Below are 144,179 nucleotides of genomic sequence, written 5' to 3'. Positions count from 1 at the left end.
AACCCAAATGATAGCCTATGTTGGAGAGGATGTGAAGTAAGGGGAACACTCTTCCACTGCTGGTGGGAGTGTAAACTTGTACAGCCACTTTGGAAATCAGTATGGTGACTTCTCAGAAAATTGGGAATCAATCTACCTCAAGACTCGAGGATACCACTGTTGGGCATATATTCAAGGGATACTCAACTTGAGAGACTTGCTCAACTATGTTCATAGAAGCATTATTCGTAATAGCTAGAATCTGGAAACAACCTAGATGCCCCGCAACCAAAGAATGGATAAATAAAATGTGGTACATTTACACAATGAAGTATTAATCAGTGGTAAAAACCAATGACATCATGAAATTTGCAGTCATTGGTTGGAACTAGAAATGGATGGAACTAGAAAATATCATCCTAAGTGAGGTAATCCAGACTCAGAAGGACAAACATGGTATGTACTAGCTTATAAGTGAATATTAGATGTAAAGCAAAAGACAGCAATGGAGCCTGCATGGGACTAAACTAAGCACTCTGCACGTGGGAGACAGTTGTAGAGCTTGGTCTGTTTGAGGGGCCCCTGGCAGTGGGATCAGGATCTATCCCTGGTGCATGAGCTGGGTTTTTGGATCCCATTCCCTATGGTGGGATGCCTTGCTCAGCTTTGATGCAGGGGGGAGAGACTTAGTCTGCCTCAACTGAATGTACAAGGCTTTGTTGACTCTCCATGGGAGGCCTTACACTTTTGGAGTAGTGGATGGGGTGGGGGAATGGGAGAAGGGATGGGAGAGGGACCTTTGTAGGTTTGTAAACTAAAAAAAAATTAAATAATGGGGAAAAGAGCCAAAACAAAAACAAACAAACAAACAAAAAAACAGAAAATATTTCTTAGTGCCTTTGGTAAGGGGTTAGCATCCAAAATGTGTAAAAATTTCCACAGTCAGTGGAAATACAAACATAAAAACAAAACAAACACCTTTAAAATGGGCAAAAGAGTTCAGTAGACCTTCTGCAAAGGAAACTATATAAAAAGTTTCCAGAGAAAATGTTTAACATTACTGCTCATCACATATATTAAGATCAAAACCACAATACAGTATTGACACCACTGTTAAGATCATTACCCAAAAATAAAATAAATAAAGATAAAGATAAGTGTTAGAGAATATATAGTTTGGATAGGAAACTTAATTCCACATGTGTGTGTGTCTGAATACCTCATCTCCAGATGGTATTCTCTGATTTGGGAGGTGACAAGACAGTAGGGAACTGGGGCCTCACTGAAGGATGTGGGTGGCTGGAGGCAAGCCTGTGAATCTTACACCAAGCCCAGTCTCAGCTCTAGTTCTCCATGCCTCTTGACCACCAGTGCCATGTAACCATTTGCCTCATGTCTCCACTGTGCCTGCCAAGGCTACTCCCACAACCATGCATTCCCATCCCCATACTCTGTACCCTCTTAAAGAATGAGCCAAAATAAATTCTTCTCTTAAGTTTCTGTCCAATAGTGAGTCAGAACAACATGAAAAATAACATACAGAAACAATATGGAGGAATTAGAATCCTTGAATAATGTTTGTAGGATTATAAATTTCAGCAGTTATTACTGAAAGAGGTATGGAGTTCCCTCAACAAATTAAGTTGAACTAACGTATAATCCAGTAACCATATTTAAGAATAGATAGATACCAGAATCTCAAAAGGATTTCTGTCTTCTAATGCCCACTATCGCATTATTGTAAGAGTTACAATATGTAAACATCCTAGATATCTATAAACAGACACGTTAATAAAGAAAATATAGGATATAGATGCCACAGAATAGTACTCAAACCTAAGGAAGAAAAATGTCCTGCCATGATAAGACTATAGATGAACCTGGAGGTTTCCTTTAAGTGAAAGAAGCTAAACCCAAACAACAAACATTGAATGGCTCCAGTAATGTGATGTATCTGAAAATGTCCAAATTCTTAGAAGAGTTGGAAGAAGAGAAGTGGGAAGTAGTTGTTTAATAGATGTGAGGTTCCTGTTAAACCACAGGAAGACTGACATGTGTCTCCATACTTGTATCTGAACCCTGAATTCGGTCCCTCTGAATTTATCTGCAATTGCCCAAACCATTCTACTGACTTTGTTTCTCTAATTCCAGGACTGCAAGAAAGTAAGTCATTAAGCTAAATCATGCCCAAACTAAAATAAACTAGCAATTCTTCTTACACCAGCCCCAGAGAACGGCTGTCTAACCTCTGCTGGGCAGCTGCTATCCCGCGTTTGCTGCCTAATTAATTAGAAGAAGGAAAGCAGCTCAGCAGTAACAGGCAGCCACCCACTTTCCACAAAAAGGCAACAAGGCCCTTGACTTTGGCGTTGCTGTTCCTTGAAAATATAATATTGTGCTTATTTATTTACATGATGCTTTCCCCACCCCACTCAGGTGTGAAGCAAATGACAGAGCGTTGGCCTTTTCTAGCGCGTCTGTGAAAATTGCAGTAAGTCTTAGCAACCAAGATGCCTGGACCTTCACCTCTCCCTCATTTCCTCAAAATAACAGTTTTCAGATACATAAATACAGACATGTCTGTATAAATAAAACCCCAGAAATAAAAATGTGCAGAGAATCATAAGCTCATACTAAATTCCTTAACTCAATCAAGTGATGCTCTTCCTTTTCAAGTGTGTGTTATCTTAAGTTTCATGCCATCTCATGTGGTCAGCCACACACAACTACAACATAGCTAGGATATTTGAGTGCCTGAGGATGCTAAAATGCAACACAATTATTTTTCTAGATTGATAGTAGGCCTCATAGACTCTGTAGTCCAGGCAGATGCTGTTATGAAGGAAACAGCGAAGCATGGGATAAACCAATATAGAGCATCCTCTACAGAACACTGTCAATGGTTTTCTCTCAACAGAGGAAGACTCGGTTTTGTAAATTGTTCTACTTTTTAAAAAAGAAAACATTTTGAAGAGAAAAATCTATAAATTTTTGCACAAATTCAATTAAAAAGCAAAAACAAACTATTGGCAAAACAAATCCTCAGGCTCACGTCAAACAATTTGGTAATTTGTTTTAGGTAGATGGGCCATTTTCATCTCCTCTCCCCAAACTCTATATTCACATTCATTTCTTTATATACTTCTACAGGAGTAAGACATTTCTCTAATGTTGCTAAGTGTTATTGAGCTAAATTACAGGGAGTATGTCTTTGAGGCGAATTGTCTTAGAATGGTAATTGCTGCTTAAGGTACAAACAGTTCTGCCAGGTTGTGAGAGAAAACAGAAAAACAAATATATCCTCATAGAAATTATATTAAGTAATCAGGGTCATTGTCTACAGTGACAATGGATGTACTTTATAATTCTCAACCCTAAAGTGCAGGCATTATCCATATGTGGCTGTTCAGCACTTGGAAAGCTGGTACAAGGATCAAAATTTATATTTTATTTAATTTGAATTAAGTATCACTATGTTCTGTACTGGACAGCATAGTTCTAGGAACACACCTCACACAGAGGATCAGATTCAAAGAATATCACATCTGTATGCTTCTTTGTAGACAGATTCAAACATATTGCCAGATTAGCTTTCAGGAGTTAGTGCCCAACACTGATCAGTGATTAGTACCCAAAACTGATCAACTTCTCATCATTTGCCTTTCCAATACTTGGTTTGTCAGATTTTAATCTTTAACTGTTAGATGACCAATAATGGTAGCTCTTGGACAGTTTAATTTTAGTTTTCCTAACAAATGGAGTTTGTTATCTTATAATGTGGACTATCTGATTTTCCATTTGAAATGGCCTCTTTATGCATTTTGATCTGTTTTCTAATGAGTTGATCTCTCTCTTCCCTCCTTCTCTCCCTCCCTCTTTCCCTCTCTCCCTGTCTCTTCATGCTCCCCTCTCTTCTTCCCTTCCTATTTATATAAGCAATTTATAAATTCTTGATTTTAACCCTTTACCTGTTCTATCAGCTTAAAATACCTTCTTCCAACCTATGTATTGTGTTTTCACTTTGTAGTGACTTATTTTATCATGATTTTATTTTAAATTTTTGATGAAGTATGATGTATCAGTTACTATATGGCTTCTGCTATTTGTATCTATTGAAAAAAATTTCAAAAGTGAACCATTTTTATTTAAAATAGCTAGATTAAAATTATTTTAGCTTTAAGATTCAATATATTAGTTTGTCCCATGAAACATCCATAAATTAGAAATATTTATTGATTATCTAACATCAAAATTTAACTTGTCTTTAATTTTGTCAGTCAATCTTCTTTTATAAATTTTCAAGTTCTTTAGACATTATCTCTCACATAATTAGAACATGATAGTTTAGTTTACCCAACACCAAATTCTGACTTTCAAAAGAAAGAATTACTTCCATTATCATTTATTGTTTATTTGTATTTATTTTTGGAAGTGAAAATTTAGTTAAATCATTTTCCTTTTCCTCTCTACAACTCCTCCCAGATATCCATTTCTTGCTGTCTTTCAAGTTCATGGTCTTTTAATTTAAGTGTGTGTATGTGTGTGTGTGTGTGTGTGTGTGTGTGTGTGTGTGTGTGTGTGTGTATTCATCCCTAAATATAAGAAGACAATCTGTTCAGTCAGTATAGACTGACTTGTATGTAGACGTCTTCAGGGCTGACTACTTGGTACTGTATAACCAACAGAGGACCTCTTCCCTGGGGGAACTAATTCTCCTACACTTAACAGTAGACTGTTAGTATTCTTCCGCCATGCTCATCTTTCTCTTTTCCTATATCGATTATATGTACATACATGTTCCTTACAAGCCACAGATTGTATGATCTAATGATACTGCTTTTGTTGTTGATCTTAATGTTTTAAGCGAACTTTGCTTATTTGTTGATTGGTTCGTTTGTCTGTTGAAACAGGATCTTTCTGTGCAAGGCCGGCTAGGCTAGCCTTGACCTAACAATCCTCCTGACACTTCCAGAATTGTAGGGTTACATGCTGTCATTGCTACACCTGACTTTATGCAAACACTTTTTCTGGAAGTCAGTTGGTTATTTTAGAGATGTGTGTTCTTTGGCCATACTTATATTAAAGTTTTCTCATTTTTTTTCCAGTTGCTTTGGTGTTAAAACTGGTTTGGCACTTGGTACTTTAGATGACAGATATTGAGCTTTTGGCCCATGGAAGGAATGTAGGAGCCAGAGGATAGGGGATTTTTCTGTGAGCTTGTGTCTCCTAGTAATGACAGAAGCAACACTCATAAAGTCTCACCAAATGCCAAATAGATATGCCAAGGAAGATGGGGGAGAGCCAATGAGGCCTCTACACAAATATCTACAAGCAACTAAGGAATTCAGAGTGGAAGAAACAGTCTTCTCCAGGGAGGAGTATACCTATTGTTTATCCAAAACCAAATGGTCAGCTCTGAAAACACATACAACTAACATTATATAGACTGAGCAAGTTATATTTAGGAATATGTTTGTATATACATATACATAAATACATGTTACAACAATTAATGTAAAAAGAAGCCATGAATTTGGAAAAGTGCAACGGAGATATATGGGAGGCTCTGGAGGGAGGAAAGGAAAGTGGGCAATGGTGTAATAATAATCTCAAAACTCATTCTCATTTATCTGAAGAAGCAACCTATAAGATATCAGGTTTCAGCGGTTATTTACAGCATTGAAAATAGACAACCCAGTTGTTGATGTCTTGATAAAAATTTAACATGCCTCCATATTTATACGAATCAATATACTGTTAAAAGAACAATTTGTAGGGAAAGAAGCTCGGTGTACCAGGAGGCAGAGAGGGATTTAAAGCACAGCTGAGCTGAAGCACTCTATGGTCCAGCTTTAGCCCATGCTGGCCAGCTAGCGCCACCTCCTTTAGGCTTCACAGTCTCATGGCAGGAGAACCATCTGGTGAACAAGTATTTGAACACATTAGCCTGTGGTATGTGTTTATATTTCATCCATAACATGCCTCAATTAAATATATTTAGCATTGGCTGTGTTTACTTTTGCCTTTTCCTCTTAAATAGAACAAGTTTCCTTTAGTTTGGGAACCCAGCTCTCTTGCAGACCCAGCATTCACTTATTTCAGAGAGGCCTCTTGTTCCTCACCTGCAGCCATAAGCTACTGAGGAGCTTGCCAATGAAGTGCCCTTCCATATGCTCCTCAGAAATTTTAGTTTACAATTGAGCTGTGAAGTCAGGACAATGTCAGAAGCTCATAGCACCTTTTGATACAATTGGAAAAGAGATAAGCCCTTTCGGTTTTCATCTTGAGAGAAGGGGATAGATTTTATTTGGCTTGTTGTTGTTGTTTTGTTTTGTTTTGTTTTGTTTTCCGAGACAAAGTTTCTCTGTGTAGTTTTGGTGCCTGTCTTGGATCTCACTCTGTAGACCAGGCTGGCCTTGAACTCACAGAGATCTGCCTGGCTGTGCCTCTTAAGTGCTGGGATTAAAGGCATGTGCCACCACCGCCCAGAGGGGATAGATTTTGTTAAAGGAGTATATATGGATAGAAATGTCCTGACAAAAAAGTACAGTAAGGAAAGAGGGAGAAGTAGGAGGAAGAAGAGGAAAGAGAAGAAATCAAAAGAGGCAGAGAAGGGAGAAAATGAAGAGGATTAGGGAGAAAAGAAGAATAGAGAGAAGAGAAATGGGTAAAATGGAAGACTGGAGCTCAAAGCTCTCCTTTGCCTCTGCATGTTTAACTACTCCTGTGACCTCACCTGTGTTGTGAGGAAAAAACAGTTCTTCCTGCCGAAGTAAACATGATCCTTCAAAATAACTTTCAACCAGGAGTGCTCACATAAACATGCACCAGTAACCTAAGTACTACTAAGTCCTGAATGATAACTATTTTCTGCCCACCCTGATATTCCAGTCAGCAAATTGGTCTCCATAGGCATCTGGGAATCACTTCATTGACTTTTTTCTACCTCATGAAACTACCATATGTACTTCTGGACAGTGAATCTTGTCAGCTTTTGTTATCCTGTTTACCTCAACGAAGCACCATCAGTCAGCTTGGCACTATTATGCCCCAGGTTGCTCTTTGCCTCCTCTAGGGTCACAGAACTTACACAAGATCTTTTTATATGCCTAGTCTTTTATTTTTAGAAAATATTTTTGGAAGAAGGCAATGCAATCGTCACATTGTACTTTAGAAAGAAAATCCAAGCACTGTGTGAGGAACAGATTATGGAGACAACATAGAAAATTGCAGTGATCGTGGCACAAAGAAAGGAGGCTGGTGCGTGATGATGCATAACTGAGTAGAGAAAGGGCCCGTGGGGATGTGAAGGACGCACCACCCAGCACACTGAGCATCAGGTAAGAGGTTCTGGGTTTCACTGAATAACCATTTAAATGGAAATTATAAAGGGGCAGTACACTTACTAATTTCATAAATTAGTGAAAAAAATATTTTAGCAAGATACATAGTTGCTTGAGATTACAAGGTTAATAATGACTCTAGATATTTTCATGAGGGATAAGCTCTCAGTGGCTGTGTTGGAGTGCGAGTTTGAGGAAAAAGTACAGGAAGGTGCAGTATGAAGTAAGAAGGTTTACAAGGCACAAGTTGGAAGGATTCTTCTTCACAAAGAAAGAAAAACGGTTAGAAGAGAAACCCCCTCATGAGTGGAGTTAAACATAGCATGAGGAAAGAAGGCATCTCTTCAAAACTTCAGAATCCATCAGAAGCAATGACACTGCTCCAGGGTATGGCCCGGAATGAGAGGGTGAGGGACCTTGAGATTACAGAACAAATGGGAAGCCCTGAGTGGAGATACTCTTCTCCTCTCTTTGGATGTTTCCTCCATGGCTAGGATTTATTGGTCTCTATGCATTTATACATACTTAGGGCATGTCTATCTTATCTTGTAGACTCCTGCATTTTCCCACATTGCAGATTAGTGCAGAGATTTTGGAGCAGAGAGAATACTGCAAGAAAAGAAATTTAACTAAAGATCTTACTGATCTAAAAGGGAAGATATATATGCTCTTAATAGAGAGGCCTGTTCCCATACTGCAATGTCTTTGGCAAAATGTTGCATGGAGGAAAGAAGAGGACACTTCCTGTGGTGACACTTTAGGTGACTTGAGCTTTGTGAGGATACCTGCTTCATACTCATGGGTACCTAAACAACTGGTGGGCTATTTGGGGACTCCTGGTAGCAAAAAGAGGAGAAGGAGGAGGAGGAGGGGAGGAGGGGGGGGTAGGGAACATCCTCCCTCTCTGGACAGGCTAGAGTTTACTCTTCTTTGATATGGATTCATGTGGGTCATATATACAAGTAGGCACATGAAGTTGACCTAATATTTATTTGTTCTCATATCTATATATTTTGTTTCTTTCTAGAGGGAGTATAGGGGACAGGTACTTTTATAGAAAAAAAAATGTCAATTTTCCCTGGAGAATTCAATTTACAAAGGTGGTTTCCTTGCTAGAGACAGTGGGAAGCTGGCCTGCTGGCTGCTGCTCTTCAGTAAACAATGGCAACTTTTCAGCTCATGTAGACTGTAAAGGATGGTGACCGCTAGTTCTTACATGTTCATTCCTTGTATCAGGAAGATTATGCTCTCCCATGGAAAGCCAGAACAATGAATGCAGCCCAGATCTTCCCTACTCCATTTTCTTCAACATTCGTGACTGCTCTTGTTTCCTTACCTTAAAAGCCAAAGATATTTCCAATGTTTACCTTGCACTCTGAAAGTGAAAAGTGCAATGTCCATGTCCATATACTAGTAATTTTAAAACAATAACCAAATGGACAAATTTATGCTTTTTAAACAAGACTGAAGATAAAAATATAGCAGAAAAAAGTAAGACCTATACATGGAATATAATTTGGATATAACTCAAAGTCTAATACAGACTAATTGGAAATGTATAATAATTAATCAGGAAGAAATAAGACTATGATATCTGGGTGTTCTATATTTTTTGTTTTTGTTTTTATTTTTGAAACAGAGTCTCAGTACATAACCCAGATGACCATGAACTCATAATACTCCTTTCTCAGCCTCTCATGTGCTAGAATTACAAGTGTGGACCACGACACTCAGTTTGAAACATCTTAAAGACGTAATGCTATAACTCTGTTACAAAACATACTCGTTAGTTAAGCTATCAAGTAAAGTCTCTTACATTCAGCAGTATCTCTACCCCGAAACCCAGATGACAGTATTTATTACAATAAATCTGTATCTCCAAACCAAACGGCATTATCTCATCAAGTAAACATTTTAATCTAATGGATAAGGAAGGTTCAATATGATAAAGAGACAAATATATGGAAGATAAATTTCCCAAATGTCTCAACCTTCATCTCAATTTACCTTTAAATTGTACTCTAAATGGTTCTAAATAGATCCCTAGTAGGACTGAATATCACTCAGCCTATGTGATCATCAGTTCCTATCAATGCATCTTGTGGGTACTTCCCAGATGACCTATTTGTGCTCAGATTGTTAGTTTGTATTTCAGTCTATAAACATACATATATAGTTTTAATGAAATTTTCTCCTCTGGGCTGACTGTGCTCCATCCAAGAGCCAAAGATCACCCAAATATAATGAGTCTTTCTCTGTCCTTCTAGCAAGTTCTCAAATAATGACACAGAGACTTCTATAGCTTAGGCTTGCTCCTAACTAGTTCTCATAACTTAAGTTAATCCATTTATAATAATCTCTGTTCTATGATGTGACATTACCTCTCTTCCATCTCGTACTTCCTGTTTCCTCTCCATGTCTCTTGGCATCTCTGCCCTTCTTCTTTCCAGAGTCTTCTCTGTCCCCAGAAGTCCCACCTAACCTCTTCCTAGATATTGGTCATTCAGCTTTTTATTACATCAATCAGAGCAATACATTTTCACATAGTGTACAAATATCCCACAACACCTAACGAAAACCTCAATACCGGACATCAGATTGTCATTTTAGAGGAAGCTCACGGAGAGCCTGAGAATCAGATAACACTGTTGTGCTGCTGCTATCCTATCTTACTATAAAATAACATCTGATCAGAGTTAATTCTGAAAGTACCGCTATTTGAAAGAAGGAAATAAAACTATAAGAATGTAAATGCAGTCTATATAGCCATCATTCATTTCTTTATTTTCATCTGTATGAGTAAATATGAAATGTGCCTATGAAATTTTGTATCCATGCACAGGCACTTAGTGTAGAACCTCTCAGGACAGAGCATCTCTTCCTCACCCTGGGTGAGGGCGTTTATCCATAAGGGTGATGCTGCACTTGGAGTAGAAGTCATAACTGAGAGCCAGTTTGTCTGCTCAAGTAATAGGACTTTTCCAGAGCACCTTGAAGGACCAAGTGCTCAGTGTGACCACAGGTAGTCATTATTGATTAGTTAAGTATATCTCTTGAACTTTATGCAATTCTTCCTTTATTTAAATCTGAATCTCCTGGCAGTATCCTGAACATGAGTTTGGGGGTAACAGGGCCCCTTTAATTTGTTATTTTTGGTAGTGTGTTCATATCTAATAAATGTATTATTTCTGCCTATTAAAAACTAAAATTAAAACAAGAAAGAAGGAAAGAAAGAAGGAAGGAAGGAGAGGGGAGAGGAAGGGAGGGAAGGGAGGAAGGAAAAAAGGAGAAAGGAAAGGAGGAAGGAGGAAGGAGGAAGGAGGAAGGGAGGGAAGGAGGGAGGGAGGGAGGGAGGGGGAGGGAGGGAGGGAGGGAGGAAGGAAAGAAAGAAAGAAAGAAAGAAAGAAAGAAAGAAAGAAAGAAAGAAAGAAAGAAAGAAAGAAAGAGAAAGAAAGAAAGAAAGAACCCTAGCTTTAGAATCACTTGACAAATTAGACGACAATTTCCTAGGTTCTGCTAAGTCGGACTTTCAAAAAGGGTAAAGTAATATGTGTTTTATGAGAGGCATGCATTCAAATGAAGCTGGTGAACAGCCTGGGAGAGTGAGGCTTTACTGTGGCCTGTCACAGTTCCTAAGAAGAAAACCTTGGGACTGTAGCCCGGGGGTTCAGCTGAGACTTTGGCAATTCTCAGAAAGTCGTATCTATTGAGATTCTAGGCTTTGAAACCTGAAAATGAGTTCAAACACTGGCTTTGCCACTTCCTTGCTGCTGTCTCTTGAGCAGGTTGTTATCGCCATGAGCCTCAGCTTAAGCTATTGGCAACAGCAGCGCCATCTTACAGGACTGAGGTGGTTACAGAAGACAAGAACAGCAAAAACTTCAGCAGAACGTCTGGTGTGTGTCACCGTCTTCATTGCCACCGTCATCTGCTCTCAGACAAGCCCTGGATGGTCACGAATGCTAAGGTATTTTTGTTGGATTCCTCAGAGAGATAATGAAGTTAGAAGCTAAAATTTTGGTTGAAATTTGGAGTGACGTTATTTTTCAGGGCAAATTCTAAAACCATTGGAGTCTTTGGACAGCATCATAAATTTGAGATGCGTGCAGGCAGGATAGAAAATGTGAGAAGACAATTTACAATTCAATCTCCATTCTGCAAAGAACCTGTTTCTAAATAAAAAATATCAACATTGCAAAGTCTGTTCCTTTCTGCTGATATTAAAAATAAATCCTCTTTCTATCCCGCCCCCCAGCTGTAGGGGAAAAAAATCAGGTCTAAAATGATGCTGTCCAATTTGTATTACATTATTTCATGTTTACTGGGCTGTATTTGCCAGGATATGTTTCTTTTTCCATTTTTCTTATTTGCATAACAACATAATGGAGAAAAATATAAGAATATCATCTTAGCAGATGGTAATTTAGTTTCTGTGAAAGGAAGGTGAGGAATAATAGAATAGAGAATTGGGAATAAGGAGTAAGGGTAGTTGGATTATTTGGACTCTAGTCTGGTACCACCAGCAGCTGACTGTGTGATCACAGGGAAATTACCAATCTCTACTGTGTCACAAGAGCTCTATCATCTGAAAAACTAGAAAAATGCCAGCTGCCCTCTATCCCTCTGAGACTGGTAATAAGGTCAAATGAGATGTCACAGTCAGTGCTTTGCAAAAGCATAACAAAAGAACACTTATTCTTGGTAAATGATGGCGCCTCACTTCTTAAACCAAGCGCACCCATATCTCCTTTTAAGCCACCGAGTAGAATTGAAAGAGGCAATGTCTAATTATAACGAAGCTCAAAAGATCTGCTCTCCTGGGCCTCTTCTTCGACCTCCCATTGTCATGTTTGATGATTAATCACGAGGCTCCTTGACTTCCCTCTTTGCTAGCTGGCCACCCTAGTGTTGCAGCCACATTTCAAATCCATCTTTGGGCTTTCTAGCTACCCAGGACAGAAGTCTTCCCTGGTGTTAGGGCATGCCAAAGCTGTCCCCAAACCCCCCCATTAGACTAATTGACAGCACTGCTTTCCCTGGGGAGAAGAGTGATGATCTAGCCATTTATCTTGTTGTAGTTTTATCACCACTGTGCTCAGGCAGAATGTTTAAGCATAAAAATGAGGTAAGGTACATTCTTCTCAGACTATATGCCATTAATGCCAGGTTGGGGGTGAGGAGCATGAAAGGGGAGCATCTGATTGTGGTCCCCTCTGTTGCTGTTTTATGTCTCAAGTGGCCTTAGAGTAAGGGGATGCTCATGAGGGCACTAAAGGACATCTCTTTGTAATTGAGAACAAGCTGAAGCTGCATGGCCACCACTACCTCTGGAGCAGCTGCCTACATGCAGCTAGACTGCTGCTTTTCTGTAAGGCAGGAGAGACCCATTAGAAACATGAAGGGGAGGTTTAATTCTGCAACAAGATGTGTACAAATGTATGCCTCCCATCGAAACCCATGCAGTAGCTTCCAAAGTTAATTAAAAGCTAATTTTCTAATGAGGTTGTAACACTGGCAACAACATACTATCAGTATGGGAGCTACAGCCAGCAGCCGGTGAGAGAACAGGCAGCCTCCCCCTTACAGGATGGAACATCCTACCTGCATCCATTAATTAGGCTCCAGCTGTATTGCTTTGCTACTAGACACTAGTATAGACTGTCACAAAAAATCATCAATTGCTCTGGCATTGCCAAAATAGTGTTGATATTTATTATGCAGCAGGCTATTTGTAGCCATAACATCACAGGCAGAAATCCATTCTTGGAAATATTAAATCTAGGGGCAGTGCCATGGACACTCTGTTCTGTCAAGTGCCAGGGGCACTTTAATCCTTCAGGCAATTGTTAATTGTAAGCCAGACTTGCAATTAGCCTTAATAAATAGAGCAAAAGTGCCTTAAATTAACTGCACTTATGTTGGTTTTGCCTCTTGTTTTGATTTCAAACACATAGCCAAACAGGATGACTCTTGGTCATTATCCTAATGATATGGGTCTCCTGACCATAGTCAAAATGTGCCAGACACCTGTGGCCGTTCCTTGGCATTCTTCACAGAAAATGCATAATGGTGTCAGGCAAATAGATGCCCAGTATCAGCAGACTAAGGGGGAAAGCATTACATGAATCTCAGAGTTTTTGATACTTAGAACATACCTTTATATTAAATTATGTTAGTATATTATTTGCTTTTCTCCTAGCTGAGACCACATACCTGATACAAAGAAATGTAAGAGAGAAAGAATTTATTTTGTGTCATGATCAGACAGTATAGTGAATCATAGTGATAAAGACACAAAAGAGTCCAGGGCAGCAGGGAAATGAGGCTGGGATTTCTTACATCCCAGTTGACCTGGAAATAGAGAATGGGAAATGGAAGTATTTGTTTCATGATTGTTTTTAGTGACAGGTGTATCTTCTGGACCCTCCCATTACAAGGGAATAGATTTTAAATTGCAAATCTACTCCAGCACTCCCATTTTTCTGAGTCTTCAAATCTCTTCATCAATGTTAAGCCAAGGGATGTCAGGCTTGTCGAACTCCTTCATAATAGACTATCTTTTCAGCCAACAAATTAAATGAGCTATTAGCACTTTTTAAGCAGTGAAAGCTGTAACATTACATCAGAATCTCTGATGACTGGACCTAACTAAATTCAACATGATGCATTTCATATTTCTTCCACCAGTTATCTCTTACCCTTAAAATCCATTTACATACATATTCCCCAGATTTCTGCTTGTATGTTTTAGAAAGCTCCAGGAGTTGTGTGTGAGTATAGAACTTCTCATCCTGTAAAGTGATGAGATGTGCGTCTCCTTATCAGTGCAGGGGCAAAGGTTGCTTATGAGGGTTGGCACTGAAGGGCATCAGTGTTGTCTTGCTTGGCATCTCACTAAGAGAAGGTCATTGTTGTGTCCATTGAGAAGGAAGGATTAATTTCCTCAAGCTAGAGTGGAAAGACAAACAGTGCAGAGGTATCATGGGGATACAGATGTCAGGAAGGGGAGAAGTTCTGTGTCCTTACCACATCAGAGTCCTCCCACACACTACTGAGCATGTTGCATGAGTTGCTCTTTTCCAATCAGTGGTCTCACTTTAATTTCAGACATACTTGAGACTGAAACTTAATCTATGGCCTACTGCACCAATTACACAGTGAAGGATTGTGTTTAGTCTTCAGTAAGGTCAGCCCTTCAGTTGCATGGTGAGGATTCTATCTCAGGGCACACGTGGAAGCCTTTATAGTTCTTTATGCACATATATTGTTGAAAAGTTGCATCTTTGAATACTTTTCATTTGTTACTTTATACAGAGATGCTTAAAGAAACTAGTCAATATCATTATATTTGGTGATTTTTCCAGCAATGTTCAAATGGATTACATCTAGATCCACTAAACTCTCTGCCTTTCACAAGTGGCAAGGCAGCAGTATCAAATATATTTACTTTGCATCTTTGTCACAGCTCTCCATACTATATGGGGTGTCTTTAGTAGGTATGCACCTCCAAAACCAGGAGAATTAAGTGCTTAAAATTCTGTTTTTCAAGAACTACCTCACTTCTGGTAACAAATCTGTATGAGGCATGGTTATCTAGAGGAACAGAACCACTGTGATGGAAATATATTCTAAAAAGAATTTATTTGACTAGCTTATAAAAGAACTAAATATTCTAATTTTGTCCATCTCCATGTTGGACCAGCAGAGAATCCAGCATTTGTTTGGTCCAAGAGCTTGGATGTCTCAGTAATACTCATAAGTTAGAGAGAGTTGAGTACACATTGTGAATCTGACCATGCTGGAGTTTGGCATCAGCAGAGGATGGCAGCAGTTCTTATGAATGGGGTCGCCATAAAGAAGTAAACTCAGTATAGTCACCCTGCTTTCTCTGCAGACCTTCATCTACCTGAGCAATCTATTGGAAGGTACCAACTACTGTGCAGATAGGTTTTCCATTTTCATTTCACTTCCTCTGAAAACTCTTTCCCAGACACATCCCAAAGTGTGTCTGCTATTTCATTCTAAGTCCAGCCAGGCTAACAATCGGACCATTAAAACTATTAAATAACATGAAGTCTTTGTGTAACTCCAAGGGAGACTCAGGCACTTATTACCAGTAATTTAGTGGTCAAAAACAGGCAGAGAAATAAACTCTGAATACTTCATTCCTGTAGGAAGATTCTTATCACCAATTCAGTAGGAGAGTATGTTTTTAAATAATTTGATCGTCTTGGAAAAGAATACAGTTAGGTCATTTCTGTTAACTGATCTTCACTGTAGTCTTCCACTGTTCTTAGCATCCAGCTTTCTCTTTTATGTGTCTCCTTCCATTTTTTTAAATTTTATTTTATTTTATTTTACACTATAATTTAATTCTACATATCAGCCATGGATTCCCTTGTTCTCCCCCGTCCAGCCCCGCCCCCATTCCCATCTCCTCCAGGGCAAAGACTGCCCCGAGGATTGAGATCAACCAGGTAGACTCGGTCAAGGCAGGTCCAGTCCCCTCCTCCCAGGCTGAGCCAAGTGTACCTGCGTAAGCCCCAGGTTTCAAACAGCCAACTCATGCAATGAGCACAGGACCCGGTCCCACTGCCTGGATGCCTCCCAAACAGATCAAGCCAATCAACTGTCTCACCCATTCAGAGGGCCTGATCCAGTTGGGGACCCCTCAGCCATTGATTCATAGTTCATGTGTTTCCATTCATTTGGCTATTTGTCCCTGTGCTTTATCCAACCTTGGTCTCAACAATTCTCACTCATATAAACCCTCCTCTTTCTCAGTAATTGGACTCCCGGAGCTCCACTCGGGGACTGGCCGTGGATCTCTATATCAAGTTCCCTCAGTCATTGAATGGGGTTTCTAGCACGACAATTAGGGTGTTTGGCCATCTCATCACCAGAGTAGGCCAGTTCGGGCTGTCTCTCGACCATTGCCAGCAGTCTATCGTAGGGGCATCTTGTGGATTTCTGTGGGCCTCTCTAGCACTTTGCTTCTTCCTATTCTCATGTAGTCTTCATTTACCATGGTCTCCTATTCCTTGTTCTCCCTCTCTGTTCTTGATCCAGCTGGGATCTCCCGCTCCCCCAAGCTCTCTTTCCCTCGACCCTTGCCCTTCGTTACCCCCACTCACGTTCAGGCTGTTCATGCAGATCTCATCCATTTCTCCGTCATTGGGCGATCCCCGTGTCTTTCTTGGGGTCCTGTTTTCCAGGTAGCCTCCCTGGTGTTGTGAGTAGCAGTCCAGTCATCCTTGTTCCACATCTAGTATCCTCCTATGAGTGAGTACATACCATGTTTGTCTTTCTGTGTCTGGGTTACCTCACTCAGGATGATTTTTTCTAGATCCATCCATTTGCCTGCAAACCTCATGATGTCATTGTTTTTCTCTGCTGAGTAGTATTCTATTGTGTATATGTACCACATTTTATTTATCCATTCTTCAGTTGATGGGCATCTAGGTTGTTTCCAGGTTCTGGCTATTACAAACAATGCTGATATGAACATAGCTGAGCAAGTGCCCTTGTGGTATGATTGAGCATTCCTTGGGTATATACCCAAGAGTGGTACAGCTGGATCTTGGGGGAGATGGATTCCCAATTTTCTAAGAAAGCGCCATATGGATTTCCAAAGTGGTTGTACAAGCTTGCATTCCCACCAGCAGTGGAGGAGAGTTCCCCTAGCTCCACATCCTCTCCAGCATAAGGTGTCTTCATTGTTTTTTATCTTAGCCATTTGGACAGGCATAAGGTGGTATCTCAGAGTTGTTTTGATTTGCATTTCCCTGATGATTAGGGATGTTGAGCAATTCTTTAAATGTCTTTCAGCCATTTGAGTTTCCTCTATTGAGAATTCTCTGTTTAGTTCTATAGCCCATTTCTTAATTGGACTGTTGGGCATTTTGATGTCTAATTTCTTGAGTTCCTTATATATTCTGGATATCAGTCCTCTGTCAGATGTGGGGTTGGTGAAGACCTTTTCCTAATCTGTAGGCTGTCGCTTTGCCTTGTTGACCGTATCCTTTGCTCTACAAAAGCTTCTCAGTTTCAAGAGGTCCCATTGATTGATTGTTTCTCCCAGTGTCTGAGCTACTGGTGTTATATTTAGGAAGTGATCTCCTATACCAATGCGTTCAAGACTACTTCCTACTTTCTCTTCTAGCAGGTTCAGAGCACAGAATTCTACCAGATCTTCAAAGAAGAGTTAATACCAATACTATCCTTCCTTTTTTATTGCAAGAGATTTGTTTTCATACAGTATATCTGATCATGCTTCCCACTCACAAGTTCTTCCTTATTCTCCCCAACTCTGTACCCACACAATTCCACATTCTTTCTTTCTTTCTCTCTCTCTTTAATAATCAAATTATCTCTCTCTCATATATAGCCGGAAGGTTTCTCCAGTCTTGCCCAGCCCCAAGGTCCCACAGCCACTTATAAAATAATCATCCAGAGGCTTAATATTAATGACTAATGGCATTGCCCATGGCAGGCTTCTTGCTAGCTAGCTCTTATAACTTGACCCATTTCTATTAATCTATATGTTGCCATGTGGCCATGGCTTACTGGTATTTTCACATCTTGCTTCTCCTATCGGTGCTGGGGTCTATCTCACCTCTGCCTTTCTTCTTTCTGTCTCTCTCTTCAGTTTCCCACCTAGCTATAACCTGACTTGCCACAGGCCAAATTTTGAAGTCAAGATACTATCTCTCTATCTATCTATCTATACATAAATACATATACATATACATATACATATATTGGCTTAACTCAGCATCCTCTACAATTGAATGTCTTTCTGCAGTTAAAAATCCCAAAGCCAATATAATCCAGACTCTGTGTGTGATTTCCATCTTTATGTGACTTATTTTTTATATTACTTTTACTGTCCTATTAAAGACTTTATTTTTAAAACTATGCATATCTTTACATAACTGCATATATTCTTTTTTCTCTATTCTAAGCCTATGTACATTTTCACACATATTGTAAACAGTTTATAGTTTTATGCCATCTGAATCTGTCTCATTGTGAATCTATAATCCTTCTCTGGCCAGGAGAGATTTTAAACTGTGGATAGGATTGGCAGCCTTGGCTGCTCTTACTGCCCACCTCAGCTTTTCAACATGGCAGGGGTACCTAGGAGGGTCACACTTACCCCACTAACTCTGGGGTCCATGCTGTCATGAGAGATTGTTCAGCTGGCCCATAAACCCTTTTTGTCTGTATAAGTAAATGCTAAATCCACCAGGCAGTGCACTGCATGACCTGGAGATACCTCTGTGTACCGTGGCAGGATTCTACCATGCTGCACTCAAGCTCACATACTGTGAACCCGCACGCCACGGTGGGTGTCTTTGTACCTTAGCGTCTCTATATCTCAGCCTGTATGAGATATGAAGTAGAAAGCTGTTCTTAGCTCAATTTTAGAATTTCTGTTTAGGTTCTCTAAAGTTTTAGATGGAAAGCCAACACATTGGGCAGCCAAATGTAGCCGGATGGTTTCTCTGGTCTCTCAGAGCCCCAACATCCTATAGCTGCTTATAAAATAATCATTCAGAGGCTTAATATTAATTACCAATTGCATAGCCTTCTTGCTAGCTAGCTCTTATAACTTGACCTATTTCTATTACTCTATAAGTTGCCACGTGGCTTACCAGTATATGACAGAAACAGCTGGATGACTGGACAGGCACCCGAGGTTCCTCTGCAACATTGGGGCATACATTATTCAGCCTATAGGCCTAGAGTCTCTCAGTCACTTTTCCCTGTGTCTTGTAGAATGTCTGGCAGTTTCCTCTGAAAAGAAGGAATCTAAAGGATCATCTTACCTTATTTTGGCAAAAGATTGATGCCCCAACATTGCAGAGGAACTTTGGGTGACTGTCTAGGCAGCCAGCTCTCTCTACATTCTAGAGATTTGGAAGTTGCTTACAATGCATTTCCTGTTTACTTAGGTAATATTGTATCTTTCTGGGGACTTAGATGTAGTTGAAGACTAGATAGTTATAATTATAGTTTTCCTTAGTCATGATAAAAGATAAATTAGATATGAAACTTTAGACTCACAAATATAGAATAGATAGAATAATTTCTTTAATTTTGCCAAATACAAATAGACTATATATTATACTATAATTCTTGCTTGATAACTGTTCTATTATATGTAATTTTACTATGTTAAAGTTAAAACCTTCCTTTTTGATTAGACAGAAATTGGGAAGTGCTGTGGGATGTCTTTCTGTATGCTGTGAATATGTGTTGCTCTGGTTGGTTGATAAATAAAGCCATTTGGCCTACGGCAAGTGAGGTTATAGCTAGGTGGGAAATTAAAGAGAGAGACAGGAAGAAGGGAGAGAGTAAGGAGTCTCCAGCCAGACACAGAAGAAGCAAGATGGCAAGGCAGAACTGAGAAAAGGTACCAAGTCATGTGGCTAAACATAGATAAGAATTATGTGTTAATTTAAGTGTAAGAGCTAGTCAGTAATAAGCCTGAGGTAATGACTGAGCAGGTATAACTAATATAATCCTCTGTGTGTTTACTTGTGCCGGAGCAGCTGTGGGACCGTGGGTGAGAGAGACTTGTCTGGACTGCCGAACTGCGGGGCTGGGCAAGACCCCAGAAACTTTTGACTACATTCACACTATCATTCATTCTTAGTCACTTACTCTCCAGTATTAGTTCACTCCTCTCTCTCTCTCTCTCTCTCTCTCTCTCTCTCTCTCTCTCTCTCTCTCACACACACACACACACACACACACACACACACACACACACACACATACACACACACACACACACACTAATGTACCAGGTTTTTTTCTTTTAGAGCTACTAATCAGCTCCCAAATTGTGACATGGAGATTTATTTAGTTTTGGATGTTCTGCCTAGCTTACACTCATTTCTGACTAGCTCTTTTAACTTAAATTAATCTGTTTCTCTTTATCTATGATTTGCCTTGGGGCTTTTTACCTTCTCTTCTTTCTGTGTATCTTCCTTTCCTGTGGCCTCTATGTCTGCCTAGCTTCTGGCCCTGGGTGTGACTCAAATTTCTCCTCATTCTCTTCCCCATCTTCTTCCTTCTCTTATTCTTCTCTCTCAAGCCTAGATTTCCTCTCCTATTTATTCTATCTACTTCCAGCCCTGACTATCCTGTCTCTGCCTAGTTATTGGCCATTCAACTCTTTATTAGACCAATCAGATACATTAGATAGGAAAGGTGAAACAAATGCAACACATTTTTATATAAGTAATCACACATCCTTACATCATTAAACAAATGCAGCAGAAACAAATGTAACACACCTTTACACAGTTAAAGTAATATTCTGTAGCATGTGTATGCATGTGTGTGTGTGCACAGGAGTGTGGGTACCTGCAGGCAATTGTGAACCATCTAACATAGGTTCTGGGAATCCAGCTCAGGTTCCCTGGAAGAGCAGAACGTGCTCTTAACTACCGAGTAATCTTTTCACCCTCTGAAAAACATGTTTTAAAGTATCCACAAATTTTAAATCATACACATTTCCTTAAATGAACAGATAATGCCCAAACAGTTTCAGTTAAAAATATAGGCTGTAACTAATCCATATGACAGCAGTCTCCTATTTGCTCAGTGAGGATGGTGTGAACTATGTATGAGAACAAAAAAAAAATTCTAAAACTAAATTATTTATATTAATTCACCTTAATAAAAATTTAAGTATTCTAATGAGGATGGGAATGTAAATATCTCTAGCAATGGAGTTTTAATTGGAATTTGGTCCAGAAAGAACTGTGAATGAAAGTTCCCCATTTGTAAACTCCTGGCTTATCTGGCCTTCAGAGGCATCATTGCATGGAGATGAATATCCAGAGACTTCACAGACATTTGCTAATTTAAAATAACCCAGAATCATCTATTTAGATACCACATAACTCTGGAGGGAACTTTCTAGTAGATTTCAAAGTACAAGTATAAATTAAAGAACACATACTACCCCTAAATAAGGAATCAGGGACTTCTAGAGAATACCATCAGAGAACATAGGGCCTGGAGTGAATTGAGGTGGCTAAAAATTGCTAAGGATAAATATCAAAGAGTCTATTTTACAGCAAAATAAGAGGAGGGCAGAGGAAGGCAGGCTTGCCTGCTGTCAGCTTGAGGTCCTGTGACTTCTCCGGTTTCCCCATAAAGAAAAATGATCTTCAGACAGAAAATGCAGGGTGAAGATTAAGAAGAGAAAACTGAAGTAAAAATTCCATAGAGAGACAGAACTGATATATCTCAGCTGCACTTATATCTCCTAGTACTTCCAATAGTCCTTTCTTAGGATTTATGGAAACTCTGCTTCTTCTGTTCATCACTCTACTTGGATATCTTTAAGGAAATCATGAAGAACTGTAGTTTTTATTTCAAAGTTTTATGAGAGTACAGGAAGGCAAATGTGCCTGATACTCAAAAGCATATTAGAAAACTGACTCCAAGTGAGAGTCTGGCTTATACTCTCCCAATGTCAAAGCCTAAAAACCAAGAATTTTCAATCATGGATGCTTCTGGACCAAATTCCAATTAAAACACCATTGTAAAGATTTTCCCATTTTCATCCTCATTATGATAATGAAAATTTTATTAAGGCAATTTAATTAAAATAAATAATTTAGTTTTAATAATTTTTATTGTAGAGTCTCATACATATTTCACACCCATCCTGTTTAACTATTTGGGGAAGACTTAAAGCAAAGACAACATGGAGCTTAGGAAGTGGCTCAGCAAGTACACTGCCTGCTGAAGAAGAATGCTTAGGTTCAAATCCACAACACCCACATAGAAAGTCCAACACTGAGAAGGCGGTTCAGGGGGATCACAAGTGTTCACTAACCAGACTTCCATGCAGTCAATGAGCTCCTGTTTCAAGTGATAGACCTGATCTTAAAAAAAAAAACAAGAAAACAAAATACATGTAGAATTATAGAGGAAGAAACCTGACACCCTCTGGCCTCCATAGCCCATGTACAGGCACACACCCACACATATGCATGAGAGCATGTTTATGCAAATGAAGCTGGCACTATACACTAAAAACCTATTCCAGGTTAATTTTTTAAGTTAATTGTTCTCAATTAATGTACCATGGGAATGTAGTAAACACTGCACACCATGGAGTATTTACAATTTCCCTATTAGGTAATTAATATGTAGGGTTTTTCCTACTAGAACACTGACTATAACATATCCTTAGATGTTAAATACAAGAATAGGTAGAGTAGATGGACAGTCTCAAATCCACCATTCACAGAAAGCAGAGAGAAACAAAAGCTGAACGGCTCATTCTGAACTCAGACACTTTCATTTTGGAAACTTGGAATCATAGCTTCTTCATTATGACACTGAAAAGGTTCCTTCACATATCTAAGCTTCAGTTTCTCAGTGTAAAATGGAAATAGTGATAATACTAATCATGGGAATTCTCAAGGCTCAAAGAATGCAATGCACTTAAAGTGTTTTCTGATTGGCCTAGGGTGGCAGAGCACTCAGTGAATGATAGCTGTTGTTGCTATTACCATTCTTTGCTAATTAAATTTGGTGGTTTTGGAAGTGGCAAGCCCACACAATGCTCAAGGAAAAGGGGGCTAGTGTAATGGCATAATAAATTTTAAACTGTTAAGAGAAATTATCATATGAGAAAGTCCTAATCTCACATGTTAATATAATGCTCCATTAAAATGTTATTAATAATCATTAATGTTAATTTTATTTCAGGGTGAGCTCTGCCAAGGTAGTCAGAGAACAGTGAAATCATACATAATGAATGTCTAAAACACTGTAAAAACATGTATTAATGCATATATAAATGGCTTGCTGAAAGTAATGGAAGACAGCAACTAATAGGTGAATGCTTTAATTGTGTTTTTACATTTTAGTGGGCAGCTATTCAGAATTATGAAAAAATACATACTTCCCTGTAAATCTGGGTGATGTCTACTGCTCATTGAGGTTATTGTGAAAATAGTTTTCTTTGACCTTAATTTGGGAGTTCATTATACAATTTGGGATACAAATTGTCTTTGCCTAGTGACTTATTCTAATATCGTAATATTAGCTATTTCTATTTGGTTATTGTATATCATTTATAAATAAATATATAGATGGCATCCTTGCACAACAGGTAGCTCATTGGACTTCTAATTAATATAAACATATATGGGCTATAGACACTGCAATATAGGAAAAGATGACTTAGATATGGAGCAAGCCTACAGGAAGGTAGAAATCTGCATACATGAGTCCAATAGTTGCTGGATAATTTTACTTTAGGAAAGGTGCATGCCCTGGGGAGAAAGAAAAAAAGACACTGTTAGTGGGCTAGTGGTGAGAATGGGAAAGCACTAGAAAGTAGAGACAGAATGATGGCAGGGAAGAGAGGAAATGTGTAGATGAACTTTGGAGAATTCAAATGGATTGGAATAAGTAGTTCACACAGATTAAATGATTGTGGAAACGAAAGGAGTATCTCAGACTTAACTTTGAGGGCTCTTGTAATTTAGATGCGAAGACAAAGAATAACATGGAAAACTATAGAGAATCAAAACAGAGTCAGGATAATCATAGTGAGGCAGGAGTTACAAAGACAGAGGGCATCATGCAGAAGATGGTTTCCACCGTGTAAAATGCCACAAACAGGCAAGGCAAGAATCAGGAAGGTGAGTGAAAAGGTGGTAAAACCTGCCAGAACCAGTCAGTTAAACCAGACATCCCACAGATTATAATTGATCTCAGGTAGAGCAGATGTGGAGGAGACGTGCTGACAGAAAGGCAAGGCATGAGAAGAGTGAATGCACATGAAAAAGACAAAGCATGCACTTGGCTAAATCCTAGATCAAATGCTTCTTCCCATCTCACTTTGTTATTAAGAAAAGCTAGTATTGAACACCTGATAGAAGATGTGTGCAGGAAAAAAGAGAAAGCTAGTGTGGGGATACAGATGTGAGAGCCAGGATGTATGGTCCAGAGGACTCAGCATTTGGTGGACGGATGTGGGATCTAGCAGAAGAGCTAGGCAGCCACAGGACCTGTGTCACTGCTGAATGGAAACAGGAGAGAAATGAACAGAATGCCAATGGATTCTGTGCCTGATCTTGAGCTGAGACTGAATCTTATTTTCTAGATCCATGTTTTTATTTTGTTTTGTTTTGTTTGGTTTGGTTTAAATGCAACTTATTTTTAGATAATATACATGATATTTTTCTTTAAAACAAACAAACAAAAAACAATGTCTCCAGTCCAAGCAAATTACACACACACACACACACACACACACACACACACACACACACACAAGCTCATAGTGGCTTCAGTTCCATTTGTCTTCCATCCGTGTTTTGTGTGGGTGATAAGCAGCAGCCAAAGTGACAGGGGACGTATCCGAAGCAACTGCCCATTTTGTTCATACTTTCTCTTAAAGAAAATCCTACCTGGAGTCGCACCTTCCTCAGAGTGGTCCAGGAGAGCTACTGGGCATCTTGATTCATGTTTCCACCAACCAATAATAACTCCATAGTTACTTAAGTTTAGCAAGGATGCTAGATTTGCTTTGCAGCCCCTGTCACAAAGGGATTTACTTCTTTGTTTCTATTTCTCCAAATTTGCCTTTCAGTGTTTTCAGTAATATTTGATGTAGTAAGCCTCTTCTATGGGGCTGCTTTCTTGCAAGTGATGCTTTGCGACAACATCAACACCAGTCCATGCTGTAGTTTAGGTGTCTAAATGTCTGGGCCTTCAGTAGAGGAATAACTATCAATGAGCCAATCATCAATGGTACCCTACATCCTACTATTTTCCCTGGCACCTCAAGGCCCAGCCCATCGGCAACCACCCTGGGTTTTGGAGATGTTGGATAATAGCTCCTCATGGCTGATGAAGTCCAGCTAGATGAAAATGAAGGCAGCTGGAGGGAGAGTGTGTAGGGTCTAGCTTGGAACATCATCGTGAGTCCATTTAAATAGAGCTGTGATAAGGGTAGGTGGACAGGAGCCTGGGAGAGAGGAGAAGGAAAGTTACATCAGTGATTTCTAAAGTGAAATTTATGCATCTTAAAGTATTCAAACTACTTTCTGTTCACTTGTTAGATTACACTACAGTTTATGCATTGTAATGTATGTGACTAATTTTACAAAATTAAAAAAAAAACCTTACAATACTTTTTAATGAGATTGGAATTAACAATAAAATATTATTACCACCAAAGACCAATATGCTATTTTGTGTGGGGAGCACAAAGGTCCTTGCACCCACAGATCACTAGGGAAACCAGGAATTTTAATCACTCAGGGGTATGGTCTCAATGGAGGAAATAAACACCTATTTTCCTCCCAGAAAGCTCTGTATGAGTGTTGTTAATGACCTGGTAACCTTTGCTATCCGTAGAGCCAGAGCCAAATCCCCAGAATGTTTATCCCAGACTCTCCCTCCCTAGACCTTTTCTTTAACTCTCAGTCAATAGAATCTATCCTTAGGGGAGACTTGATATAGTCCATAAATAGAAGCATGGGACTAGTCCACATACTTTCAAGTGGGGAAAACTGGCAATAGACAGATGCTTAATAACTAAAATATGCATAATATTCAAAAGTGATATTGTTAAGGGGTGAAGAAATAAATGACCATGACAAAAGGTTTGAGGGTCTCAGAGGAAGGATGAGGCATCAGGTTATTATTTAATAGAGCAGTTTGTGTGCACCTGGTTGAGAAGGTGCTATTTGAACAAATGTTAGGGAAATCTGAGAATGCAGAATAAGAGCAGGCAGCCCACAGACTCTGTGAGAGAGGGACTCATAGTTTTCACTCACTGCTACATTTCTAGCCAATAAAGTGCCTTGTTCTTCACAGAAACCCAGTGTTTGCAGAGTTAATGAATTAAGAAATACAGCAATATCCTGCACCAATTTCTGCCTACATTTGTACATCTTTTGGTTTAAGACAAAAAAAAAAAAAATTCTGGATATTCCTATAATCACAGACAGAGGACAAGGAACAAATAAACTGCAGATTTTGTATGCCTATGAATACTTCCTATACTATGGAAAGATACATATCAAAATAAAAATTATCAAATAACATCACAGATCCTATCTGGATAAAAGGATTTGCCTTAACTTTTTTCTTTTTATATTTTTAAATAAAGAACTTATTATTGTATACTAAAGAAAGGTAAATACACACATGCACATGACCTCAGTCTGTGATATTTGCTGATTTTCTCTAAACTTTTGAGAGGGGGACAGGATGGCCAGTATACATGAAAGACTCGCCTTGGGATCTTATTATCATTTTTGCTTCGGTCGACAGACTCTAATTGTGGTGTACCTCCACAAGCCACAATTTAATGAACCTGGAGCCTCATTTCTGGGCCAAAGAAGACAAGGAACCTGGAGCTCAATAACGCTGTTTTGTTTCATTAAATGTTCTCAACTGTTGGTGTGGAAAAGACTGTGACTCATCTCTGACAGATGATGAAAGGCAGCAGACATCATTAGTGTCCATCACATGACTTCTGACACCTACTGGCGAGAGGGCCTCTGCTCGTTCATGATCACAAGTACAATCTTTCCAGAGATTGATGTGAAATTGCTTCTTAACTCAGTGTTCAGATTGAGCCATGAAGCCAGGGTGGTTCCTGTTGCAACCTTAAACACCTTCTCTGGTTGTCAGTCATTTCAACTGCACATTTCAGAATGTTTCAAGGAACAGCAGTGCTCACAAAGGAGCGAGGGTTCACAGAATGCTTTATTAGAATTTCAAAAAGTACCATCTTCCACACTGCTCATTATGAGGACCAACCTGATGCCAGGCAATTTATGATTATTAAAATATATAATTTGCATTTAAATTAAATGAATTAATAAATACTAGAGATTAAAATAATGTATCATATTTTCTCATTGTTTGCTGCCTTAATTTTCATAGGAACTACAATAAGAAATAAAATGCATGGGCTTTTATTTTTATTATTATTATTTTATTAACTGAAAAAGCACTGAGAAAATATTAATTGGAGAAATTAGTTTTCATTATTTCCTGTTTTGTCAGAAGAATATGAACTTATATGCATTATTTCCCTTAAAGATTATTTTAAAGGACTTTTAAAGAAATTGGATTATATTGCATTTTTTTCATAAAATATTTCTCAGTATTTATCTATTTAAGAAATTTTTAAGAGGACATGTAATATAAGTGAGCCAATTATGTTATATATATACACGTATATAATTTCTTTAGAATAGTTCTCTTATAGCAGTAATAGTCTTCATAATTAATTTACTGAGAAAGCTACATGTGATATATTATGTCAAATAATATCATGAAAATGAAAATCAATACTGCAAGACCTGTTCATCAAAGTAGTGAGTGCAGTAACTCAAACCTATGAAAAACTTTAAAATTCAAAACATAACAAACCTATGGGGGAAATTGAAAGGTAATTTTATTGTATATAGTTATTCTTGGAAATGATAAATTAAAATCTGTTTCCAATGGAATTCTGAGACTGAGGATAATAGTGCTCTTTTGAATCTGAATCTCTTCTCAAATTCCACTCCTGCCCCATACTAATACTATAAAATAGACTGAACTAGGGATGGTGGTATTTGCCATCCCAGCATCTGGCAAGCAAAAGCAGAAGAGTCATGGGTTCCAAGTCAGCCTGAACTACATAGCAAGACCCTGTTCCAAAACTAAAAAAAGGACAAGTAAAACTAGAAATGATTCAACTATGTGGGCACAATTTTAGAACCCATAGTTCTCAGTTTGTGGTGGGTCCTGGGTGTAATCTCGGGGTGATGCCTTGAGTAGCAGTACTGGGCCAGGCCAGCCCTTGCCTAAAGCTTACTCTTCTTAGCATGCGACTGGTGACTGACAGCTGACCTGATCTTCAGAGCAAGTGTAACTGGCCAACAGGAACCAAAACCCCCTTCAAAGCTGACAGCCTGTTTTGACATGACCAGCAATGAGGCTGGGGTGAATCTAACAGTTCAGGAGACAATGCAGACTGCAACCCACACACAGTGGGAGACAGGGGAGCAGCAGCTAAGGTAAGGTATAGCTTCAAAGGCTCTGTGTCCCAGTGTGCCACAAAGGCCTCAGAGGGAGCCCATTCTCATTACTGAGAAAAAGAAAATGCCACAGCTATCAACTTATTATTAAGCGATAGATAATGCCACATTGGGGCAAACTCCTGAAGCCTGTGCATTGGAAGCTCAAGAAGTCCAGGGAAATGGTAGAGTATATGTTCAAGCCACAGACTGCAGGGATAAATAGTAAGGGTGGGTCTCATACTTGGTATTTCTTAACACTGGCTACTGGGAAGAAGGAAGAAATGAGAAGAATCTAAGTTAGCAGCTTTGAAAAATTTTAAACAACAATCCTTTACAAAGGTAACAGAATAAGAAAACTGAAAATACCTCAGGTGCCTGGTCTACAAAAAGAACAAACACAAAAGGGACTAAAACAGAGTCTCAAACATATTCAGAGTATTAACTTAAAATGTTTCAAAAAGCATTTGAAGATTAGCTACAGATATAGATATGTAATAAGAAGGTAGGTAAGTAGATAGATGAATGTTGGCATAAACCAGAATAAAATTGTAAGCAAGAGAACATAAGTAGAATAAAAAGCATAATAGAGTAAGAAAAATATACAATTACAGGAGAAACAGATGGCTAAGTCCATCTTAGGAGGAAGTTAAAATATAACCAAGGTTTAATGAATTCAGTGAAAATTCAATGGGAGAACTTTGAAAAAAATAATCAAGATAATACAAGTGAGATAAAAACCATATCCTTTTGTCTTCACCTGCTTTGTGTTGCAATAATAAAATACTATCCAAAAGCAACTAGTAGAGGTAAGGCTTTATTTAGTTTACACGTCTTGATCACAGTCCAATATTGAAGGAAGCCTGGTAGAAGCCAGGGTAGGAACTCTAAAAATCTTACTAAATAGTAAAGCATCAACAAATAGAGAATGTGGTGATATATTGTGTCCCCCAAAATATTGAGCACCCTAATAAAGCTTACTGAGGATCAGAGGAAAAATATTAAACTATATTAAACATAGAAGTCAGGCAATGGTAGCACACACCTTTAATCCTAGCATTTGGGAGGTAGAGATCCATTTATATCTCTGTGAGTTCAAGGCTACACTGGGAACAGAGCCAGGCATGGTGACACATCCCTTTAATCCCAGCACTAGCTATAGAAGCCTGGAGGTCTGCACAGACAGACAAGAAGTGATGTAGCTGGGTGGAGAGAGGAAGTGAGATGCAGAACAGAAAGGAATATAGGCATAGGTATACAGGAAGCAGTTGTCTTTCGAAGCTGAAAAGTTGATGAGGTGAGATTGGCTGTGGCTTGTCCTATTCCCTGATCTCTCAGCTTTTACGCCAATATCTGGATCCGAGTTTTTATTAATAAGATCATTTAGCAATTTGTTTTACAGGAGAAACATTATTTGGCACAAATAGACATCAACTCCTAACATAAACAATATGAAGAACTGAAACTAACTGTTTTTAAATGCTAGCCATTTTCAAAGTGTTAGTGGCTTTAACTCATTTGTTTCAGGAAAAATTTCACATTAGCTCAAATGGTAAATCTCAAGACCATGGTCTATATGAAGGATTCATTGGTTAAATTATTAAGGCCACTCCACGTATTTAAAAGGGAGATTTATTTTGTGGGGTAACTTACAAGTGAAGGGATAGGTAACAGGGTCTGGGAAAGGTGTGGCGCAGTCCAGCGGTGTTCTCTGGAGAACTCTGCTCAGTCTACCTCCAGCATCCAGGGTCCAGGAACCAAGAGAGCCAGCACATCTGGATCTTGGGTCTTCAGGGGTCCTCTCTCAGCTCCACCTTGTAGGCGTGACAGTTACCGAAGCCTCAAAGGGGGTGGTATTTCCAGGTCAAAGCTGGAATGGCTACCCACTACATCCTCATCAGATACAAAGTGATTAAAGAAGGCTAGTTTCTGAACATTTTGGAGAAAGTGTGCTCAAATTGTAATAGGGAAGAGATAGAGTTATAGAAAACAGATGATAGGTAATAGATAGATACATAGGTAGAAGATAGATGATGATGAATGGATAGATCACGCTTATATTCAATAAAACATTTACATGATAATGTAATAGAATGATTTAGTAATGCTAGAAATAAGGATGACTCCATCCTGCACCTGAAAGAATAGCTAAGATGAATAACACAAATGACAGCTCATGCTGGCTAGGATGTGATGCAAAGGGAACACTCCTCCACTGCTGGTGGGAATGTAAACTTGTACAATCACTATGGAAATCAATACGACGGTTCCTCAGAAAACTGGGAATCCAACTACCTCAAGATCCAGCTCTATCACTCTTGGGCATACACCCAAAAGATACTCCATCCTACCCCAAGGACACTTGCTCAACTTGCTTATAGAAGCTTTATGCATAACAGTCAGAAACTTGAAACAACCTAGAGGCCCCTCAACCAAAAAATGGATAAAGAAAATGTACTATACTTACACAATGGAGTATTATTCAGCTGTTAGAAACAATGGCATCATGAAATTTGCAGGCAAATAGGTGCAACTAGAAGAATTCATCCTGAATGGGGCAACTCAGACCAAGAAAGATAAACATTGTATGTGCTCACTTAAAGTGGATATTTGCTTTTAAGTAAATGGTAATCATGCTACAATATACAGACCCAGCCAGAGAGGTTAGGTTTAGGGGGGAAATGAATGTATCTCCCTGGAAAGGGAAATAGAATAGATTTTGTGGTGGACTGGGGGTGGGTAGGGAAAAAAATAGGAGGAATCACTTGGGGAAGGGAGGGACAGAGGGAGAGAGTACTGCAAGAGATGACTGAAATTGGGGGGCACTGGAGGGCAATGTGGAAAGCCAGTGCAGTGGAAACTTCTTGGGACCTATGTGAGTGACCCTAGCAAGGACTTTTAGTAACAGAAGATATGAACAGGCCATCTTTTATAACTAGGCTAGGCTCCAAGTGATGGGACTGGGACACCAGCTGGGCCACAAAACCTACAACCCACAACCTGTCCTGCCTGCAAGATGTGCTGGGGCAATGGTGGCTCAGAGCTTGTGGGAGTGGCCAACCATGAGTGACTGGTCTAAGCCCATGCTGGACACTGCCTGGATATCCAGGATCCAGAAGCTAGCTGGCTCAGAGACCTACGGTGGAACCAAAAAGGACTGCAAAAAAAAAAAAAAAAAGTAATTGAAATGACTCCTAATGATATTCTGCTACACTCAGACAAGTGCCTAGTCCAACTGTCATCAGAGAGGCTTCCTCTAGCAGGTGATAGGAGCAGATTCAGAGACCCACAGCCAAACATTAGGCAGAGCCCAGGGAACCCTACAGAAGATGGGGAGGTAGGGTTATATGGGGAGGAAGGATTGTAGTGCTTTGGTTCTGAAAAGTAGATGGTGAACTGTGCTGACCCAGGGCATCAGTACACACAGAGCAGACATCTTCACAAAGAATTACCTGCCACTCTACCTCCTCTATAACAGAGATGCCACTATTGAGGGCTCATCTCTGAAACAGAGGGTAGTGTGTAGGCAATCAAAGATATTTATTGTGTATCTGATAGTGGGCTTCACGAGATAACACTTGTGTCAAGACTTACAGTTACAGTCTATGCTGCAAAATACTGAAGGGTTTAACTCAACTTGAGCTGATAAGGAAAATTAAACGGTACTAAAGTTGTAAATGGACAAAGATACCATTTATTTGAATACAATGCCATATGTCTAAATTCCAGAGTCTGTAAAGTACTTATTATATTTATATATATTATTTATACACTAGAAATAATGTATTGTGTATTACCACCATATCAACAAGATTAATATGCAAATATTCTTTGTATTTCTACATAGTAATAAAAAATAATTTTAAAATGTTTACATGAAAATGGGATGGGGACTTGGTGGGAGGATAGAAAGTTAGTTGGGCTTTGTGGGATGGGGATAAAGGAGGGTAGAGGATGAATGTGATCAGAATGCATTAGACATGTGTGAAAAATGTTAATGAATAAGTTCATTTAAAATGGACAGGATACTATAAATACTAAAATGTATGTAAGAATATCTCTAACAAAAACACTTACAATTTTTTTAGGCCAAAACTTATGGAACTGCTTTAATGAAATGAACAAAATAAATAAAAATAGCATGTTCTGTGGGCTAGGTTTGATTGTATTAAAGCAGACAAATTTTCTCATGTTGATTTAATAGAATCAGATTAAAAATGATTAGATTTTATCAGAGAAAGAGAACAACCATTTCTAATGTTGAACAGTCATTGAAAAGACCACAGGTCACACAGTCACTTCTGCAGACAATGTTTGCATACAAACCCTCTGCTCTCAGGGTGATTGCATGGTCATGGCTCAGGAACAAACCCCAGGATTGACAGATGCCCACAGAAGCAGACTGCAGTCCTAATCTTAGCATTATCCGGGATGTCTCACAGAGGTCTCACAGGATACTGGGGCATAAAGGAGACTGCAGCCCAGGAATAACATTGGGACAATACACGCAAGGCTGACTGTGATGTGCTGGGGAGAAAACAGAGCTGGGCAAGGAAGGACTTCCCAGACATATGAGATGATCCAGGCATCACTGAAAATATGAAAGTAGTATTTAAACCAATTGGGTGGGGCACCTAAAACTACACCAGGTTTTTGAAAAATCAATTCTGGCAGGGCTCTGGAGGAAGGAGGCTTGCTCTGATCTCAATAATTGCTAAAAAATGTGTTTCAGCATTTAATCCCATTAAACTGTTTTTAATCAACAGACTTGTCAAAGAAAGTGAGACTGTAACACATACATCCTAACAATATATTTTAAACATACAAGCAAGTACCCACATAGCTGATAAGATTTGTTAGTAAATCATAAAAATTCTATTTTTAGAAATAACATGTTTATAAGATTTATTTCTATTCATTGTAAATTATGTGTCTGTTTGTGGATGTGTGCACATGTGTGCAGGTGCCCGCACAAGTCAGGAGCATTCACCTCCCTGGATCTGGAATTTCAGGCAGTCGTGAGCCACTGGATGTGGGTGCTGGAAACTGAACTCAGGTCCTCTGGAAGAGCAGTACAAGCTCTTAACGGCTGAACTGTCTCCCTGGGCCCCAAAGTTTTCAGTTGACAAAACATAAACAAAGATAAAATGTAAATGAGTAGAAATATATATTAAAAGTTGTTTAACTTCAAGGCCAACCAGTAAAGTAAAAATTTATATAAGTTCTATTTCATATTCCAAATGGTAAAAACTAAAATAGGAAATACTATATATTAGCATGCTGGTCATTAAGTATATGAGTGAGTTTAATTTTTTAAATAATTCTTTCAATATCATGTGGGTATATATGTACTACATGAATTTTTAAAGTGTAATCATTTGAGATTAAATTAAAAATTAGTATTAGACATAATCAGTATATTAGTGATAAAGAGCACACACAGGAAGTTCCCAAAGGCTTTCTAAGAATCAAGCACATTTTTAAGACTCATCATGTGGTTACTGGGTTAGTTAGTTGTTGCATGGCTATAACAAAGTACCGACAAAAGTGAGGGCTGCAGTCTGCCACAACAAAGGAGGTGCTATCACAGCAGGAAGGTGCTGACAGAGCGAGCGGTGTCAGGAGGAGGGGCCTGGTCACACTGAAACATCAGGAAACACACTGAGAAATGTGTCTGCTCAGCTGGCTTCCTCCTTTTTATTCAGTCAAGGCCCCACTGCATTCAGTGCAGTGTTTCCCCATCACAGTTAACCTAGTCTGAAGACCCCTTACACACAGGTTTAGAGGCTCCAGTTCTGCTGGTAATTCCAAGTGCCACTAAGCTGACAGTCAAGACTCACCATTAAAGCTACAGTTCCATAAAAATTCTTCATAGTGAGCAATATGGTGTTAATAAAACCCAGAATATCAGAATGTATGGCTACTTAAAGAAAACTTCAAGGCTCTTAAATTTGTCTTAAGAATCTAAAATTTCTTGAAAAAAAATTAGCTTATTTAATTGATAAAATGAGTATTTTAGTCTCCCCATTCCCCTCCTTTGAGACTAAAACAAAACAAGTAGACATCCTAAGACTGTGGACAGCAATGTTCTATACATGACACTCTCAGTGCCCCACCACCCACGTATGCCATCTTTACTACAGGGTCAAGTTCAGTAACCAATATAAAGTTAGGAATGCTTATACTTAAACAAAATGCCTCTCACGAAAGAAAGAAACTGGAAAGGGTCATTCCATGCTTTCCAATTTCCACTTAAAAGTCATTAGGATTGTGATTTTCACAGGTTTTAATGCTTTGGTTCTAAAAAGTAGAAGATGAACTGTGGTGATCCAGGGCATCAGGACACACAGAGCAGACATCTTCACAAAGAATTACCTGCCACTCTTTCTCCTCTGTAATAGAGATGCCACTATTGAGGGCCCATTCTCAGGCACAGAGGGTGGTGCTTAGGCAGGCAAAGACTTTTATTGGGTGTCTGAGAGGTCGGGAGCAAAGCTCAGCACTGAAGATCCAGAACTAAAACAGTACGTTATTGTATTCCCCTTAGAACATTGGATTTGAGTGAAAAAATCAGTTACAAAATAGATAACTAGTGTGAAATGTATTCTATGAAATTTTTCAATACGAGTCCACTTGCTTGGCTTTGGGTAAGGAAACCCCAGGAACCCTGGGAACAGATTAGTCTTAAATGATACATATATAGGAATTTCCAAAAGTAAACAAGAGAAAGTCGTGTTAAGGCAGAGAAAGGAAAAACTAGTGATCACAAAGGACACTAACAGCCTTTCATGCCTCCAGCACCACTCACATGGTTAATTCTAGATTCCAGACAGAATGGAATAGGCACCAAAATACCTTTGTACCCTTTGTTGACTTTTTGCAACCTTTCTCATGTCATCTTACCCTTTTATTAATTTTTTCCCTTCCTGTTTGATGAGAGCATTGGCTTCTGTCGATATTACTTGTCATGAGATGAGCTAAGTGACTACTAAGTGGCTGAAAAAGAAAGATAATGAAAAAGCAGAAACATACATAGTAGGTGTTTGGACTCTTAAGTAGTTCAATGAAACATTTCCCACCTAGCTTTCTCTGAAGAGTAGAGGTGAAGGATTCAGTTCACCATAATGATGTAAATCAATCTTAACTTGTACACAGAGATTAATACCCTTTACTTCTGGCTAAACGTCCTTCCTGTGCATTGAAACAAATATATAGAGACACACATTTAAACAAAATAAAATTGTATGCCATGTAATTTTATAAGCAACTCTCCAATCTGTGATCACTAAGTTGAATACTCATCACTTGAAGACTATACCATGCTTACTTTATGAGCTGACTTGGGTCACTTGTACTCCTGGGCTAGGCACTAACATTGCTTTTAGTACTCTGAGCATTACGAACAGTGCTGTAGCTAACATGCTGTGCTTATTTTTGCACAATACTGTTGTCATCATCTTGTATGTATAAAGTACGGACAGCATTTAGAGCTTGAAGGTACACTTTAAAAGAGCTTTCCAGAAAACATGCACAATTATCACTCTCAAGCAGTGTGTGAAAGACATTCTTTCTTCAGATCCTTAATTAAGTTCAAGGTTCCAATGTTAGACTGCGTTTAATGTGTGTTTATCTAAGAGTATTGACTTTATGATTTTTAAGTCATAAATGAATGTCCTGAAATAATTTTCCACTAAAAGATTCTAAAAATGTCTATTATTTCTCCTCATAACTTACATGATTTCATTTTTTTCAGAGAGACTGTAAATTTCATCAGAAATTAATCTAGTTATAAGTCATGGTATACAGGTATATTTTAATTTGTAAAGGATACTCAATTAAAAAAAACATTTAATGACTAACTTTTCATCATTATATATAGTTCATTTAAAAACATCTATGTTTAGATCTCATAGTACATAAAGCATCTTTTCTCCTGATGGTTTAGCTTTTCCTAATTATGACTATATGCTATATTTTAAAATAATGTTATATAACATATTAACAGTTTATATATTAACTTTCTCTGTATTCAAATTAAAAGAATATTTATATTAGCATAACTGAATCATTCCATCCAGGATGACTGGGGGTTTATTTTGTATTAAAGCTTCCATATGCTCTTTTGTAGAGATTTTTGGTTGTTTTTGTTTTTTAGTGAAAACTCATCATACTTCCTAATTTTGTGTGTGTGCCATAATTTAAACTGACATTAGGAAAGATACATCTCAGATTATATTTACTAACTTTTGAATTATTTTCATATACATGTAGATCAAAGAAGCTATTAATTATCATATATTTGTTCTAAAGTGACATATATATAATATATAATATTCAATATTTTGCTAGATTAAAAATCTTAAATTGAACATAGTGATGCATGTCTGTGATCCCTGTACTCTGGAGGTGAAGGTAGTAGAATCAGAAACTTAAAATCATGCTGAGAGACATAGTGAATTGTAGGCCCTCCTGGGATACACTAGTCCATCTCAAATAAACAAATATATACCATACATGCATACATACACACATAGATACATACATACATTCTTATTACATTGGGCTTCCTTTTCAGAAAGTGTCAAGTAATGCAGAGGAACATAATCCATTATTTTAATAAAAATACTTCTAATGTACATCATGATAGATTTTTCATTTTGGTAATAAAAAGATAATTGCAATAGGCTAAAATAGGTCAAATATATAAAATCTATAACTTACAATGATAATAACAAATGACAGCAACAGCAATAGTAAATCTGCACTGCCCAACCTTTAGAGAATGCTAACACACAGCTATGACATTGACAATGGGAAAGATTTATGTCTTTATCTCTTCCTTCCTAGATGAGCTATAGGTTAGAATGGCTACATATTTTAATTATAATTAAACACAGGTAATTTTACATGAGAAAATGGAACAGTATTCCTTACACATTGTGAAAGACAGAAAGTAGGGAGAACAGAAGGAAATCACATACAAAACACCAAAGCACAGAAGAATTAGTTCTGATTTTTGATAGCACAATAGTGTATTGGTTGTAATGCTATATTTAAAAAAAGAAACCCTAAAACTATAAAACTTACCTACACATAGACACAATTAAGGAGATAAACCTGCTTTTAAATCAATTTGTTCATTACAAATTATTTATTTACATCAAAGTATTATATTCTATCCCATATAGATACATAGAGTCTCAACAACAATAATAAAAATGGTGATGATGATGATGATTAAATAATTCCACTTAAGAAAAGGCCAAAGGAATGACAGAAAATTGCATCTTGCAGTATCTAAAGAGATAAGGTATCTAATAAAGAATTTGAATGTATACTAAGAGATACAGACAAAATACTATTTGAAAGCTTTATTTCATAAGGAATCACAATGGTAGCATATGAGCCCATTGATAAATCATAGTTAATCAAGTGAGATAATGAGATACATTCCTCATGAAGTATTATGAATACTCTTGGCTTAGATGTAATATGTAACCATCACATTTCATAAAAATATCAAAAATGGAAAAGTGAAATGAATAACAATGACAAACCCCAAATCAGTGATAATGGATATCACTAGAATCTGTAAGTCAATGGAAAAAAAAAAAAAAAAAAAACAAAGACAAAAACAATGACAACAAAACTATTTGCTATCTAAGAAATTTAAAAAGTAATCAAGAGTACTATAGACCTGATTCAGTGTCCGTTAAAAGTAGATAACTTGGGAGACAATTAGGAACATTTGAGTATTGATTTGGTATTAGATGCTACTAAGAAATAATACTGAATTATATCAGCTGCAGAAATGGTGCCTTGGTAATATGCAGTCAATTAAATAATCAACTAACCAATCAAACAAAAAGGCAACATTCTTATAAGAAAGGCACACTATTTATGTATAAGTGAAGGTCAAACAAAACAAGCAAGAAACACTCCAAAGGATGTTAGCAACTATTCAAATGAAGAAAGAAGGAAACAGAGTTGAAGGTGGGCAGTCAGAGGAGGAAGATAGAGAACTCAAGAGTCCCTTGAAGAACTCTCTTCGGATCACAGATGATTGCACCACTACCATAGGTAGCTGTCCAGTCCACTAATTTTCCTCCTTTGGTGTTTCAAGTAAAGCATCATGGGAATAGTGAGAGTTATGGTTTCCTTTTTTTAAGTCATTATAGCAAAAATTATAGACAACACTTTCTATCTCTAAAGCCTTACTTAACTATAAAACCAATTGCTGTAACTTCAGACTTAAAATGTGTGTGTTCTTTTTATAAATCTGAGAAAATTAAGGAAAAATACCATTTGAGTTTGATGCTATCATCAGACACATTACTCAGGAAGGGCCACTGTGAAGCTGCCCTCTGCCTTCAGCAGAGCAACTGCAGACACAAGTTCTTAGCAGCAGATGGACAGCTGTACATTGAAGAGGTTGGCATACTAGGACGAAATTAGATCTTGAAATCCACTTCTTTTAGCTGTACCAGAAAACTTTAGCTCCACACAAACAATTTTATTTAATGAAGTTAAAAAAAAATAAAAGTCATACTAAGATGGGTGCCCATGAAAATAGAACTTTACACATGCTATAGCCTTTATACTCACCATTTACTTGATTGGTCCAAATATTTATAGTTCATTGTTATGACTGCCAAAACTGGCAACCACGAGGATTGTTGTCTCAATTAGGACAGTAAACAGATTGTCTCTTTTTTTAATGAAAAAATCTAAAATGTAATACTTCACAGTTTCACATGTTTATTCATCCAAACGAGCTAAAAAATAATGGTGCGACATCTGTTCGAGAAACATTGGTACCTCAAATTTTGGCTGCCTCCCCACCAATTTGGTTGTTGTTTAAAAAAATGAAAAATAGGAGGGGGCACTGTCATCAAAAATCTTCTGGCATGTAAAGTAACTTATTTTTCTCGAAATAAGCATCCCATATCTGTTGCTAAGGATACAAAAATTGTGTAACAAGGCATTACTATGCAGAATGGGGATGCAGTTCAATTGTTTTCAAAGAGTCTGCTCCGCTATGACTGTTCCAGAGTGGTACACTTCTTCACATGACTCTTCAACTCTCTTTGTACTTATCTATGCTATTACAACTGAAGAAAATGGTGAGAATGTTTCTGTAATTGTCGGACTCATCTGCTACAACTCTGTTTTTACTGAAGAGTGTAGTGATTCTAGATACGGTGTCAGTGGGACACCACCTAGCTAACATCATTCTATCCAGGCTACATTGACGTAGTGCTAATAACAGGCTGCAATGCTACTAGAGGAGAAGTAGGAAGGTCCCCCCCGCAAGAGAAGCCTCAGGTAAGTGTAAAGAAGTGTCACTGTTGCTAAGAGCGAGAATAAAGAATCAGCTTTGGTAGTCTCTGGATCAGAAGTGTGTTACAGATGTAGTACATTAAAATAGAAATATGGTTAATTTCTAAGCATTTATTCATGAAGCCTATCTAATGTACAATTCACTCCAATGATTATTATTGACTATATACTTTTAGAGCATAAAAACTGAGTGCTTTAGTATTCACATAAACATTATAATAAAAGTTTAATTTTATTTTCATCTGAAATGAATACGTATGGTAAGTTGACGTGAAATGCTAAGAATGTTTTTAAATAAATATGCATTGATTTCCTAAAAAAGACTGATGTTCCTATTTCATATTGACTTTGTATTAGTTGTTTGATTCTGCAAGAAATTAATTATATATAATATCTAATATATATTAATATATATTATATATAATCTTCCAATACACCAGTCAACCATAAATGCTAAATTCTGGGCTGATTAATATTGGCTTAGATATATTTATTAAATTCAAAAAAAATTTTTAGCATCTACTATATAAAAAAAAAATCACTCTGAGGCAACTAAAATGCACTAAACCAAATTCTTACATGCATTTAAATTCATGGGTAGATGACCACACACTGGAATGACAGAAATAAGAAAACTCATATTCTCAGGATCTTACCATCATTGGTTGAAGTTAAAGTATGTCATCACTGTTTATGAAGAAGTTCTTCTTCATAAACACTTTATATTTTATACTTGTAAAATAGGCCACCCTATATTTGCACTAAAAATAGGTTTTTGGTTTTTTTTAGAAAGAAATATTAAATGATGTTATATTTTTACAATATTTCTCCTCAAATAAATTTAAATGATTTTTATCTAAACTTTCATTGGAAATGATAACCTTTGCACCTCATTTGCAACTCTCCACAGGTTATACCTTAGCTCTCTGGCCTTGGTTGGAAATCTATGTCACATCACACATTAAAGGATTCCAAAGTTCTTTAAAAGTCACTATAATGTTTTCTGATTTTGTCATCCATCACTCTGAGCAGAGTAAGTTATTGTGTGGAAAAGAGCCATGTCTAACCTGATTCTAATCCCACATTGACAACAAATACTAACCACTAGTCAAAAGTGTAGTCCTTGGAAACAGTAGGGAGCTAACATCTTTCTGTCTCGAAATATTCAAACTAGACATTCAGCCTGGTGTCTTTGTTCATGAGATTGGCTGTTTCCTGTTAATGTGAGTTCAAGAAATTTGCATTTTATTATATAAAATAGTATTATGTAAAAATATTATCATCTTGCTTACCTGCTATTTACTGAAATCAAAGCTTTTAGCCTGGGATTTGTTTTCTGGGAATGTCATAATCAACCAGCTACACAAACGGATGTGGGACAGGCAGAAATTCAGGTGGTGAAACTTGCTTATTATTACAGTACATTTCAACTGATATTTATTATTACAGAAACAACATTTTCTCTCCAAAGCACATCTCATGAATAGAACAGAATGGGGAAGTTTTTCTCAGAACAGCCACTTGTCAAACATTTCCAGGAGGTGCACATCTATTTTGAATACTGTGAACTGTGCTACCATCTAACCTGGATAGGTACCTGATAAGCAATTATTACATATTCTCTCAATTCAATTACACTGAAAACCAGAAATAAGCTTTATTGGATGTGACTGTTTTTAACACCATATGGGAGGGAAATAACTAAATGAAAATTGCTCACGTAAATGTGATGAGACTGGAAGAAAGCAGTATTTCTTGACATGTGGCATGTCACTCAGGAAAGTAAAAGGCCCATCAAATCCAAAATGCCAGCTTGGATATTCCCTTGCCTCCCACTTCGCGAACAGATATACCACATGGCATAAAATGCTGCAACCTTTCCTACAAATGCCACTTGGATGGGTCCTCTGTGGTGAGTATACAAAACTCTTCCTCTGTCTCTTGAGTCTGGGAATTCAAGAGGAAGGATCCAGCAAAGAACACTGGCTACATATTGCCCTCAGATGTTTGGCATAAATAATCTGTGAGGATCCTGGAACCTTTGGCTGTTCACACCGATGAAATGAATTACGCTACTTCAAAGATTCGACAGAACAAATGCTACACTGACATACTCAAAAGTACGAAAGAATATCTTTTCTTTAGAAACTATGCTATAAAGCCAGATGAACTCCTAGAGTATTTATTAGAGCTTCTGTCTCTTGGCAAGTAAGAAAATGTTCTTAGAATTGTATTTGTTTTTCAGAAAGTCAATATACACCCCAAAACGCTGCATATATTTCAAGATAGCCACTTTCTATACATGTTTATATCAGATAGGAGTGAATATCAATTCTGTGGATATATATGTGTGTGTGTATATACCACAGAACTTTCTAAGCTTTATGTGTTCATGTGTTTTAGAATTCTATTAAAACTCTGATTGCCAATAAAGTATTGAATAGTCTTTATGCTATAACACCAAATATATTGACAAATTTTACAGAAAAGTACAGATGAAAGTAACATGTGATATATATTTTTCTATTATTTATTTTTCTTTACAGCGTGGAAATTAATTCTAAAGAGACAAAATGTAAGTTTAAAAAAATTCCTTTAAAATGCTTAGATTTAAGAGACAACCCAATAAAATGATTCAGTGTAGGTACACCCCTGCTAATTCTGCAGTGTGAAAAACCCTGCGCAATTAAATAGCAGATTGTTACATAGCTCCTTAACAAGAGGGGCAAACTAATACTGCAGGCAGCCAGAACAACATAATTAATATAGAATTCCAGTGTTACATTAATGGAGTAATAAGTTAATTAAAATCAAGATCAACTGAACTTTCTATTTACACCAGTTCAGGCAGCCCAAGAGGAAAGGAAGTCGATTTTAGGGACATATGTGACTCTTTGAGCTTCTGTCATCCAGGTGCCATTTGTGAGGCAGCGCATGTGCACTCACAGTTGGCAAGGAAGGAAAAGATTCCTGTGGATGTATGTGCAGATAGTCTCCCTAATGATATCAAATATGTCTGCAGAGAAAGCACGCTTCTTTGTAAACTAAAAATTTCCCATTACTTTCTGTTCATTCTTAGGTTCTGAATATAATTTTGAGTATGCTTCTACAAATGACAATGGATACTTTTCTTACAATATACATAGGATAAAACAGATTTAGTTATGTGTAACTGGTTGAGTTATACATGTAAATTGGGAAGACATTTGAAAACCGTGTTATCCAACTATATCATGAATAGAGGATCTGCCAGAGCAGAAAGATTTACAAAGTATTGAGTAGCATGCGTGACTCTAGATTGCTTGATAAGTTCTCCAGATATCTTATGCCGCTAGGTACAAAGATATTTCTGCAAACTGACAGTACCAAGAAGAAAATATTCAAAATGTTCTAGTTTGGGAAACTGGCAAAGTATTTGTCCCCAAGGATGCTCTTATCAGAATTATTTCCTTTTCTTTATTGATTGCTGTTCAGCTAATCTTCATCTGGGTCCAGATCAGAGTCAATATTTGTGGACAGCCGGAGATAAAAGAAAGCATAGAAAGCCAGTAGGAGGGCCAGGATAGCTGCAAGCATGAGGCCGACTTCCTGGGGAGGAGAAAACAGTAGACTTGAGCTGACGAAGAGAGACTAGCTTTATCATATACACTAACAATATCACTCCATGGTGCAGGATAAATAATGTCAACTCAATTATTATTAATAAGTAATCTATTTTTCATAAGACAATACATATTGCAAGAGCAAGTACATAAGTAGGTGAGGCATTTCTATTAAGATTTTTCTGTTGGTAAAATTTAAATTTATTGTTTTAATATATTTCTTAACTTTGTCATCAAAAATTTAAGTGCAATCAATGTAGTTTGTGCTTATATATTTGAACTGGTCTCTAATTGACCTCATGTAACTATTTTTTTAAATATTATATTATCTATTAGTGATAGGATTTATCAGAAGATATTTTTACAAATTATCACTCTATTTCCTATTGGGAAGAAATGCCCTGATAATTGATTCCAGGAAATAGATCCTATACAAACATAAGCTTCACACTCATTTTATTGAGATTATAATAGAATTACCAAACGTCGCCCTTTCCTTCCCGCTCCCAAACCTTCCCATATGTCTCTCCCTGTTCTCCTTCCAATTCATGGCCCCTTTTCCACTAATTGTTATTGAGCTTGGTTTCCTTTTTCTTTTCTCTGTTTCCTTCTGTCTCCTCCGTTTTGAGTCAAGTTGGCCTCTAACGTGTTATATGGCTGAGCCTGGCTTCCAGCTCCCTCACTTCCCACCTTAGTCTCCAGCCAGAGTGCTGGGATTACAGGTTTGTGCCAACATGCCTGGCTATGCATTCCACTGTTTATAACTCTAAACTCAGTAATTGACACAGTGGGGTACAAAAGTGAACTCTGAGTTCATAAGGTATAAGCTAGTGTAACTCCTCTTAGCTCTGAAGACAGGGATTATATTCTACCTTTGGTATTTTGACGTTGATTATATCAATCATTTATATTAAGTAACGGGTAAAATTTAACATATGATAAAACTACATTTTCCTTCAAAAATATCAGTGTGTGTCTGTGTTGCAAAATATCTTTCTCAATATTAATATGCTATTTTACTGCACTGACAAAAGAACAGAGTCCAGTTCAGGATCCAAAATGCTCTAAAATACCCTGCTGATTTCACTGTTGTATTATATCCCTTACCTGGCATTGTTTCACGGGGAAGCAATTCATTTGCATTTGTATGAATATATTTCACATTTCATATGAATGTAAAATAAATAATTCAACATGTGCCACCTATTAAACTTTTAAAAAATTAAAATGAATTTGATATATAATCAACATGAAATTTTAGGTGAATGTTGAAAATACAAACACATTATGTACAGATTTGCAGTTTCTTGATTACATTTATTTAGATATCCAAACTATGAAAATAAATATTGATAGAAACTACAGGGTGAAAACTGTGTCAATAATTTTTGTGGGATTTGATTTTTAAAATCTAATATATCAATGTAATGTCAAGTGAAAGTGAAATTTTCTTTGTTACAGCTGGAACACTTTGGCATCTCCAAAGGGCATGGCAGCATCAGACAGGTTTCATTTATTTTCTCCCAGCCACAGCTGTGCTCCCAGGCCCATCTGGTTAAACGGCTACTAATTTTAAGAGGATGTAATAAACAAGCGACACAACCACCAACTCCATCTGCTTTGTAGAGTGGACAACACAACTGATCAACAGCAGCCATCACTTCCAGAAGCTCAATGAGAGAATGAAATTTGTATTCTGGTTCAAGGCTGTTTCTCATCTTACTGATAACCACTCTTAATTGCTGTTTTTCCATTCACTACCTTACGATGACCTGTCATTCCCTCATTAAATGCATTCAGGATATTCAGAGGTATTGAGAAGAATGTTAAGGGTAGAAAGTCGAGATTTTGCATAGAAACCCCCCTGTACTTCAATGCTGTCTGGTCAGTGTGTGGCATGCAAATGACTTCAAATCACTGAAAGCGATGTCACAAACACTTTTCTTCACAATGCCTTTTGGTGGAGGCAAACACCGTGGAAGATGACTGTTTTGAAGTTTCATGCCATGATCAAATCTTGAAATTAAGCTTCAGGGTGCCGGAGGCTGTGCCCATAACCTTAGACACCTGTAGGCATATGACGCCCTTTCCATGATTTGGCTGCTGTTCAGATTTAAACCAGAAATAACAAAAAGAACAAACAACATTTCAAGCTGTTCATCCCAAAGGGATGCTGGCAGGATCAGCTTGACACTGAATATTTTATTGATGTGGAGAAGCTAAGTTTTCTATTCTTATTCTTTGTGATGACTATGTTTTTCTAATAGACCTTTAAAATAAGCAAATGTACATTTGTTTCCTTCTACATGTCAGGGAGCACAGGTATCTGTATTCTGTGAGAATTTTAGTGATATGTACAACAAATTGTGTCTCTGCGTCTGTATGTGTTTCGCATGCTTTTTCTTTGACTCTTTTTCTTCTACTTGTTTGTTTTGTCTTATTCCAGTTTGTTTGTTTGGTTTTGTTTATCTTATTTTATTTTATTATTATTCTTTAGAAGCCTGTTGGGTTTCTAGAGAGAGACAGAAAGGGTGTGGATTTGGATGGGAGGGAAGGTGGGAGAGGTTCTTGGAGGAGTTGGGGGAGGGAAAACCATAATCAGAATATATAGTATAAAAATTATTTTCCAAAAAAGAAAAATAAACTAATTTTATTTTTAAGCCGAAACCATTCATCGTTCCTCCAAAACATTCTCTATAACTCAACTGTATGTTTAGAACAAGGTGCCAGAAGCCTTAAATGGCAAATGCCTACTTCTCAACTGGTCATCTCAAGGCTCATTGCACTTGGTTTAATATGGTAATTCAATCTGGGGGTGATTTCCAGTACACTCTTTACAAGACAATCACATTTTACTCATCTCTTTAGAGGTTCTATAATATTGCAATAGCTTATAGAGATTTGTAAGTAAAATTGGATCAAGTAATACCAATATAACTTTCATAGTAAGCATATTAAAAGTATGTGATGTTTTAAGGGATTTAAATCACTAATGCTTGTAATGCTAACCCCACAGCAAATCCAAGAGCACTTTGTATCATAATGGCTACACAATGCAAGGACAGTCAAAGTAAGGAAGGCCTTGACAAATATTCATGGGTCAAATTTATACAAACTAGCCACAGCTGATTTTGGGTTTTCCCTATCACTTAATAGTCACAGACGCCTTAGATGTGGTAAGTTCAATCCTGTCTACTCTTTAGATCTGCTGACAGCTCTGAGGTGAAGGACATAGTCTCCAACTACAAATACAGCTTCTTAGATTTAGTCAGATCATTCATGCCAACAGTGAGGTTCACAAGGATGTGATCTCAGGCCTTTCATGACATATTCAGTTTTGTGGTCATTGGTGTCTTTTTATCTTCCATGCACCTGTTCATATTTCCTGTAGATTCATATTATTTGAATATTATTTGAAGAGTATAACTTTGACTCACTCAAAAGTAGTAGAGTAGTAACATAATATGACATTATGGTCATCCTGTATCAAATAGATAAGAGTCAAACATGTTTGATGTTCATTAGTTCTCAGTTGCTTCTCTGACATTATCAATATGGATAAAATCACTCACCAGGGAAATTAAAAAGCATTAAAAGACAATTGCTGAAGGAAACTCTGTTATTTAAAATCCTATGGCAAAATGACAAGGCAATCAAAGTCTGACAGGGCAAACTAATTAGTATGCTAGATTTGAAATGTAAGACACCTTCATGGTTCTCATTCTTAAAAGTTTCATATAATGGTAATGGCCTCTGAACACACAGTTTTATGAAAAGAAAATAGTAGTTAAAGTCTTTGTTTCTCAAGGCTCACCAATCAGAATGATATGCTAGATTATTAAAATAGGTCTATACTCTAATGTTAGACACTTTTCAGTGTATACTTTTATGGTAAAAGAAAGCTAAGAAAAAGTAATTCTTCACAGTTTTTAAAACAGATATTAGCTAATAGCACTGTACACTACTTTAACTTATAATCAGAACACAGTTATTTCCTCAAAGCAAAACCAAAATTGTAATAGCAAATTAAATAAGGGGTATGCATAAAAATGTAGTATATAAATATATGAAAGGCTGCATTATTTCAATAATCTTAATATATAACTATTCATTAAACTATGCTAGAAATATACTTTGTTACACTAATATTTCCTTTATAAATCCCTAGTATGTTGTGAAACATAAAAGCAAATATTAACTGTTTCCTTGGAGGACAATATTAAAATTGTTCCTATGATAAGAGTCAATCACCATGTGGCCAAACAGAAAATGAAAGCTAAGCATTGCTTTTTAAAAACCCCATGTCATATAATGTCTTTTACATGAATTACATGAATGCAATTGCATGTGAAGTATAAAAAACTAAAAAGATAAATCACTCTTTCAAATAAAAAAAAAACTTTTTTTTTACATTAAAACCTGCCAGAAACACTAACTGAGGAGACTGTGTTGTGAAAACAGCACACCACACAGTAAAGCTTGATCAAAATCAGCAATCAGAGGCAAAAGGCAGGCAGTGTTCATGATCATAATAGCAAGTTCTGGAAGATAACCAAATACATCATCTGGCAGTTCAACAGCTGTTACAGCTTGCTGCTAATACCTTGGCATTTGTTATAAGCTATAACTTAGAAAAATTGATTTTTTATCTGCCAGATGAAACCCAAATCTTCTTTTAGCAGTTTAATATTTACATAAAATATTTGTATTGGTCATTTTTAATTTACACATTCGATAGTATTAGTTCTAAATGGATTATCCTACCTAGTTTACTTCATTCTAAATATTTGGTGAACATCTGACATGAACACCAATAAAATCGTTTTGGTTTTGTTAGCACACTGGACGACTATCCATTGCCATCATTCTCCGTGGCACTTCTCTCTCCGAAGCAGATGAACACTGGGTGGCCTAAAGGACAAGTCTGAGGATATCATTAGAATTTCATTATACAGACTTCTAGAGACAACAAAAAGACAGTTGTATTACAACTATATATACAACTATATCGTGAAATTCAATGAGTCAAAGGATCTGACTAACCCACATACATGGTTGAAATGTTTGAACAATAGTTATAATAGCTAGAACAGTAGTTTTAGAAGAAAATTGTTTTCTGTGTACTGTATATACTATATACTTTAATTGTAACTTTTCTTTTCAGTCCTCAAAATTTCAAGATAGAAATGATGTTTTCCAATAAGTAAATTATTTTTACAAAAACCCTACTTTTGATACATTATTGAGACTGAACTAGCTTAAGATGTTCAGAATTCAACAGTTACACAATTCAGTTGTGTAAAATGAACTGACATACATAATACATCACATTATAACCTGATCAAACGGAAGTATACCTTCATGCCTAGTGCTGTTTTCTTTGCTTCTGCTTTTAATTTGGTTGCTCGTAAAATAGGTTTGGTTTTTTTATAATCCTGTTTACCTAGAAAGAAACAATTTCAGACAATGAGTTATGTTTTTGTATAATTCAAATTTCACAATCACCTATAAAATGTCAAAGAATGTTTACAAAAAGTAAAACGTGGACAGAGAACTGTGTGGATACCCACAGGTGAGACTACCATAAATGTCACTCAAAGACTGATACCCTTTGACTTCAGAAGAAGAGTCTGACAGACATCTTGATTTGATGTACAGGATGTCAAAACAAAATTATAACTTTTATTTTTTAGAGAATAATATATTCACAGTAAGTGTGTCCTTTGAAATAAAGGCACTAACAAATGAATATATATAATTATATGATTATATATAATCATAAAATCATATATAATCAATTATTAAATAAATTGCTTTAGCAAATAAAAATAACTCCCGTTACATTTATAATATTGTGGATACATTAACTATTCAAATGATTAAGAAATATTTGGTCATTTTTCTCTGAGACTAAAAGAGGAATCTATAAGCAATTGGCTTTTAACTCCCTAAATTCATTAGAACAAAGTATGTCTAATTCTATTCCTTTCGCCAGAGGACAGAACAGACATGACTAATGTGACAGAGGATAGTGACATTTAGATATGACACTCAATCTTCTTCACCACATTTCACAGCCAAAAAGAAGCAACATTGAGTTAGTGTCACAAAATTTCTGGTTTTGGTGTACCATCTGGTGACCCCACTGACAAGCTATAAACGAAGCAGTGCTCAGCCTCAGGAAAAAAAAAAAAGTAGATTTCACAACAAAAGGATTACCAAGAAAAAAAACATATTTAAAAAAATTCTCTTAAAAGAAACAAGTGGCTGTAGTTTTAAGTACAAAAGTATAACATACTTTTCTGAGCAACCGTTAACAGGACAGTATAGCATAGTTCATATCCTCACTCTGCTCCCTGGCTCACACCTTACCCCCTTTCCTCCCAGAGGTCAGTTTCCAGAGCCTATCCACACAGTTACCTTATATAAATGATACAATGTTTCACTCCAAATTTCCACATCCTAGTCACACAAATAAATCTGAAAGCAGTTGATTTAAACTACAATATGTCATAAAAATTAATGTGAAATACATCTGCTTCATAATGTATCTGCTAATGATTCAAAAGTACCTTTTAACTTTTATATAGATTTTTAGAAATAGAAATGGCAGAGAAGTGAGCTAAATGGATAGTAGTGATGGAGAAGTGCTCCAGTTGAGTTCATTAGACACATCCAAGTGTTTCTCTGGCTGAGGGGCTGTGTGTTAGTTCTTAAAAAGAGACTGTTTTCCCACTGGTGCAGGGTAGTCACTCTCATCTACCAGCAGAAGATTAATAAGTGTTATTTGTTGATGGGATTTAATGATGCAGAAAAGAGTCAATTGTAAAAAAATAGATATCAAATGTTCTAAGTTTAAATAAATAATTAGCAGAAAAACATGACTCTGTTCCACTTTAAGTTAGTAACATTTAATTTTGCTGAAAAAAAAACGAGGAAAAAACTTGACAAGGGTTCCTTCTGATTTCACATCTCAATGGTCAAGTTATTCTTACATTAGTCTCACTGTGATATAAACGGTTGAGAAGAATGTAAATGGCAACACAACGTCTCCGCTCAGGGCTACCAAGCACAATTCTAATGAAAATCCGAAAATAAATGTCAAGATCACAGATATCAGCAGAAAGAAAACACTCTCATTCATTGCCTTATAAGAATCTTAAGGAAAAATGGAGAAAAGTAAGTATGAATGATGATTTTAAACATGATTAATAAGTAATTTTCATTATTTTATATAATGCTCCATCATAACATAAACTAGATAGGTATTAGAGTCGATGTGACAGTAAGAATTTGCCATTCAACTTGTGGTGCCGTAAAACCATTAGTTAAGTAACCCTATTCCACATATAGTCTTTTACGGAACAAACCTCGATTATCACCGAGGTGGATACAAATTTCTAGAAGTGTATTTAAAATGGATGTTATTAAAATTAGTGTGTATCTGGCACATTTCCAAACAACACATCTGGCATTAATTTCCCACCCCCTTCTGGTCCATGACATGCGATAACGTACACTGTACAATGCATTTTACAGTGAGAGCACTCACAGGGCATCCCTAAGTTCTTGAAACTCAAACTCTCTTTGTATCATGGCCAGAGAAACTTTTTTTTTTCATTTTTTTTTTTTGTTATTGAGATTTTCTATTCATTTTACAAACCAACCACAGATTTCCCTCTCTTCCCTCCTCCTGCCCTCTCAGCCTTCCCCCCCAACCCACCCCCCATTCCCACCTCCTCAAAGGCAAGGTCTCCCCTGGGGAGTCAGCAGAGCCTGATACATTCAGTTGAGTCAGGTCCAAGCCCCTCCTCCCTGCACCAAGGCTGCACAAAGTGTCCCACCAGAGGCAATAGGCGCCAAAAAGCCAGCTCATGCACCAGGGCCAGGTCCCAATCCCACTGCCTGGGGGAACCCTAAACAGTTCAAACTAAACAACTGTCTCACTTATCCAGAGGGCTTAGTCTGGTATCATGGGGGCTCCTCATCTATTGGTCCACAGTTCATGCATTTCTACTAGTTTGCTTGGTCATTTCTGTACATTTTCCCATCTCAATGTCCCTTGCTCATAGAATCCCTCCTCTCTCTCATCAGTTGGACTCCTGGAGCTTGGACTGGCACCCAGCTGTGGATCTCTGCATCTGCTTCCATCAGTCACTAGATGAGAGTTCTATGATGACAGTTAGGGTATTCAGCCATCTGATCACCAGAGTAGGTCAGTTCAGGCACCCTCTCGACTATTGCCAATAGTCTAAGATGGGGTCATCTTTGTGGATTCCTGGGAACTCCCCTAGCACTCTGTTTCTCCCTATTCCCATGATGTCTTCATTTATCATGGTATCTCTTTCCTTGCTCTCCCACTCTAACTCTGTTCCAGCTTGAACCTCCTGTTCCCCTATGTTCTCATCCCCCATACCTTGCCCTCCATTAACCCTCTTCACCCCCAGTTTGCTCATGTAGATCTCATCTATTTCTCCTTCCCTGGGTGATCCATGTGTCCTTCTTAGGGTCCTCCCTGCTAGCTAGCCTCCCTGGAGCTGTGGGTTGCAGTCTGGTTATCCTTTGCTTTATATCTAGTATCCACTTATGAGTGAATACATACCACATTTATCCTTCTGAGTCTGGATTACCTCACTCAAGATGGTATTTTTCTAGTTTCATCCATCTGCCTGAGTAGTACTCCATTATGTATATGTGCCACATTTTCTTTTTTCTTTTTCTTTCTTTTCTTTTCTTTTTTTTTTTTTCGAGACAGGGTTTCTCTGTGCAGCTTTGTGCCTCTCCTGAATCTCACTCTGTAGACCAAGCTGGCCTCAAACTCACAGAGATCTGCCTGCCTCTGCCTCCTGAGTGCTGGAATTAAAGGTGTGCACAACCACCACCCGGCAATGCCACATTTTCTTAATCCATTCTTCAGTTGAGGGGCATCTAGGTTGTTTCCAGGTTCTGGCTATTATGAATAATGCTGCTATGAACATAGTTGAACATGTGTCCTTGTGATATGATTGAGCATTCCTTGGGTATATGCACAAGAGTAGTATACCTGGGTCTTGAGGAAGATGGATTTGCAATTTTCTGAGAAACCGTCATACTGTTTTCCAAAGTGGCTGTACAAGTTTGCACTCCCACCAACAGTGGAGGAATGTTCCCCTTGCTCCACATCCTCTCCAACATAAGCTGTCTTCAGTGTTTTTGATCTTAGCCATTCTACAGGTGTAAGAAGGTATTTCAGAATTATTTGCATTTCCCTGATGATGAAGGATGTTGAGCAATTCCTTAAATGTCTTTCAGCCATTTCAGATTCTTCTGTTGTGAATTCTCTGTTTAGCTCTGTAGCCCATTTTTTAAATTGGATTCTTTGGTATTTGTTGGTGTGGGATTATCTATTGTCTATGTTTTTGTGAGGGTATTTAACTTCCTTAGGTTGGATTTTTCCTTCTAGTGCTTTCTGTAGGGCTGGATTTGTGGATAGGTATTGTTTAAATCTGGTTTTATCATGGAATATTTTGTTTACTCCATCTATGTCGATTGAGAGTTTTGTTGGATATAATAGTCTGAGTTGGCATCCATGGTCTTTTTGTGTCTGCATTTCATCTGTCCAGGAACTTCTGGCTTTCAGAGTCTTCGTTGAGAAGTCAAGTGTTATTCTGATGGGTCTGCCTTTATATGTTACTTGGCCTTTTTTCCTTTGTAGCTCTTAATATTTTTTCTTTATTCTGTATGTTTAATGATTTGATTATTATGTGGTAAGGGAACTTTTTTTTTTGGGGGGGGGATCCAGTCTATTTGGTGTTCTCTAAGCTTCTTATATCTTCATAGGCATTTCCTTCTTTACGTTGGGAAGTTTTCTTCTATGATTTTATTGAATGTACTTTCTGTGCCGTTGAGTTGGTATTCTTCTCCATCTTCTATCCCTATTACTCTTAGGTTTGGTCTTTCATGGTGTCCCAAATTTCCTGGATGTTTTTTGTTATGACTTTTTTGGCTTTAGTGTTTTCTTTGACTGATGAATCTATTTCCTCTATTGTATCTTCAACACCAGAGATTCCCTTTTCCATCTCTTGCATTCTGTTGGTTATGCTTGCAGCTGTAGTTCCTGATCGTTTACTCAGATTTTCCATTTCCAGCATTCCCTCAATTTGTGTCTTCTTTATTGCCCCTATTTCAGTTTTCAAATCTTAGACTCTTTCCTTCACCTGTTTAATTGCTTTTTCTTGACTTTTTTTTAAAGGATTTATTGATTTCTTCCAATTTTTGTCTTTACCTCAATTTCTTTATTGATTTCTTCTAATTTTTTGTTTGTCCTTTCTTCTATTTCTTTAAGGGAATTTTCCATTTCCTCTTTAAAGACCTTTATCATCTTCTTAAAGTCATTTTTAAGGTTGATTTCTTCTGCTTCTTCTGTGTTGTGATGTTCAGGTCTTGCTGATGTAGAACCACTAGGTTCTGATAGTGTCATATTGGTCTTTACGTTGTTGACTGTATTTTTGCACATCACATCTCTTCCCCAACTCCATGCAAATGGTGTCTGTGTCTGAGGGAGCTTCTCTTGGTCTGACTGATACTCTTGGTCTAATGGGAGCTCTTGGTCTAATCCGGGCTCTTGGTTCAATTGGTGCTGATGGATTCTGTGTCTCTGGGGGCAGCTCTTAGTCCAATGGGCACTAGTGGGCTCTGTCTCAAGGAGCAGCTGTTCCCAATCAGTGCAGGGTGGGCTTATGTTTCTGGTGGTTTCTGATGTTGCAGGTGATGGTTTTCTTGATGAGGGGACAGGGGAAGAGGCAGCTGTCTGGTCCATGGGGCTATAATGGCTTGGAGGAGGGGCATGGATTTGCCCCCAGGGCTAGTGGCCAGGGACCTGGTCTTCTGAGTCTGGCAATGGGGCCTTACCTGTTCCCAATTGGTGCAGGGTAGGCTTATTGGCTAGGAAAACTTTTTTTTTTTTTTTTTTTTTTTTGGTTTTTGGAGACAGGGTTTCTCTGTGTAGCTTTGCGCCTCTCCTGGAACTCACTTGGTAGCCCAGGCTGGCCTCGAACTCACAGAGATCCGCCTGGCTCTGCCTCCCGAGTGCTGGGATTAAAGGCGTGCACCACCACCGCCCGGCTGGCTAGGAAAACTTTTAACAAATGCATTTTTTTTTTTAAATTTTTTGACTGCCTTGTTATATAGATGAGGCTGGCCTTGAACTTGAGGCAACAATCCTCTTGCATTTCCATTCCTAATTCTGTACTTACAGATGTGATATTCATGTGTATACAAAAAGTAGATATTTATGGCTTCAAGACAAAAACATATGCCCACATGACTGTAAAAACTGTAACACACAGAAGTCCCTATATCCTTGTATTTAGAGTACTTGTCCTTAGTTACTAAAACTAGCTAATCTAGATTTCATATGAAAAGTATTAAGCTTGCATTTGATTTTGGATATGTGAATAATACAATTGGGGTGGATAAAGTATTTTAGTGATTTACTAAACTGTTTAGTATGCACAGGAATCTGGATTCAATCTCCAAGCACCTATAACAATAAATAAATGAGAATAAATGTCCAGAGTATTTCTCAGACAGTTGCTTAAGTTTTATATAGGGAACAATAACCTGATATTCCAGCAACTGAAGATAATCACACTGATTTTTGTGTTAGCACAAGTTTTCCTTCTTTTAGGTATAGGTTGCCAGCTCATATGTTAAATATACATATACATCATGCATAAATATATAATAAACATATTTATCGTGTTTGTAGAAGAAGCCATTTGGGGACCTCAGTCATCTGCTCTGTTACCATTTGGATATGAAGTGTAGTGAAGGCTTGGTTCTTGGCTGGTCATCTAATTTTGGGAGGTGATGGACACTTCAAGAAGTTGGATATTCCTGGAGGAATTAGGTCACTGGATTCAAACTTTCCAAGGTTAGAACTGGTCCCCAGACCTTTGTCTTTTGATTTCTGTCACATGCCCCTGCTGTCATAAAAGCTCATCATGGGCTTAGAATGAAAAGCCTATAGACTACGACATTTGAAACCATGAAGCAAAATAAATTCTTCTTTCCAAAGATACACTGACAGATATTTCAATACACCATAAGCATTCTAGCACACTCTCTGCATTATTTCTGTATACTCAAGAAAAATCACATCATAATTTTCTTCCCTACTCTTATTGTTTTATACTTCATTTCTCCAATAGAATTCTGATACTCTTTTAAAAGATTTCTTCATGTATTTATGGTGTGCATGTGTGGAGGTCAGAGGACAGTTCTCTGGAGTCACTTCTCTTCTTCCACAATGTTGATCCCAGGGATCAAGTTCAAGTCACTTGCTAGGTGGTAAATATCTTTCTCACTGAGCTATCTTGTCTGCTGCATGACACTGTATTTAAAAAAATCATGTGTGTGGATGTGTATGTGTGTGCATTGATTAATTTAGATTCTGTATTTGGGAAAAATATGATCTTTGTCTAAGTTGTACTTATTTTGCTTAACATAATAATCTTTAGCTCTGTCCTTTTTCTACAAATGACATAATTTCATTTTTTATGTTTAAAGATATACCCACTGGGTACAATGGTGGCATAAATGTATGGAAGTCACCCACAATTTTTGAAAGGATCGAAAACCAGCTCCTTTAGATAGAAATCTTATCTAGCACTATTAATATAGCAAAAAACCTGTTGTTGAAAAGGTTAAAGGCCCATGGGAGAAGAGAAGCCAATACTATTATTCTGCTAAATGGACGTAGTATTAAAACAACTCCTAATGGCTTATAAATCAGTGTATCTATCAACCTTCATCAGAGAAGCTTCTTCTTGCAGTAGATGACAATTAACATAAAGACCCCAACTCAACTGGTCAATGTACAGAGAATAAGAAGTGGATACAGAAGAAAACTGGAAGTTGGGTAGGTAGGGAGGTGAGGGTAGACCTATGAAAATTTAAGGAGGTAACTATGATCAAAATATATTGTATGAAATTATCAAAGAATTAATAAAATATTATTTAAAATTTCATATTATATATTCAGTAACATTAAAATATATTTAAGAACACTTTCCTTTAAAGGAAACAAATATTTAAACAAATATATATACACATATATATGTATATATATATATATATATACTCAAAATATTTTTAGTAAAAATCATACATTTTAATACTATACTCATTATCAATAATCATTCCTCATACCACATTGTTTTAGGAAAGGATACAGTAATTTATATGATACTCTAAATCAATATAAAAACTTATTTGTAAGGAATTATTTCATATTTAAAGTAGTATTTGCTTTTAATATTACATAGCTTTAAGTAGGAATTCCCTAGTTTAGTACAAACAAACAAACAAGAACAAGACAACTGCCTTTGGCTCTGTCCTATTCAATTCTTTACCCTTGGCCAGAAAGAAGACTGTATCTTTGCCCTTTGTTGAGGCAGTTGCTCAGGTTCATTATCATGTGAATATCTGGTGACTGTTTTGTAAATGGTCATCTTTTTAGAAGCAAACTGTTTTTCTTTCAACTACATATTGGCCATGTTCATTATCATCATGTGGCAGCCTGCTCTTCTGCCTTTGCTGGTGCTTTAAACATTAATGCTCTGTATTTTCTGAATACTGCATAAGCTGCTTATGACTACATTATGCTATCAAACAAGCACATGCAGAAAAGCTTCCTAAACTGTTATTCTTGCGATGGAAATGCAGCTGGTTCTGCTTCAAAGGCACATCCTTTCACCTGCAAATGGACTCGCTCCTACACTTCCTCCTCAATTCATTGTCTTTTATTTGTGTCTGCAAATCTTTAATTGCCTTTAATTAGAAAAAAGTAAATTCAGTGCTTTAATCTTTCAAATACATTCAATCATAATTCTGTCTGGGATGAATACCAAGTTCTATTCACTGTCTGATCTCTATTACAAAGATATATAATTTATTGTCCATTTATATAGACCACACCAATTAAGATACAATAGAAAAGAAGAGAGATAACAGTCAAAATATTTGAAAAGGAAAATTTGCAATCTAAATTTAATTACTCAAATGAATTATTGGAAGATGAGTTATTTGCAGCATGCCAAAAGTACTGACAAATAATATTTGCTAATCAACAGTACAGACATTTATCTTGTCTTGAACATTTTTAGGATAATTTTCAACTGCTTCAAATCCCTCCTCCATTATTCAAAAGTCAAAAATATTTTATAATCTTTTCTTGTACTACCAGAACTAAATATAAGAGCAAGACAATTTGTTACATAATTTCCTGTCATATGACCTGCCATATGAATTTTTACTGTATATACAGTAGAATTTTACATGTACAAACAGAAATTTCACTATGAAACCAAAACTCAACAGGCTTTCTTAGGGGTATCTATCAGAAACTCTAGTGGATACATCAGCAAACAATTTGCATTTCGGTATCTTAAAGATAAGCAAAATTATAAATACTCATAAGAAAATGTCTATTTAAAATAGTAACCAAGTTGGTGATATTATTGCATAATAAGAAACAATTAGAAACCTTGCTCTGTGAGCATATACAACTTGAGCCATTGCAAGTCACATAAAGTGATACCACATGCTTCCTAAAATATAAAGGTAATATACTTGTAATAGTAAAATTTCAAAAAGAAATTCTTCAAAATTTTACAGACATCTGGATTATAACAAACAACCTGGAAAATTAGTCCCTAAACATGTAAATCTCAGGACAAACTTTGAGCTAATTCAAATAATTTTCAGTGCTGGGCAGAACATATTAACATTAATCATACACTGCAAAGGCCACAACATATTTTAAAAGCATAAAAATAAGCAATCACTAAGATTTATGATACTAAAGGAAAATAAAATAAAAGACTAAGCATAGAAAAAAACAAAAATTTCACAAATGTTACACAACTACCTCTTTAGCAAAGTTTCTAAGTTAAAAATATTTAAACTGACATGGACAACAACAATAACATGCCAAAGTGGAAAAAGAGAGTCCACAAGGCGTCAGTCCTCACAAAGAACAGGATACTAAAGAATGATGGAAACAGGAGAGATACTCTTCTCTAAGAAAGGGAATACCAGCAGGTTATCCAGTACCAATGCTCAGGCCTGAAAATGCGAATGAGTAACATTATACAGACTGAGCAGCTTATATTTAGAAATATGTATGTGCATACATACATATGTGCATGTAATAATAATTGATGAAAAAAGAGGTTATGAATTTGAAAGAAAGAAAGTAGAGTTTAACAGGAGAGTTTGCAGGGAGAAAAGGGAAGGGAGAAATATTGTAATTATATTAATCTCAAAAATGAAAAATTAAAGCTATATAAGTAAATCTTTATTAAATACCTTCTGTGAACATCACAATAGATACAAATAAAAATAAGAGCTTCTGCCTTCAAGAATACTAAAATTTAATACATACAAATAATTATATATGAGAAATAAGAATATTCTATATGGTAAAAACCTTGATTAACTTTAAATTTTAGTAAACCCAATGTGACAGATAAAAACAGGGAATAAATAAAAATCACAAAAAATAAAGAAAAAAAAGAGAGAGAGAAAGAAAATCAAGTTTTTAAATACTTAAGAATAAACAGATGTAATCCAAATATTTTAGAGATGTAGATAGGGTGCAAACTAGTGAAGAAAATTAATATTAAATAAATATAAAATGAAACTGGAGAAATAAAGAACTTTTATTTACCATAAATGTTATAAAGTAAGTTTGTTTGCCCAAAAATAAGGATTTTGAGGGCTATACATAAAAGCATAAAATCAAAATATTAAAGTCCATGTAAAAATGAATAATGAGAAACATACTTGAGAATTAAACAAAAGCTAGAAGGGGAATTTCCAATACTACTTTAAAACAAAAACAGCTCAGGAAAAAAAAAAACTTTTCAAATACTTTTTTAAGTCATAAGAGAAATGGGATAATAAAATAAAAATAAACATTAAATTTTCAGTGTTAAGCAACAAAATAATAGAAATTAATTAAAAATAGACTAGAAATTGTCATAATTTTAGAACAGTTTAATTATTCTTTCTTAAACAATGGCACTTAAATATATATATAACATACAAAGTATGTCTGAAAATCATAATCAGTATTAATGTTGTATCTAAACATAAGCCACCAAAATTGACCACACAGAAGACTTCTACAAAACCTGATGACACAGAAATCACTCTTCACAGTTTTTGTATGAATTTCAGTTGTTACCACCATGAGCTAGACTTTTATGTTTCATGTAAGCTTCTGGGTGTCCAGAGACAAACATAAATAGTAGATACAAAAAAAGATAAAGACTTTATAGCATGAAAAAAATCATCAAATGCAAAGAAACAGGAAGGGAGGAAATAATAGAAAACAATCAAATGGCAAACATAATTCCTGTTCTATCGACAATTACTTTAAATGTAAATGGATTACATGCATCGATAAAGAAACAAAGAGACACAAAGGAAGTCCTTCAAGATGAGTCACTTTAGACTTAATGATACATAAGCTGTGTCATTACAGAAACAGAAAGGATATTGTAGAGGAAGAGCAAGAGCAACTGAGAGCGAGAGAAGGCACTTGAGCCAGCCAGAGGATAAGCACGGGAGTGACGAGGCTTACATCTGACAAAAACAAACTTTATAAAAACTGTGACAAATGAACAAATCATAATGTAATTATAAGAAAGCCAATTCAAGAGAAGGATGTAGTTATTATAAATGTTTGTAGTTGTTCCCTAGTCTTCAGAGGGTAGTGCCAGGACACTCGGTAGATGCTCACATCCAGGAATTCAGATGCTGTCTACACATGCTGTTAGCACAGAGCTAACATGTGGAACTCAAAACATCTCTAGATTTTGTATAGTCCCGAATGCAGTACAAAGCCTATAATGCTGTATTATTTACAAGATGAAAAGAAACATGCCCTCATCATGTTAAGGTCAGAGACAATTTTTAATATATTTTCATTCTGAGCTTAGTTGAATCCATGTGCACCTACAGATTAAGCAGGCATATTTTATATGTACTAAACATTAAAGTATATACATATATATGCATAAATATACACATGCATATATGTATGTGTGTGGAGGTAAGAGAGAGAAAGATGAATGATACAGACATACAAAATAGATAGATAGATAGATAGATAGATAGATAGATAGATAGATAGATAGATAGATAGATAGATAGATGATACACAAACAGCTCATGAAACCAGAATTATCACTAGAATAGGAAATAATATATTGATAGTATGCAGCTTTATTTATGGATAGATCAACAAAATATAAATAGTGGACTTAGATAATATACCTCATAGATTAATACAGAGTATCCAATCTGGGAACAACGGATTACACATTTTTTGAGGGCATGCTACCATTCTGCAGGATGTGCTAGAGCACAAAATAAATTTTAAGAAATACAAGAAAACTAAACTCACTCAAGGTATCTTTTCTGAATACAAAGAAATTAGACATCAGTAACACAAGCCAAATAGAAAAATTCACAAATATGATGTAAATGTAAATAACTCTTAAATAATCACTGATTGAAAGAAACATTTTGTGACACATGAACAAATTAATTCCATGCAGCAAAAGTAGGTGCCACAGCTAGAAACTCACACTGAAATGTAATTCACAATCCAAATGGTACTAATACTTGGAGGTAGGAGGTAGTTAGGGTTATGCAGGATCAAGAAGGATTCATGATTGACTGGTGACTGTAGAACAGAAACATAGACTGAGTTGATTTAGGATTTCTCTCAGTTTCCACGTGATATCTGATGGTATATTAAGAAACATTAGTGAGGCACACACAAGCTGCCAGCCTGTGCATACCTTCTCGAGCTTTTCTTCTTCATGTGCATACCTTCTTGAGCTTTTCTTCTTCATGTGCATACCTTCTCGAGCTTTTCTTCTTTACATACTATTAGGTTTAGTCTAGTTCTGTTAAAGCAGCAGGAAATGGACTGACACTGCATGGAGTAGTGTTTAAAATAATAACTACTTGCATTAATAAGAATCATCCCTGTCCCTACTGAATGTACCAGGCTCTGCTGACTCCCAATGTGAGGCCTTACCTTCTTGTAGGGGAGGGAATGGGGATGCGTGGGTGGGGGAAGGCTGGAGGTGTGGGAGGAGGGGAGAGGGGGATTTGTGATTGGCATGTAAAATGAATAAAAAATTTCTGAATAAAAAAAAGAGAATCATCCCAACTAAACAACTCAAAATAGCTCAAAAATATACAAACAGTAAATTAAGTGCAAAATAAGCAGAGAGATTAAAATAAAAAATACTAGATAAGAATCACATGAAATACAGACTAAATGCAATATGAGAAACATTAACAAGAGAGAGTAAGGGTTTTCTAAACTAAGGGGAGTGAACAAATACCAAAATGAAGACAGGGAAAAAATTCAAGAAAATAAACTCAATCATAAAATATCATAACAGGCTACTGTGGATAATTATATGTCAACAAACTGAATAACTAGAAGGAATGAGGATATTTATATAAACATGGATATATTCCTAGAAACAGTTGTTAGCTCGTGGCACAAAGAAGGAATCAAATATAAATAGAAAAACTAAAGAGACAAATAACAAATAAAGATACTGAATCAGTAATCAGAATTTCCCTGACTAAAAGCATCTCAATACTGGATGCCTTTACAGATGAATTCTACCAGAAATTCAGAAAAGAGCATCCATTGGCTGAGCTTTTTGACTGAATAAAAGGAGACTTGAGCACCATTCATCCCTCTTTGCTTCCTGAATGTGGATGCAATGTGACCAGCTACTACACACCACTACTAATATGCCCTCTCACACATGATGGACCATATCCTTTGAAGGGTGACTCAAAATAAACCCTTCCTTAAGTGGCCTCTGTCAGGTATTTCATCACAGCAATGATGAGAGGAACTAACAGAAAATTGTTACCAAGAGAGGGGTTTTGGTTGTGGCAAACCTGTTCATTTGTTTTGGGGGACTTTGGAACTAATTTGTAGGAGGAATGTGAAAGAGCTTGGACCTGCAGACAAGAAGAACCCTATAACATTGTAGTAGAGCTTAATTGACAATTTTGGGGTATAGCTCAGAAGACCAGAATGTTAGAGAAATGTGGCTAGTGGAAGCCCAGCTCATGAAGTTTCAAACAACAAATAATCTGTCTGGAATGGGCTAGAGGCCACTCAAGTTGCATTCTGGCAAAGAATCTCATTGCATTCTGCCAACAGCCTGATAACTTGAGTCAATTGAACTAAGAAGTCATATATATATATGTCAAAAATAAATGAAAAAAGTCATGAATTTGAAATAGAGCAAGGGGGATATATAGGAAATTTTAGAGGGGGCAAAGGAAGGAGGAAATTATGTATATAGCTATTTGATTTTTTTTCTTTTTTTACTATTTGGTTCTTTTGGCTTTGTTCTTTGGGGGCCTACCATCCAGCTCCCAAATAAATACAAGGAGGCTTATTCATTCTTATGAATGCCCTCCCTTAGCTTGGCTTATTTCTAGCCAGCTTTTCTTAAATTATCCTATCTACCTTTTGTCTCTGGGCTTTTATCTTTCTCTACTTTATATACCTTTCTCTACTTCTTACTCCATGCCTTGCTGGGTAGCTTGGTGGCTGACCCCTGATGTCATCCTCCTCTTCACATTCCCAGATTTCTCCTCCTATTTATTCTCTCTGCCTGCCAGCCCCACCTAGCCTTTCTCTTGCCTAGCTATTGGCCATTCAGCTCTTTATTAGACCAATCAGGTATTTTAGTCAGGCACAATAACACAGCTTCACAGAGTTAAACAAATGCAAAGTAAAAGAATGCAACACATCTTTGCAAATGTTTCAAAGCATAGACAAATGTAACACATCTTCAACTAATATTCCACAACAGATGTAATTACAGTATAATCTAAAAAAGAAAAGAATAAAAAAAAAGAAGTAATGGATATCTTTGGTTGCTACACAAGTTGAAGGACAGGAATGGGGATATGTAAGTCAAACAGAAACAAGTCCCAGCATCTAAAGATCTAATATGGGCTACATTTAATAACATTGTGCCATGTACAACAGAAAATTGATGAGTAGATTTTAGGTGTATTTATCCATTATGTGGAATAATGTATATTTTAATTGGCTTTTTGATAGTGAAATATATTGATGTGTGTATATGTACATATAAATATATGTAGATTTTATATAGTTATTAATTACTTTTTTCTTTAAAAAATGGATAGAGGTAAAGAGTAGAGGAAGAGAGTGCTATGTTAAGAAGTGGAAGCTTTCATTTAGTGTCTGATTTCTACTTTATTACACTTTCTTTAAAGACTGTGGCCCTAGGCTACAAACGTTCTGAAATCTCAGGTCTTCCTTCATGCTCTACCTAACCAGTGCATGTGTATTCTGTAGACAAGCACGTCATGTGCACTAAGAGAGAAAGCATGCATCAAAGAGGCTGCTTCTTGTCTGTCTCTGTGCTGTCTTCTCTCTAAACGGCCATCTTCCCCAGGGACACTGTCTTAGGATCTACAGATACGCATGGGATCTTATCACCAGAGTCTTGCGTCTCCTCTCTCAGAAGACTTCACTTATGCCTCCTGGAAAGTTCTTCCTCGTCTTTCTAAGCTCAGTTCTACATATGGCATTTATATTTTATTCAGTATATTCTAATGTCCTATTCTGGAATAATTAAATCACTGTCATTGTGAGGCAACAGAATTAATTTTTTAAATGCTATAAAGGACTAACTTATTAAATAATAATATGTAAAATACTATAAAACAGCATCTATTCCTAAAAATAATAATAATTTTGGTTTTATTCCATCGATAAAATCACAAAAGCACTGGAAAAAGCCAATAACATGAAGTCTATTCTTTGCTAGGAGGCAGGGTTATATTTGCTTTTCCTCCTAATAACATATAAGGTATTTCTTTAGTCTTACACTTTTGTGAGTCACATATATTACAGAAAATGTATTCCTTAATCGACATACATGACTGTCTTTTCCTTTATTTCCATTCACAAAAGTGCATGGCTTACCAATTTGCTTTCTGTACTGATCGACAGGAAGTTTTGTAGTGGAAGAGTCTTTTCTACCCATCTTTGATCTCCAAAATATCTGCTAAAAAGAAAGAAAACAATTATAATCAAACACTTTTTTAAAAACTACTTGAAAACTCCCCCAAAAGTTCCTTAAGATCATTTTTTTTAACAGTGGGTAAAATGCTGCTGACTTAACTTCAATTAGATCTCTACAAAGAAAACAAAACTTTCAAATAAACAATCAGATATACATTTACTGGTGATAAAATCTCCACATATTTATTCTAGGTTACATTAATTTCATCAAGAACTAAGCTTGGTTAAACCAGAATGTTGGATAATAGTATCCAATGGCAAATTTCTAAATAGCTTTCCACTGTGTTACATTAAAACAGAAAGGCTAAAAGTATGTGAACTGGACAGTTGGAATTTTGTGTTGAAATGCCTCACAAATGTAGCCAAGATGGGTGGGTTTAGGCTCCGCTCTGCTCCTTGTAATATAACAGCAGAAAGCACTTCCATGTATTATTATTCTCGCTTTTTCAGTATGTGCTGCTTGTTATAATCCTCAAATCAGTTTTCAAATTCTATTTTTATTAAAGTTAACCATTGTACCAGAAACTATACTCTTCTCATCAAATCTACACTCACTTTTTCTTATTTTCACAGCTAGACTACATTTCCTAGCTTGAATTAAAAATATGTAATTAAGTTCTTGATCTAGGAGTCTGAATGTATCATTTTCAAATTAAGTATGAAAAACTCCCAAGCATGACCATGTATTCTCTTCCTTTCCATCTAATGTATTGGAATATAAATGAGCCCCCAGACATATTTGGAAGGTCCCATTTGTAGAAACATGATTATCCAAAGGATGGAGGAAATATTTTTAATAATTTGTCATCCTTGAGAAAAGAATTAAATTCTCTTGTGAGTTCTAGATACTTGTGGGCCATATTTACTGGAGTCACAAATGTTTACTAATGCAAACATCGGTTGCTGGAAGTTGTCCCCCACTCCTTTTACTGTAGTTCTATGTGAAAAACATACGGTCAAGCAGGAAGTCAGCTTAGGATTAAAACGATAAAGGTCTCTAATTATTGTTACATATATATGCACAAATATGTAAGTACAATCTGTCTTGTTTGTTTAGTGTGGCTTGAGCATATTCGGTTTCAGGACTGCCTACTTTGTACTAGGTACCAATTAGGGGATGCATCCCTGGAAGAAGCTAACCCTCCCTCCCTGAGCAGTCATTAGGGGCTTGTAGATCTTTGTGGACGGGAGGGAAGAGAGGAAGCTGAGAAGTTATATAATTAAATTTTAATTAAAAATAATAAATAAAAATATATAAAGACAGGAATTCTAAGAACTTGGGGTTAAAGAGGCTGGAAAAGCTAACTTCTAAAATGTATATAGGAAGAAAAAATCAAAAATATTTGAAGAACAAAGTTCAGTTAAGATTTCTCTCCTGAGAGACAGCAGGGAGAGAAAAAGGGGGAAGAGAGGGATACAGAGATGGTGAGGGGAGAATCAGAGAGCAGAGGATGAGCAATACTAGCGCCCTGAATCGAATCACTCAGGTTACCGCAGAGTCAAAATTAGTGGATGATAAACAGAAGTCCAGAGTCCCAAAGAATAGACGAAAAACATATGGAATTATATCGAGAAAAGAAACTGGCAAAATTACAGGCGCAAGGAACTACCTGTGAGTGGTAAGAAAGTTAGCAAAAGATGAGGAAATTATTTTGTAAGGAAGCAAAAATTTTATGTAAAGGAGTAGGGAATGAAAACAATGCCAGGTCTTCGCCCCCTGAATGAGCTGATGCTGTACCACGGACGGCTAGTGTGCGCTGTGATGTCTGCTGTGCTGAAGGAGGAGACATCCAGAGGCGGCGATCACAGAGAGTAACTCACAGAGGAGTTCCTCTAAAATGATCATGATTGATTCAAAAACACATTTCTATGGGTGATACTACAAAAGGCAGTGGTAACAGATGAGTTTCATAGTCTGGAAACCTCAAGGAGCTCAGAACAGAATTTGAGACAGGACAATCTCTGCTAGTTTCTCAGGTTTGGACTGGATTAATAAAAGGGGAGCTCTTTCAGGCTATAAATAAACTGATGGGGTTTTTCCTAATGAACTTTATTAAGGGTTCTCAGATACCAAGTACATGTGAAGCCTGTTCAAGTTCAACTACATTCTTTACATATCCTCACAGCCAACAATCAGCTCATTCAACACAGCGAAACATCCCCAAAGTAACAACTTCCCCATGTGTAAGAAAATTATAAGCTCATCTAAAAGCTTATTTTTATAATAATATCAGATTGATGGTATAACAAAATCTAGGAATGTAAAATATCTCTGACAACAGAAAGTCAAATGAATTAAGTCTCTACCTCTAATAAACCATGGGGCTATTACATCTAAGATGACACATACTTAAAGTTTTCTAAGTGAAACTAAAATATCACCTAATCCTATATAGTCTGACTTGTTATAAATCAAAACATTAAAAATAGTTCTGTCAAGACAAGCTGTAAATAATGTCAATAGGTATAATGTATTCACATAGCAGTTCTATTTTGCATAGTGTTTGCATTTATTAATAGTAAAGTGGAGTCATTATTTTAATCTTAATTGTGTGGAGCTTGAAGATGTATCCATATCAAGAGAGAAGTCAGTTTACATGAATAAAACACAAGATAATATTCTTCCTTTAATATAGATTTTTTTCTTCATGGAATATGTTTAAGTTAAACACATAAAACACAGTCAACTGCTAAGTCTGTGTGCCAAATGGCTATTATTTACACTAACCTTGTCTTCCTTGTCATTATACTACCCTTCTCTTCCTAGTCATTTAACAAAAGTAACACTTACAAGGCAAGTATTATATCGATCCATTACTTGTAGTAATCAAAAACAGTATCTTTTGATTAAAAGAAATTGAACCTTATTCATTTTTTCATAACATTATACCAAAAAGTTAAAAAATCTAAATGGTCATAAGTGTCTATAGGCTGTATAATATGTGTGTGTGTGTGTGTGTGTGTGTGTGTGTGTGTGTGTGTGTGTGTGTATAAAATTGTTTTAGATAAAAACCAAAGGAATTTCAAAGATCTAGACAAAAGACAAAAAACTGGCTTTCAATTATGTTCCTAATTATTTCAGTGATTGATAATAATACTTGATGAGAATTTCAAAAATTCAACGTTCTTCTTTTGTTTGAAATAGTTCATTCCTTCAGAAAAACAAAACAAAACAACATATTCAACCAAATGGTGAGTAAAAAAATAAAAGAAACCTACAAAACATTTTTAACATGACTTAATTTTGTTAGGAGAAACAAACAGAAAATAGTGAAAAGTATTTTACTTTACTAATAAGTGCATTGATTCTGTTTGATGTGATCTAAAGACATGCCCATTCGTCTGTAGGGCACAAACTGTCAATGCTTCAATCATCTAGAAATTTGAAAACATTCTTTGCTCTTCAAAGCTTTGCAGTAATCATCATTCATTTCTATTGCTTTGATGACATGATAGCAAACTCCTAAGAAATCCAGGGAGACATTAGCACATACAGACACGACTTCTAATAAGACAGCTATTTGCATATGAGATCAGCCACAATTTAAAATGTGTTGTGATAGAGAATAACAGATTTATATTAGCGTGTACAATACCAACATCATATTCACAATTTAATTCCATAGAGACTATGTCTCATCACCTTCTTTTATAAAGAACACTGCTTTCCCTAAGGAGGTAACTTGCTCTGACACCCAGCTCAACTAAAATATGGATTAATAAACTACTATTTATTATTTATGTATTTTGCTGTAGGAACAATTACAGATTAAGTCATCAGAGAACTTTTTAACATTCTTGAAACTTGATAACATACTTAAGGAAGAAAGAATGCCAATATTATTCAAAATTTAGATTACATATTGAAATAATTCATAATTAAAATTTTAATTAATTAAACTTTACACTCTAGAACTTTTAAGCCCAAAGATGGTATTACTCTTTAGAAATGCTTTCTTAACCTGCACTAAACAGCAATTTCTGTCCTATGTATGTTTAAACATAGTTTGTGTTATTTAGTGGAGGTGGAAATATAGCTCAGTGGTTAAGGGCACATAGTCTCTTGCGGAGGACCTCAGTCTGGTTTCTAGCACCTATGTTGTACAGCTCACAGCTTTCTGCACCTCCAGCTCCAGGGACACCGGATGCTCCTGACCATCCTGGGCACTGGCATTCACATGCACATATCCACTTTCACTTTCACATGCACATATCTACTCTTATTTTCACTCACACAAAATGAACCTTTAAAAAGCAAAGTATTCATATGGTCAATCACATTGAAACAATGTTGTTTTGCTCAGCTATACATTTTTATAAAGTCCAGAAAGAATAAATGTAAAAGGAGGAAACCCAAAGCTTTTGTATATGTCTCTTCTTCCAGAAAAAAATTAAATCCAGATTGTAACATTCAAATCCATATCAAAACATAGGTTAGTAAAATATTTAACCTTTGGCCAGGGAAAAGATAATTATTTTAGTGTTTGTGACTAAAAGAAAGACCCTAACCTATGAAAATTCTTCATTAGACATCAAATTATAATTAAACAAAAAAGACAGTACATCTAAAATAATTTTTTTTAAAAAGTCACAAAAATATAGCATCATGCAGGATCCAATGGTGATTATGGATGATATTTCTTCTTGATTGTATGACACATTCACTGTTTCTAGAATATTCAAAAACTTGACAATGCAGTTAATATATCTGAGTCTTCTGAAGGATGACAAGACTTTTTTAAGGTAAAGAAAAAAATCCAATTTCATCATTTGTTTCCTATTTATATTCTACTGTGCTACCAAACTTAGTTTTATTTAAACAAACAAAACAACATAAAAACAGTGATTCACACAGCCTAGACTGGCCATGAATTCACTATGTAGCCAAGGCTGGCCTTGAAACTTTGATATTTCTATTTCTTCCTCCACATGTTGAGACTACAGACATGCAAGACCAAGCCTGGCTCACATTACCTTTGAGTTCCATGATGGTAACTAGCTCATTCATTTTCATGGATCTACTCAAGCTCTAAAATTTGTTTTAAATATATTTTCAATACATTTTTACTTGTTAAACTTGTTTTTAATAATAAATACCAGGGTCATTTCCATTGAAAAAAATCATTCAGATCTTGCCTAAATGGCACTATCTATGATTCAGGTTTCTAGAGATGATTCTCCATATGTAGAAACATGATAACAAATACACAATTTGAAAATCTATTAGTGTAAAGCAGACAATGTGCATTATTATGACCTATATTTAGTATTATGCTAAATAATGTTAATGATTTAATCAATTAACAAATTTTGTTAATATTAATTGATAACATCCTCATACATTCTCTCATATACTTTAAATCTTCTTGAGATTAGTTCATATCTTTATAATAATGTAAATTATATGTAAACATTTATTGAACTTTGAGAAAAATAATAACAAGAAAAATGTCTATGTGTGTTCAGTACAGAAACTATTTCTATCTGCTTTTGGCTGAAACTATTAATGTATAAGCCTTGGATATTATACACTTGGATACAGAGGGCTTGCTGCATTGATACAATTCATTAGAATAAGAAGGAGGCTCTGGAATAGTAGTACTTTTAATTATCAGAGTAGTCAGAATAATCAGTTCACCTTATTTTTGCCTAACTGATTTAGCTTACAATTACAAAATATATCTAAAAATGTTGAGTATGTGAAAAGATGATTTCTAAAATTCCAATCACTTGCAAACATTGATACAGAAACTTATAAGAAAAATAACTACAGAATAACAATTTTTATAAACCCAAGAAGTCATGTTCTAGGAAATGTATCTTAGTTGTGGGACTCTTCAACTAAATTACAAAACTAAAATAAATACAGTACCAATGAGTAGAATAAGAACTACTGTGTTTTCTTATGAGAAATAAGACAAAACAGAATACAAAAGTTGTATGATCTTTCACATCATACTCAGTTGAAGCCAATCATAAACATCAAGGAAATAGCCAAAGCAATAAATGTACCAGGCCAAAAGAGATTCTATTTATGACCCATGGAAGCAATGCTGCTTAAAGAGGTTACAAATAGCATAAACCATATAAGACAGAAAAAAAAAAAAGAGGTGAACAGTATGACAAAAATAAAAGAGGTGAAACATACTGGATATAATAATCATCATAAACTACCCCTTTAACTAATATCGATTAAAAAGTTATCATACACTCAACAACACATCCAAGAAGTGAGGTTTGACAGCAAATAAGAAAGAGGGTTTGGTAGACCACGTTCACTGTGAAATATGAAGCAATGTTATAAGCTACTTGTGAAAAGGAAGGTGGGGATTCAGGCAATTGGAGAGTCAGAAACTGGAATCGATGCTTTGGAGGACTGCAGACTTTTGAGAAGAAAACAGACTTGGGGAGTGGTACCCCAAAAAACATGAATTTGGTGACCATGAGTCACTGGGCTATATTATGACACATAATACATTTCTTTTGGCATTCTCAACTGCTTAATGCTAACATAGAGAAAGTGTGATAGAGTAGAGTTCAGATTTTTCCAGGATGGGCATAGCAGAAAGAACAAAGAAAACAGAGGTGTAGGGACCATAAAGAGGAGCCAAGTGACACACTCTGGGTCTAAAGCTACAGAAGTAGAGTTGGCAGAGTGTAGAGTTAATCAGAATGTATTGGTAGATACATCTGTAGACACTAAAGCTCTTGTGAGATGATAAGCCAATCTCTGGAGTTAAAAGCAACCAAATGTTTGAACTAAATGTCCTTTTTATTAATGAAGAACTGAAAATCTGAGAATGTGTGGTGACTGATTATTGACATGGAGCCAACTATGGCCAATAGTAGCCAAAGTGGTAGACAACATATGGCAAATACATAGAGGAACTGAGAGACAGAATAAAGTTTCATTATGAATGTAAATAGTGAAGGGGCCTGGATATAGCTACATGTAAGCTTGAACACAAACTCTGAATTAAGAAGACTACAGAAGGATGGAGATAACCACAGATAATAAAAAGGAAGGTTGAAAGAATAATAGTCAAGTGTAATAAACAAATTGGCTGGAATTTTTGTTTGACTTTTCTTGTTTGTTTTAATCTATATTAAAAGTAAATGATATAGGAGTAAAAATATGGAATTAATATGATTATCCACATATTAATTATTTTTTTGGTTTTTCGAGACAGGGTTTCTCTGTGTAGCTTTGTGCCTTTCCTGGATCTCGCTCTATAGACCAGGCTGGCCTCGAACTCACAGAGATCCTCCTGGCTCTGCCTCCCAAGTGCTGGGATTAAAGGCGTGCGCCACCACCACCCGGCAATCCACATATTAATTATAGATGAGCTTAGTGGCACAAAGGACTTTAATTACCGAACTCTAGAAGTAGATGCAGAAGCATCAGGAATTCAAGGTCAGTCTTGAGGCCAGGCTAGGCTACTAAAATAATGCCCAAAACAAAAACAAAACAAACAAAAAGACTATGTGAAAATGATATCTATTATGAGAATCTGGTTAAATGAAAACAGGTGAAAATGACATGCTTAAGGATGGAACGATTTCAAGAATGTAATAACGGGGGTTTATACGGGACATGAATGCTCATAGGAGGACATATGACCAAATGGGTCATACTGAAATGTGAGTAAAATAAACAAAAGTGTCCCATCCTGAATTAGGTTTATCTCAAGACTCCAGAGAATACTGGGACCTTTCAAGAGTTATGTGGGGGCTGGGAAAAATGGGGACATCCAATCCTGGGAAAGGTTAGCTACGCAGAAGTCAGCCCCTCAGAGGAAATCTTGGGTATCCAGGAGCAGGGACATCATAAACCAGGACAGACTAGAGGCTCTAGGTCAGCAATTATCAAAATGTCTGTCCATCCTTCATTTATTATCCATCAAGAAGTAGGTTCCTACTAAGCCAGCCCTGATGAAGCAGAATCTCGCTGACTAAGATTCACAGAGCTTCAGTGCTATTTCACTTTTAGACCTCCAAGTAATTGGTGTAAGCATCAACTCTGATGACCACTGCTTCTTCCTTAACAAGCTCACAGGTAAATTCTTCTACATGCTATCATTTTCACAACTCTTAGATGAAGGCATGAGGCTTGACAGGGGACTGTGATGCCCTTCAGCCTCTTTGTTGGATGGAAAGCTGCTTGGGCAGCAGGACTAAATTATTGAGGCTTTTAATTTTGATAGGCTTTCTGATGCAACAGGAACTCATCAAAGGGTTTTTGTGCAGTAAGGAAACCAAATTCAATAGGTTTTTACTATCTTTTTACTAGCATTACTTAGACTGGGAAGTTAGAAGATAATTAATAGAATTGAGAAGTAGCACAGAGCTAAGAAAATTCCAAAGGCAATCCACCATAGGAGCAGCACACAGAAACAAAGTGATATTTATAAATTGGCTGTTTAGAATTGGGAAACAGCATAGATGGGTCTATGAGGCAGAACAACTGATAACAGCAATGATTCTTAACCTCGAGTATAGTTCATTAAAATACAGAGTCCAAGGCCACACTCACTCCTTAGAGATACTCAGTAAGGCGGGGGGAGGGGCCAAGTATATTCAACAAACACCTACTCCTTGCCAAAGTTTTCAAATGTAACTAGTCATGGACTGTGCTTGCCAAAATACTATGCTACACAGATGGTAACACCACCAACAGATATAAGTAATATAGGAGAAGGATACACGGGATCTGTGCTGACCGTGGGGAGAGTTTTAAACCCCGCTGATAAAAAGTGTATAACTACCACAAGAAAACAATGGACTTGATTTTTCTCAAACCTAACAGAACTGGCTGTTTCAAAATAATTGTATCAGAAATCCTTCAGTACCCACCAAAAGATATCCACAAATATTTTGCTTACTTTTCTTTTGATGCCTTTTAATGCACAGATTGTTGTAGCATCTGGACACATGACATACTTGAAAACAACACATTAAATTTATACTGCCCAGAATAGACAGAAAGCTGCCTTGTGGGTGTCATTAATAACATTCTTTATGAGGGAGGTTGATGCTGCATTACCTGTGACCCATTAAATAATTTTTATAATTCTAAACTTTGCAAAAATATAACAGGAGGAGGCACTACAAATCTGAAATGCCATATAAGGAAGACAACCTGTAATAAGTGGCCATTTTCCCAAACATGAAGTAGCCATTAGAAATCAATAAACCCTCACTAGAGAAAGCAAAAATGAACTTCAAATAATTTCTTGTACTATATTTTCAAAGGAGATAGGTTATTTAACTACAAATTGTCTAGGTTACTCATATGAACTTGCGGTTATCAAGCCGAAGTCATTAATTGTGCTGGGGAGATTGCTCAGTGAATAACAGTGCTTATAAAAGCAAGAAGGCCTGAGTTCTAATATCCAACATGAATATAAAAAACCATGGTCATATATGCCTGTAATCCAAAGAATGGGCAGCAGAAACTGGCAGATCCCAGGAGCTTGCTAGCCAGCCATTATTATTCCTAGGATTATTAATCCTAGCCAAAATTGCAAGCAACAGATTCAGAAAGAAAAACACACATGATAGTCTCCTCTACTCATCAAATGTGCATGCTGGAAGGGGACATGTGTGGGGACACATGTGCTCATACACCACTCCTCAAACACACATACACTATGTTTCTAAAGGTGTAACTATGCTTCCAAAGGTGTACATATGCCTAATAAAAAGAATTCAAGCATTTACAAAGGGGAAAAGAAAAATCTTTAATCAAACAAATTATATTATCCTTTAAGTAAAGGTTACTTTTCATGTAAATTGTTCTTTTAAATAAGTTTCTAAAGGGGACTAGGAAATGGTTCAGGTCGAGAGCACTGGCTGCTCTTCCAAATGACTAGGATTCAGTTCCAAGCACCACAAAGTGGCTCATAATCATCTGTAACTCCAGTTATAGGGTATCCAACACTCTTTCCTAACCTCTCCTACCATCACCATCAAGCATTCACCAGCACACATGCAGTCACAACATGCATTTTAATAAAATAATGCAAATATATTTATTTTAGTTGCTAAAGTTTCAAATAATATGAAATTAAAAATAAAAATGCATCTTGGTTTCACTGTAGTGCTGAATTAAGAAGGCATATAAATAAAACTACAAAATAAACAGACTTACACCATACTATCATAAAATTCATGAGGTAGACAACTTGGACCACTGCATAGAAGTGCTTAGTGAGGCAAGCAGAATGAGAAGTAAGACTGGATATTGATTTAGGGACACTGTGGTGGTTGGAATGAGAATGACTCCTATAGGTTCATTTATTTGTATACTTGGTCCTCAGTTGTTGGAACTTTTAGGAAGCATCAGGAAGTATGACCCTGTTGGAGGAGGTATGTTACTGGGCATAGGCTCTAAAGTTTCAAAAAGCCCACACCATTCCCAGTTAGCTCTCTCTGCCTCATGCTTGTGTATCAGGATGTATGCTTTCAGCTAATACTCCAGTGCCATACCTGCCTGCTTGTTGCTATGTTCCCTACCATAATGGTCATGGACTCTAATCTTCTAGAACTGAGAGTCCCCAAATTAAATACTGTCCTACTTAAGTTCCTTTGGTCATAATGTCTCTTCATATCAATAGAAAAGTAACTAAAGCAGACTCTAAGGTTAAGCAAGGCAGGGTAATGTTTACCATAGCTACTAAATAACAGTTCAGATCCTAACAACACAAAGAGTAATTGAAACCAGGGCTATAGAAACAAGTCTAAACCTAGAGTTTCCCATATTTATAATCCTTTTAAGTTCCTTTAAAAGATGTATATGAAACCCATATTATTCATTTGATAGCAAATGTTGGTTCCAAATGAAAAAGGAAAGCAATAAGCCATAGATGTGGCCATCTCAGATGTCATTTTCTCTTTTTCCATAATTCTTGAATAAGCAGATGTGATGGTTATGCGTTCATTGTAATTTGACAGAGACTAGAATCATCTGAGAGGTGAACTCTGGGCATGCTGGTAGGGGTCATCTTGATCACACCAGTTGATACAGAGAAGCCAACTTTGGTGGGTAAGACCATCTACTGCCTGGGAACTGGACTGTATGTGTGGAAAGAGTGAACAGGGCACTTGTAAGCAAGCACTCATTCCAATTTCCTGATGGTGGATGTGATGCAGCTAGTTGTTTGAGGGACGTTCCTTTACTTTCCCACTCTGATCTACAACTGTGGGCCAAAGCGGATCCTCTCTCACTTGAGTTGCTGTTCTTGGGATGCCTCATCTCAATAGAAAAAAGTAACAACCCAAGACAGCAGACATATCTATTTATCATAATTCTACGTGAACTTAACATCTTAGGCTCTAACATAATATTAGCAAACTGTAATGATTGAATGTTTACAATGGATACTGAAAAGATGGCTCAGTGTTTAGAGTATATTCTGCTCTTGCTGAGAACTAGAGTTCAGCTCTCTGTGCCCACATCAGGCAGCTCACAACAACCCTCTTCTGGATGGGCACTGTACTTACATGTACACAAAGTTCCTCCCCTCTCCCCAATTCCCCTGACAATTAAAAACATAATAAATCTTTTAAAAAAGTTTTTGATACATTTCTCTAAAACAAGGTTAGGAAAATATACTTAGCAAGAAATTTCTAAATATGTTTCCTGTGCAGATGAAATTTTCTAATAGATTCTAAATCTATAAGAATCACTACTTTTAACCAACTTTCATTAATTAAAACAGCTGATGGAAATTGACTTCAGGAGATTGGCCCACCAGAATGTAAGGCACTGATGGGTGAATCTCAAATAGACAAGGCCCCTAAGGCTTTGGCTCCAGAATGTCTCTTGCTACTGCTGTGCCTTTACATGTTTACCACTGCCATTATTCATCTGGTGTCTCAAATGGTGTGAATGGGTGTGGGGAAATCCCCACTACCTTTAATGTAGTGTGATTATCTCATGGAAATATCCTGTTCTACTGAGCATTTCTTTTACCTGCAGATTATTATGAAGATGATTTCCTTTTAATCCATACTGTTTTATTAAGATCAATCCACGCGAGCCTATTAAATGGGTAACAGAATTTATTAAGATATAAATTGAGGATATACAGTCATGATTACAGAACGGAGGGAGTAGACAGCAGAAGCCATTCTCTGATCTGACCAGAAGTGAATCCACCTCATAGCCAGGAGCCAGGAAAAGGGGCTGTGACCCTTTCCAGCTCCATATCAGAGGTCAAGTACCACCACAGGAAGCACCACCTCCTTTGGGCTGTATAACCCAGGGTTATGGGCAGAGCAAATACCACTACAGGGTTTAAATAGAATTTTGATGATTGAGGGTTTACAATAAATATAGTAAGAGATTATGGTAGGGATTAGTTTAGTGGGAAAATTAATCTAAGTAAAGGCAGGATATGGTGTTGCCCCTGCCCCTGATAAAGCAGGGGCTTCAGAGGACAGAAAGTACGAGCAAGGAAGTGTTAATGATTAAGGAAAAAAATTGAGTTCCAGAATCTAGGCTAGCTCAAGATCTTTTTTTTTTTTTTTTTTTTGGTTTTCTGAGACAGGGTTTCTCTGTGTTGCTTTGCACCTTTCCTGGAACTCACTGTGTAGCCCAGGCTGGCCTCAAACTCAAAGAGATCCACCTGCCTCTGCCTCCCGAGTGCTGGGATTAAAGGCGTACGCCACCACCTCCCGGCTGTTAGCTCAAGTTCTTTTAACCTTAATGTTGAGAGCTGTGTTCATGGGTTTTGGTGTGCATTGTAGTTAAAACAAAGCTTTAAATATGACTTAAGGTTAGGGTAAAAAAATTTAATGGCTTTAAGGAAGAAAATCTTGAGGAACAATTTAAAGTTTAGAAAAACTTTTAATAGTTGAACAAGGGATTCACTGAGGTCAGTGAACAGGAACAATGGCAGCCTTGCTATTGCTGGCTGGAATACTTTTCTTACTAGGATGGGTTGGTGATCAAAGGTGATGATTAATTCCTTGCAACTATTTCTGCTCTCAGTTTCCTGATATTAAAAAAAAAAAATCTGTTGACGAGGATTTAAAGTAGAGCTGACTGGTTGTTTTTCATATATAAAAGTTTAGATTTGTGATTCACTCAAGATTTTTCATAAGATTACCTTTTGAGATAAATAATAAAATAATAGATCCTTTCTTTGTAATCACAATATGCAGCCTGCCAGTAAAAGAACTGACTGAGAAAAATATCTTGCTTGCTTACACTTTGTTAATCTATAACAAGTTGATTGGACATGAATGTATATGGGTTCTTGGGGATAATTTGTTTTTCACCTGTGATATGTAAAATGTTTAATCATGTAAGAGAAATGGGAAACATGTTTTTTACTTATATTCATTGTAATCATTCACTTGAAAATAGAATGTAAACACATTGTAATTTTTATACTGCTTGAAATATTTTGCTGGGGTATATAAGCTATAAGGGGAAATTAATGATGCACAGAAGTCCCCATTTTGTAATTCTCTGATTTTTAAAATTATATATAATTTTACATTGTAAATTCTGTTCTATGCAAAGTTTAGGAAATAGTGAGCTCAGTTATTAAGGATCTGACTTAGAAGGACTCTTACTAAAAAGAATAAGCAGTTGGTTACTATAAAAGATACAAAGACTGTCATGAGATATGCTTATCTACTAGTTTTGTAAAATAATCCTAACAGAGACATATAAAAAAGTCAACCACACAATTTACCATCTAACCAATCCACTTTCAAAACTGAAAAGGGGCTCCATTATACTATGTCAGGTGAAAGCCAGGACCATCCCAGGATGTACAGGGGTATTCTTCTCTCATCACTGTGAATCTAAAATGCTCGTTTTTGTATTTTATAATTTACAATAAGCCTTGAAACTGTGTATCTTTCATCTTGCTCCTCATCAAATTTGATATTAGCAATCAACATATAACATTCTCTTATTTATTTATACATGTTTATCAGTATACATTCACAGAAGACTATTTTATTTAGATATAAGAATTCATTTTTATCATTTTGATGGTTCTTCAAGATGGTTTTTGTCCTACTGAAAACTTATTATCCTTTTTAAAGCACTTCCTTATTTGTTATCCTAGAAGCTGCCACTTTCCCAAGGGCCTAGTTCTGTTTTACTGATCTTTTGTTAAGTTGAGGTCTGCATTTAAGATATGCTTATGTCCAGGGGAGTCATCCGCTGCCAGCTTAAATGGACCGTACTGATGGTAGCTAGCTACCTTGCTTGCTTTTGGATAAAGTGTTTCAAAGAAGAAGATTAAAAGATAAAGGATTTATTTTGGCTCATGGGTTGGAAGAAAATAGTGCATCATGGTTAAAGCTTGGGGAGTGGGAACAAGAGGAACCTAGTTCTATGGTACAGTCAGTCAGCAAACACATTTCACCAGAATCAGAAGGTTATAGCCTATTATAAGGCTATTATACGGGCCTATTATAAGGCCCACCCCACCCCCAAGAAACCCACTCAGTATAACTCGATCCTCTTCGAAGGTTCTACAACCGCTCACAACAGTGCCACAGCTTATTACTTAAACTGGACCTATGATTTACTTCCTCTAAACATATAGTGGCCTGTGTAAAGTCTATATAATAGAATGAAATTATAATTCCTGGAAGATAAAGGATAAGAATTCTAGATAAGAAACTTAAAGTGTGTTTTCAGTGGCTGGATATGTGGCTTTGCAGTTAATAACACATACTACTCTTGCAGAGGACCTGGATTGAGTTCCCACCATCCAGGCCAGGTGGCTGGCATCATGTCCACAAACGCACACTCAGATACCTACATATACACAAAATGTTTAAAAATAAAGTATTTTTAAATGTATAACTATCCATCCATAACTATCTATACTATTTCTTCTTCCTAGTATGATTCAATCCTCCCCTCTGTTCCTTATGCTATACCTAACCTCTGAGGGTTATATAAACTGTACCTTGCTTATTGAATACTTAACTACAAACATTCAAATATAAGTAAGTATATACAATATTTGTCTTTGGGGTCTAGGTTACTTCACTAAGGATATTTTTTTCCTAGCTCCATCCATTTAACTATGACTTTGATGATTTTATTTTTAAACAGCTTAGTAATATTCCACACATAGATGTAGCACATTTTTGTTATCCATTTATCCACTGAAGGACATCCAGTCTGTTTCCAATTCCTGGATATTATGAATAGAGAAGCAATGCATGTAGTTGAGCAAATGTCTCTGTGGTAGAATAAAGTTACCTTAAGGTATATGCCCAAGTGTGGTGAGGGCTTGATATTGAGGTAGATTTATTCCTACCATGCTGAGGAACCACCACACTGACTTTCACAGCAACTGGACAAGTTTGCACTCCCACCAGCATTGGCTAAGTGTTCTCCTTACTCCACATTCTCATCATCATGAGCTGTCATTTGTTTTATTGATCTTGGCCATTCTGACTAGGGTAGACCAAGAGGATCAAACAGGGAGGGTGAGGGAAGAGGGAATTAAGGGAGGGAAGATGGGGATGGGTAGCTAAAACTAAGGGCTATTTAAGGAGTCATATAAAGTAGAAGCTTCCTAATATGTACACACACACACACACACACACACACACACACACACACACACGTTAGTGATCTAAATGAAATTGCCAAATAACAGGGTACATGGACCTCAATTTGACATTTCTTGTTACCAAATGGAATTTCAAGTTCTTGGAATGGGTTACATTTAACTGAGTTGTTGACCAAAGATGCTCCAAGGGAACCCCCAAATAACTTAGGCTGTTGCTGATATTGGTTGCTCTCCACAAACTGATGGCCAGACCATATGGCTAAAGGAAAAAACCTACACAATTCATTGAGCATGGAGAAGTCAAGCTGGTTCCTACCAGTGCTTTCATCCCTACTGACTGGCATTTATGATACTGGAAGGTATTCTGCACACTATCAAAGGAGAAACATAAACACCAACCTAGCTACAAACCCTATGATCTACAATGATAAACTGCCTACTGTAGCTAGAGTTATCTTCAGTCCTGCCCAGGCCCACAGCCATTCAGATCCAAATAAACACACAGATGCTTATATTAATTGAACTGTTTGGCCTAATGGCTCAGGCTTCTTGCTATCTAGTTCTTATATCTTAAATTAATCCATTTCTATAAATCTATACCTTACAACATGGCTCATGACTTATCAATATCTTACATCATGCTTCTCATGGCGGCGGCTGGCAGTGTCTCCTCCTCTGCCTTCCTGTTGCCACAATGCTCTTCTCTGTTTGTCCCACCTATACTTCCTGCCTGACTACTGGCCAATCAGCATTTTATTTAGACAGAGTGATATCCACAACAGCCTACAAGGTGTGCTACAGCAACAGTGGTACAAAGCCTGTAGGACTAAGCAACCAATATCTGATCTAAGACTCACTCCATGAGATGGAACCATTACCCCCATTACCCAACAGTGTTCAGGTGCCCAAGAACCTGAGACTAGAAACTTAGGAGAAAACCAAAGACTACTGTTCTGCTAAAGGAATGTGGCAACAAAACAAAGGACTCCTAGTGACATTCTGCTATACTCATAGATTGGTGAGTTGCTCAGCCATCATCAGAGAAGCATCCTTCTATAATAGATGGGAACAAATATAGATACCCACAGCTAAACAATATACAGACAGTGGGAGCCCTTGGAACACTCAGTCCTAAATGGGATATGTCCATGAAATGCTCCACCTCAAGGTTCAGGGAACCCTGCATAGGAGGAGGTGGAAAGATTATAAGACCTAAATGAGATGGAAGACACTAAGGAAACAGGGCTTACTAAATACAGAAGGACTGGTACACATATGAACTCACAGAGACGGGCAGCATGCACAGGTCTGGGACTGATGGAGTCCCAGCACTGAGTGTGAAAGTGGACACAAACCCCCATCCTTAACCAAGAATCTGTTTCCAGTTGATTACCACTGGCAAATGAATAACAACTTTCCTCTAACAGAGTCTCACTCTGTATACAAAGAACTCTAATGGCCAGGCCGATGTTCAGAAGTAGATGGTCAACACAAAACAAACTCAATAGTAATTTTGGAGGTTTGGTTTTGTTGTTGTTGGTTTGTTTGTTTTTCCTCTCATAATGCTCTGTCTGGGCTTTTTTCTTTTTCTTACCCTACAGGGCTTTTGCTTATATATTATGGTTTCCAATTTTGTGTTTTTAGGAGATTTCTATGTGTGCCAATGTGTGTGTCTCTACATTTATATGTGTTTTTTCTGCTATTTCTTTATCTCTTTGTTTTTTGTTTGTTTGTTTCTTTTATAGTTCAGGTTTGTTTGTTTTTATTTTATCTTAGTTTATTTTTTTTAGATGCCTGTATGTTTTTTAATGAAAGAGAGCAAGAAAAGATATAGATCTGGGTTGGTGGGAAGGATCTTGGAGGAGTTGGGGGAACCATAATCAGAATATATTGTATAAAACAATCTATTTTCAATAAGAAATTATGACTTTAAAAATTACCTACTAAGTATAAATTATAAAGTAATCACATATATCAAATTGCTAAAATTCAAGATATTTATTGTGAAATTATAAATATATATTTTATCATAATCTAAGATCTTTAAAATATGATTCTCATATTTTTGACTCAAAAAATATATGTATCATATTACACTGAGCTTCCTGGATTTATTTTTAGTGACAGAACAAATATGTGTTCACTGCTAGTCATTTCAATATGTGTCACCTATTTCAAATGACCAGGCCTCCAAATTTCAGAGAACTATCCTAAGAGAAGTCAGGCGGGTCAACACTGAGGGCCTAGGAAATACAGCCTTATCTCTTTCCTTCTTATCACTCTGCATATCTAACTATTAGACAATCTCTTTCTTATCTCTTTGTATATCTAACTACTTCAGGGATAATAAACTGAAACAGAAATGTAAAGGTATGTTCCCGAATAGCTTCCAAAAGACATTCATCCTATGTTCCTTGACAGACAGGAAATAATGTATAAAGACACAGATTAGAAGGCATGAGGCCTTAGGTTAGCTATTGCTTTTGAGTAAAAGGATAGATGGCCTGACAAATTTCTTCATAAGATATTCCTAAATCCTTCTGTACATTTGAACTTAGCATGCATGACCCTATGTACTAGGCTGAGAATAATTATTCTAACGCCTGGAAACATGTTTTGCATATCAGGAAAAGCCTAATAATAACAATACATAGTATTTTAATATACATCTTCTAAAACAAATGGAAGATATGAAGCAAATCTAATCTAAATGTAGAAGGGGAAACAAAAAGCTCAAGTGAACCATCAGAATGTCCTTTGTGGTTATTTAGTTTCTAGTAACTTTGAAATTCTGTATGACTTATTTAAAAAGAGCTTTATTAGTAAGTATGTCAAAGTACAGAAAAACTAGTATGCATTCAATTGGACAAAAGTTACATTAAAAGCATTCATTATATGAAAGTCCCATGTGACACCATCATTACCAATTCACTAATGCAAGAATTTCTCAGAGTGGTAGTTTCCAAACAGATTGGAATATTAAATTTAATATTTACAAACCATGAGGCAAATTACACATTTAAAAGCCATGAAATTATACTAGAGAAACGCAATAATGAGTCCTGAGTTTAGGAAACTTGGAAAATAGTACAGAAAAAGTTAATAGGGAGAAGTACTACAGCATCAATAATACAAATACACTCTAGAATAAGAAAAAATACTAAAAGTCATAATTAAACCATTGTTAAAATATATCGTAGAAAAAAAAGAACTGATCATATATAAAATAATACAAGAACAAGAACACTGAAGATTCTACTATCATTGGTTTCTAGCCACCAACTCTTGTTCCAACCTTTCTATTTCATCAAAGATACTATACCTTTTTACCGAAGATGTCAAAGAACTGATTGACCTTTTGGAAGCATTCAGTTTTAAAAATAGAAATAATACAATTCTAGTTAATGAAAATATGGTCAATAAATATTTGAAATACATTATCTAAAAGTAAAATGACTTTAAATTGCAGCCATGTTGAGAACAACAAATGGTAACCTGTAAACTGTCTAAAAACTACAGCTAAAATAATCAGTATTTTAGATATATGAATGTTCATTTTGTGAAAATATGCCTAATACACTATGATGCTGTAGGCATGTATATGCAGAGAGATATAGATATATATTATACACCATGGAAATGTTTTTTTTTAAATGAATGTACCTAAAAATTACAAAAAAACTACTAGAAAAATCAAAGGATTAAAAAATGATGAACTAGAAAGAACATGCTAGAAGTATGAAGTCTCAAATTACAGGTAGTAAAACAATAAGTTAAAAAGCTATATAAAATAGGAAATATTTCAAAGAGATGATTAACACAGATTAAAAAGAAGTTTTTGAAAACATTTAAACTAGATAGTGTTCATTCTTATAATGTGCTTGTCTTGATTTTATTTCAAAATTGTGTCAGCCCAAGAAATAAGTTTGGAAGTGCTGTTCCTGTCTGTGTGCTTCAAAATGATGGGTCAGTTCACATCAGTGGATTTTTATAGGGATTATCTTTACTTGAATGTTTAACAGAACTTAACCTGGAAAACCAGTTACTCTTGCCTATTTTGTTTTCTATGTGCAAGTTTAAAAAGGTATAAGGGCCTGCAGTCGTGGTACACACCTTTAGTCTCAGCACTGGGGAGGTAGAAGCAGGAGGATCTGAGTTCGAGGGCAGCCTGGTTTACAGAGTTAGTTCCAGGACAGCCAGGGCTACCCAGAGAAACAGTGCCTATAAACAAACAAACAAATAAATAAATAAATAAATAAATAAATAAATAAATAAATAAGCAAATGTAAAATGAAAAAAATATGGTATGAGAGTAGGGATACAGCTTATTACTAGACTCCATTACTAGCATTCCCAAACAAAGCAGATAGGAAATATTAAAGAAATTCACATCTGGTTAAAGTATAAAGACTGACAGACAATAGGATGCCCAGCTCCAAATGATACATCTATAGCACCACCCCTCCATCTAAAGCTCACACAATATCGTAGAATGGGGACAGAAAAAAGCCAGAGGACCTTAAGTCTGACACAAGACTGTACCACATAGATATGACAAGAAAGCTACACTCATGAAATCTCAACAATTTGGCTGCTTAAACAAGACCAGTACGATGATACCAGCTGACATGCCAATACAGGTGGGCAAATCTTACAAGGTCCTACTCATAACTGAAGAGCTATAGGCAGTGAATGGCCACTGAGAGAGAATCCCAGGGAGGAGCCACCTGACAGATGATGCAACCCCAAAGGGTTAGCTCTAAACACATGTACATATGAACAAGACTAAATAGACTCAATAGATACCATATATAAAAATGTATGCATATATATTATGTCACATATATAAAATACACATTGTATATATACAATATAAAATATTTGTTATAGTATACATATATAATACTATATAACATACATACATACACACGCATATATATATACATATATATATATAAAACAATAATAAGTAAGTCATGGATTTGAGTGGGAGTTGGGGAACAGGAGAGAAGTGGAGGGGAGAGGGGAAGGAGTGAAAATGACATAAATACAGTACTCATGTAGGAAATTTTTAAAAATTTAAGTTAAACAATTATTTTCTTAAAAACTCAGGTAGTTTAATTGCCTCCTCATCCTTATTTCATACAGAATAAATCCTGTAGCTATGAGGAAATTCTGTGGTTATGCTATGTGTAAATAGCACAAAAATATCAAGCTACAATGAAGTTTGCACATCAGATGTTTCTAAAAGATGGATATTATCCTAGTGGGACTGATCCTGTACCATCAACACATTAAATCTAGGTCTATGAATCAGTTAGAGGAGTTTAAATTTCCAAGTAAATATGAGAAATTCTCCATTGCTAGCCAGGCCAGTGATGATCCAATCTACCAGGAAGGCAAATGTCTAACATCTGCGATGGGCTTTGTGGGATATTTGCAAAAGAGATTATCAGTGGCTTGCTATTTGCTTCAGTAAACTAACAGAATAACAATTACTAATGTTCAAAAATGAGAAGCTGCAAGCAAAGGAATTCAAAATGTATCCTGAATTGAATAATACAATTATAAAAAAAAGTAATTTATATATTAAAAATACAAGTGATGCTTATAAAATAATTTTAATAACAAGGACAAAATTTCATTATAATATTAGTTATATGGAGACACTAATGAAATGGCCTCATGTAATAAAGGCTCCCTCTCCACAAATCCCATTTTATTAATATAGCTTATAAATATATTTTATTTCAATATTTTATATGCTGATACTTCTATATTTATTTCATGAGACACAGTATCTGTTCAGCCTTGTCATTTAATAAAAGAATGTAAGAATGTTCTCTACAACAATGGAGTAGTACTCAGCTACTAAAAAAAAATAACATCATGAAATTTGCAGGCAAATGATGGAACCAGAAAACTCATGCTACATGGGGTAACCCAGTCTCAGAAAGACAATCATAAGTGGATATTAGCTGTGAAGTAAATGATAGTCAAGCTACAGTCCATAGACCCAGAGAGGTGGAGTACAGAGGAGCCATGGGAGGAATGCATGCATCTGCCTGGGAAGGAGAAATAGATTTTATAGGTGGACTGCTTCAGGTGGTGATTGGATGGGAACAGGTGGGGTAGGGGATGAGTTTGGGAGAGATGGCAGGAATTAGGAGACATTAAGAAGGTAGTGAGGAGACCTAGTGCAGTAGAAACTTCCTAGAATGTATGAAATTGATCCTAATGAAGGTGCCAAGTAATGGGGATATGGAGTCTCAACTAGTCATCAGTTATACCCAGGTAAGGCTTCCAGGGGTGGGACTGCATTGCATTCAATTGAGCTGTTGGCCAAGGGGGTCCCACGGAAATCCCCAAACAGCCCAGGTCTTAGGGTTTTCATTGCTGTGAAGAGACATCATGACCACAGCAACTCTTAAAAAGGAAACATTTAATTGGGGTGGCTTGCTTACAGTTTCAGGGGTTCGGACCATTATCATCATGACAGGGAACATGGCGGCATGAAGGCAGATGTGGTGCTGGAGCTGAGAGTGCTACATTTGCAGGCAACAGGAAGTCAACTGACAATCACAATGAGGGAAGCTTGCTCCAAAGAAACCTAAAAGTCCACCCCCACAATGACACTCTTCCTCCAACAAGGCCATAACTCCTAATAGTGTCACTCTCCCTTTGGGAGCCATTTTCTTTCAAACCACCATGAACAGCAAAACCAGAAATAAAAGATTTGCAACATTTTATTTACAAAGTCATGTACCTTTTACAGGATTATGAGTTTCATTACATGGTCAGGAAAAAAATTATAGAATATTAGGTATTCCAATTAATTGTTACCCGTTTTCACAAATTTGAAATTTTCTTTTAAATTTTTATAAACTCACAAAATAAATACTTATACAAGCAAAGAATAATATATGTGTAATACAGTATCATACTACAATAAGGACATCCCAGAAAAGACAGACAACATGCTCACAGGAATTTGCCTTCTTCTCTTCTCCAGTTGGAATCATGAAGCTTTTATAGAGAGTAAATACAGCATAACACAGATATAGAAGAGTCTGTGCTAATAAACTAAATATACTCAAGTACTCTGACTAAAGAGATAAGGAATGAGTCTTCACTTTCTGAGCTGTGATCCAAGTTTATAGGATTTATTCATCAAACAGTAAAAAGCATCTCTGGAGATAACGAAACTGTGGCTCCTAGCAATTGTCTGTTTTTATGGATTTAAGCAATATCCTGATTTGCATGATTTCTAAATGAATAGTGAAACTGACTTGTGCCAAAGAAGAAACAGAAACTTTTAAATAAAATTTCATGTTTCAAAATTAAAAAGGAAAAATGAATTTTACTCAATCAAAATTTGTATAATCTTTCATATTCTAGAAAATAATCCCTGTGTAAATGTCTACTTGCATTTGACAAGCATATTGCCACATTAGTGAAATAATCAATATATTTATTCACATCATATTAATTACAAAGCCATTTTTTATATAATATTATGTGTGTGTTAGTATGAATACAGACATACCTATGCTCACAGATGATATGCATACGTAGGCATAGAAATTCAGTCTTTAATGACATGTACCCACTGAGATAGCCTCATGTACTGTTTAGAATATAAAAGGCAGTTAATTCTCAACCAAATTATAATCAAAAGTATCTAATTTATGCCAAAGTATAAACAGTACCATTTATAATTAAAAAAGAAGCAAATAGTAAAAGATAAAGATAAATATATTTATCTTAAATAACTATAAGAGGAAGCAAAGCTAATTTCCCAGTGAAAAAGATGGTTTGTTTAATGATATAATCTAACTCTTAAAAACGTCTACTGACTTCCTAGAATGCTTTGATGATATGTGCAAAATGAGAAAATTACTTCTTAAGTGTGATGTATCGAGGAAGTAGACCAGTGAAACAAAAAGAGTAGTATCACAGCACACAAACAGAAAATTCACATTTAGACATAAATCTCACAGTTTACATCACATTCATGTTTAAAATTAAACAGCATTTTTTCACATTTTGAAAATTTCCCCCCTAAATGTGGAAAGCACAGCAAGCCAGGACTTTAATATAATATTTTTTTCCAACCTGGAACAGCTGCAAAAAACAAATCTTGCTGGAGATAAGCTTGGTTATAAATATCAACACTCCCTTTAAATAAGGGAGTCCAGTTTTCATACTATCTGCCTTTTTCTAAACAGGGAAAACCATGAAAATCACAAACCAGGGCATTCCTTTCAAATAAAGCATTTAAAAATGAATGTAGTAAAAGGCCTATGGATTATTTTCAGCCCTAGTCTTTCCACTTGTGTTTGGTAGCTCAGATCACAAAAAAAGGATTTTGTGAAAATAAGTAACTTTTATCCATGAAGAAACTACATAAATCAATCAAGGAAAAAGGTTACCTTGCAAATTTTTCATGTACTGCTAACATTTATAATCTCTGGTTACAATTTATTTTTCTTTAATATGTCAGATTTTTTTTTTTTTGTTTTTTTGTTTTTTTGTTTTTTGAGACAGGGTTTCTCTGTGTAGCTTTGCGCCTTTCCTGGAACTCACTTAGTAGTCCAGGCTGGCCTCAAACTCACAGAGATCCGCCTGGCTCTGCCTCCCGAGTGCTGGGATTAAAGGCGTGCACCACCACCGCCCAGCCTTAATATGTCAGATTTTTTTAAATTTTGTCTCACTTTTGTTACCTCTACTTTTTCCAAAGTTATCAAAGTTTATTTCAAAGAGTTTCATGTCATCTAGCATAGCATAAAAATGAAGACTTCAACAGAATGGGACTTTCTCTTAACATGGGCTCTGTCCTATGCAGAAAGCATGCCTTTGTCTCTCTTAGCACAAAATTATATTCTTTTCTCTTCTTCTTTTACTGAAAGTAGTTTTTTTCATATAATATATCCTGATTATGCTTTCCTCTCCTTCTACTTCTCCCAGTTCTTCCCCACCTCCCCTCCCATCTGGATCCACTCCCTTTCTCTCTCTCAATAGGAAACAAACAGGCTTCTAAAGGATAATATACAATGAAATATAAAAAGAGATAATTAAAAAACACAGAGAAATATGACAAAACAAACAAACAGGAGGAAAAAAAAGCCCAAGAAAAGGCATAAGAAACAGATATAGATGCAGAAATTGCATAGAATCACAAAACAGGAAGCCATAATATATGCATAAAGGACCTGTAGAATAAGAGAGAGAGAGAAAGAGAGAGAGAATAAATGAATGAATGAGCTGAGCGGTGGTGGTGCACGCCTTTAATCCCAGCACTCGGGAAGCAGAGCCAGGCAGATCTCTGTGAGTTCGAGGCCAGCCTGGGCTACCAAGTGAGTTCCAGGAAAGGTGCAAAGCTACACAGAGAAACCCTGTCTCAAAAAAAACAAAAAAAGAAAGAAAGAATGAATGAATGAATAAAGATAAAATTTGAAAGAAAAAGTCCTGACATAACATTATAAGACAGGATTCATCAAAGATGCCATTGAGTTTGTTTTCTGGCCATCTACTGCTGAGCATGTGGCCTATCCTTAAGAGTAGAACAAGATGGAACAGGACTTGGGATAAAGACAAATACTACTGTTCTACAAAAGTAACATAGTAATAAATGACTCCTAATGACACTCTGCTATACTCATAGATCAATGCCTTGCTCAGGTATCAACAGAGAAGCATCTACCTAGAGCAAATGAGAACAACTACAGAAACCTGCAGCCAGACAATATGGAGAGAGTGAGAGACGCTGGAACACATCTCTAAAGGGGTTGTTTCCATGAAATCCCTCCCCTTGGGGCTCAGGAAACCCTGTGGAATATGGGGCAGAAAGATTATAAAAGCGAGAGGGAATGGAAGACACCAAGGAGCCTACACACAGCATGGCTGATGTACATATGAATTCACAGAGACCAAGGTCACATACTGAGGGCATACACAGAACTGCACCAGATGGGGTCCTAGAGCTGAAAGGAAAAGTGGACACATGCCTCCATCTCTAATCTAGAAGTATCTCCAATGATAACCACTTGCAAATGAAAAACTAGTTTCTCCGATGGAATCTCACTGGGGAAAGCACAGTATTTTTTATGATCTTCTTTTCTCTTTCACCCTTAAAATTTTTCTTTCTCTGTCAATGACCTTCCAATTCAATAATTAAGTTTTTCACTATACTACAACAATATTTCAATAATGAAGTTCATAAACTACATTCATTATCAATTCACAAAAGTACTAAAAAGATAAATATACACTGGCCTACCAAACACAAGGTTCAGAGTGGCGTACGAAGCCTGGTCACAGACAGAAATACCTACTATAGTAATAAACTGAAACTAACTTGGAGGAAAATAGAAGAAACACAAGACTGATAAATACATCCTCCATTGTAAAAGCATTGGTGAACATTTGTGAGTTTCATTTCAAGGAGGTTAATTAGGTTCTCCTAGAAAATACAAAAGAAAGATGGCTCCACTCCTGGTGGCAGGTTGCTATTTTGAAATACGTCAGAGCACTCTGTTCTTCACAAGTTCTGTTCTCTCAAGGTACTAGTTAACTAGCACCTAACTGATATTGGGGGAAGAATCAAGCAATTCTACTCCAGACTTCAGATGAGCAAAGGGAAATAACTAACTCCAGGTCACTACAGCCATTCTGTTATGTCCAGCCTATTAGAGTGGAAGAAAACAAACACAAACACAACGTGAAGGAATAGCTATGAGAACCCAATTCAGGAGCATACACTCACTAAAAGAAAGTTCCAATTATAAGAATGCAGAATGATGCCCCCTCCCCCATGTGCTACCATCACATCCAGGCAGCCTCAAGCTTCTTACCCACAGTTCAACTTCTGAATGTTTCAGTTACATAGTCAATTATTTTCTGTATAAATTAAATGGACATTTACTTGAACAACTTGTAAGTATTAAGATGCCCATAGTTCTGTGAAGTGTGATGAAATCTCATATTGTCCTACTCAGTTCTGCCTAGGTCATGATTTGCTCAGTGTATCTATATTGTATATTTTACCATCCCATTGGTCCTTTAGTAATGAATTATCATTACTATCTCTGTGTACTCAACTACCCTTATTTTATTTAATAATGACCCCAAACCATAAAAGTAATATGTGCTATTAGCTCATACATACTAATTATACATTACAAGTACCTCTTGTTAGAGAAAAGTGTAAGAACAATGAGATATTTTGAGTAAGAGGGTGACAGAGAGACCACATAAGTTTTAATATATTACTATCCTATCTGATTTAACTGCTCTATTTTGTTGTTGGTTATTGTTATTAACCATTTACTGTTCCTAACTTATAAATTAGGTTTAGATATATATATATGTATATATAGGAAATGCACAGTATATGAACAGCTTGGTATTACCCAGTTTCAGTACCCACTAATAGTCTTAGAACATATCCAATACATGAAAAGGAGAAAGGATATTGTACTAAAGGACTATTTCGCAAGAGTTCCTTCCATACAGTGTATTACATCTAGCTTAATATATAAGTACACAAAAAGATAAAAGCAAAAGCAAAAACAAAGAACTAAACAAGAACAATTTGAAGAGATAAGTAAACACCAAAACCAAACAGAGCAATGATATCGGAATCCCCAGAGTGTTTTATTTTATTTGCTTGGCTGTTGCTTGTTGTGCCCTTTCTTGTTTTCTTGAGACAAGGTCTTGCCATGTAGCTAAAGCTGGCCTTGAATTCACTTTGTAGCCCATACTGATCTTAAACTCACAGTATTCTTCTTCCTGCCACCTCCTAAATACTGAGATTGCAGACATGAACTACTAAACTGGCAAGGAATTTAAAATAAGTATGACTAATAGGCTAAAAATTTTAATGGATAAAGTTGATAGTAACAAAACAAACAAAAACTACAAACCAATATCCCTAATGATCTTAGATGGAAAAATATTCAATAAAATACTAGCAAACTAAATACAGGTGCATATCCAGTTCAGTCATCATGATAAAGTTAGCTTAATCCCAGAAATACAAGGATGGTTGGTTCAATACACATGTCAGTAAACACTATAAATTATAAAAATGAACTTAAAATAATCATATGATGATCTCAGTAGATGCAGAAAAGCCTTCCACAAAATCCAACATGTCTTCAGGATAAAAATCTTAGATTGAAAATGAGTGGCAGGAACATGCCTCAGCATAATAAAGGACATATATGATAAACTCACAGCAAATGTCTTCATTGGAGAAAAACTTGAAGCCATCCATTGAAATTAGGAATGAGACAGAGCTATCCACTATCTCTACTGGTTTTAGACACGGAATCTGGAGCAATATGGCAAGAGAAGGAAATTAAAGGAATAGAAATATAAAAAGAAAAAGTCTATTACCCCTATTCACAGATGACACAATACTATATATAAGAGATCACAAAAATTGTCACAAAAAGTGACAAGGTACAAAATCAACTTACAACCATCAGTACCTTTCTCTCCCACCAACAAACACACAAGAAAGAGGTCACGGCCACTCCCATTTATAACAGCCTCAAGGATGATAAAATACCCAGGAATAAACATAACCAAGGAGGAGAAATACATCCACCATGAAAATTTCAAATCACTAGACAAGGACACTAGAAAATGGAAAATTATGTGTGTTTATGGCAGAATTAATTAATATTGTGAAAATGACCATTGACCAAAAGCAATTCATAGGTTCAATGCAATACCAATAAAAATATCACAACATTCTTCACAGAACTATAAAAAAAAATCCTAAAATTCATATGGAACCTAAAAGACTCCAGAAAGTCAAATCAATACTGAGCAAAAAGAAAAATACTAGAAAAAATTTTCATTCCTAACTTTAAGATATATTGTAGAGCTACAGTAGTGGTACTGGCACAAAAATAGACATGTAGACCAATAAAACAAAATAGAAGACCCAAACATGAGTGCTCATAACTACAGCCATCTGACATTTGACCAAGTGTCAAGACACACACACTGGAGAAAAGACAGCATCCTCAACAAACGGTGCTGGGAAAAGTGGTGTTCACAGACAGAAGAACGGAATTAGACTCCAATCTATCAATTTCCCTGTACAAAAATTAATGCCACAAAATAAAATACCTCAATTTAGAGCCTAAAATGATAAAACTGATAAAAGAAAGCATACTCAGTACTCTACAGCATATAGACATAGGAATAGACTTTCTAAACAGAACTATATTTGCCTAAGAATTAAGGCCAACAGTTGACAAATGTGACCTCATAAAACTAAAAAGCTTCTGAACAATAAGGAAACAATCAATCAAGTAAAAAAGAAACCCGCAGCATGAAAGAGAATATTTGACAGCTATACATCTGACAGAAGATTAATATATTTCTTAATGCACAAAGAATAACAACAACAAAAAACAGCCAAGGAAACACATGACTCTTTAAAAGATAACTAGAGACCTAAAAGGAGAGATTTCAACAGAAGAAATAAAAATAGATAAGAAATACCTCAAAAGTTTTCATCATCCTTAGCAATTAGGGATAATACCTCAAAAGTTTTCATCATCCTTAGCAATTAAGGATCTGCAAATTAAAATAACTTTGAAATCCTACCTTATACCAGTCAGAATAGCTATGATCAACAAAACAGTTGACAACAAATGATGGCTGATGAGGTTGTTGGGAAAAGGGAACCCTCATTTCCTAGCTGTAAATCTTCAGATGTGAATATACAATATAGGGTAAACACAAAGAGGAGGGAAATATGAAGGGACCATGGAGAGCGGCTTGAGGGGGGAATAGCAGGAAGCAGATGATATGATATGATATAATATGATATGATATGATATATGATATGATATGACTGATGTGAAACAGGACACAGAAAACCAGGGATTGGGGATCCAAGTAGAGATGAGGGGAGGTCATTAAGGAAGGAGAAGAGATGAGGGACAAATAATCCCAAGGTTGTTTGATAAAACCTTAAGCAATCTTATTATTTTGTATGTACTTAAAATAGAGAGTGGCTATTGCAAATAAAGCTGCTATGAACATAAAAAAAATCTTATGCAAGTTTATTCACATAATATACACATATACATATATAATGTACGTTTACACACATGCACATATGCAAGTGATGCCACTAAGGGTGACAATGCTCCTCACAAGAACAAATGACTAACAAAAAATCGGTGCCAGGCAAGAGAACCCTCATTTCAAATGGTTGGTCAGAATAGTTCATGTGACTCCCAAAACAATTTAACTATGGCTGTTGCCCTAAGTTGCCTCCCAGAGGCTGAAGGGAAGTGTCTATTGCTGAAGAAACAGAAAACAGAACTCTGAAGATTCATGTTGAATTTAATCCTAAAGCCTCCTTCTTCTTGTGGTCCAGCTTCCATCATACCAGAAAATATTATGCAAGCTGCCAAGAGAGGAAAGCAATTAATTGTCCCAACCAGCTGTGACAACTCTGAAGTATAACAATGACCAGTATGACAAGATATCCATAAAGATGTGATAAGTGGCACTCACATGTAGGTGATAGCCAGCTGCTGTCTAATTGGATTTCAAGCCCACTCAAGAGGAGAGAAATCATGGCTGGTACTAGAAACCTAGCCAATGTTCCAGGGCTGGTGAGGTCATGGACCTTAGAAGAGAATATACTACTGCCCCTTTGTTAGCCAACATAATTCCTAACTACATTCCAAATCTTCTCCTTAAACCCACAGATAAGTCTAACTATCATCCTTCACTACAGAAACTTCTTTTTACAACAAATGGAGACTACCATAGACAACTACAATTGGAAACAATGCAGAGATCGACAGATCATGGGGAAGCCCAGCCCATGGACACATCTACATCACAATTCTTGCATCTATCACTCAGGGAACAATGCAGAAGAGTTGGCTTAAAGACTGTAAGAGCCAGAACACTAGGAAATCTGCTGTAAAAGAGGATTTCACAGAAAAAGCTCTATAAACAAAATTGAACAATGGTAATATCAATAGACATGCTAACAGGAAAGGGTAAAATCACATGGGGTCACATTCCTGGACAAGGAACTACAGGCAACTGTTGACTGCTGAGAGTGGGAGAGTGGCTTCTCCCAGGGAGGAGCCTTTTCTGGTTATTCAGCACAAACTCTCACTGCTGGTACAAAAGCAGAACTGAAGTCACTGCTGGGCATTTTCTTGCCAACTTAATCATATACTTACCATTGAACCAGCAATCACAATATTTGGTATCTACTAAAAGGAGCTAAAGATTTATGTTCACACAAACCCTGCACATAACCGTTAATACTTAGAAGCAACAAATATATCCATCAATAGGTGAATTTTCAAACTATGACACTTTCACACAAAGAAGTATAATACTATAGATAGATAGATAGATAGATAGATAGATAGATATAGATATAGATATAGATATAAATATAGATATAGATAAAACCAAACGCAAAACAACTGAACAGAAACCAACTACTTGGTGAAAGAAACTAGTATAAAAAAAGCTATTACTCTTTTTATTATTTTTAATTAACACACCAAGTAATGGGTTTCATCACAGCTATTTCATGTACATGCAAACTTTGTTCTTATTAATTCCCCTCTAACTCCCCCTCACCTTACTCTGTTTCTGCTACATATGAGAAAAAAACATGTTATATTTGTTTCTCTGAATCTGGCTAGCTGCATTTAACATGATAACTGTCAGTTTGATAAATTTTTCCACAAATGTCATAATTTATTTTTTCTTTATAACTGAATAAAATACATGGTATAGATCTACCATATATTCTTTATCCATTAATCTCTTCATAGACATATACATTGGTTCTATTAGCTAATATGAATAGGTGAGCAGTCAACATTGATATACAAGGGTCTCTATGGTAGGACTGACAGTCCTTTGAGTATGTATACAGGAGGGGTATATCTGGGTCCCATGATATTTCTACTTTTAGTATATAGAGAAACCTCCATATTGATTTCCATAGTGTCTATACTAGTTTACATTCACACCAACAGTGTATAAGGGTTCCTCTGACACCACATCCTCACTAGCATGTGTCGTTTTGCTGATTATAGCCTTTCTGAGAGGAGTGAAATGAATTCTCAAAGCAATTTTACTTTGCATTTCCTTGATAGCTAAGCACTTAATTCTGGTCAAATATGCCAAAAATATACATTAGAACAAAAGACAGCCTTGTTGATAAATGAAGCCAGGAAAACTGGACAGATTCAAATGCAGGAGACATTAGATACTTATCTCTAATCATGCACAAAAATAACCTTCCAGTGGATCAAAAACCTCAGTATAGGACCTTAAGCCCTGAAACTTCTTAAGGAAAACACTTCAAGATATAGAGGCAGGACAAACTTTCTTTAAGATGACTCCAATCACACAGAAAATAACCCTAAGGCTTACATGAAATTTAAAAGCTGAACAGCAAAGAAACTATCAGCAGTGTGAACAGGCAGCCTATAGGATGAATGAAAATCTCTTCCAGCTATACTTTAGAGAGGGGTTAAATATAGAATATATAAATAACTCCAAAAATTAAAAACACAAAACAATCTGTCTGCCAGTACATGAGCTAATGAACATAATAAAGAGTATTCAGAAGTAGAAACACAAACAGCCAATATGGATTTTTTTCAGTATTCCACAAATTCTATTACTCTAGCTGTATGATATTCAGCAGGAAAAGCAAAATTATGAAGACAGCTAAAAGCAAAGTGGTGGTGTCTAGGAGTTGTGACTCCTGGAATGATGAAGACACTCCCAGAGCTGTAAATATATTCTGGGGACACATGTCCCTATACATAGGGACAGAGATGGTACCAACAGTGAAGCCTACAGAGCAGTGAGCTTGGAGTGAACCACTGTGCACTCCTTAGGCTACTGTGCGCACACACACACACACACACACACACACACACACACACACACACACCACTGTGTTGTGGGATGTGGATCACAGATGAGACTACATGAGTGCTGGGACAGGAAATACATGGGAAATCTCTATATCATTCTCTCTAATTTCCTGTAATCCTAAGACTGATCACAAAGAAGTTTTATAATAAAAGACTCACATAAAAATGCTTCTAGAAAGCACTAGATAATTATTTAAGTTTCAGAAAATTTTCTTTTAAGAAATATTATTACATGATGAAAGATTCTTGTCTATGAGCTAGACTGCATCTCATGAGTGATTCTGAGAGAAACCACACAGAATTCTTTTAAGAAATATATCTCCAAACTTTGCTGACCTCACAACAATGTAAAGAACAATGAGCTTTCTAGGGCAGTTTCTGCAGTAAACTGTGCAATCGGGCTTAGTAAATGCCTAATACTGTGCTGTTACTCTGTGCCTCTGTTCTGCTGCCTTCCATTCTACTCCATACTTATCCTCATGCTCACGCCTCTCAAATCCCCAGCCACCTTCACTCAGTCTAGACACATGGGCTTATTCCCCTGGTCAAACAAATATACACCAAGTAGTAATCATTCATTTTGCAAGCTTGCCATAATTTATTCTTTTCCACACACATCAATTCAGACACATCCTCAGAAACAGTCTGTCTGCAGTCATGCCTCTGTTTGGATCTCAAAGCAAACAGCACCCTGTCCTCTGTCAAGCTGTCCTCTGTGCTCAGATGTCCCCACACAGTCTCACCCTTTCCACCTCTGTCCCCTCCTTTCTATCTTCACTGCTGATGTCCAACCAGAGACATCATCTGCTCACTAAATTCATACTGTAACTGGTTTTCCTAACTCCAGCTCCCTCCCCCCAAATCCATCTCTACAGCACTTCTAGAATAAGCTCTACACACTTAAAGTTAGTCAAGATCCCCTGGGTTATAGTTCAATGTTCATCTTTATCTGTGAGTGCAGTTTAGTGTATGTAGTCTGGCTTTTCTTTTCTTGACAATCTTTTTTCCTTTTTAGCTCCCACCAGCCCACACACACTTGCATACACATGTGTACACACACACACACACACACACACACACACACACGTATACACACACACATACATGCATATACACACATGCACACACAAACACTGTGTTCCAACTATTTTGAGTTATATACAACTCTGAATTTATCAACTTACAGAACAGTTTACTATTTGTGCTTATATTCTCTTTCTTAGAATAGGATTTTTAGGTTTTTAAATTCTTCTTTACCTACTAATCTAATGTTCTTCCTTCAAAGCAGGAGAAAAGGGCTGGTGAGGTAGCTTAGTAGAAACAGACACTACCATCCTGCCTGACGACCTAGCTTCTACCCCCAGGACACATACAGAAGAAGAAAACTGACTCCTGCAGATTGTCCTCTGACTTCCATGCACATGTTTTGGTACATGAGCCCCCCATACACACAATACACACCCCCACACAAAATGGCGGAAAGCTATGTCCACTATTAACCTGACTCTACTCTCCTCCATCCTTCCTCCTGTTAGGAGGCTGTGCTGTACTAAGCAGCCCTACATCTGGAAGCGAGCCATTTGTTTTGACTAGTGAAACTCTCAATTCAGCGCCCAAAGAGCTGGTCTCCTTCACTGCTGCAGTGATCACTGGGTATGTTCAAGTGTTGGGGGCACTTAAGCTTTCCTACTAATCCATTTTGGGCATATTGTCCATGTAAGAAATAAACTTTGTGGTTTCAAGACACTGAGCTATGGTCTTGCTTACATGCATATATGAATATATCAACATCCAAGGCTATCCTAACTGCTAATCATTTTCCAGGAAGCATTTCATGAATACACTATACTCTGATTAAGTCAATACAACATTTTGTTACATATTTGTATTACACACTATTGTAATAAAATGGCTGTTGTAATTATTTTTTCTTTATTAAAACAAGAACTGTGCACAGCATTTAGTATCATCACTATCTAGCAGTATTTAACTCTTAGTATATATATATATAGTATATATATATACTTTACAAATGATTACGAATTCACTCATCACTCACTTATTAGTAACCAAAGACTAGTTAATGGAGACTGAGTAAAAACACAGCCATCACATACTGCATTTATTTGCTTGTCTTGCTATGACCAAACAACCTCTCAAGAAATGACTTAAGGTAGGAAGGACTTATCTTGGTTCACTTTTAGGGACACAGTCCACTGCAGCCCTGCAGGCATGGTGGGAGGTACATGTCACAGTGTGACAGCAGGGGCAGGATGCTGCTGGCTTACATCTCCATGGACCCAGGAAAGACAGACAGGGCAGGAAGCAGGGCTCACCTACACATCCTATGGCCCACTGAGTTACTTCCTCCACTAAACCTCAACTCCCAAAGACTCTACAGCCTCCTCACAAAGCACCAAGTGTTCAAATACATGAGGTTTTGTGGCACATTTCACAATGAAACCACAATTATATCTCACATTCTTGTTGGTGACAACCATAATAAGCAAGGTAAGTATCAAATGTATGACTTATTAAATACTCATTAATACTACAAGACAGAGAATGATACAGTGTTGATGGCAGACCTTCTAACTGAAAAGTGACCTTTTAATACACATAGATGGTGACATTTTAATGCAGTGCAAAAAAAATAAGACTAGAACAGCAAGTTCAAGCTTTCTGAAATGGGGTGGGGGAAGAGCCTGGAAATGTTCAAAGAGTGTGGGCTAAGCCTGGAACAAACGAATGGGTACAAGGGCAAAGATGAGATTAGAAAGTAAACAAGGGGACAGGTTTTGTAAAGAAAGTCCAGCCGACTTCAGAGCCTCAGCTTTCAGCTGGAATAACTGACAAGCTGTGAATCGGGAGTAAGAAAGGAAAAGTGTGGTCCAACGGGTAAGCGGCTGACTTTATGCTGTGTTTCCTCTCTATAACTCTTTGAAGCAATGTGTCAATATACCAAGGAACAGTAAATGTAATGCTGTATAGCTAATTTTATGTTCACTAATTAATATATTGCAACATTGATTAAAGCCAATAAGTAATTACCAAAATATTGTAATCTACTAAAGTATAATAATGTACCAAACATCAAGAGACTACATGCTAAATGTGGTAATAAGTCAGTACATAACAGCACAATATTATGTAACAAATAAGTTAGATTAAAAATCCACAGCTTATGAATCTTGATTTACTTTTGTCTAAATTACACAAATAAAACCATGTAAAACATTTTCTCATTATAATTGTGCCCTCTGTAACAAAAAGCCATGTTCATGACCCAAGTTCATTGCCAGAAGCAAATAACTCAAACCAAGAAAAACAAAGTAAAAGGAAACAAACCACAAATCAAAACACCTTTTTCCACATGTTCAATCAAGAACACACACCTTACACTGTGTCCTTGATGCTGCCAAGTCTAAACTCTGGAAAGCGGCCAAAAAAGAGATGTTTCCCGAAGCAAGGCCTCAGAAGCTGAGCTGCATTCCTGGCAAATTCAATTCCAGTCACCAAAAATTACACTCTTGCTTGACTTTTCTTACTGTAATTTAAGATGAGACTATATGGACAAATTAAATGGATGATTTCCAGTTACCTAATTGACTAAAAACAAGACACGTTGAAGGGGCTGGAGAAAGAGTGCAGCCGATAAAGAGCTTGCTGTGCACATATAAGGACCAGAGTTCAGGTTTCCAGAACGTATTAAATGGCAGGGAGTAGAGGGGCCCACCAGAAATCTCAGTGCTCGAGAACCAGAGAGAGTGGCTATCCCTGAAGCAAGCCTACTAGCTGGATTAGTCAAATGGGGGAGCTCTGGGCTCTAGTGCCCGACCCTATCTCATTATATTATGTGGAGATAACTGAGGAAGACACCTAATGTCAGCCTGGGCCTCCACATACACCCACACATACATACAAATACAAACATGTGACACATACACACATATGAGCAAAAAAAATAATTTAAAAATGAAACAAAAAAGATGAGAGTATTTGGAGTTTTGTATGGTTCTTCTTGTTTCATTCCTTGATTCCTGGTTTCTAACTGTTACCTATTTAACCTAAAACCGATTTAACTTCCCCAGAAAATTTAGAAAACAATGCATTTTCATAAGACACAGTTCCATAACAATGGCTAGGAAATCATTACAGAAATTTACTTGATCTAATATAGGTGCAAAGGTCATCTGAAAAGCAGTGGGAGATGTTCTACTACATTCTAGAGCACTGGTTCTCAACCTTCCTAATGCTGCGACCCTTTAATACAGTTCCTCATGTTATGGTGATTATTTACACATGGTGGCAGGATTGGGAACTGGCAGGCGGGACATAGAAAAGCTTCCAGCTATACCCAACCATAAAATTACTTTGTTGCTACTTCACAACTGTAATTTTGCTACTGTTATAAATTGTAATGTAAATATCTGATATTCAGGATATCTGGTATGTGACCATCAGAGGAGTTGAGATCACAGGTTGAGAACCACTAGAGTTATACATGAATATAAAAGACTAATTTCAAATTACTTTCAGCAATTTCAATTTGTGTATCATTGACTCACAAAATAGTATTTAATCATAAACTTTAAAGTACATATTATTTCCTAAACATTTATTAACAGTAATAATGGAAAACAACCATATATATGTAATGTATCCATTTTTGTTCAATGTATACATGTGTTCATTTAACATAAAAGTAATATGTATTACATATATATTTTGCACCAAACTGAATTTTTCTCTAGTTTATACTGAAATTACTCTCGTATAGATGAGAATCAAATTTTTGTGAATCCAAGATGCTTTCTAATAATACTAACTGAAAACTAAAAACCATATATTTGAGAATATAAATTTTTCAATTCCAATATGATCAATATAAATATCCTACAATTTTGGGTAACACTCTTTTAAATTGTGTGTATATAGGGGTGGGTGAGTGAGTGGGTCAGTGCACATGCACACACACAAGTACGCATGCAGACAAACACAGGCATGTAAGTGAGGGTGCCTGTGAAAGCCAGAGGGTGTACCAGATCCTCTGAATCTGGTACAGTAGGCCACCCAGTGTGGGTGCTGGGAACTGATCTTCAGTACTCTGCAAAAGCAGCAAGCACTCTTACCTGTGGAGCCATCTATCCAGCCTGAAGACCTTTTATAAATACAGATAAGAATTCAAGAGTCATAACTTGAAAGAATGGCTTTTAAATAAATACTGCTGTTGCAGAATAAAGTTTAATGCTTATATCATACCACAGACTAAAGATAACAAAAAATAAATCATAGCCCTAAATGCAAGGGCTAGTATTATAATAAACTTGAAAAAACATCTGAGATAAACTTCACGATTTTGAGCTACATAACAGTTTCTTAGAGACTAAGTCCAGAGTAAACAAAAATTTTAACTACAATTAAAATACTATGTGCTTCAAAGAGGAAAACAGTACAAAGATAATCCACACAATATAAGAAAACATTTACAAATCCATTATTGGATAAAAGTTTTTTACTCAGATCATATGAAGGATAATTACTATTTAGCAATTAAAAAATATATATCCAATTTTCCCGTGATCAAATATTTGAAATGACATGTTTCCAAAGGATTTTCAAATTTCCAACAAGCACATTAAAAGATATTCAACATCATTATTTATCATAGAAATTCAGAACAATGGTACATTACTTCACCTCTGTATGGTTGACTATATCAAAAGGAAAACAATGACCGTGATGAGAGACTAGAAACCCCATGCACTGGTTGGGAAAGTGAAAGAGTGAACTCATGCATTAGAGAGCAGTCACTGCTCTCAAAAACCCAAACATAGAATCACATATGACCAACACTTCTTTCTGTTCCTAAGTGCACACTCAAGAGAAATGAAGGATCTCTGTACAAAACATGCATATGTGTCTTCAGAATTGAATTATTTTAACAACTGAAAAGAGAAACCAATCCACAATGCACAGACTGAAAAGTCAAGACACAGCCACATAATGGAATATTAGTGAGAAAAATGAATCAAATGCTGATGCATATTACAACACAGATGATCCTAGAAAACAAGCTAAGTGAAAAACAGCAGGCAGAGGAGCTCACCAACTGTCTCAATGCTATTATTGCTCACTTTACATGAAATATTCAGAATGGGAAAATCAATAGTGAGATTCAAAGATTGAGGGTTGCTTATAGTGTAGCAGTAGAAGAGAGAAAGTATAATTTCCAATGGAGAAAAGATTTCTTGCTGAAATAGAAAAAAATATTTCAACATTAGTGTTAACAGTTGTACAATTCTGTAACATTCTAAGCCTATTCAAATGTATCATTTTAAAAATGGCAAATCTTATGTTTGTGAACTATATATCTCAATATGGAATTTAAAATAAAAGTGTCATAATAACTTATTATGAAGTCCCTATCTAAAAACTTGGGGGCCACGTGTATCTTAGAAGCTTTTAGACTATGTAAAGGTAACATGTCCATCTCTCCTAATTGTGTATGTGAAATTCACAAAGAGAAGCAAGGATGAACACTGGAGAAATCTCATGCCCAATGAGGGCATTAGAATGCCAATGACAGTCCATCCCTGGCTGTCACATCAATCACAGATTATGCAAAGCTCCAGAAATGGTAATTTAATGGAACTACTGAATTTTTAAAATGTAAATAACAGGTACTGACCCTTTATAAATGATGATGAAATTAGTGATAATATTGACCAGTTGGCATTTGTAAAATGGCAGTTAACATGGCAAGCACTGTGATTATGTATTCAGCTATACAGTCAGAACTTGTCTTTATGTCCCTCTGGAATAAGTACAATTAGTTGCAACTGAAGAAATGGTTCCTGTGGGACTCAGTAAGCGACCCACTTGAGCATGCTACCTTGAGAGGGGAAGGACTGAAATCTATCCACAGCGTTCACTCTTTACAGGGAATGTGTTCTGAGCTGTGGACTGACATTCCACCAGTGAAATGGAAGAAAAACACTTTATAAATGAAATATAAATGCCAATATATGTATAAATAAAATATTATCCAGAAAATGACTTCATTATCACTTGAGCCAATATTAAAAGTGGAGCACAAGTAGTCAAATTCCTCATAGGCACTTAAATGTTAATTTTATCAAAAGAAATGCTAAGCATTAGTTTAGATATTGTATTATCCACACCTAAACTATAAAATCTAAATACTGCCAAGTGGCCCTCTAATCAAAATAGAACTGTAAGCTTTCATGAACTTTCTATAGGCAAAATTTAAAGATATCACAGAAAGCAAATATACATGATTGTGGATTATGTTTCATCTAAATTGATATACCTAGGAAGACCAGATAATAATACATTTTGTAGCTTATAGATAACTTAATCTTCTGAATTTTGAATGATTTTGATTTATTTAGCACATGTTTACATATGACAGCATTTTATATACTCCAGGTGTTCCTAGGGCAGCTAAGAAACTTTACATACAATCCTTTAAAGGAGAGTGTTATCAATAATATAGAGGTCAGACTTTGTCAAGGTTACCCTCAATTATGTGATAACAGAATTAAATAATTTTAGAGAATTCTGTGTTTGAAAGGTTTGAGAACTAATATTTTAAAGGGCTAATCCGGCTGTGTGTTCTACTATTTTAAAACCTCCAGTAGTTCCTCATCAACATGACGCAGATTTTTTTACATGGTCTATGTCAACCTTCTTCATGTGGCTCTAGGTCCCTATGGCCCCTTCTTTAACCAAGTTATGAACATCTTTTCTGTTTCCTAACCAAATGGTATGCCTGCTTTCACAATTTCTGCACCTTCACAGCTGTATTCTCTCTCAGTGCAAGCTTCTTCCTAGAGTTATCAATCTCGAATTCACTGGAAGTCTTAAAAACTCCATTAAATTTTATATTTATTCTGTATAATTTACATAATCTTCCCAGACAAATCTTTGATTATATGATTAATAAGTGATTCTCTTATTAAATATTACAATGCTTACCTTTATAGTCACAGGGTTTTAACATACAATGGTCAAATATTTATAATATCTGGGTAGTAACATTTTTGCCTTTCAAAAGCAAAGTCTAAGATCTTCATGGAAATGTTGACCCATTTCTATAGATGATAAAAATAAAAGCACCAGTATGAAATGTAAAGCAAAGTAGATTTTTCTGATGTTGGCACAGTTCATCAAAGATCAAGAAGATGCTGAGGCAAGTAAAACACTGATGGACATCTGGAGTAAATCTGGATCTACTGAATGGAAAGGCATCATTCAGTCTTATATATTAACGTTCATCATTCAGGCCAGGAGTTGAAAACATTATACAAGCTGAAAACGAACCAGAAATTCAAAGAGCATCTTTATTATGTAAGATATGACCACTCAAAGAAAGAACAATTTCAAATTGCAATCATAAAGAGAAAAAAATTTTTCACATGAAAACAAAAGAATGTACCTTCAGGAATGGAAAGTTCCCACTTTCACATCTGCACTTTGCATTGTCTAATTCCACAAAGCCAGCAGAGCAGTATTTTAGGAATTTAAAATATATGCCCATGTGTCTGGTATTTCTAGGGTTTGAGCAATAGAAATCCACTGCTATAAGTATAAGAGAGTCTAGCTACCTTGTTTGCTTTTGGGGAAAACTCAGTCTGGTACGGTACTATTTATAAGACGTGTGCCAGGAACATAAAAGTGTGTGTGTATGCTACTTAAGCTGATGGAGCAGTGTCTTCAAATACTTAAGTCTTATTTAAAACTGACAGCACGTGTTAAAGAAACAAATCCATTAAGTAGTGACAATATATATCTGAATGAGAATAAAACATTGTGAACTTCTGACTTACTTATACCAGAGATGGTATTACACTCGCTAGGCCCAAAGATGTACAAATTTTAATTCACAGAACCTGGAATAAGTTACTGATGGGTCCACACTGTCATTAGGAGATGGGGCTACAAAGGATAAGTCAGACACATGCAATGTTGCTGTCTTAACAGATGAAAGAAGAGGGTCAGATATGTAGGAATGTGGGTGGATGGGAAAGGCACAGAAACCAAGATTGTCTACTGGAAGTTACACAAAGGAATACAGCCCTGATAACACTGTTATTACCATCCAATGTGATACATATCTAACCCCAAACTACACGAGTATAAGTTAATGAAACTGCATTGTTTATAAACCACTAAACAAGTGTCATTATGCCAAAAGTAAAGACTCAATATTTCTTATATTTTTCATTTTCTTGTAATCTTTTTATCTTTGCTGCTCTCTCTCTACTATCACTTTATCTCTGTCTGTCCTTCCTGGATGGAGTTCTAAACATAGAGGCCATGCATTATGAACACATCAGCATCAAACATTTCCTTGAGTTGGTCTTCTTTGACTTCAGGCATGCCTCTGAGTTGTTCATTAACTTCCTTGGTTCAATAGGGTGTTTTCTTCAACTTGATTTCACTGCCAAATGCTATGTATTCCAGAATACCACATAAAAACCTGTACAGGACATTTCTGCATAGTCCAGTGTTTTGGAGGAAACAGATTTGAGGAAAGGAAAGAATCTATAGAATGGGATCCAAGAAGCAGAAAAGGGACAGAATCAGAAAATAAACAATCTGCTATAACCCTACCCAGAGAAACTGAGTGCTACACTGAGTCACAGTGAAGAATGCTCAAATATGATGGCGGAAAAAAAATAACAAAACCCACTAATCTCCAGGCCTTCCTACACAGAATAACTTTATGACTAGAAATGTTTTAAAACCCAATAAATAATATTCTGCTACCAGAGTCAAATCTAAAGCTTTCCATCCAATATACTCCCCATCTGAATCAGAGTATAAACTATAATCCATAATTAGGATCTTGTCACAGGTAGCCATATAATTTATTATTCTAAATATGACATTATTATGCAAAACAAAGTGTTCTCCAGATTGAGTCATCTTTGTTGTGTAATAGATAAAATTTTACATTTTACAATCTAACTGGGCTGCTGTTTTTGCAATTATGCAACTATGAGAATCTATAAAAGAAGCAAGCTACTTTATTCTTGCCGGGTTTCCATGACTTCAAAGACATGCTGTTGACAAAAACCTTCATCTTATAAAATTCTTTTACCTGGTGATTCAACACAATGGTTTGTTATATCATTGAGTACAGAATGTTTACCTTTTTATTATTATTCAAATTTATGAGGTAAAAGAATTCTTTTTCACTAAAATACATACACAAATCACTCTACTGTTTCAAAGACACCTGGCATTTCTACCATATAAAAAAAGATTAAGTATATTTAAAAGGTCTGAAAAAGAATTAGTTCCTAGACTAAATGATTCCTATTTGTTCAATTAAGAAATTTCTTGAGGAAATCAAATATGAGTAAATATGAATCACTATTTTCTATTAGCATCATTTTAACATTCTGAGAGAACACAAAAATACTATATTCAAAAAAGTATGTTTAAGACATCCATAGAGCCAATGCTATTGAAATCAAAACAAGGATATATGTACAAAGTCTGGAGGAAACACGTTGTCACTTCACAATTTGACATGGAGAAACATGCAAATGTAAAAATGCTATTACACACATCCAATGACTAAGAAATATCACTCATTGTAAGAAACCAGAGCACCAGGTTAACAATCCTCAACTAAGATTCCATTCACTCATAGTTTCTAAATAAGAGAATGTGATAGTTAGTATTAACTATCAACCTAATAAAACCTAGAATCATCTAGGAGACAGGCCTTTGAGCTTGTCTATAGAGATTATCGTCATTATGTCAAGGTGGAGAGACCCAGTCTAAAAGTGGGCAGCACCATTCCCTGGGCTGGGTCTTGAGTTGCATGAAAAGAAGAAAGCCAGCTGAGCACAAACATGTACTGTTCATTTCTTCCTGTTGATACAGTATTCCCAGCAGCCCCATGCTCTTGCCTCCAGGCCTTCCCCACCTCTGACTACTTCTGGTACATTAATCCAGAATAAACCTTCCATCCCTCAGTTGCTGTAGTCAGGTATTTGTCAGCAACAAGGTCAGGAACTACCAGAGAACACTGTCTAATCAGTGACTGGGACCACCAGGCTACATCACTCCCATGATGGAGCTAGTATGGGGGATACAAAACCGTAAGTCTGAGTAAGCATATCTATTCTGAAAACTAAATGTTTTCTCCAGCAGGTGATTGAAGGTCTAGTCTCTGGGAAAGGGAATAGACGGCTAGGCTAGAGAGGCTAGGAAAGAGTACTAGCCATTTTTTTTATCCTGTCAAGAGCACTAACCCCCAGTCAGCTTGTTAATAGCAAGACTGATGTTCAAATACTGTTTACAAACTCAGGACAAGAAATAAAAATCCATTTCTAAGTCTTAAAATGTTTAAGCCATTGATGCTCTGTCTAGTTTATCTTTCTTTGATCTAGTTTATTTACTAAAATTTGAGAGCACAGTAAAGAAGCAGAGTTCATATGAATAGTTCTAAGAAATACCAGGTCCTTTTGTATACTCAACACTTACTACAAAAAAATACATATTTCATACTGTGATGCTATCTCTATCCAGTGGTAGCATGTCTACAACTGGTATCTGCTTTTGTGGGTTATCTGAGCAAAAAATATCAAACTTTATTTAAAGTCTTCTATTTGAAAATAAAGTCAGGAAAACAGCTACCAGTGAAGAAAACCATGATATGTGTGCTAGTCTATGTAAATTAAAACACAAAAGATCTTTCACTTGAACTGTAAAAAAGAACCAGGTGATGATTTTACAGTTGCATGAACTAAACATAATCAGCCTCTCTTTGTCCAAATGAACACTGATGCAAGAGAAATTTTACACATTTTATGTTTATCTCAAAATACAATTTACCACTGCCCTATAACACTAATTTTTTTCACTTGTTTAAATACCTGAATACGATTTCATAGGCAAGATCAATGGAGATCTGGAATGAAACACAGCTTACACTTTAACACAGCCACACGTTATTCAGCATTGGATGTTGGTTGATTACTAATAAATATGAGATGGATTGTAATGATCCTATATGGAGAGTTAGATGGGTAAGAGGCTCTTTGGAAGAAAGAGTATTAAAAATCTCTGCTCCAAGTTTTCCTTAATCAGTCATGGGAGAAAGTAATTATCTTGTCCCTAAATTAAAACAGGTGGTCTCAATATAGCTTCCACTTACTCTTCAATTTCTGCCCCATCTAAAGGATTACTTACAGCTTTCCTTGACTTCTCAAAATGGTGACATCAAAAAGTTTGGAAATTATTAGATTTAACACTAACATTTCCTAATCTTTCCATGAGCCCCCACACGACCACATCCCCGCTTCTGAGTATTCTTATCAGGTGGGGAACTGATGTTGTTAAGGGCAGAAAAATTGCCATGCAAGACACTCATGTGCTACCTAAGCAGTAACAAGGCTGAACCAGTAAAGGAAAGATTAAAGGGCTTCATTTTCATTTCTCAACAAATCAAAGGACTAAGAGAACATTTTAAAGTACTCTAAGCTAAACAAATGGAAATTGTAATCAGTAACACCTTGCATTTGTACAGATCACTATTTTAATCATACTTTTAAATCAGTTAATCCTACTAGGGTAGACACTAGATTGAACACTTTAGAGATGAAAAATGGTTGAGGGTTCTCACATAAGGAAAACTAACCTTGCCTTACTGGCTAGTGAACAGCCGAACAAGCAAAGCTCCCTTCCTGAGGATTTACATTGGAAACCTAGCACAGAGACAGAAAGGCCCACTTCTTTCTCCTTGGTGTTTTCCTATAGAATGTTTGTTCTGCTGAATCATGTGGGGCCAAAAGATATGGGGAAGAAGAGATCTGCAGAAGTTATCTGTGTTGCACTTGTAGTTCATTATTAAATATGGGTCCAATAGTAGGTGCTTAGATGTTTAATATGCTTCACAGTAGACTGCAAGGAAGATCATATACGAAAGCCCTTCCTGTAATGAGTTGCAACTTCCAAAGGAAGTTGATTAAGGTCAAATGGAAGACACCATATCGCAGAACTCCTTTTCCTAGGCATCCACACAGACAGCAACATCGTTTGGGTTCAAGGATTCACCAAGCATCAGGAAAAGTAACCCCATTTTGCCACGAGCACTAACCAATAAAGCAACTCTTCTCTACAAATGTTTTGGTTTCAGAGACTGTTTCCATAAAAGGGAGACAAAATAGGGTATACAGCAGTTAAAACACAGAAGAGGGAGGCCTGAGAAGAATTTGTAGAAACTAGAGTTACACTCAGCTATGAACAGGCCCTCGAGTTAATGGACAGCACAGGGAGCGAATCCCCAGCCTAGGGTAAGACCGGGGCGGAGGGGAGTGGGTGGGACTGAGTTTCAAGACCAGGAGCTCCAAGACACGCTGGCAGGGCGCACCCCGCGTTGCTCGGCAACCGAGGCGGCCACGCCCACCCCGCCCCAGCCCAGCCAGAGGCAGAGACCCGTGGAAAAGGAGGCCCCGGAGCCCAGCTCCCCTGGAAGAGCCCCCCAACGCCCAGGCCCCGCGCCTGGGGCCGCCCCCGGGCCGGAGCTACAGTCTCCGGAGACAGGGCTGGGAGACGCTGAGGAAGCGCGCTTCCAGCCCCGGGCCCGCGTCCTGAGCACTGGGACCCCGAACCCCCAGCCCTCGCCGGAAACACACCTCAGCGGAGCACAGCGAGGGCGGCCCAACTGCGGGTCCGGCCGGGTGGGCAGCTGTCCACGCTGCTGTCACTCAGAGGCAGGGGCGGGACGAGGAGCCGCACACCCCTGCTCCAGGAGGACCATAGGAGGAGGGGCGGGGCCAGCCCTCAGTCTGCGCTCTGATTGGCTGGACCTTCCCCGCGCGAGCCTGCCGGATGGCGCCAGCCCTTAGGCCCATCCTTTCTCAATACAGGAAAGCTTCAGTGCTTCTGAGGATGCACAAGTTAACCTAGAGGAGTCTGACTTTTTCACAAACATAATAAGTTATTTTAACGAGTGACCAACTTCCACCTTCGACACGCAAACACACCCAAATCCAGTCAGGGGAATATCCTTAGGAAAACTTTCCAACAGTGAGAACATGTGAGAGGCAAGGGGTGGAGATGTAGTGAGATTCAAAAAAGAGAATGAATGTGAAACTCTTAGTTTAATTTTTCACTTTTAACAAGAGAGTCAATTTAGGAAAAGTAATTGTTGGAATGTGACCAGTGACTATGATTGTGGGTCTTTTTCAGAAACAGTTTTCGCATCGGTAAAATAGGAACAAACAATATTGAGGTATTTAACATTGGGAATGTATTTGACAATTGACTGCTTTCTAAATTACACTTTCTACAATCCTGACAAAACCTCTTGAAAGATTATTATCTACAGTGTAGGAAACAGACTAGAAGTGGTTAAGTTTATTTAAATCACTGACCAAATCTAAGGGCCAGCAGTGGTTCTCTTTATACTGATGTAAACTAAATTTAAAATCCAAGCTGTAGGAGTCAGAGGGAGTGGAGGACACCAGGAGAACCCACCAAATCAACTAAGCGGGGCTCACATGGGCTCACAGAAACGAAGCAGCACACGGCCTGCATGGGTCTGCACCAGGTCCTCTGCACATATGGCTGTTAGCTTGGTGTACTTGTGGGACTCCTAACAATGGGAGCAGGTGTATCTCTTGACTCTTTGCCTGCTCTTGAAGTTCTTTTCCTCCTATTGGGTTGTCTTGTCCAGCCTTGATATGAGGGCTTTTGCCTTGTCTTGTTTTATCTTGTTTTGCCCTGTTTGACTATTGTCTCTTGGAGGCCTGCCCTTTTATGAAGAGGGAATATAGGGGTAGTGGATCTAGAAGAGAGAGGACCTTTGGGGGTGGTTGGGGGAGCTGGAGTAATAGAGAGAGGGGAAATTGGTTGGAATGTATGGTATTAGGGGAGAATCTATTTTTAATTAAAAAGAAAAATATAATACAATAATAAATAAAATCCCTTCAATTGTAATTTTTGTTACTAAAGTTTGCTATCCTCCTCTGGCTAACCCATCACATCTTTTGTAAGAGGCAAAATACCATACAGAAAGAATGTAGACACATAAAAATTTCTCCAAAATCTCTCATGGTATCTTGAGAAATGAAATTTAAAATATGTTTTTATTTTCTCTACTTCTCAATTATTTTCTGATATCCAATTCTTTAAACCTAAGCAAAGATAGAATTAAATGAGATTATATTAATGTTCTTAACCAGACTTGTGTATGTATTTTTCTCAGGGAAGGGTTTAAAATAATGAAGCATTCTATTTATCATTTATTACATCAAAAACAAGGAATGTGTATCTTGTCAGATAGTATAGTAGAAAGAAAAATAAATAACTCAAGATATATGCTTCCTTTTTCAAATAAAATGCCCACCCTGTTGTGACAAAATTGTTGGAATAAAATGAATACATTCCAATTGCAAATGATTTTATTTTATTTTTTATCTTGCTGAATTTTCAAAGTCTTTTGAAAGATTGAACTATGAATAACTCTACCCAAAACTTTTTTGATGTGTGTGACTTATGCTCCCATTTCAGTTTCTTTAATCTTTTAAAATGTCTTAGTCTGAAAGAGTTATGATTGTGTATTAATAAGTACACTGTATAAATAAATGCTCTTAGCTTTAAATAAATGTGGAGAATGTCTTTGAGTCATTTTTCAAATGCATATTCAAATAGAGAAAATGCCTTTGTTTGAATTTCTCACATGCATAAAATATACATTTAAGCAAATGTATTGTATGCATGTAAATGTGTTATCTTTGAAATAAACACAGCTGTATGCTCCACATATGTATAGCTGCAGATGTTTGAGGCATTTATTCTGATTGCTGGAACTCTGCACCTTTTTATTTAGTCACACATCCAGGAGAAAACACTATGCTCCATATGCAAAGAACAACAAATAATAAGTCTCTGCTGCTGCATTACTAACTGTGAATGTTCTTATGAGTTGGGCTTGGTTACATTACTAATTGTGTAAGCATTTACTGCTGCATAAAGTGGCATTGGTCACATCTAGTAGTATATAGTAACTACTAGAAGGTAGCCTTACACCAGTTTTTAAAACTAATTAAGCTAAAAAGATTGGCTCCAACTAACTTAATGCTTCCTACATTCATAGCTGAAGAATTTAAGGCTGTCTAGACCTCAGTTACTTATTTTGCATTTGATATTTCTGCTCCAACACTTGTAATTCTTGCATAGACACAAGGTATATTGGAAGAGCATATATATATATATATATATATATATATATATATATATATATATCCAAATATAACTGACCAAGTACCAAATAAATAGGTAAATATATTTTGGAGACAAGCAATAAATAAACTGAAAGGTGGTGTGGTGGTACATGCTCCTGTTCCCAGCATGTGGGAGGCTGAGGGAGAAGAATTACTGAAATTTCTAGGTCAGTGTCATAGTTAGTTTTCTATTGCTGTGGAGACGCTATGACCATGGCAACTCTTATAAACGAAAAAATTTAATTGAAACTGGCTTATAGTTTCAGAGGTTTAGTCCATTACCATCGTGGCTGAGAACATGGCAGCACACAGGTAGGCATGGTGCTGGAGCAGTAACTGAGAGCTTTTACATCCTGATCCTCAGGTAGCAGCAGCAGAGGGGGTGGAGGAGACAGAGACAGAGAGACAGAAAGACAGAGAGTAAGACTGGGAGACTGGGTCTGGCCCGGGCCCTGGCATGGGATTTTGAGATATCAAAGCCCACCCCCAGTGGCACACCTCCTCTAACAAAGCCACACCTCCTAATTCTTCTTCAACAGCTTAGCTCAGGACTAAGCATACAAATGTATGAGTCTATAAATACCAACCCCATTCATTCTAGCTAGGGTTAGATAGTGAGAATCAGGACAGTAGAGACTGTATAATAAGACATTTGAACATCTTGATACACATTATAAAGTATTCTTTATTTCTGATAATATTATCTGCTGTGAAGCAACATTTTCTGATCCTAATAAAATTATGTCTAGTTTCTTTTATTATTTCATTCTTATGTTCCTTTTTTAAATTGAAATTGGTTTCCACACTAAAGCCCAAGTCAACCTGGAAATCACTATGTAGCCTAGGTTGGTCTTGAACTCGTAGAGATCCTCCTGCCTCAACCTCAACAAGTACTATGATTGTGCCAGGCGGTGGTGGCACATGCCTTTAATCCCAGCACTCAGGAGGCAGAGCCAGGCAGATCTCTGTGAGTTCGAGGTCAGCCTGGTCTACCGAGTGAGTTCCAGGACAAGAATCAAACTACACAGAGAAACCCTGTCTTGAAAAAAATAATTTGCATTTTTGTGAGTGGAGTCTGGAGTGGAGTTTTGTTTTAGTTCAAAGTGGGGGTTTCTCTTTAACTGTGCTATTTGTTCTAACAACTACAGCTTCATTCTCTGCATCCTTTCAACCACAACTTCAAACTCATACATTCCTCATCAAACTAAGTTTTATGTATTTCTGTTTCACTTGCTGCTCCATCTTGCCATGAACATGGATAAGAGAAATAAGACCTAACCATGACAGCTGAATGCCATGTTCTCTTGTAATTTCCTCATCCAAACTAATCCATCCATCGCCTTTGAGTTCAGCCTCAATCTTGCCCGCAGAGACTCTTTGCTAGAGTGCAACACTAGCCCGGTTCCCAATAGAATCCTTGCTCTGTTCTGAACCTCACGAGTCAGGTTTCCACCATTCTCATTTCTCTTAGTGTTCTGGTCTTCCAAACTCCCACCAGACTGGCCCACTAAACTTTGCTTAGAGAATTCTAGAACTTCTCTAGCTTGTAGCTGCAACCTACGTCAAAGGCCTATACTGCATGTATTAGCACTTTAGTAAAGCACCAGCCCATTCCCAGTACCAGCTTTCTGTACTAATCACTCTTCTTGCTGCTGAAATAAAGTGCCCAAAGATGCACCCTAATGAAGGGTGTGTTCTGGCTGTTTTAGAAGGATCTAGTTCATCACGGCACAGAGAGCTTGCTAATAAGAGTCTCTAACTGGGGCATCTGGTCATGTTGCATGTACAGTCAGGAAGTAGGGAGAAGTGAGTGCTGGTACTCACCTCACTTCCTCATTTCTATTCAGTCCAGGTAGCCCTCTAAGAGATTGTGGCACTTACATTCAAAGCAGAATATCCCCTCTCAGTTAATTCTCACTGGAAACAGGCTCAAAACTCAGAGGTGTGTCTCCAAGAGAATTTTAAATGCTGTCAAGTTGATAATCAAGATTAATCATCATATTAGTGGTTTTTTGGAACCACTAACAATTCAATAGGAGGCAATTTAAAATATGGATTTAAAATAGAAAACTGTTATCACTGTGTTCAGTAACGGTCAGAATGATGTAGGATAGAGGGAAACCTGGAATCACCAACAAAACAGTGCAGTGTGCTCTTTGTTTTTTTGATACAATGAAGTGAAGCAAGACACATAAAGATTTTTCTCAAATGTTGGGAGCTTCTTGTCTTATTTGTCAATTTATAAGAAAATTAAATTAGCCAGAACATCTGTTGCTCTAAGAACTCAGTCAATTATGTACTAATATGGATGCTATTTTTGCATCGCTGCTCTTTTTACACTCTCTATGTTTTATGTTTGTGTCTGCACTATGGTTTGTATGATAAGGCTTGCCAAGATGAATCTGTATCATTGGTGTTTAAGTTAAAATAAAAAAAAAAACATTTTTTATTTCTTTTACCAAATAGAATCTGTTGATAACAATTGACAAAAAGTTAATTTTGAATTAAAGCAAAAATGTGTTTCTGTATACATATATACATACATACATACACACACACATACATACATACATATTTGTTCATTGGTGAATTCACAGAATTAAAAATAGACATGAAAGAGGGCACGTTTTTGTCAACTTGACACAAGCTATAGACACCTGGGAAGAGGGGAACCTCAGTTGAGGAATTGCCTCCATCAGATTGGCCCATGGGCATGTTTAGAATATTTTCTTGATGAAAGATTGCTGTTAAAGGGCCAAGACTGCCGTGAGTGGTGCTAGTGGTCCTGGGCCACATAAGAAACCAGTCTGAGCAAGCCAGGAAGAACAAGCCAGTAAACAGCACTCCATCGCTGCTGTCTCTGCCTCAGTCCCCTCCTCCAGCTTATCGCCTTGAGGTAGTGCGTTGGAGGCCCTCCATGATGGTCTGCAACCTATAAGCCAATAAACTCTTTCTCCCTCTCAAGTTGCTTTTGGTTAGTGTTTTATCACAACAACAGAGAGCAAACTAGGACAGAGGAGCTCCAAGAACCTTGGGAGCAAGCAACCCTGAACAAATTTGTGGATGCTCTTAACAGCAGCTCAACTCCAGTCGCAGCTAGCGCTGTGGAGATATTGGACCCCTTTGGACTCAAAGTCCTAGGAGAAAGATTTCGACTCCTTGTCAAATATTCATTAATTTGAGTAGTTTTATATTTTCTGTTAAAGCTCCTTGGCTTTCTTGATATATGTAACAATCATCAAGTAATTTTGTCTATTCCAATGCTATTTCTCATTAGCTATTACCTCAAATATAACATGGAATTTATAACGTAACTGATCAAAGTATTTGCCCCACATAATTCTTGTTCCAGATGCTAGTCAAAGCCTGGAAGATATAGCAAAGAAGAGAACAGAGAAAACTCTGTCCTCATGAAATTCACATTCTGAAGGATATCATGCCAACAGGAAACTAGAAAAATAAGTAAATCACACAGGATGTTTTGTATTTTAAGTGTGAATAATAAAAATAGAGCATGGAAAGGCATGGGCATTGTTGCAAGTGAGCTGAAAAGAAAAATAGCAGAATGATTCCCTGTTTTGTTCCTAATTTCAAAAATTTGAGTCTCACCCTTTAGAATGAGTAGTGTTTCTACAAAGTCTACCTAACTAATATTTCATTGGTTTCTTTTTATAAGTAAAATCAGTACATGTTTTCCAATTTTACATTTGTCTTAATTTAATAAAAGTTAGTACTTTTCATTAATAATATTTCAACTCTCTCCTTGCCAATTCTTTAGATAGCATTAGGATTATGTCTTCTTCACTAACAACAGTAGCTAGTATTTATACGAAGCTTCACATAGTATGGAGTTCTATGAAGATTAGGTATGTATAGAAGCAGGCAGCCATCAAAGTAATGGGTAAATACCAGCACCCACAGGCTAACAGAGTCACTGAAAAGTCACACATCATATCTCAATGTATTTGGCATTGGTCCCTCAGTGTTTGATATTATGATTTCAAATTTCTCTTATGATCTAACTCATATGTCCTACATCTTGGACTGACACAAATATTATATATTTTGTTAGAAAGGCATTTACTTCTGCTAATTTTTCAGTTTCATATCAAGAGTTAGAACTTTTTAATTACAAATTTTTATTGTTTTCATGCCCATATTCAAATCACAAGTATTTTTACTTGGGGGGGGGGTATGTAACTATCTTTTATCTCCAAAGAACATGAGTTCAACTTAGAATTTATTACTATATTCTATATTATTTTATTTGCTACTGCTTTTTTATTTATTCAGATCACTGTTACTTTATTTTCATATTATGTTATCAATATAAAAAAGGTTTTAAATCTATGATATTTCCTCTTAGTAGAACTTTTAGTTTTATTTAGGGCATTATGTGCAATGTGGCACTTTGCCCATTAGCTTCTAATTAGAGTTTCAGTTTCATAAATACTCATTATAATGAATAATAAGGAATTATACCTAGTATAGAAATATTTTGGCATTACTATATATTTTGACATTATAGTATATATCCTACAGCATATTACATCTTTAAAACTGGTGAAATTCTCCTTGTATCCATTTAGGATTAATTATTCTATATTTACTAAGAATGTAAAGAATAAAAAGAAAATTTTACACATATTTTACAAAGTCCTCTATTTATTTTCATGTGCACAAATTGTTTCTTTACATTTTGCATAGAACTGCACTCTATTATTGATACATGAATTTTAAATAAAATAAAGGAAATTTCACAACTTAACACCTTCAATTCATGTCAGTATAGGATGTAGGTCTTCCGGCTACTGAATGCTGGAGCTCAAGAGAGGACACTGAAGAAATCAGAAGATATCAACAGAAGAAAAACAGTAGGAGCGGGCCACTAAAGGGTACTGGGATGCCAGGATGCTACTTTATTATTCTCAAGAGCACACTTTATCAGGAACAATAGTTCTTATTCCCACCATCTTCACCAGTGCTGAGATCCAGTGCATGCACACAGGAGTGTGCTGTGAGACTCAGGGGGTAGTGGGACAGAGCAGCATCACTTCCTTGCCTACACCACAGGCCTGTCTTGGTTTTGTCACTGTTTGCAGCTTCATCATAGTCATTGTTTCCGACTATTTGATACTTCATGGCCTTGCTGCAGTAGACTGCGGAATCCTCCTGAAGTTCTTAAAAGCTTACACACCCGCTTTTTTTTTTTTTTATTTGTTTGTTTTTTTGTTTTTTTTGTTTTTTGAGACAGGGTTTCTCTGTGTAGCTTTGTGCCTTTCCTGGAACTCGCTTTGGAGACCAGGCTGGCCTCGAACTCACAGAGATCCTCCTGGCTCTGCCTCCCAAGTGCTGGGATTAAAGGCGTGCGCCACCACTGCCCGGCTCACACCCGCTTTTGTTTGCTTTCCAGCAATAGGTTCAGCTCTCAGTACAATAGAGCAAAACACCCTGTTGGACGTTGCTAGCACATTCCTGCTCTCATGTGGGGCCTCTTCTACCCTTTCTTTTCTTTTCCTTTTTCCTTTGTTCCTCCCCATTCTCAGGAAATACCCTGCTTCACCTGGTGACTGAGATGAAGATCATCTCATTGAGCCCCTGGCAGGAAATTCTCAGTCTCAAATCTCAGATTCAGACACATTTCACTGAGATGGTTTTTTCTTGGTCTGTACCCCAACAGCAATAGATGTGTTTAACACAAGCACTTTCTGGAGGATAAGTCATCTCCTTCCTATAGCTAAAAGCAGCCAGGGCCTTAAGAAAGGTAACACTGATTAGTGAATCTTTGTGGTTTCACAGTTCAGATTTTCAAAAAATATGTTGTGTAAATTTTTCAGCATTGTCTTTGTATCTATCTCAAAAGGAACTCATCTCTGGATCCATCTCAAAGTCCTGTGAATAGTCTTATCAACAGCATTCTAAATTTTGTTCCATTTAGTCGTATTAACAAATATTAAATAGTAAGTTATCTAAGAGCATCATGCTCAAGCCTCAAAGTCATTTGATGGGTTTCTTCTTTTTCTTAAACAGGCTAATTTTATTTTCACTCAAGATATGAAAAGTTACTCCCCAACAATAATGAGAAAGGACAAAGAATATCCAATGGCCTATCTTTCCTTAAGCCCATCACAGAGCCAAAGCCGCACACAACCAGGTAAACTGGATTTTCAGTAACGACAGGCTGTTCCATGGAAACACTAATATACTAAATTCATGATTGGCAGAACATAAGTGATGAGATGATTTTCATATGTATAATAGTAAAATCAAACAAAATGTCAACATGTTAATGAATTATTTTGAGACTAAATGTGATTTATTTTGATCATTTAGAATCTCTCTTGAGTCCGTGAGATGCCTCATATAAACACAAAAGGACTTGTGTTCATTAGTGGCATTGTCCCACAAGCTTCAATGAGATGTCTGTTAGAATGACATCTCAAAACCTTCCATCACTTCCACAAAGCACATATAATCATCTCCTGGGGGAAGAAACAGGATGCTCCTGGATTAGAGAGGGAGAGGAAGTCGCCTTTAGAGAAGGAGAGGCACACTCTCACCACCTCCCCTTGGGGGAGACAGACAGCTGGTCAGAGAGACAGGCAGGAGCCGAGTTCTTCTCCCACTTAAGAGTGGACATGAAAACCTCTGTCCATCACAAGAACGCTTGTGCTAGTATCAGTACCCTTTGTCCACTGGCAAGTTCCAGAAAAAGATGCTGTGCCCCCCAGCAAGGGCAAAGACAGACCTCATCTGCCCCGGCAAAGAGAAGAGGAGTCATACATTTGTATCCAGCACTGCTGAGGGAGGAATACAGTGCTGTCTCAGGCTTCAGATTCAGTATGGAAAACGAATTTGGCTGCCACAAGAGAAGTGGCTGGAAGGCTGAGACAGCCGTACTTCTCCAACAAAGAGATCTGAGTCCCAAAGATAAGGCTGTCACTTAGAATTCCCCCGCCCCCTGTAGTTTTCTTTTCCTTTTCACTTTTTCAAAGCTGCATCCTTCCTTGATGGATGAGACAAAAGATAAACACACTGTTCTGCTACTACCAAGTCCTCCTCATAGGATGTAGTCATTCACAGACCAGGAGAGCTGTCTGTCCCTGGAGTATGAGGGGACAGTGCTCTGCTAGGTGAGAGAACAGGGTCTGTTGAAAGCTGAGAGTAGAGCAGCAAATAGAAGAAGTGCTAGTAGCCTGGATCCCTCAGGAAGCCACAGAAACACATCGCACTTAAGGAAGAAAGTGTGTCCTGACATATTGAAGGTGATGGCAACATTGACAAAACCTGAATAGATCCTGTGAGTCTCAACACTACTGGACTCCCTGCACCTCCAGCTTGGCAAGAGAAAGGACACTGGTCCCCTCAGGTCTCTGTTCTTTGTTTGCTCCAACACAAGATCAGGAACATATCTGACTGTGACGAACTCTAATAGAAGTTCAGTCCATTCCCAGGTAGAGGAACAGTGGATAAAGTTGTCTCTGCTCTTTCAATTTTAAGTTTACAACTATTACTCTGTTATTTCTTTTTTTCCTGAATTATTTATTCCCTCCTTTAGTTGCATTAACTTAGTGTTTCTTATCCCTTCTTTAACGATGCTCCAACAATTTAAAGTATTTCATCAAAGCAAATACAGTTAGTGACTTCATTGTGCCATGGTGTATTTTCTGCCTACTGTCTCAAACCTGTCGATGTGTGTTCTTTAGGGTGTGTGTGGTTTTGTTAGACTCCTGCCCTAACTTTTTGGCTGCACAGATAGTTTAGAGCTTCTATTTTGAGGACTCTTTGTTGCCATATCACCTCTTCCAAAAACTCAGGCTTACTTTGCGTGTTACTAACATGCCAGCATCATAATATTAAATGTAAACACACTATTTTTTCTTTATTAAGAAATTTCTATTCACTTTACATATCAACCACAGGTCCCCCTCTCATTCCTCCCCCCAGTCCTCTCACAGCCTTCACCCCCAGTGTACCCTCCATCCCCTCCCCAAAAAGGTAAGGACTCCCATGAGGAGTCAGCAAAACCTGGTACATTCAGTTGAAGCAGGTCCAAGCCACTGCCCCTGCATCAAGACTGTGCAAGGTGTCCCACCATAGGTAATGGGCTCCAAAAAGCCAGCTCATGCACCAGGGATGGATTCTGATTTTACTTCCAGGGGCCCCTTAAACAGACCAAACTGCACAACTGTCTCGCTTATGCAGAGGGCCTACTCTAGTCCCATGGAGGCTCTACCTCTGTTGATCCAAAGTTCATGAGTTCCCACTAGCTTGGTTCTGTTGTCTCTGTAGGTTCACCATCATGAGCTTGCTCATATAATCCTTCTTCCCTCTCTTCAGCCAGACTCCTGGAGCTCGGCCTGATGCTTGGCTGTGGATCTCTGTATCTGCTTCCATCAATTACTGGATGAGGATTCTATGATGACAGCTAGAGTACTCACCAATCTGATTACCTGGGTAAGCTCAGGCACCCTCTCCACGATTGCTAGTAGTCTAATCTGGAGTCATCCTTGTGGATTCCTGAGAACTACCCAAGAACCAGGTTTCTCTCTATCTCCATGATATCTCCCTCCATCATGGTATCTTTTCTCATTGCTTTTCCACTCCATCTCTGTTCCAGCTTGGCCATCCAATTCCCTTATGTTCTCATCCCCATCCCCTACTCTCTATTAACCCCCACCCCCAATTTACTCAGGAGATCTGGTGCTGGCATAACTGGATGTCAACATGTAGAAGATTACAAATAGATCCATATCTATTGCCATGTACACAACTCAAGTCCAAGTGGACCAAAGACCTCAATATAAATCCAGTTACACTGAACCTGATAGAAGAGAAAGCAGAAAGTAGCCTTGAACACATTGGCACAGGCGACCACTTCCTGAATATAACACCAGTAGTACAGACACTGAAAGCAACAATTAATAAATGGGAACTCCTAAAACTGAGAAGCTTCTGTAAGGCAAAGGACACAGTAAATAAGACAAAACAGCAGCCTACCGAATGGGAAAAGGCAAACACTGATACACATAAAATAAAAATAAATAACTTAAAAAAATTAAAGATCTTCACCAACCCCACATCTGACAGAGGGCTGATCCCCAAAATATATAAAGAACTCAAGAAACTAGACATAAAATTACTAAACAATCCAATTAAAAAAAAATGGGCTACTTGATCTGCTTAAGACGCCCCCTAGCAGTAGGATCAGGATCCATCCCTCATGCATGAGCTGGCTTTTTGGAGCCCATTACTTATGGTGGGACACCTTGCACAGTCTTGATACAGGGGAAAGAGTTTGGACCTGCCTCTGCTGAATGTACCAGGCTCTGCTGACTCTCCATGAGAGACCTTACCTTGTGGTCTCTTAGTGTCTGCCAAATGTCTGTCCAGGACCTTCTGGCTTTTACAGTCTCCATTAGGAAGTTGGGTGTAATTCTGAAAGGTCTGCCTTTATGTGTTACTTGTTCTTTTTCCTTACAGCTCTTAATACTCTTTCTTTATTCTGTATGTTTAGTGTTTTGATCATTATATGATGATGAGGCTTTATTTTTGTTGGTCCAGCCTATTTGGCGGTCTGTAAGCATCTTGTACCTTTATAGGCATGTCCTTCTTTAGGTTGGGAAAGCTTTCTGTAACATGAATCTTAAAAGGTCTTATAATAAAAAACCCAGAGCCAGATATTGGGGTGAAAGCTGAAAGATCAGTGAAGCAGAACAGGTAGCCACTAGCTTACCTCTGCAAAATCCTCAGCCCCAAGAGAGTGAGTTCCTGTTTCCTCATGCCTTATATACCTTTCTCCGCCCAGACATCACTTCCCAATACTGGGATTAAAAGTGTATGCCACCACTGCCTGTCCTCTATGTCTAATCAAGCAGCTGGCTCTCTCCTCTGATCCTCATGCAAGTTTTTTAGGGTACACAATATATCACTATAGTTTTCCTCTATGATTTTGTTGACTATGTTTCCTTTGCTTTTGAAATAAGATTCTTCTCCTTCTATTCCTATTATCCTTAGATTTGTTTTTTTCATGGTGTCCTAGATTTCCTGGATGTTTTGTGTTAAGAATTTATTGGATTTAACATTTTCTTTGACCAACGAATCTTTTTCCTCTATTGTATCTCAAATAGCCAAGATTCTGTCTCCGATCTCTTGCATTCTGTGGGTTATGCTTGCATATGTAGTTCCTATTCGCTTTCCCAGATTTTTTGGTTTCCAGAATTCCCTTGGTTTGTGTTTTCTTTACTGTTTCAATTTCAATTTTCAAATCTTGAACTGTTTCTTTCACCTGTTTGATTTTTTTCTTTTCTTCCTTGGCTTTCTTTAAGGGATTTGTTGATTTCTTCCAATTTTTTTATTTGCCTTTTCCTCAATTTCTTTAAGGAACTTTTTCATTTCCTCTTTAAAGGCCTCTATCATCTTTACATAAAGTTATTTTTAAGATCGTTTTCTTATGATTCAGCTACATTGGAATGTTCCATTCTTGCTGTTGTAGGATCATTGGGTTCTGGTGCTGCCATATTTCCCTTTCTGTTGTTCAGTGTATTCTTACTCTGGCATTTACTCATGAGTTCTTCCAACTGATGTGGGTTGTACCTGTGCCTATGTAGTCTGCTGGGATTGTAGGGTAGGGCTGGCCACAGGGAAGATGACCAGGTTTGTGGGGTTGGGCCGCAGAGTGGGTCTTGGGGAAAGAGAATCTAGTGGGTGGCAGTGTGGTAGTGCAGCCTGGGGGCAGGTCTCTCACCTGCTTGCTGGCTGCTGGGGACTTCACTAGAGCAGTGGAGTTCCACCAGAGTTGAGGGCAGGGCCCAGCTGCCTTGCTAGTGCTCAGATGGAAGGGGGAGAGACACAGATGTGCCTTGGGGGTTTAGTGTCTGGTCCTTGGGGCCGTTCAACTGGGATGCCAGTCACTCACCTATTCTTCCAATTGGTGTGTGTTGTGCCTGTGACTTTGTAGTCTACTGGCGTTGTTGGGGAGGACTGGCCATGGAGAAGATGACCAGGTGTGTGGGTTTGGTTGGTGGAGTGGGTCTTGGGGGAACAGAATCCCATGGACTGCAGTGGTGGTGGTGCAGCATGGAGGCAGGTCTCCCACCTGCTGCCTTCTGCTGTGGACTGCCTGTTTAGCCTTCTTACTAATGACAGCTTTCTCCTCTCTATATATTTGTTTTGACTTCACTAATCATCAGGTATATTAAAGTGGAAAGTCAAAGAGAAATGGATTGGAGCTATGTTGTGAGGGATGCATATGAACCCACAGAAACGGACACGTCTCATCATAAACCAGAAGCTCTCTCTAATTGATAACCACAATCAAATGAAAATTTAGTTTTCTCTAGTTGAGTTTTGTTGGAGAAACAAGCCACCCTTAAGAGTAGGCTGCCCAAACACAAATGGCCAACAGAAAATGAACTCAATGGCATCTTTGTAATTCCTTGTCTCATGGTGTCATATCAGGGCTTTTTAAAAAATATTTTTTTTAATTTTTGTTTATATATTTACTTTTTATCTCTTTTCCAACCCTACTGGTTCTTTATGTATATATTATGGCTTCCAGCTTAGTGTTTTATGTGACTCGTGAATGTGAGAATGAGTGTGGTTCGGTGTCATATCTGTTTCTTGTGCCTTTTCCCGGGCTCTTTTCCTTCTGTTTGTTTTGTCCTATTCTGATGAGTTAGTTTTGTTTATTTTATTTCATTATTATCCCCTAGAAGCCTGTTCTTTTCTAATGAGAGACAGAAAGGGAGTGGATCTGGATGAGAGGGAGAGTGGAGAGGAACTGGGTGGAGTAAAGGGAGGGCAAAACATAATCAGGAAATATTCTAGGAGAAAGTATCTGTTTTCAATAAAGGGGGAAGGATGTAGTTAGGGTTGTGTTGGTTTAATAAAGTGGCAGCTATAGGTGCTGCTCCAAGACCCATGACTTCATTAGCCTCAGGTAGCTGGCTAGCTCTCTCAAGCCCCAGGCGTGTTTCGCCTCTTGTTGAGTGTTTCCTTTGTTCAATTAGAGTTGGTTGTCACAGGTCAACTTGGCAGAGCGTAGAAACACCCTGGAAGGGAAATTGAAAGAGGAATTACGTAGGTATGTCTGGGGGATGGGGTCTTGATTGTTAAGTGACCCATTCCACCAAGTGCAAGAAGATGGCTGAGTGCAAACTAGCAGGTAAGCAAGTATTTGTTGATTTCTCCCTGGATGTCATTTAACTAGCTCCTTCGAGTTCCTCCCTCAACGTCCCCGCAATGGTAGACTATAACCTGAAATTGTGAGTCAAATAAATTGTTCTCCCCACCCAACCCTCCAATAAATAAATAAATAAATATTCCTGAATGGACACTAAACATACTTCTGCCATTTTGTACTGTGTATTTATTTTTTCATCTTGCACCGTTGAGTACTCTAATATTTTAATGTTAAGCATATATTTCTATATACCTTACTATAGATAGAAAGCCTTCTCTCTTAAGGACTTAGCATTTCTATAAACTAGTTTGTTCTTTGTCCTTTATGTAGCCAGCTGGCTTTGCAACTTTTAAAGTTTGGTTACTTTCCTATCTGCAAAAAAATAAATCTATTATCACTATTAAGCTGAATATTATTTTACACTGAGAATAGACTTGTCAGTTCTCTAAGAAAGAAGGAAAGAAAGAAAAAGAAAGAAAGAAGTTGATAGAAAAATAAATAATAAAATAGTTTACATAAAGAAATGAGGGATTAGTGTTTGTACAATTAGAAGGCAGAGCATAAAGTTAATAGTTTCAATCCATATGTTTTATTTCTCATGAAAAAAAGAGTAAAGAAAAACTCCCTAATTTGATTTGAAGGCAAGTATTTCAACAATAATATAAGGTCACTTGTAGGTAAGTATGTAATTATATTAGAACTTTGGCAGACTGTTTTTTGAATATCAAAGAAAGTGATTATTCCACTACTTTTTTATTCGTTGAGAGGTACTTTTTTTGTTTTGTTTTGTTTTTTGAAAAAGGGTTTCTCTGTGTAGCTTTGCGCCTTTCCTGGAACTCACTTGTAGTCCAGGCTGGCCTTGAACTCACAGAGATCCGCCTGTCTCTGCCTCCCAAATGCTGGGATTAAAGGCGTGCACCACCACTGCCCGGCGAGAGGTACTTATTAAAGACCTGGTCTTGATACTATTTTAGACATGGACACTATGGAAATGAAATGATAGCTTTAAGTTACTCTTACTGGAGTGATACTGGCAGCAAGTAAGTCACCATTTTTCAGAGAACCTGAAATGCTTTAATGGGTAAAGAGCAATGGATGATGGGAACAGTAACAAAAACAGCTTACATTTGAGAGACAGTCTTTCCAAAATGTTTCTAAAGACCATTAGAAAGACTACAGCAGAAAAGATAAGGATTTTCTCATAGAAGTATTTGGGTTTTGAGGGTATCCAGAACCTGAGTCACTGACAAAGTAAAGTTGGTTGAAGTGTAAACAAATATATATTTAATGTCTACTATGGTAGCATGTCTAATTTGTTGGATGTACATCAAAAAACAAGCCAGTTGTCTTTAACTTTATGGATAATATTTGAGAAGAGTTTATTTACAGTTTATACTTTTAAAAAATGAATCACACAGAAAGAATAAAAAAGCAAATAAAATGTTGAAGCACTTTTCTTCTGTGCTTTCAAAACTGGAGAGTACTATGCTGTTTATCCATGTGGGAACCCACATCCAGGGCACTGCACAGTGCACCCATGTGAGAACCCATATCCAGGGCATTGCACAGTGCCCCCATGAGGGAGCCCATATCCAGGACACTGCACAGTGCACCCATGAGGGAGCCCACATCCAGGGCACTGCTGACTTTTGTACTTCCTTTGACTTAGTTGTTACTTGTCTGTGCTAGAGACTATTCCATTTCCATCAGGGCTTAAGGAAGTATGCTCTAATAGCCACACTTATTTTGCATTTCATGAGGTAGGTGGATTCTCTCACTCTCTTAAGATCCCCCAATTCCCCAGAAGTACCCTTTGTGGTGGCTCCTTTAGCTGAGAGATGTCTTTCTAGTGTATTTGGATCATGGGAAGTAGTCTCGGCACTAATGTGATGCATGCCTTAAATCCAAGTGCTAGGGAAGTAGTGTCAGAAAGATCAAATATATATCATTCTCAGTAATATAGGAAGATCCATGGATCTCCCCCTTGAGCCCTCCTTGTTCCTTAGCCTCTTTGAATCAGTGGTTTGTAACATAATTATCCTTTACTTAGCAGCCAATGTCCACTTACAAGTGAATACATACAGTCAATAGCACAAAATGGCAGCCTACAAAATGGGAAAAGATTTTCACCACCTCCACATTCAACAGAGGGTTAATATCCAAAAATATATAAAGAACTCAAGAAACTAGACATCAACAAACCAATACTCCAATTTAAAAATGGGATACAGACCTAAACAGAGGATTCTCAACAGAGGAATCTCAAATGGCTGAGAACACTTAAATGTTCAACATCCTTAGCCTTCAAAGAATCACAAATCAAAACTACATTGAGATTCCATCTTACACCTGTCAGAATGGCTAAGATAAAAAATGCAAGTGACAGCTCATGCTGGAGAGGATGTAGAGCAAGGGGAACACTCCTCCATTTCTGGTGGGAGTGCAAACTTGTACAGCCACTTTGGAAATCAATATAGTGATTCCTCAGACAGTTGGGAATCAATATACCTCAGTACTCAGCTATACCACTCTTGGGCATATACCCAAAGGACACTTCTTCCTATCACAAGGACATTTTCTCAACCATATTCATTGCAGCTTTATTCATAATAGCCTGAAACAGGAAACAATGTAGATGTCCCTCAACCAAAGAATGGATAAAGGAAACATGGTACACTTACACAATATGGAGTATCACTCAGCTGCTGAAAACAATGACACCATGAAATTTGCAGGAAAATGCATGGAACTACAAAAGATCATCCTGAATGAGGTAACTCAGACCCAGCTTATTTCTTTTAAGGAAAATACCGTCAGCATTTTCAGGTCCCACTTCATGGTGAAGACATGATATAAAAGGGGAGAAAGTGATGTCATAGCACTAAAGGTCTTTTTCGAGATGGCTCTGTGAGTAAAGGTGCTTTCAATGAATGCTTATGGTCTGAATTCAGTCCCCTATTCCCAATGACCTGTGTTTGATCTCCAGAATATAAATGATGGAAGAATAGAACTATCACAAGTTGTTCTCTGACCTTCTGCACACATGCCATGTAATAAGTTTGCCCACACATACAAATGAATACATTAAAAATTAAAATTTGTTGGAAAGACAAATAAAAAGAGTCATAATTGGTTAAGCATTTACTTTGTGCCAAACACTGTGTTTTAGTTCATCTTGTGACAAACAACTTTTACCATGTAGCTGTAGAGTGACAATGAACCTTGTTTTACAGATAAAGAACTGAGGAATAAAAACCTAAAAAACTTGATAAAGTAATGCAATTAATGAGCAGGGATGGGACTCAAACCCTCCCTAAATTCAAACTCCTTTCCATTTTTACTAGCTTTTGCTGCACATCTATCAAAGCCTTGGTAAATGCAAATGTTGAAGTGGATGATCAAGAGTGGGAAGGAGAGGAGAATGTATCTAGGGAGACTGTGAAGAATATCTAGTACTGGATGATGAAGGCAAGAAATGGAAAGGGAAAACAGCCAAAGCTGATGAGACAGAAATTAGAGGTGGGATGGCCATAAGAGGTGATCTGGGCCTCAAAATTGAGTGAATCAATTATCCTTCTGTAAGTCTTGAATCAGAAACCTGATTTAAGTGGCAACAGTTTTTCCTCTCCAGTTTTGCTTTTTGTATTAAACATAATTATCTTTCTGTCTGTTCCTGGTAGTACACAATACCTTAAATATTCTGTACAGATGCTGGTCTTGTCAGTAGTTCAACTGATGTAGGTGCCATCATAGAAAGACACGGTGGTTTTAGCAAGGTGAGTTCTCTTGTGTGGTTATAAATATACTGTGCCCTACTAGGTCACACTCGAATGAATAAAAAAAAAATGGACTACACAAATTAGAGAAAAGGGGCCTGGCTTTTCACTCTGTTTTGTTATTCAAATGCTCAATTTTAATCCAAAATTCAGACATAATTCCAGGACTTGTTAATACTTGGAGACTGGCACAAAGACAGGAGCAGAGCAGCAGTGGCAGAATACCACTGACACAGATGGATTAGCTCCATCTTGAGCTTAATATTAATAGCATGTGCTAGTAGATCTGATTTATCAACCTCACCCTCGAAGCAGAGGATAGAACATGTTCCCAAATGCTACAGTTCTTACTGTGCAGGTCTTCAATCCAGAGCTGGCATCTGAAAACATGTTCAACACACAATTTTCAGACTTTTTCCTAGATCTGTTGAATTACAGAAACACACATGTGGACTCAGTATTTTATGCTTTCATAGACTCTCTGGAAGATCCAGGTGCACGTTAAATCTGAAAGCCACCAGTGCTCTTGCTGTGTGTGTGCATGCACATTTGCACACACGTGTGTTTGTGAATTTATGTGTAGTATGAAGGGAGAATGTAAGAAATGTGAAATCTTACAAAGAGTGATCAACCAAACCAACTTTGCTAAATCTTTGCTGAGTTCTCTGTCAATAAATGAATTTGACCTCTCAGTGGAGGTCAGAGGGAAAAAACAAAGTGCACTATTCTTAATAGTCCATCCTCAAAATATTGCAAATAAATAGAAAAATATTCAATGAGACTTTATTAAGGAACAGTTTAAATATTTGGTTTGACTCTCATTCAATGTAAAAAATAATTGTCTGGTTTGGGGATGTAGTCCAGCAGTAGAATAATGACCATAGTATGCATAAGGCCCTGAGTTTAATGCCAGCACTATAAACAAAACAACAACAACAAATAAAAAACAGCCATCATCAGCACTTTATGTATCCTTTTTACTTATTATGGCAAGTAGGAATTATGATTTATGGACCCAAGGCATAGTGTGTTGCCAATAATCATTAATTGAAAGAAAGCCAAGAAGAAAGATAGGAGAGGAAGACAGAAAGACCAATGAGAATTAAATAAAGAAGTTAAAATAAAACATCTAAGCAAGCAAGAAAATTCAATAATGATTTTACTCTGATACATGAATTTTATTTCCCAACAGTGTGGTCCATGAAATAGGAACATCCCTCTAATCACTCAACATGTAATAAAACTACAGAATATAAATCTGCGGGGAAGCAGATGCTCTCAATGTTTGTGAATGCCAATTTTACATAACCTTTAATACTATTATTCCTGCAGTTTTCCTACATGCTTTTCCCTCTGAAACAATCCATTTTCTTAAACAACAATAATTGCTAGCAGCCTAACTCTAATAAACAACTGGACAGTAATAAGTCAGGGTGTGCTTTTGCAGAGGAAGGGAAAGGATTACTTCAGAAAGCAGATGTTAGCATCAAACTTCCAAGGATTTATTATAAACATAAATGAGTAAAGAACATGGAAAATACTTTGGCAGAGCTATCTGAATACAGAGCTAAAGAAAGGCCATGTTCACCATCAAATGGATGCTAACAGTCAAATTGCCAGAAAAGCCATTTTTTCAGGAGCAGACATGCCAAAACATAACTACATTTATACGTAAAAAATGGTTAAACAAAATGGGAAACAGCAGGATTAACTTTCTACTGGGAAATCCTATTCAGGATAATTGCATTCTGTTGTGGCCAATAGGAAATATGCGCAAACAATGAATTAGAAATCAGTTTTGGATAAGTGAATAGTATCACAGAAAAAAGTAATTATAAGAGTAAAACTTCTAAATTAGCCTTTCTTTTTCACTACTTCCTTCTCTTCACTATTCATTTCAGCAAATACCTTAACAACAAAAGACAATAAACATGTGCAAGCCCAGCCTAACTAACTCAGAAAGGTGATTCTATTATTCTTATTTGTGCTGGGTTTTTCACTATATGAATAAATACTAGCAAAAAATTATTATGTTCATTAATAAAAGTAATGTTTTTTTTTAAAAAAAAACAACTCTTTCAAGCAAATATTTTATAGTATACAGTTTTGGGTCTTGCTAGTATGATATTTTTATTTACTGTTGTTATTATTTGTTATTGCTGATGTTTCTGAATATCAACCAAGTCAATGATATCATAAAAAGTAACTTTATAAATTGTAATCACATGTATTTCAAACCTCAAATAGGCTACTCAGACAATGCTGTTTGAAAGACCCTATTGTAATACACAGTAACATGGGATGAGGGGATGCTACATTTGTTTTAAGAGAGAGGGGGAAAAAGCACTCTGTATTTCATTTGTTACACTGCTAACTTCACTTTAGGTAATTGCATTCAGCTTTATTATTGCCCAGAGCAATAACTGATTGTTAGTTATTGAAGTCTGAAATGATTTTCTCATTTCCCAGGGGAATCTAGAGATTTACATGGTGCACAGCAGTAACTAATAGATATAATCTGGTCATAATGTAGCTATATAATGTGTTATTTACTTGTAGAGAGCATGGATGTTCAACATTTTAACATTTCCTTTAGAATGCTGGCATATTTTACTCAAGATACACAAACATTAATTGCATACTGCTGTACCTTTTAAAACTATCAGAATGTCAACAATATTTTTGAAAAGCTGGTCAGCAACAATATTTTGTGAGAATTGTGAAATTATGCATACGTAAGCACATGTGTATGTTTATCCTTTTGTGACTTAAAACATTATATTGTACTTAGAGACTTTCAAAAGAACTTCTTTGTGTATTAAAATTGCTTTATAATTCTAACATGCCTTTTAATTCCAGTCAAGTTCTGTGTTAATATTATCAAGCAAATTTTGTCTGTGACTATGAAGCAAGAACTTTTTTTAAAAAGTCATTATTTTCCTTATTTCATATTTTTAAATTTTAACAGCTCCTTATTCAGAAAATTATAAAAACATAACTTTCTTCCTCCTCCTCTTCTTCTTCAATAAATTAATTTTAAAAAGTAACTTAAGTCCAAACTAGGAAAAGCATACAAATGCATTCAGGACAGAGGAGAGTCAGGCAAGTTTCTACCAAAATGCTAACTCTGTTGTGTGAAAGCTCTTTCTTTACAAAATGAAAGCCCTGGCAGGCTCTCACTCTGCGCAAAATGCACATATCATTCAAATTTATTGCATGTGATGCTTGAATAAATAAAATTCTAAAGCAGTGTAGTGTAATAGGGCAAATGTTTTATTAAAGGAGGTTTTCTTTGCTTTTTTCATATCCAAGTGATATGAATGTTTTATGAAGGTTTCAGAGTGTCCCTCCTGGAAACATTATGTGGCCTGTACATTTCACAAAGCAAGAGGCATTTTTACATCTCAGTCCCAGTAACCCTAATGAGTGTTACCCACAAAATACCTCGTGTATTAGAAACAAAAATCTTTCCTATTTTCTCAAAGGAAAATAATAAAATAAAGCAAAAATTTGGGCTATAATCGATGTTTGTGTTTTTCAGGATTGACTTAGCATTTGTGCTATGTACTTCTATTTATTAATTCTTCTGTTACTTTTGAAAATTCTTACAGAGAACTGATAATCTTGACTACCTGGCAGCAAAGATGGATTAGACAGGAACCTTAGTTCAGACTAACTAGTGTAATTATAAAATACAGTAGAAGATCCTTTCATAAATAAATTGTGCTAGAGTAGTTATCACAAGAAACAAAGCACATTTCACAAAACAATGCCCCTGAATTTTAAAAAGAATGCCTACTTGCTTATTCAAAGTATATACATGTCCTCCAGTATTGATTTCATAAAGACTTTTTAAGGCACTAGCTGTTTACTATTCTAGTCAGAAATTAGGCACTGTAACATATAGAAAAGGGAATATTCAATGAATAATGCTGATCTACCAAATAAATGTCTTCTTTGAAGTTTAATTGTGCTGAAATACAGTGCAAAAGCTTTACCAGTTGGACCTCTAAAATATTTTACTTCTTTGTAGAACTCAGTCAAGTGCTTTTACATCTCATTTTATTGTTGGACTGTGGATCTTCTCAGTCATGTGGAAAAAGCAAGCCATGATGAGGATAAGAGAAGAATGTATGAGAGAAGAATGTCTAGGCTGAAAGCTAAATACTGGAATTAGGCTGGCCTTGGGCCCTGGAGAGATGGATGGGACTTGAGGTTAGTGGAAGGAGTGTGCCTGCAGAAGTAGCAGGTGGAAAAGCCCAGACCTGTTCTCTGGTATAGCAGGAAAATAAGTATGATAGGCAAAAAAAGATTAAGACTCGCAAAAAATTCTACCCCAAGGGGAATGATAAAGCCTTTACCACATATTCCTATGGTTAATGTTATTCAGTAATTAAAGATAAACTTGCTATTCACAAACTAGTGTGGACACAATTTAATAAAAAATGCAGTAGAAAATTGGCTACAGAATAATAAATATGTGGCACATTTATATAAATTTAAAGCAGTACACAAAAACAATGCCGTTTTATGGTTAATTACAAATGTGAAAAATACCAAGGTCAGGAAAGTTGCTTTTGAGAGAATGAAAAAGAAACAAGATTCAAAAGGCATGACAAGATCCAACAGGGCCTCCAGCCTTCAGTCTAACAAGCAACCAAACTAAAAATACAGGGCAGGATATCAAAGTGTCTGGCCACTATTCTGATCAGATCTCAGTTGAGAGGTATAGCAAGAGTATGGCAAAAATAAGCTTGTTTCTATTGAAAGGACACTGGTCCCCACAGCTCTGGTATTACCCAGGTCACCTATGCAAGGACAAGGCTGCTTCCCATGCACTCAGTACTGTGTTATTGTGGAGCAATGCCTGCATTCCCAGGGCATAGCTTTCTGAAAGCTAGGAGGGACAGAAGAACTGATCCAGGTGCTTCTCTTCAAATCACCTAACAGAAACTACTTGCTCTCAAAAGAAAAGCAAGAGGTGTGATATATTTTATCTATGTACCCCAATAAAGCTTATCTGAGGATCAGAGTAAAAAGCCAGGCTCTATAGTAAACATAGAAGTCAGGCAGTGGTAGCACACGCTTTTAATCCTAGCTTTCAGGAGGCAGAGATCCATCTGGATCTCTGTGAGTTCAAGGCCATGCTGGGAACAGAGCCAGGTATGGTGGTAAACACCTTTAATTTCAACATTAGTTAACCATAAAGGTCTGGAGGTCTGTACAGACAAACAGAAAGTGACAGAGCTGGGCAGAAAGAGGAAGCGATGTAGCTGGGTGGAGAGAAGAAGTAAGAGGGCAGGGACAGAAAGGCATATTAGGCATGAGTATACAGGAAGTAGGTCTCTCTGGAGGCTGAAGAGTTGGTAAGGTGAGGTTGGCTGTGGCTTGTCCTATTCCTCTGATTTCTCAGCTTGCACCCCAATATCCTGCTCTGGGTCTTTTATTAATAAGATTGTTTAGCAATTCGTCTTAAAAGAGGCTGGAAGCACTGCCTTACTGTGCTAATGGAACTCACTTTCACCGGGAGGAAACAGCAGGGGCGAGGAGTCATTATTTCTCCTCTAAAAGGTTGAAAAGACTTTCCAAAGAATGCACACTTGCCAAGAATAAAGACTGAGGTTTGTCTTGCTCACTAGTAGATTTCCCAGCACCAAGAATACTGGCTGGCATACAGTAGGTACTCAAATATGTATCATTTCATCAATAAGATCTTATTACTTATGAGTAAAGCAAGTGTGATTTACATATACATTGGAATACTAGGTATCATTTTAAAAAGAAACCCTGTCATTTCTAACAACATGGGTGACCCTGAAAGACTTTTTTAAAATAAAATAGGACAGACACGAAATGACAAACACTTCTATCTACCTGTCTGTCTGTCTGTCTGTCTATATATATATACATATGTATGTATGTATGTATAAGTAAATACACACACACTCACTCATATATATATATAAAAACTTTAAAAAGTCAGACTTGTATAGAGAGGACTGGTGATTACCAGGTTATGGACAGTAGGATAGAGGGTTAAGAAATAAAGAAATGTTAACCAGAAAGCACAGTCTTTTTTTTTTTTTTTTTTTTTTTTTTAGGTCTACTGACGAGCATGGCATTTATAGTCAATCGTATCTACCTCAGAGCTGCAGAGATAGCTCGAGGGTAAAACACTTGCCATGGAAGCATTCAAACAAGTTTAGCCCTCCCAGCACCCATGTAAATGCCTGTTGTTCATTGCAGTCTGCTGGTGATCCCAGTGCTCAGGGTAAGTGGCCATACTGGCACACTTGGGTTGCAGTTTAGATAACTTGACTCAAAACGAGTAAAATGGGGGACAATAAAGGAAGACTCAGATGTTAGACTGAGGCCTCTGCATGAATAGGCACACATGTGCACATGTACCAACACACATTTTTGAACATGCATACACATCATACATGCATGCACATAAAAAATAATAATAAAATAATAATAATAATGTACATTTCAAATATTCTAAGAAAGTAGAATTTTAAGATTCTCACCACAATAAGTAAATATGTGAAGTTATAAAGATGGATATGTTAATTCAATTGATTATTCTATGATGTGTATTATTCTAAAACATGAATTTAGTAAAAGTTAACTGTTTTTTTAATAATTCGTGGAAGATAGAATTCAACAGCACTAAAACAAGATGGGATAGGTGTGTTGATGTGCATAAGAGATGATGTTTCTAAAAGCAATACCAAAGATGGAAGGTGAACACATTTGCAGGAGTGTGGGAACCTGAAAGAATCCCATTGGGAGAACAACCCAATCTTCCTTTAAATCAGTCTTCAGGATTAACTTCCTTAAGTGTTTCTGCTTTTAATTAGCTTCTTTTCTACTTGCTGAACTTCTGATCATTGAGATACTGAAGAGCTGAAAAGAAAGATTTACTCCTCAGTAAGATCACACAGATAAGCAAAATGTCCCTCAAAGTCACGGTGACCTGGCCCTTTATGCACTGCTTTCTCAAGTGCAGCATGGCCCTGTGATGCAAGGAGGCTTTACATTCAGCCAGGGTGTAACAAAATCGTGGCCTCAACACTTGATAGATATGTATGGATCTAAGTATTTCAACCTCCCTAGAGCATAGTTTCCTCAATTATAGATTAAGCGAGTTAATAGCGACTTCTTATTGGTTTAGGGACTCTGGATAAGTTAATGTGTTGTCGGTAGAGCTCACTGGGAGAGCATTTGCGTAGCATGCTGGAAGCCCTAGGTTTGAGTGTCAGCACTGCAGCCTGACTAACTTAGGAGACTATTTCACACATGGTAACTAGACAAATGTTGGCAAATGAGTTATTTTATTTTAAAATTATTAATAGTAATCCATGACTTTGGATATTTATGTCCAGTCAAAATGGTATGTTAATACCAAACACATTGGTAACAATAAAAAATAATAAAAAAAACCTATCCAATTGATTTAAGTTCATGGCTTTAGACTTCATTTAATTAAGTCAGAGAAGCAAGTAATTGTTCCATAATAATAGAGCCTCACTGTGGAAATCCCCAGAGCCTCAAGCCCTGTTTTTATTTCATAAATAGTATGATATATTGTCTAATATTTAGTAGTTTTTAGTTGAGTTGGTGCAGAAGATAATGTATTTGCTTTTAATTTCAATTTTGTATATTTTCTTCTTAGAAAAATGGAAGCATTTGAGAACAACCTACCTTTTTCTTGAACAAAGAGTACTGGTTCAGAAAATGATAAAGGTTCCTTGTCATACACTGGGGCAAGGATTAGAAGCAGATATTAGTTAATTCATTAAGTCTCATTCAAAGGAGCACCAGACAGCTACATGTCAGTCATGGACAATCGTGTTCTATATACGACCCACTATTTTCATCCCTGGAATTTAACTGGGTGGATACTGCATTCACTTCAGGGTAGCTGGGACTTTAGGTGGCAGGGTATGAAAGTCTTGCCTCTGGCAACAATGACACCTTGAACTACTCAAAGTCTCCCTCTGAGTGAGAATGAATAGGTACACATACAGAAGTGGTTCAAGCCTGGTTGGAAGCAGAAGCGAAAACATGCAAAGGAAGCCAGATAGGTAGACATGGAGGCTAACTGAGGAAGGATGGGCCTCTGGTGGCTGAGCAAAGAATGAGGTCACTTGGTAGGGTGTGAATTGGCAAAGACTGCATTCTACTAACAACAGTGCTTGGCAATTCATTCATCCCTATTCTTGCTGAAAATAGTTCACTTTCTCCCTATATTAGTGTACTGCTTTCATGAGGTGACGTGATGAATCTTTGAACTAAAATAATACAAAATTTTTTAAATTTGGGGCTCAAAATATGTACCAAACATATATGCTATATTACTATACCTATGTACAGTAATGAAAAAAAATTCCAGTATTAGACCTACAGTACTGGGAAACCTTTTATATTCTATACAACACTTCTTTTTGTTATTTGTTTCCTGTACATAATCTTTTGGCAAATCAGAGTATTTTTCCAGAAACAATCCCCATTTTAATGACTTACACAAGGATAAAAACCAGTGGTCATTTTATTTTGACTTCATGTCATGCCTATTATAATATATCTATCTTAAAACCATACTCATATTTTGATATTTTATGTTACAAAAATCTAAGGCTATAGCATTTCTAAAGAATGTGGTTTAACTTACAGATAAGAAAAGAGATTTATCTCCTCAGTGTTTAAATATGTAGATCTCTGACAAATTGTATAAAGCAGTTTCAGCTGGAGATTTTGTTCATTTCCTTTAAAATTTTCAATATATATATATATATATATATATAATAGGTATATATGTGTGTGTGTTTATATATGTGTTTATGTATATGTATGTATATACTGTAGATAGATATGCATCTATACAGTAGATAGACACTCTAGCTATATAGTGATGCTTTGGTTTGACATACGGAAATGATATTTTATGTGTGTGTGTACGTATGTGTCTATGTGTGTCTGTGTCACTCTCTGCATGTGTCTATATGTTTTTGTGTGTCTATGTGTGTGTGTTCATGTGTATGTGTGTATGTGTCTGAGTGTAAAATTTTATTTTCAAATAAAAACAACTGTAAATGGAAAGGCCGGCTGCCCGATGTAAGAATAGGTTGCTCTCTCAGATGAGCCTGTCACATTATCTAAATTCCGTCTTTCTTTTTGTTGTTCTATCTCTCAACCTATTTATGTGCTTGTCAGTGTCCTTCAGTAGCTTGGGCATCCTAGAGGAATAAAATTGTGTCTCTTGTGTCTTGTTTCCCCAGTATCACGAGCCTAGTGGACATCCTATAAATATGTGTTAAACTGCACAGGGGAAAAATACATAAGACATACAGAACCACGGTTTAAAGAACTAAAAATGATATTCTAAGGAAACTGAATGCTGCCAGAACTACAACTTTTTAAGCCACTGTTGGACTCAGGAGGCCCTTGTGCTCCAAAGATGACAACAGCAGATAGGATGGCTTGGTGTTCATTCCAGGAAGGAAAAAGAAAGCAATCAAAATTTGTCATCAGAGGTCCAAATTAATAAGGCATTAAAACATCATGTGAGATCCACCATAACATGTGCTTCCTGTGGCTATCATAGCCTTTAATTTTTGATGATGCTTTTGATACTAGAGACCTTTGATACCAAGGAATAGAAAACATTGCAAAGCTTGCCTGCATGCCCTTTCTTTTTGTGTGCATTTAATACAGAGAACTCTGTTTGCTTGACTTCATGCTGATGAAGGTGGAAGGGAGAGATGGAGGTGGAAGCCTGCCACTGAATTTGAATTATGTAGGGAACACAGCCGTGTTGTACTGTCTTGTCAGTATCTCCTTCCAGCTGGTGCTGACATAATTAGGCACATCAAGCACAGAAGAAGACATTTGAAATTCAAAGCACTGTTCCAAGTCCTGTGACTAGCTGTGAAAGGTGCCTGGAGTAATCACTAACACATGGTAAGGTGTACAGTTCTGGTAGGTTATCCACCCACTTGAGTTTATTCTAAGACATGGAGAAGAAGAAAAGCCAAGATTACTGACTTCTTCAGCAGTGGCCTTGTTTAAAGAGTTGACTTATTAGAACATATTTCCTTTTGAAAAATATATATGTATGTATATATGTGTGTATATATATATATGTATAATTGAGTCTTTTGCACAAGCATAAAGCAGATAAATATAATTCATGAAGCTGGGATGACACCTCCTTTCATCTACACATATTCCCCCCACTTGCTAGAATATATTAATTAGAAACATGACTGTTAATATGTGTTTCAAAGTATAAATATATAAATGGGATGCCTTACTCTTATTCATTTTAGTAGTAAAGTGAGACCATATCAGATACTAGGGGATTACAAAGTTGATAAGAATTCAGTCAAGATGAAGATATGTAGCCTGCAGATGACATTCCCAAACGGGAGCCCTGTGTAAATGTTCTAAGGGGTTGAAATTCTACTGGTAAATATTATGCATTTTGGCTTTTACAAATAAAATTCAGGCTCCTCTCTGCTGCTTGACTCTTGTTTGACTCTTCTTTCTCCCTGCCTTTCTCCTTCATACTTGTCAAAGTCTCTAGTTTTTATATGTTTCTTTGGCAGAGAAGTTTACTTGTCACTTTCAAATGTGATGTCAAAGCCCATGACTTGAGACTCAGATGCTACTCTATAAAAGACTTATCGAAGTATTTTGCTAAACAAAGACAATTGTCTCCCTAGAACTTTGGTGGCAGCTTCAGATATGTAATTTCTACTGTCATTCATAGAAGATTCTGTCACAGTAGAAAAAAGGCACCATATGGAGTAAGGTCCGTAAATACCTTCCTACAGCATGTGGGGGTATAAATTTAGAGTGAGATCCAAAAGAGTACAATGATCTGAATGGCAGCTTTCAAACTCTAAGGTAAAATTCTAGGAGCCACTGTAAGAGAGAGAGGTTGAATGGCTGAATATCTATACCCATATTAACATTTTCTGTGTGTAGATATTATTTGTTTTGCAGAGGAGAATGCCATATCAAAGAAAGGATTTGAAAATCCCTGGACTAATTAGACAAAAGAAAAAATCAGAGATGTATAATCTAATAGAAATTAACAGAATATAAGGTAAAGGTGTTTAATGGTAATAAGCCTTCATCTCTACAGTTTATATTATATAATCTACGTAGAATCTCGGGCCATCAAATGGACAATGTACATAGTTCTACAACATATCTACATATCACCAATCCCTAACTCAGAGCCAAACAACAGAATCAAAGCTTGTCTAATAGATGTCAGCACTGGTTTTCACAGTTGTAAGCTGCATCTATTGAAAATATCTCATCCTCATAGAAACCAAACAGGTATGAGATTGAAGATACTTACTGTACGTGTTTGCAGAGAGAGTCACAAATTGAGAGCAATGACTTTTCTTTTCAGTAGGCATGAATTTACTAATACACACACACACACACACACACACACACACACACACACACACACACACGAGCTTGTAGGTATGAGTGAACAGAGTTTTCTGTGTTGCAGCCCTCTAAGGTGTAAAAGGCATGGTTAAAATTTACTAGAAGGACACTTGGGGCAGAAGAAGGGAGGGAGCTGCAAAGGCGGCTTTTAGACCCCAGGGCAGATCTGTATCTCTGAAAGAAGAGAGAGGAAGGTACTTAGGCAGAAAGAATATTTGCACTGTAGCACGGGCTTAAGAAAGTTCTGGTGTCTTGAGTGGAGGCCCTCAGCCCATATTGTCCAAAACCTGTACTAGAATCCACCTGGGGAAAGAGTGGCCCTGGGCAAACAGTGACTCTATATTGACAGGGATGGCAGCTAGGTCTGTCAGTCAATTGTGCTCCTTCCCGCAGAATGCACAGTGTTTTTCCATGATCTCCATATTTTCCGAATAGGAAGACTGTTTTTAGAGAATGGTAAACAGTTGCAACCTGACACATAATGAATCTAGCTGTGCCTTTTTATCAGTGTGTAAAACAACTCACCTTCGTTTTTGCTTTCATCAAAGAAAATATTTCCCTACAAAGAATTTATCCTAAAACAATGGTCTTCAATTGAAGGCCATATTTGGCTGCATTTTCATATTCTGTAGAATTTGCACATAATTGTACAAATTTGTAATAAAAGTTATTAAATTAATTTACCAAGGTATTTTCATAACACAAATTCTAGAATACACAGCATTAAACAAGCAGAAAGTACTCAACAGATATTAATGAATTGATGAAACTGAACCATTATATACAATGGAATTCCTCATCAACTTGAGAATGTTTTTGCACTGGAATATTTTCAGTGAGCTCAGAGTTCTGTTAAAAGCCTCTTCCTAGAATGTATAGTCAGTTAATACATTATAAATAGAAAAATATTAAATTGTGATTGGTGATTAAAGAGTATTACATTTTCAAAATATTCTTTGGGATAAGAGAGCCTTGTTTCTATGTTTATATAGTTAATACTCCACTTTCATAGCTGTGTTTCCTATAGTTTAATCTTTGAGAATAGTATAAATCCAGAAAACAAACCACACATTGAATGATGAGATTTCCTTGAAACTGAAAATGATCTTTATAAAGCAACATTTCAGGCTGACCTGAGGATTTATGATTTTTTTTTCTTTCCAGCTAACCACACTAGACTTTATAAACTGCTTCCAATAGGTACGTATTCTATTAAATTTAACAAGAAACATTAATAAAACAAAGTCATAACTTTAGAAACAGCCATGACATATATTTCACAATCATTCTTTGCAAGTAATCCACGTGGGAAACTTAGTGATATTTCTATAAAAACAATATTTATAGTTTCTTTCAGCTCTGTGGACATTTAAAAGATTGGGAGAATGTCATCAAAATAAAAACAATTCAGAAGTACTAAAATCAGCCTCTATATTTACACATGGTTTTCCAAAAACTTATAAATCTCAGTTCCCCTGCTTCCTTCAGGAAAGAGGACTGAGAGTTAGCTGTGTGTTTCTAAACAGAAGGACATATTTTATCTCTACAGGATTTGCACAAACCATCAAACTCTATGAGGGTTTGGGAACAGACATTTATTATGTATCCATCATCAGACTAATTTTAGATCTTGTTGTATAGATCTATACTTTTAAATAATAAAAATAGCTATAGCTAAGGATTAAAGAAGATCTTGACCTAACTGATTAGTTTGGGAATTGAGTCTGTTTCTTAATTGTTGTTTTGTGAGCTTTTTAGGGTTTCAGTTACCCTGCTAAGGAATAACAACACACTTTGTAGTTAAAGTAAAAATATTTCCCTGCTGAAAATTGCCTGTTTTATTATTGTAAGAATTGGTCCACTGAACTTAGCTCAGCTTCCAAGGTCTCAGTGAGAATGCCATGATTAATGAGGTAGCCATTAATGTCAGTAGATTGAACAACCAAAATCTGATTATATCAAAGTGCTTCCCAAACATTAGGGTCACATTAACAGTTTATTGAAACAAGCTGATAAAATTTAAAATGGTCATCTAATTCCCTTGGGTTCCTAATTGTTGTATGATAAATCACTCTGTAGAGAAATCTATTACAATGTTCCAAATGAGAAAATGTAATTTACTGTACCATTACGAGGGTGTTTGAAACACTTCAGTTCTTTACCAGGAAGGTCCTGCTAGAATGAGAAAGAAACACTCCGATTTTTTTAAGTGTCTGGCCTTGAATAAAATCTCTTAATGATAAATCTTCCAAGTATGAACTGACTAAGAAAAATGATGCATTTTATGACCCTGCCTTATGTAAAAACAAATTACATTAAAGTTCTTTGTGAGTCGATTACCAAAAGTTCAGCATGAATGAGCCTTTATTGATGCTCGTCTACTCTTCTGAAGGAAATTGCTACAGAAACCAACAGTGTCTTATAGACCAGTTGGCTATTTCTTCCCTGTGGAAGTCTGTAAAGTTCTCAACAGACATGATGTCTCTACTTTGAAAGATAACTTGGGGTTTTCAAGCATTTGAAGTAAAATCTTTGCCCCATTCAGGTTCTGGTCATTCAATCTCTGAATGTCCTATTTCCAGGAATGGCCTAACACTTTGACATGATTGTTATGCACTTGAGATTATGTCATTGCTTATTCCTGGAAAAACCACTGGCTAAGAGAGGGGAGGAGGAGGTGAGCATTTCTGGGAACGGCCAGAAGAGGTGGTGACTCCAACTGTTTTCCTATAATTAATGACAGAATTAAAGGTAAGTATGTTCATCTTTATGTGTTCATGGAGAATTAAAGAGGTCTAATTTAGTAACACTAGAATTATCATTTAAGCCAAAGGAAAATGGTTTCAGGGTGCTTTTTCTGATGCTCTCTCTCTTGCTCAAGTTAGGGAAGTTTTGGCCCTCCTCACCACCCTCCAAACCACGGGTATATACAGTTAACAGTGTAATCATCAAATTGTGCTACAGCAGTTTAGGTGTCTACATTATCTACAGTATCATATGCTTATGTTTTGATAAATTCCTTGATAATAGATCATCGTAATATCAGATGCTTAGCAAGTGCTTGTTCAAAAGAGAATGGCTTAATAAATTAAAAAATGAATGGATATCTAGATAGTAAATGTTAAGTAGCCCAATGATTCCTGATGACTTTTTATGTGTAGTTTGTAATCTAGATACCTTAAATATTTATTATATACCTTTTTTCTTTAACCGTATTTGACATATTTTCATAAATTGTCCTTTCTTGTGATGTGCCCACAATATCTACCAAGAAATACTTGGTTGGGTAAGATGTTCTGTTTTAGTCCTAAGTGTCCCTTAGAAACACAGAGTGACTCAAAATAAAGTATGTGTGTTGGTAGCTTGGCAGGGGGCATGCAGTGAGCTTGTGTGACCATAACTGGCAACAGAATACTGCAAAAGGAGGATAGCTGAGACCCCTGGAAACTTACAGAAG

General features: G+C 36.8%; 1 protein-coding gene across 2 annotated transcripts; it reads right to left on the bottom strand.

Moving 5' to 3' along the window:
• Positions 1 to 41,365: 41,365 nt before the first annotated feature.
• Positions 41,366 to 110,834, bottom strand: Triqk (triple QxxK/R motif containing). 2 transcript variants are annotated; one of them, XM_059253878.1, is made up of 4 exons: positions 110,696 to 110,834; positions 64,400 to 64,481; positions 48,693 to 48,778; positions 41,366 to 43,321 (listed from the first exon to the last, which is right to left on the bottom strand). In XM_059253878.1, exons 2-4 carry the CDS (start codon positions 64,458 to 64,460, stop codon positions 43,208 to 43,210), a joined length of 261 nt encoding a protein of 86 aa, XP_059109861.1. In that variant the 5' UTR covers positions 64,461 to 64,481; positions 110,696 to 110,834; the 3' UTR covers positions 41,366 to 43,207. The 2 variants fall into 2 exon arrangements, with proteins under 2 accessions (XP_059109861.1, XP_059109862.1); XM_059253879.1 differs by having other exon boundaries at positions 64,400 to 64,478.
• Between the last annotated feature and the right edge of the window lie 33,345 nt (positions 110,835 to 144,179).

This window comes from Peromyscus eremicus, chromosome 2 (genome assembly GCF_949786415.1).
Source record: "Peromyscus eremicus chromosome 2, PerEre_H2_v1, whole genome shotgun sequence".
NCBI classification, from domain to species: domain Eukaryota; kingdom Metazoa; phylum Chordata; class Mammalia; order Rodentia; family Cricetidae; genus Peromyscus; species Peromyscus eremicus.
The sequence above is the reverse complement of the archived record's forward strand: the minus strand, read 5'-3'. Positions and strand labels throughout refer to the sequence as shown.

Coding starts and splice junctions, on each gene's coding strand:
- Triqk (XM_059253878.1), bottom strand. CDS start 64,460: ATGGGTAGAAAAGACTCTTCCACTACAAAACTTCCTGTCGATCAGTAC. Junction 48,779..64,399: donor TCAGTACAGAAAGCAAATTG/GTAAGCCATGCA, acceptor GTTTCTTTCTAG/GTAAACAGGATTATAAAAAA. Junction 43,322..48,692: donor AAACAGCACTAGGCATGAAG/GTATACTTCCGT, acceptor TCTCCTCCCCAG/GAAGTCGGCCTCATGCTTGC.